This window comes from Pipistrellus kuhlii, unplaced genomic scaffold (assembly GCF_014108245.1).
Source record: "Pipistrellus kuhlii isolate mPipKuh1 unplaced genomic scaffold, mPipKuh1.p scaffold_m20_p_2, whole genome shotgun sequence".
Classification (NCBI taxonomy): Eukaryota; Metazoa; Chordata; class Mammalia; order Chiroptera; family Vespertilionidae; genus Pipistrellus; species Pipistrellus kuhlii.
This window is the reverse complement of record NW_023425515.1, coordinates 4,407,116-4,549,041: the sequence shown is the minus strand read 5'-3', so window position 1 is coordinate 4,549,041 and position 141,926 is coordinate 4,407,116. Positions and strand designations below refer to the sequence as shown.

Genomic DNA, 141,926 nt, shown 5'->3' with positions numbered 1-141,926 from the left:
TGGGAGGCCCAGGGCAGCGTGGGCTGGGCTCCCGGTCACAGCTCTGACCTGCTGGGCCAGTTTTACAATCACTGATTGACATGCCGATCACAACTCCACATTAGCAGGGGCACAGCCAGAAGGTTAGAACATTCAGACCATCACCCAGTCCACACGGAGATGGGGATTCCTTTCCAGTTCCCTAAATGGTAACATCTGCAGCTCCATCGCGAGGGCAGGGGCTGCAGTGGAGGCTCGGGGGGTGCCATGGGGAAGGGCTGGCCTCGCTCTCCAGAGGCCGACCTGCAGGCACGATGTCCTGCCATGGCGAGTGCCCCACAGGAAGGAGCTCCTGCCGAATGGGCTTCCCGTCACACGAAGATCAGAAGCTGCCTGCCGTGGTGGAGGGCTGGGACGGAGGCGGGCGCAGGTTGAGGCTCCAGTCACCCTGACCAGTGGCTGGCAGAAGCCTCGCTGCAGCACAGACTCCACGGGGCTTGGACAGTGGAAATGCTTTTAAAAGACCCGTCTCCTCTGCCAGCATCTAAAAAGACAACTCTAGGACGAGCCTCCCACTCATACAGCTTTAAAAACCCCCTAAGTCAGACCTCACAGTATCCACCGAGCTTTAAAAACCCCCTAAGTCAGACCTCACAGTATCCACCGAGCTCTGTCTTACCAACGGAATGAACACACTGTGGTGAGCTCAGATCCCGAATGAAAGGCAGGAATGTGGCTTGTAAGACATTGTATTTTAATCCGTTTGAGAAAACACTCTGTACTGAGGATAAAGTGCAGATGCCCACAGGAAGACACATGCGCTACGAGAAGCCCGAGTGGCGATGGGTGATGCTGGCAGGAGCCTCAGAGCACAATGGGGACACACACACACACACACACACACACACACACACGCAGGGTCCCTCCTGGGCATCACCACAGAACGCACAGCCTGGCTCCCATCGCCGGACAGAGACTGACACACTGAAGAAACACCCCCAGAAGCAGAGCTAATGTTTTCCATCCACCAAGGGGGGCCCAGACCCCTCCCAGCCCACCACCTTCTCCCTCTGCGCTCGCCGTGTCCCCCTGCTAGCAGAGACTGGAAATGTGTGGCTGGATTCTGAAACCAGAATCCACACCTCCCTTCGCCAGGACAAGGGTCTCTGTAAAAACACAGGCTCTCATGTTGTTCTTCTCACCGCAACACCTGCCGGCTACCCGATGCTGCACCCGCCACAAAGCGGCCGCCTGCAGCACACAGACCCCGACGCTGCCACATGCGCCACCCTCGATCCCTGTGCTCAGGGGAGAACTGCCGGCAGCAGGGGCTCTCCTGGGGGAAAGACGTCCATCCAGGCCAACGGGGCCACAGGTTAAGGCTTCCCTGGCTTCGGGCGATGGGCCTGGCCTCCCAGAGCCACCTTCTCCAGGGCTCGGGGTCCTTCTGAGGGGCCCCACTTAGCTTGTACACCTGACACGCTCCCTCCAGGGGCACAGGAGCTGGCTCTCCAGGGAGCCCTAACACAAGAGCCTCAGAGGATGATGGGAAGGGAACCCCAATGTGGCATCAAAACGGGTGGGCTCCACCCCACTGCTCTGTTGGTGGGCACAATGGAGACCAGGGCCGCCTGGTTCCCACCCAGACTCAGAGAGCGGACCTCACTCACAACGTCCCCATCTGCACATACTCCACTCTGCTCGGTCACAAACTCCCCTGTCCTCCTCCCAGCCCGGGTAGGGACTGGTGGGGGCTCCAGGGAAAGGGGTGGGTGAAGGAGGTCCATGGGACTAGGTGGGCGGCAGAGAAGGAAGACACGGATTCCTGGCTATTCTCCCACGGAGCACAATACACTCACACGGTGTCTCTGACTCACACAGGTGTGGACCCGACACCCATTCAGGCAGCTGATCCCCTCCAAGGGCAGGAAGGACAAGGAGAGGGCGTGTGCGCAGTGGCGGCCCAGCGGTCAGAACAGGCTTCCCTCCTTTTGTGTACATGTCAACGGAGGAGTGAACACGGGTTCCCTGGATATCCCGTAATCCCAACACTGACACACCCTCCTCTTACTCAGAGCAGGTGCGCCAGGCCAGGCTTAGGCCATTGGAAAACGGAACAAGTGTAAGAACAGGAAGACAATCAAAGCATCGTTTCACAATCACTGACATATATTGCAAAAGGAACGCAGACAACACAGTCACCTCAGCGAGACTTGGCAATGATTTGCGACTGATTCGAAGAGGGAATCATCGTCTGGAATTCATCTGGAAGGTCTACAGGAGGAGGTTTGGAACACTGGAACGTCTCGAAATCTGCACTCTGACAACAATCTCCCACCTGAACATAAATTACCATCAGTTTGCATGTTGCTAAGCTATGCAAAGTAAAAACAAAAATCAATTCTAATTTGGACCCAATTTGTATCAAAAAGCACTGCCAGGAACCAAGGTTGGGAAATTCTACACGTGGGCAGCCCAGGGCCTCTGCCGCCAGCGCGGCAGGGAGCGTGTGTGTGTGTGTGTGTGTGTGTGTGTGTGTGTGTGTGTGTAGTGCGTGTGGAGACGAGCCCAGACAGCAACACGGGCCTGGGAATTCGGGGCCCGGCCTCCCACGGGAGCTCTGCACGCTGCAGACACTCCCAGGCCCCCAAGTCCGTCCTCACAGTACAGACAGCCCAGCCTGTCTCCATCTCCTCGTGGCCGGGGCCCCTGCCTGCTCGTGGTCAGGGCTGTACAGCCGAAGGGCAAGCCTCCGGGACACCGGAGTCCGTGGTCCTGCAGCAGCTTTGGGAGGAACAGATCCCGTCATTCTCTGAAGCATGTGGGAAGTAAGAGAATGAGCCCTCAGGTGGGGCCACGCCTCTGAAAACCGAAGAGCCTGCCAGCGTGCTCTTCCCTTCAAGTTCCCGGCACACAAGCAGCAAGCCCAGCACCCATACCAGCTTCCAGGCGGGTTTCGCCATCTCCTGCAGGGCAGGCACACCTGGTCCCTTGCCCGGCCCTACACTGGCTCTCACTATTGAAATAAAAAAAACCTTATCGTTGGCCTTTCTCCAGCCCTACTTGGCAGTGGTAGTATTTCCCATTAAATGTGCTGCACACACCCAGGGCCCTGGGTGGCTTGGGCTGGTCCCTGTGAGTGCCATCGGAGAGGCTGCCTCCCGTCTGGCTGCGGGCCATCCTTCCTCCTCCTGGACCTTTGGGCCCTTCAGGGGCCAGGAGGCCAGGCTCCGCCCAGGGGCTCAGAGGAGCCCGGTGCTGGGGACCAGGAGCCAGGGGCACGGCGCCCTGACCCTGTGCACGGCCACTGAGAGCACGACAGTGTGCGAGTTAGACATTCAGAAGTCACAGTGGGGAAGGGAGACCGGGCCGTGGTGCGGGAGTTCGACGGAGAGGGGCCGCTCTTTGTTCTCGGGCATTTTCTACAAACCGAAGGATGGACTGCCGAGGAGCCGTGCGGGCCCCCCGTGGGCACGGAACCGCGGGCACAGGGGCTGGCCTCGGAGAGTTTGCTCTCCCAGGAGCCCAAGGGGCCCCACACCCTGTGTCTCCCTTCCAGGCTGTGGGCTCCGAGGCTAGGGGGCAGGGTGTGGAGATCCAGGCAGGTTGAGTCTTCAAGCCTAGGGTACCCCAAAACTCTGGACAAGTGGAGCCAAGGCGGTCATGCTGGCAGTGGACACCTGGACTGGTGTCGGGGCCTAGGGCCCAGCTCTGTGCCCGCACCTGTCCGCACGCTAACTCCCCAGCGGGGCGCGCTCCTCACCAGCAGCTGGTGACACGCTGTTGTGTCACCAACTCGGCGAGATTTCCAAAAGGAGCCCAGGGGGCATCTCCCCAACCCCTCGGCAGTCCCTTCCCTGGCATCTCTGCGCCTCGTGCAGCTGGTCCCTGAAGACTCTCGTGGGTTACAGGGCGGTCCCGCTGATACTCTGTGGACTTGGATTCTCGGGGTCCTGGAAGGTCCCCGCCAAAGGGACTGTGCACCCCTGTGTGTGTCTGGGCCACCGGCACGGACCTGTCCATGTGGGGAAACAGAGCAGGACATCGGAGATGCCCCACGACCCACCGAGCAGCGACATAGGAAACAGAATCCCGACGCAGGAGCCAGGAGGGAGAGGTCGGGACGACAAGGAAGGGACTTGGCATAAACCGTCCGATGCGGATGGGAACATCACACTCGTTCTCAGAGACACATAGACACCGGCCCGCCCCGGCCCGGCCACAGGGCACAGGGGGCAACCCCTGCAGGCAGCAGCCCCTTCCTCCATGCCCCCGCCCCCCAGCTGGGGAGGACGCCCCCCAAGGGGGTGACCACAGAGCTGGTGTTCAGGGAGGCCCAGGAGCCTTCGTGGGAAAGGGGGGCTGGGTCTCCAAATTACAGATTTCTGCGATCACTGTGTTATTTGTTAAAAAGCACGACTGGCACGTTTTCACAATTAAGACCAGTGGATGCTGGACACTCACGAAAGGGAAAAAAATATCAAGTTTCGGTCACAGCTCTAAGGCAGACGTTACATGTTCACAGGGGTGACGACGGAGACGCCGGCGCTGCGCCAGCAAGGGGCGCAGGAGCCCTCACAGCACGGTGGCCTGGACGACGATCTCTGGGTTCTCGATGTCCCTTTTGCTCTGGACCATCCTCAGCTCCAGCATGGCCGGGCTGGGCTTCTGTCCTTCCCCAGCCTGGGCTGCAGAACAGACAGTGCGTGAGCATCGGGGCGGAGCGGGGAGACCGCCTCGGAGTTCCCCGTCGGAGGGAGCCCCGGGCTGCACCCCCCTGCCGCAGTTCCTAAAGGCCAGGCCAGGGGGACGGCGGGAGCCCTGGGGACCCCACTCACAGCTGCGCAGGTGCCACCTCTCCCCCTCCCACCGCCCCGGAGGCTCTCGGGATTGCAAAGGCGCCCAGGGCCCGCGGTGGTACCTTTCGCACACTTGATGGTCCGCTGCAGAACGTGGTGCATGGCTGACACCGTCTTCTCACAGGCCACCTGCGGGGAGGGGGACCACTGTGCCTGGCCACCTCGAGACTGTCCGCTCACCGTGCTGCCCACAGCTGCCCGCGAGGGCACTCTCTCCACCCGGAGTCACCAGGGCGCTGGCTTGGCCAGCACATGCTCCCCCAACTAGCTGGGCCTTCCCCCCAGAGAATAAGAGAGCTAAGTAGGTGCCTGCATCACCGACCTGCCCCCTCTGGACCAGACGGCTCTGGGGAGGGGCTGAGACGCAGGGCCGTCCATACTGCCTGGCACGTAGTAGATGCTTAGCAAGTGTTTCTGGGATGAATTAAGCATAAAGACTCTACATGGGAAAGAACTTGTGCCCCGAGGTCGGCCAAGGTCATTGCTCACAGCCTAAGTATCACAGTCAGACTCGGGGCTCTGCAGGTGCCAGGGAAGCACACAGGAACTGCCTGCCTGACTCCGGGGCCCAGGGCCCCTCCTAAACCAACTCGGCCTTCGGAGGCCCAGCAGCGAGCCCCCCTCCGGGCACCACGGTGCCACTGCCTGGGCAGATGGAGCTCCCGCTGCCGCCAATTAGGCTGGCAGGTCTGCACTCTCAGCAGGCTGGCCTTCAGGGGGGTTTTGGGGGGGGCGGGCAGGAGGGTGTGAAGCCAGCCAGGGGATGGCACATTTTGGCTTCGATGAGTGAGAGGGGAGGAACCCCAGGCAAGCCTTGCATTGCACAAACAGAGCCCAGCTGGGGCCCCTCCAGGGGCTCTGCCGACAGCCTGAGAGGCATCCGTTTCCAGATCCCGAGCTCCGAATTGTTCTTTCCTCGAGGGGACCCCACGCGACAGAAGTCTGCCCTTCCCACATTCAGGTTCCTGATGGAGCACAGGCCTGGCTGATGGGGCATCGGACAGAACGATATGACAGCAGGGGGTCAAAGAGCACGCCCGGGAGCCCTGAGCTGGACCACAGGGTGCACAGGAAACCCCCGCACCCCAATTTACCAAACCAGCCCAGTGACTGTATTGGAGGACACACTCGCACTGACTGTTCTGCTGACGGAGGCTCCCCGATACCGAGGCAGCACACCTCAGCCCTGAGCGAGAGCCTCAGATTTCTGCTGACATAGCCTTTCTGCGCTGGGCCTGGCGCCCTGCTTGGGAACCAGAGAGAGAGACGCCGAGCAGGGATGGGGCTGTGACTCAGCCGGCTGCGGGGCAGGACATGGAAACCAAAGCTTCGGAACCCTCACAGCCTCCGCGCTCCGGAGGGACATGACCACTCCCCCCAGAGAGGAAGAGGTCAATGGGGCAGGAGGGGCGTGCCCTGCTGACCTTGAGGTTGTTGGGGTGCTTGTGCGTCCACGCCAGGAGCATGGCAGCGAACAGGTCCCCGGTGCCCACGAAGACGGCGTCCACCTTGTGGATGTCCATGCGGATGCGCTCCTTCGCCACGGAGCCATCGGGGTGCCCTGGGGGACAGCATGGCCCGCTGGGACCCCCGACCCTCACCAGCAGAGGGCCAGCCCAGGGCCCCAGCCTGCCCTCCTGCCTGCTCAGCCCCTGCACTGCTCAGGGCACCCGGCGGAAGGGTCATATCACCCACGGAGGCTCACTCCGACTGACCCCGGGGCTCAGGGCCCCCCACTCGGTGCCCCCAAAACCCCCACAGCGGAGAAAGGGAAAGATGGGAGCCTCAGCTGGCCACAGTCAGGACGGCCTGGGGGGACTGCGCAGCTGATGAGGGGCCGGATGGTGTGCTCTGTGGAGGGAACCTGCATAACCAGGGCGCCTGGAGCTGTCAGGACCATGTGATTTACTGGCGTGTGTGAGCATGTGTGCAAGCGGGAGTGAGCTTGTGAATGAGCATGTGCAAGTGTGTGAGTGCGTGTGTGAGTGTGTGTGTGAGTGTGTGGGCTCCTGCACACAGTGCAGAGGGAGAGGAGGGACCATGTGAACTTACTGACGTGTGAGTATGTGTGCGAGAGTGTGAGCTTGTGAATGAGCATGTGCAAGTGTGTGAGTGCGTGTGTGAGTGCGTGGGCTCCTGCACACGGTGCAGAGGGAGCAGGCGGACGCTGCTCTCAGGGGCAGTGGGGGTGACCTGCCCTGTGTCGGGTTAGCGCTGAGCGGGCTCACCACCCGGCGGCACTCGCAGGAGGAATCAATGAGCAAGCAGAGCTCGAAGTGAGGTCGGCCCAGCCCAGCTCTGGGCGGTCAGGCGTGTGGACCTCTGGTTCCCTGAGCCTGGCTCCGGCGGGGCTGCTCCCTGTGGCCCAGAGGTGAGTCGGCACGCTATCCTCATGCTGCCGGCCCATCATGCTGCTGGGCGGCCATGGGGCGGTGGCGGCTCCCCATGCTCCCCTGCCCTCGATTCCTGGGTTCCTTCCTCATTTTTAGTCTCCTCTTCCTCAGGATTGGGGCTGGGGGTGATCGGACTTCAGGAAATTCCAAACCTTCTCACAAGCCTCAGGGGCGTGCGGAGCAAAGGTGTGGAAGGGAGCTCAGTGCCGGGTACAGTGGGGTGGGGCGGGCATGTACAATCAGGCAGTCACTACCCCAAGGGGAAGGGGGCTCAGTGCTGAGGAGGGGCAGGGAGGGGTGGGGCGGGCATGGGACTGGGAAATGCACAGATAGTCACTACCCCAAGGGAAAGGGGACTCAGTGCTGGGGCCCGGCAGGGCGGGGCAGCTGGGACTCCCAGACCTCTGGCTTCCCAGCACAATCAGGTAGTCACTGCCCTGCAGGGAAGGGGGCTCAGTGCTGGGGAGGGGCAGGGCGGGGTGGGGCGGGCATGGGACTCGGGAATGACAATCAGACAGTCACTACCCCAAGGGGAAGGGGGCTCAGTGCTGGGGTGGGGCAGGGAGGGGTGGGGCGGGCATGGGACTCGGAACTGACAATCAGACAGTCACTACCCCCAGAGGAAGGGGGCTCGGTGCTGGGGAGGGGCAGGGCGAGGCAGTGGGACTCACGGATCCTCTGGCTTCCCAGCACAATCAGGTAGTCACTGCCCCGAGGGGAAGAGAGGTCGGAGCTGGTGATGACCACGGTGTCGGGGCCCATCGAGTGCAGCACGTCCATCACCTGCCAGGCACAGGGAGCCATCAGCCAGGGAGCTCCCGGAGCCGTCACTCCTGCCCCTCCCCCTGAGCCACACCGCCACGCGCAGCGGCACTCACACCGCCACGCGCTCTGCCAGGGTTTGGCTTAGGGGTGGGAAGAGTTTGAGGACCGGAACCCGCCGTCTGGCCCCCGCCCGCCCAGTGACGGCTTTGCCAGGTGAGAGCTACCGTCCCCTTTCGATCGGCTTGAAGCCTGAGGGCACGCACCTGCCAGCCCTGCCTGCACCCTACAGGTGCCCACCTTCTGCAGGAAGGTGCCAACCAGCTGGGCCAGTTGTCCTTCCTCATCTGGGCTCCACACACAGCCAACACCACGCAATGCTGGGCTCCCATCACCTGTCTGCTCCGGGAAGCCACTCTCTCCCTCGCTTATTTAGTCAACGAACATCCACTGCCGAGGCTCCCTGCCCTCAGGGCACGAGGCCTTGGGACAGAATACCCACTGAGGTCCAGTCGGGCCTCAGAAAGTGAACCAGCTGGACCGAGCAGGGGCCAGGCCTGGAGAGACCTGGGCGGAGGCAGGAGGGGCATCAGCTGCCTCCATGGGCAGCGCCGGCCAGCGGAGCCGCACCATCTTATGGGGGCACCGGAGGGCCTGGAAAGGTTCCCGTGCAGACCATGAATGGTGCACACACATTTGGAACTTCTCGAGCCGGGACCAGTATGGACTCTAAGACACAGGCTAGGATTCAGCTCTCCCCGTCACAGCCCAGCAGCCGCGTCCCTCCTCTCTCAGCCCAGGGCCTCGGCTGGGGGTCACAGAGCCACGAGGCATGGCCATTCTTTACCTGGGCTTTGCTCTAAGAGTTGGAGGAGGCCGTGTCTGCCTTGGGCAGCTGCCTCAAAGCAGTGCCTGTGATCATGTGAGTGGGCACTCGCTGCTCTAGAGCTGAGTGTGGGCCGTGGGAGACGTGTCCCCCCCACACACACATACATGCACACACGTGCACACAGGGGACAGGCCAGCTCCCCGCCCCCTCCCCGTCCCGGGCCCTGTGGATTTCCTCTAGTCCTCAAGCAAGGGGTGCCTGTGCCCATGCCCATCCCATTCCCACCCAGGTCATGTGGCTCGGAGGCCCCAGAGTGGGAGGAGGCGGTCCCACTCCACTCCCGCTGAGGGACTTTGTCCCAGCCGCCCCCGTGCGCTCAGACAGGGCTCCTGCGGGAGCAGAGCAGATAGCGGGTTAACCCAAACCTGGCCAGCCTGAAGCTGCACGTGACCAATGGAGTGAGAAAGGAAACCGACAATGCATCCTCCTGGCCCTCAGGCTAGGCCAGTGGTCGGCAAACTCACTAGTCAACAGAGCCAAATACCAATAGTACAACGATTGAAATTTCTTTTGAGAGCTACATTTTTAAAACTTAAACTTCTTCTAACTCCACTTCTTCAAAATAGACTCGCCCAGGCCATGATATTTTGTGGAAGAGCCACACGCAAGGGGCCAAAGACCCGCATGTGACTCTCGAGCCGCAGTTTGCCGACCCCGGGTCTAGGTGACAGGCAGCAGGAGGCTGGCCCCTGGGGTGTCTGTCTCCCATCCCCACAGGAGCGGTGTCCCCTCCCCAGGGGGCAGGCCACCTGTCCCACTAAGGACCTGGGAGGTGTCCTTACCACTAAGGCTTCCTCCTGGCTGTGGATCTTCCTGCCCGTCAGCAACCTGAAAGGCGGGCGCGCACAGGTGAGACGCTGCTTGCTGGGTCCTGCCTGGAACGTCCTCAAAGCGACAGCGGCACTGGTACCCTCCTCTCTCCCCCCTCCCAATCCCCACAGGGAACTAACTCAGAGCCTGTTGGCCATCACGGACCAAGTGGCCACCATGATGTGTATGGGGACCGGTCAAGAGCAAACTTTAGGCCCGGCCGGGATGGTTCAGTGGTTGGGCATCCACCGATGAACCAGGAGGTAACAGTCAGGGCACATGCCCATGTTGCGGGCTCAATCCCCATGAGGGGGTGTGCAGGAGGCAGCCGATCAATGATTCTCTCTCAATTATTGATGCTTCTATCTTTTTCTCCTTCTGCCTTCCTCTCTGAAATCAATAAAAAAATATTAAAAAAAAAAAAAAAAGTCAACTTTAGCAGAAACCGTTTTGGCTCAGTGGATAGAGCTTCAGCCTGCGGACTGAAAGGTCCCGGGTTCGATTCCGGTCAAGGGCATGTACGTTGGTTGTGGGCACATACTCAGTAGGGAGTGTGCAAGAGGCAGCTCATCGATGTTTCTCTCTCATCGATGTTTCTAGTATTCTATCCCTCTCTCCTCCTCTCTGTAAAAAATCAATAAAATATATTAAAAAAAGAAAAAGAAAGAAAAGAAAAAAGTCAACTTTAGTTTTAAACGGGAACTCACACATCAGGGGGTGCTGAAGCTCCAGATGGTGGTGAATGTGTACAGGTAACACCATAAAGGACAGCAGCACACGGCCCCTCAGGGGCCCACGCCGTGGCACATGGGACCAGCAGGATGACCCGCATCCACAGTCACAGCTGCCAGTGGCTTGTGTGCACATTCACGGAGCCCACCAAAGGCCAAGGCCCTCAGGGCGATGGGCAGGCCTGACCCAGGGGAACCCGAGAGTCCGGAGTCCCCCCACTCTGACTTTAAGGAGAGGCCTCGAAGACAGAGGGGACCAAGCTGATGGTCCACCAGAGCCAATCGTCACCCACTGGGCACTTGGCTGCACACCATGGCGCCAGGAAACGCCCCTTACACTCTCAGTGCCCGGTGCTTCAGTGCATGAGGTGGGGCCCTTTGACAGTGGGCAGAGGGGACTGCGCACGCCTTCCCGACTCACGTTCCGATCTGGGGAGTGGGTTCCAGAGCTCAGGGTGACTGCCCATGTCAGCTGCGTGGACTCCCTCCCTGTAGCAGCCACCTGCCAGAGCCACATGTCCCTTCCCAAAGGCTACTGCTGACGCCAGAAAGCAGCCGGCCCGGCCCTGGGCTCCTCGTCACCTCGTCACCCTGGTACGAAGCAGGGCGGGTGGCTCCGACTCTGGAGGGCCTGCCCCACCCCGGTGCCCGATGCCACTCCCCCGAGGCAGGACCTTCCGGGAGGCCGAACCCACAGGAGGGGACGCTTCCTGCGCCGTGTCTGTCCCCCCTGGGAGGTCTGAACGCTCTGGCCGTTTCTAGTCACTTACTCCGCCTCGAACTGGTTGGGCGTTATGATGTCTGCCACCGGCACCACCTTCTCCTTGTACACAGGAAGGAGATCCTCGGGAACGTACTGAAGGCAGAGGAGAGAGGGTCAGGCTGACCCACACGGAGGAGGAGACGACGAGACCGGGACGTTCGAGTCCAGCTCGGGGACCCCATGTGAGCCCGGGCTCCCCACTGCGGAGACAGGCAGCGTGTGGTGACCCAGAGAGCTCCACACGGGGACAGAGAGCCCCGGCCCAGCCCCCTGCCTGTCTGTGTACGGCTCATGGGCCGAGAGAAATTTTAACATGTTTTAATAGCTGGGGAAATGTCTAAAGAAGGGTCACATGCCGTGACACATGGAAATGACAGAAAATTCAGATCTGTGTTCGTGCATGAAATTTTACCAGAAAATAGCCACGTCCGTCGGTCTGCAAACTGGCAGCTTTGATATCGACGAGGGCCCTAAGATACCGACTCTCTGGCCCTTTTATGGGAAAGCTCTCTGCCAGCCCTGCCCACTCAGACAGAGGCCCCGCCTCCCCCAGGGCAGATCAGTGGTCGGTGTCCTGCTTTAGCTGCGCTCCCCGCACCCACACGGGCGTGACGTACTCACCATGGAGCCTTCGCCCTCCCACTTGTCGCCCATCACCGGGTCGCACACTGCAGAGACAAAAAGAGCATTGGATCAGCCAGGGCTGCAGCTGGGGAACAAAGAGCCTTTCACGGGACTTTTTTACTTTCTTAATCCTCCCTCGAGGATGTTTTCCCATTGATTTTTAGAGAGAGTGGTAGGGAGGGGGAGAGACAGACAGAGAAACATTGATGGGAGATACATAGTTTGATGGCCTCCCACACATGTCCCGCCCGGGGTCAGGGATCCAGCCTGCAACCCAGGTACGTGCTCTTGGCCACAATCGAACCCACGAAGACACTGGGTTCCTGGTGAAGGTGTTTCCCGCCCCCCTGAGCTTAGTGGGAACAGGCTGGGAGGCAGACCATGGCGTTGGGATGCGAGAGGGAGCCTTATACCCATGCACAGGCCCCAGGGCCCCCCCCCCTCCAGCAGGTGACAGCCCAGCGCCTACCATACACCAGCCGGGAGTTCTGCTGCTTCAGTTCCCGCACGATGTCCACCACCATGGCCAGAAAGGACTTGTCCCTCGTGTACCCTGTGGGAGGGAGAGCAGGCCACCCTCACAAAACAAGGCTCCCAGCAACCGACCGCGGCAAAGGGAGACAGGCCATCCTGCGCTGGGGGAAGACCAAGGGCCCCCCACAAAGGCAGCCCGTGAGGTCACGGGCCCCTCCCTGGAGGAGGAAGCCCAGTGATGGGTGTGTACGGGACATTCTTCTGTCCTGTCCAATCCAATAACAAACACATTCACTTTTAACCACGTATATAAACACAAACGGTACTTTTTTTAAACCAAGGGAGTGGGTATAAATAAGACCAACATTCCAGGCGGCAGAGTGTTACCTACTTGGGCGTTTCACCCCAACTTCTTCCCAACACTCCACTTGTCCCACCCCACGGGCACTGCAACCCCCCTGTGGGCCCGGCAGTGTGACTTGGCGTGGACAGGACCAGGCGTTCGTGGCAGGTGCCTCCCTCCTCGAAGGAGGCAGGGACCAGGGACCAGCCGGGCGTGGGGTGCTCTGGGACTTCCCGGGTCCATCCCGGCTGCAGCCAGGCTGGCAGGTACAGCGCCTGCTCCCTCGGGCCCTTACCCGTGAGCACGTAGTCATACTTGTTCACGTTGTTCAGCTTCAGCCCCTCGTACACCTCGTGGAGCTCGTCTGCATTCAGCACCTGGCCCTTCCAGTGTGCGTAGCCTGGGCAGAGCAGAGCGGTCAGGGCCCAGGCACACGGCACACAGCACATGGCACACGGCACACGGCACACAGCACACGGGTGAGACAGCTCCACCTGATGGCCCAGCACAGCCCAGACACCCTCGATGACGCTGGTGGGGTGAATGGTCCCCTCCCCAGGGGCTGACGCAGGGGCTGACTGAGACCTCCCAGGCGTGGTGTCTCAGTGGGCTGGTCCGTGTGGGTGCCCAGCAGCCTCAGAGCGCCCCTGCCAGCACCCTGGCTGACACCGTCTGTGGTTATTCCTGGCATCAGGGGTCACACCTCCCACCGCCAGTTCCCTCTGGAATGAACCCAAGGCAGCGAGGGCATCAGCTCTCTGGGCCGGCCACGGACAGCTGTGGAACCCGTGTCCGGTGACAGGATGGGGAGAGGGACATTCTGAAAAGGACACACGGGGCTCACCCAGCGGGTCACCTCTCCCTGCCTTTCGAGAGGGCCCCTGGGACATCTCCACACACGTCACAGTCACCTGCTTTGCCAGCGTCTACTGTGCACGTTTCCCCATCCAGGCTGAGCCGTTTGATCGCTGTTATCTGGGCGCCCTGGCAGGTAGGGCTTGTCACATCCCAGCGCCCCCCTCCGCCCCCACCGCCATGTAAGGTTGGAATGCGGCCAGAGCAAGTCTTGGCTCAAATCGTGACCAAGAGCCAAACATGGATTAGAAATGGGCCCAGGTGTTCAGCCTGCTCCCGTCCCCGACAGGTACGCAGGTGCAGACAGACACGTGAGCATCCTGAGGGGCCCCGCCTGCCAGGTGGAGCCCTGCCCCAGAGGCTCAGATGGGGACAGGCCAAGGACTCCCAGTTCACCGGGGGCAGAGCCACGCCATGGACACCCCACCCTTCACCCATGAGCATTCCTCCTGGTGTCCTTTATGGCAGTGGGAGGCCCTAAAGTCTGTGCTTCCAAGCACGTAAGTAAAAACCACGGGAGAGCCGAAACCGGTTTGGCTCAGTGGTAGAGCGTCGGTCTGCGGACTGAAAGGTCCCGGGTTCGATTCCGGTCAAGGGCATGTACATTGGTTGCGGGCACATCCCCAGTAGGGGGTGTGCAAGAGGCAGCTGTTCGATGTTTCTCTCATCGACGTTTCTAGCTCTCTATTTCTCTCCCTTCCTCTCTGTAAAAAAATCAATAAAATATATTAAAAACAACAACAACAACAACAAAAAAACCCACGGAAGAGTTATCTCTACGACCCTCCGCATGGACCACTGGGTGTACCTGTCAGATCATCATATGGGTGGTGATTTGAACTAACTAAGACCGCCCATAGCCAGGCTGCTCAGCCTGGAGAAGGGCGACAGCGCCCTCTGCTGGCAGCCTATGTGCATGAGGAGTCAACCTGATTCTGGAACAACTCCAACTGTCATGCCGAAACCGGTTTGGCTCAATGTATAGCCTGTGGACTGAAGGGTCCCGGGTTCAATTCCGGTCAGGGGCATGTACCTTGGTTGCGGGCGTGTCCCCAGTGGGGAGTGTGCGGAAGGCAGCTGATCGATGACTCTCTCTCATCAATGTTTCTAGCTCTCTGTCTCTCTCTCTCCCTCTAAAATCAATAAAATATGTTAAAATCAATAAAATATGTTAAAAAAAAAAAAAAAAGCGATTCTGCAGGCAGCGTGGCCCTGGGACACCCAACTGGGGCAAAAGCGCATCTGTATGTCCCTTGAGAGACACCAGCGTGAATGGCACGGATGGTGAGTCTGTCAGTAGAAGAACCTGATTGGCCCCAGTCATCAGAGACCCTCGGGGTCAGCCGAATCAGGAGGGCCAGGCAGGGCCAGACCAAGACCTCCCAGTGCAGGACTGCCCCCAGCGGCGCTCATGTTCAAATGCTGGCAGCCTCTGGCTGTGTCCCGGGCAGGTGTTTGCCCAAGGAAGGCTGGGCTGCCACAAGAGTGCTGCCGGCCCAGAGTGGGAAGAACAGTCCTTCCTGCCCCTCCGTTATCCTAACCCCCTTCCGACCAGGGTTGGTTTATTGCCACTGCACGTGTAGCATATTCGAGTCCTGCTGAAACCAAGTTCCACAGACTGGGCGACTCCCACACAGTCCTGGAGGCTGGAGGCCGAGGTCCAGGTGTGGGCGGGGCTGGCCCCTCCCAAGGCCTCTCTCCTGGGATTAGATGACCCCTTTCCCTGTGTCCACACATGGTTGTCTCTCTATGCTTGTCTGTGTCTTGATCTCTTCGTATGGGGACAACCATCATGTTGGAGTAGGACCCATCCCAATGACCTCATTTAACCTTATCCCCTCTACACACCCCGTCTCCAAATAGAGTCATTCTCTGAGGTGCTGGAGGTTAAGGCTTCAGCACATGAATTGGAGGGGACACAATTCAGCCCATCGGAGCAGTGATGAGGGGGAGACACACAGCCCCCCACCAGGCCTCAGATGCCAGGCACCACAGCAGAGCACGGCCTCTATGAGACCAGCTTCCTAACCACACTGTGGCCTGAGCACTAGCTCCTGGGCCTCAGGTGCCAGGTGCCACGTGCCACACTACCTACCACAGGGAGTGGGTCTGCGAACCAGACCAGCCTCACTTCTGAGCAGCAGGGCATGGGCAGGGGTGAGGGGAAGAGAGATGGGCTCGGGGCAAGGCGAGGCATCACCTGGCTACTCCAGGTCCACGGGCTGGCACCTGAGCCCCAGAGGGGGCCTTGGGGAGACCTCCCCCTGTAGGCCCTCTGATGAGGCTGCAGAGACAGGGTGCTCAGAGTCACCCACAGGGGGAGCTGTCTGGGGGATCTCTAGCCAGGCAGGCCCCACACGGCATCAAAGGCTAGATGGGATGCAGGAGGCTCTTTTCTGTGGGCGAGGAGGCTCTAAGGTAGGGGTGTCGAACTCAATCAGAGAAGGGGCCAAAATCTAAAATCCAGCCTAAATCGCGGGCCGAATGGTTTACTGAACAGTCATAAACTGTCATTGTGATGGAAACGCAGCGGAGTGCAGTGATGACAGCGCGGTGCGGGCCACATTGCAAGGCCTGGCGGGACGGATTTGGCCCGCGGGCCTTGTGTTTGACACATGTGCTAAGATGACCAGACGGCTTGCTTTTGGTGGGACAGTCCCGATTTTTAACAATTTGTCTGGCGGCATTTTATTTTATTTTATTTTTTTAATTTTTTAAAAATATATATTTTGGCGAAACCGGTTTGGCTCAGCGGTAGAGCATCGGTCTGCGGACTGAAAGGTCCCAGGTTCGATTCTGGTCAAGGGCATGTACGTTGGTTGCGGGCACATCCCCGGTAGAGGGTGTGCAGGAGGCAGCTGGTCGATGTTTCTCTCTCATTGACGTTTCCAGCTCTCTATCTCTCTCCTTTCCTCTCTGTAAAAAATCAATAAAAAATATATTTAAAAATATATATTTTTTTATCGATTTTTGTAAAAAAATCAATAAAATATATTAAAAAATATATATTTTTATCGATTTTTGTAAAAAATCAATAAAATATATTTTTAAAAAATATATTAAAAAAAATATATATATATATATTTTTTTAATTGATTTTTTACAGAGAGGAAGGGAGAGGGATAGAGAGCTGGAAACGTCAATGAGAGAGAAACATCGACCAGCTGCCTCCTGCACACCCCCTACCGGGGATGTGCCCGCAACCAACGTACATGCCCTTGACCGGAATTGAACCTGGGACCTTTCAGTCCACAGGCCGACGCTCTACCGCTGAGCCAAACTGGTTTCGGCTCAGCCCGCAGCGTTTTAAAGACGTGCGGATTTTTTGAAAGATCGGGACTTTTTAAAACGCCGCGGGACAAATTGTTAAAAATCGGGACTGTCCCGCCAAAAGCGGGACGTCTGGTCACCTTATTCTAAGGCAAACTGTGGTTTGTTCCTCACCCATCCCGCCCGGGGCAGGCAGAGGCCTCCCTGCTTCAGACCTTCAGGACAGCCAGCACCGGCACCTGAGGGGCCACAGGAGGCCGGAGCCGTCACCACCGAGGCCCGAAAGGCCCCTCCCCTTCCCCCTGCGAAGGGCAGCAGGAGTTTCTGAACCGCATCGTTGCTTATGCTGAGCTAAAGTCATTACGGCACAACATAATATTCACCAATAAGTTTAATTCCATCATTTAGTATCCAAGCCAGTTTGGCTCATTTACTTAAACAAACAAAAAAAAGCCCTTAGCCGGTTTGGCTCAGTGGATAGTGTCAGCCTGCAGACTGAAGGGTCCCAGGTTCGATTCCGGTCAAGGGCACATGCCCGGATTATAGGCTCAATCCCTAGTGGGGGGCGAGCAGGAGGCAGCTTATTTATGATTCTCTCTTATCATTGATGTTTCTGTCTCTCTCTCTCCCCCTCCCTTTCTCTCTGAAGTCAATAAATATATTTTTAAGATAAATAAAAATAAAAGGAAGAAAGAGCCCGGGGCTCAGTGGTTGAGCATCTACCTATGAAGCACGAGGTCACAGTTCAATTCCTGAAAAGAGAACATGCCCTGGCTTCAGGCTTGATCCCCAGCGTGGGGCGTGCAGGAGGCAGCTGATCGATGATTCTCTCTCATCATTGATGTTTCTGTCTCTCTCTCTCCCCCTCCCTTTCTCTCTGAAGTCAATAAATATATTTTTAAAATAAATAAAAATAAAAGGAAGAAAGAGCCCAGGGCTCAGTGGTTGAGCATCTACCTATGAAGCACGAGGTCACAGTTCAATTCCTGGTGAGAGAACATGCCCTGGCTTCGGGCTTGATCCCCAGCGTGGGGCGTGCAGGAGGCAGCTGATCGATGATTCTCTCTCATCATGAATGTTTCCATCTCCCTCTCCCTTCCTCTCTGAAATCAATACAAATATATATTTTTTAAAAAGAAAGAGAAAAAAGGGAGGGTGGTGGAAACAGCCAGTAAAAACATGTGAGATGCAGGGAAGTTTGCTGGGTTGACTCAAAACTTTTTGGGACTTCTTCAAATTTCAGAGCGTCCAGCACACTCCGCCAAGTGAAAGCGGAAAAGGACTTCCAGGGCGAATTGTAGCTTTTTCATCCAAACGCACACAGAATTCTTCCCTCCTTTTTTATGGCGTATCACCCCCTCTCCCTTCCAGGAAAAACTGCAGCCAGGAGAATCACAAGAAATCCCTCCCGAGGGCTGAGGCCCAGGCACCTCCCTCGGGGCCTCCGGGGGCCCCAGGCGGTCAGAGTCCTCTGTGCCCGGAGGTTCTTCCTGGACTCAGAGCAATCTCTCAATGTGGGGGCACTTCCAGGAACCAAGGAGGCTTTGTCCCCCTGCCTCTGCGGCCGTGGGGAGCATGGGTGCGGGTGCGGGGAGCAGGGGGCTCAGCTCTAACAAGAGCCTTCTAAGGCACTGCCCCTCACACACTCTCCAGCCAGCAGCTTCACTGCAAGGTTTGCCCAGAAATCCTCCAGGTCCCCATGCGTGTGCCCTCCCAGGCACCGGTCCCCAACAGAGACAATCAGGGCCCACCCACAGCACGGGCCTTCCAGGCAGCCATGGCCTCACGGGGGGCATGCGCAGCTCACGTACAGAGCGGGTGCTAGGATCACGTCCTTGTTTTACAGGGGGAAACTGAGGCACCACCTGCCCTGGTTACCGCACCTGCCCTGGCCAGCCTCAGGTGGGCAGTCCCCCCTGCAGAGGGGAGACCCCAGCCCTCTACCCTCACACAGGGCAGCCCCTCCAGCTCTGTCAGATGGGGGTACAAGACCCCACATTTCTAAGGGGACTCAGCTGAGCCTGTGCCTTACCTGTGTGGTTTGAAAACTGGACAGAGTTCACGGCGTCGATCTCAAACCCCAAAACCTGCAAGACAGACAGAGAAGGACCAGGTGTGAGAGAGCTGTGGCTGGCAGTGACCCCCCCCCCCTGGAGGAGGGGAGCCAACGCATGCCGGCTCCCAGGTGCAGGGCCCAGAGGGTCTCCCCGAGCCCGGCTCCGTGTCTGCGCCAGGTGATGGGCTGCGACACAGAGGCCACTCGCCACCAGCTGGGACGCAGTGCCTCCGGATCACTCCTGGAAATCCCACTAACGGAGCGCGCAAAGAAACCCGGGAGGTCGCCAACCAAGACCACCCCCCATACAAGCAGGGGCAAGCCGGAAGCCACAGGGAAGTGTGAGGCCAGTGGCCCTGCCCGGGGTGAGGAGGAGGGGACAGGACGAGGAGACGTGGCTGGCCAGGCCAGTGAATAAGGACAAGAGGCCCAGAGCAGGAAAGGGACTGCTGGTTGACCTGGTCCACGGGCTTCACACCTCCCCTTCCCGAGCTCAACGGAGAACAGGATCTTTCTGTGACACTGACCCACAAGACGAGAGACTTCAACAGATACTTCCCATGCCTTTAACTGAAAATCTCAGTGCCTACAGGGGGCACCGGGAAGAAGTGGTCCATCCTCTGTACAGCCTCCCAGAGAGACAGGGCAAGAGAGAGCGAGAGAGAGAGACCACGTAAAAACACAGAGACTGAGAGCCCGGCCAGTGTGGCTCAGGGTGTGAGCATCGACCTATGAACCAGGAGGTCACGGTTCTATTCCCAGTCAGGACACATGCTCAAGCCCCAGTAGAGGGCGTGCAGGAGACAGCCACTCAATGATTCTCTCTCATCATTGATGTTTCTCTCTCTCTCTCCCCCTCTCTGAACTGTACAAAAATATATTTTAAAAAAACAGAGACTGAGAGACAGACAGTGTGAGACAGACAAGAAGCAGCAGAAAGTGTGTAAGGAAGAAACTACGGAGAGGACAGAAATGCCTCCCGCCCCTCCGTCTGCCATTCTGTTCCAGCAACGTCCCCTTCTCTGCACCAACAACCTCCACCCCTCCACACCCCTTGACAGCCTGCACATAAGTCACAGGACATGGGAACAGACCAAGATGCCGGTGCGCCCTGCTGGCTGACAAGACCACCCCACAGGAGAGCAGCTGGCAGGACAGACTGCCGGTCCCCGGGGTGAGATCAGGTTGCTCTGTAGCAGAGTCGAGCTCACCCCTGGGCTCCTGGGAAGCAGCGCTGTGGGCCCCTGGGCCTGTGCCCCGTGCACAACCCCGTCCGAGTGCGGGGGAGCCCGCGGAGGTGACTGTTCCGCAGCAAAAGGCAGCGTGTCCGCGCGCGTCTGTCTAATTACACGTCCTTCAGAGCAGGGGTTCCGGCTGATGGGCAGGAAGGAGAGCGATCTGGATCAGAGGACTCCACGCACGTCCTGGCTTCGAAGACCGAGGCCGAGTGCTGAGCCACACAGCTGTGCTTCAGGCAGCATCCGCCGCACTGACAGCCGAGTCAGCACACGCACAGGGAACCAAGTTAAATCCAAACGTGGTGACTACCTCGCCTCACCAGGTCACTGTGGGGCTGGGCTCAGCCGGGGGCAGTACTTACACCACAGACACTGGCACACACCCTCCCCACCTCAAGCCAGTTTCCTGCTGCTGTTAATCCTCACCCGAGGATATTTTTCTATGATTTTTAGAGAGAGAGGAAGAGAGAGAAACGCATCAAGTGATTGCTTCTCGCACGGCCCCCATATGGGGCTGGAGATCGAGCCTGCAACTGAGGTATGTGCCCTTGTCCAGAATCAAACTGGGGATCCTTCAGTCCACGGGCTCACGCTCTGTCCACTGAGCCAAACCAGCCAGGGCCCAAGCCAGTTTATTAACAGTTGCCAGCACACAGTAAAAAGATATAAACTGTCATTTTAAGAAAAAAGAGGAAGGGGGTGGGGGCGGCCGGGGAGAGATCAATGGGAGTGGGGGGGGGGGGGGGGGGGAGGGGGAGTGGAGACTTATGTAAAACTTTGAACAATAAATTTTTTTTTTAAAAAAAAGATACTATGTTTGAATTTTAAAAAAGGAAAAGAAAAAAGAGAAATCCCAGATGCAAGTGTTATCCCATACCAAGGCTGTGGGCTTGAACCTGGGTCAGGGCACCTGATCAACCAATGAGTGCATACATCACTGGAACAGCAAGCTGATGTTTCTCTTTCTCTTTCTCTCAGCCTCGGTGGGGACCCAGGCCCCAGCGGCTGCACACCCACTTGGCGGCTGAATCACCCACGCACTGTGCTAACTGCGAGGCAGGCGCAGCTCTGCGATCCGCCTTCATCACAGCGGCCGCCAGAAACGCTGAATGTTCCAGGGCAGCTCCTCACCCCATCCAGACCACCTGGTTCCTCTAGGGGGGGAAGTTCCTGTTGGCACCAGGAGGCGTGTCTGCCTTCAAGAAGCTCACTGTGGCTTGTTTGCAAGACTTTTAGCCACGTGCATAGAAAGTCAGAATTAGGCAAGAGGAGCCCTAGCCGGTTTGGCTGAGTGGATAGAGCATCAGCCTGCGGACTGAAGGGTCCTGGTTTGATTCTGGCCAAGAGCACATGCCTGGGTTGCAGGCTCGATCCCCAGTAGAGGGTGTGCAGGAGGCAGCTGATGGATGATTCTCATCATTGATATCCCTCTCTCTCTCTCTCTCTCTCTCCCTCTCTCCCCCTCTCTCCCTCTCCCCCCCCCCCCGCCCCCCCCCCTTAAAAAAAAATTGACAAGAGGGGACATGAGTGTCACGTGTCTGTTGTCATCCTGATCGACCTTGTCCCTCCCACCACTGGTTACCGGTCAGTCTTACAATTCAGCTGGTCCCCGTCCCCCATCCTCTGGTCTCCAATGGGAACTCTTACTGGAAACAGCCCCATCTTCCACGAAGCAGCCTCCTGGGTCCGCCTCAGCCACTGCTGTCCCCCGTGTGCGCCCTTGCCTCAGCTGTCACAGCCTGGACCCCATCCCCTCAGACCATGTACACCAGCGCGGTGCACCCCGCTCCCTGGCTTCCATCTCCCGCCAGGCCCTGCACAGGGTCAGGGTCTGCTGGGTGGCACTGCAAAGCCCCAAGAGAGGGGGTCTCACCCAAGCTCCCGGTGGCACCTGCGTACAGATGGTTAACAGGGCGTCTGCTCTGGGCGGCCCATGTCCCCATGCCGCCTTCCTTTCTCCTTGAGAAAGTCCCCTGACTGTCCCACAGCGTCCCTCTTCCAGATCACTCTGAATGGAACTGGCTGGTTCCAGATCAAAAGCTCCGTGGGGTGTGCAAAGGGGGCCGCCAAGCCCATAAGCTGCAGAGACAATTGGCCCCACAACAGGGAAGCCGCCGGCTGGCAGAGGCTCCCTCTCCTTCCCCGTGAGGCGGTCACTTAAGCAGAAGATAGGATCCCACGCTGACAACAGCAACACCACACAACAAAACGGCACATACACATGTCCAAGCACGTATGCACCCATATGTACACAGACGCACAACTATGCCCACAGCACATCATACTCACACCACACACACACACACACACACACACACACACCACACACACACACAAGGTGGGGGAAAGGTCAGAAAATGGAACCAGTTAAATTCTTGCTTTTCTCTAATGACCAGCCAAGAGAAACAGAAACTCCAACCCCAAACTAGGAAAGAAGTTAGAAATCACGATATTAAGCAATTCTGGACTTTCCTGGCGAAATTTCCAGGCCTGGAGCACGTCTGGATCAGACCGGGGGATTCCAGAAGGAAATGGGGGAGTCACACAGCACAGAGGAGAAGAGCAGGTCTGTGCGGCCTGGACAGCATGCGGGGGCGGCTGGAGGACGCTCAGGAGGCCTCAAACCCGGCGGGTCACTCCCAGGACCGATGGCTGTGAGAGGAGGGGGGTGTGGGGGGAGGCGTGCTTCTTGGTGGCAGCTCTTGTGCTGTTGGCTAAGGATGAGTCACCATGAAAACAGTTAAGACAGGAACTACGTCTACTGAAGGGCAGGGTGCCCCGTTCAGTTGGTTGGAAAGTCCTCTCGTCTATCAAAAAGGTTGCAGGCTCAGTTCCCGGTCAGGGCACCTACCTAGGTTGCCGATTCGATCCCTGGACGGGAAGGGTATGGGAAGCAGGCGATCGATGTCTCTCTCCCTCTCTCTCCCTTCCTCTCTCTCTAAAACCAGCTGGTGTTTGTTTGTTTGTTTGTTTGTTTGTTTGTTTTTAAGGGTAGGATGCCATTCTTCCAGCATCTTCCAAATGCAACTCTGCTAGAGCAAATCCCTTCTATCCTGGGAACTCTAAGGGAAAAAATGTAAAGATCTTCCAAGGGGCTGGCCAGAGACCATCTGAAGAAGTTCACCCTGGGGCTCAGGGGGCTCTCAAAGGTAAGAGGTGGAAATGGCTCCCTGTGGCCCTGCAGTGGCCCCTGAGGACCCAGGGTGCCTCCAGGAGAAGCTGGAGGGAGCCGCCCACAGGCCCACGCGGGCTCACACGCCCAGGTCCCTGGAGCTTCCACAGGGGCCTCCAGCCTCTGCTCCAGCTACTGCGCCGAAGGAGTCGGAATCCAGATTTCCCCCGGGGCCTCTCAACACGCCCGCTGCGGACCTCTCCTGCACAGATCGGCCCGTAGAGCCAGAGAACGAGGCTGCTTTCTGCACCCCCCAAACGGAGTCACCCCCCACCCCCGGCGGGGCTTTGGGGCCCTAGCTGGTTTTGCTCAGTGGATAGAGAGTCGACCTGTGTACTAAAGGGACCCCAGTTCCATTGCAGCCAAGGACACATGCCCGGGTTGCAGGTTCAATCCCCCTTGTCCCAGTAGGGGGCATACAGGAGGCAGCCAATCAGTGCTTCTCTCATCATTGATGTTCCTTTCTCTCTAACCCTCTCCCTTCCTCTCTGAAATCAATAAAAAAATATATATATATTTTTTAAAAGAAAGTGTCTTTGGGGCCTCCGGTGCTCTGTCCTGTTTTGGTGACACCATATTTAAACGGATTTTCTGCTAAGGCTAATATTAAAATGTACTATGGATCTGCTGCACCGGAGCACAGAAATGAATCCAAAACCAGGATCTCTCTCCCGCTCCCCCCACATTTTTTGTTGTTGTTGTTCATCCTCACCAGAGGACATTTTTTCCATTGCTTTTTCAGAAAGAGTGGGAGTGAGGGGGGAGGGAGGGAGAGAGAGAAGGAGGGGAAGAGAGGAAGAGAGAGACACATGAGAGATACATCAACTGGTTGCCTCCTATAGTATAGGACCTATACACACCTCTACTGCACCCCTATGGGGGCTGAGGAGCAAACCTGCACTCCATGTATGTGCCCTTGACTGGGAATCAAACCCAAGACCCTTGGTCCAAGAGCCAACTAGCCACTGAGCCAAACGAGCCAGGGCCCTTCTCTCTCTTGGATAACGTTCTTCTCTGCCTGTGGAAGGTGGAGCCCACCGGCCGGCCTGCCCCAGGCTGTGGAAGGTGTGCTCCAGGACCTGGCCAAAGTGCTCCAGGACCTGGGAGCCTCCGCCCTGCAGATTCTCAATCATCCAGCCGGCACAGATCGGCACAGGCTGCGAGCCGGCTGAGGAGCACCTGGGCCGAGCTGCGGCCAGATGGCACCCTGGGAGCCAGGCACCCGCTGAGCACCACGAGGACTGTTCTCACGGAAAAAGGAAAAGGTGTCTAAGCTGCCTCAACTTGACCCGTAACCAAGGGAGCACAGTCAGCTCCTAACCGCCATCTTCCGTGGGGCGGGCCACGTATATTTCCAGCATTTCCAACGAAAAGATAGCAGTTAGAGAAGGCGATACCTGCTCTCTCCACATCCCAGTAAATCTGTAGAACTGACGACTGCTTTCAGACCCTGCCAGGACTCCCAGCTCCAGGAGCTGGACGCCCCTGTGGTGTCCGAACATTCTCCCCACCGGATGAAACACTGAGTCCTTGGTGTATGCAACTCCCCGACACTGCTGTGCACAGCCCTATTTCCCCGTCCTCGGTTGGGCCCAAGTGAAAAACTCTTTGCTCAAACCCAAAAGGTTCTGTTGACATCACTTTGCAGATGAGGCTTGGGAAGGCTCAGAGGGCCGGAACCCCGAGACCGGGGACACAGATCAGTCCCCACAGGCAGCCTCCCCAGCCCCCCTCACACCCATGTCCCCGTCTCTGAGAGGCAAGAGGGCAATTCTGTGTGGCCCAGCCAGAGCCGACCTTGTCCAGTCATTTCCAAGTTCTCTTTCCACGGTCCGCTGTGAAAGGGCCTGCCTTTGCCATCTCTAGCTGCCCCGGGTCAGGAGCATGCCTCTGTCCTGTGGTGGCAAAGGCTGGTTCAAGCCCCATCAGTAGGCCATCCCACCCCTCTCCCTGCTTCTCCCTGCTCCAGCGGTGCTCAGACGTGGGGGTGGGGAGCACCCCACAGTACTAACAGATCACGTCACAGGAACTAAGTCGAGGCCAAAACAAGCCTGCACAGGCTCTGCTCAAAGAAACTCTAAGTGGGCAAGTGCAGAAAGAGTCCAATGAGCTACGATATTTCTGGAAACTGTTCTTGTCATGCTCTGAACTGTGTCCCCCCCAAAATCCATGTGTGGAAGCCCTGACCCCTAGCATCTCAGAATGAAATTTAAAGACTAGAGGCCCGATGCACGAAGATCTGTGCAAGAATGGGCTTTCCTTTCCCTGGCTGCTGGCACTGCCTTCACTCCAGCCAGAACCCCTTTTCCACCTTCTCATGCTGCCCAGAGGCCCTGAGCAGTTGGGGCATGTGGACCACCCCACCCCAGCTACTCAGCACCTGTGGACGCAAATTAACCCACCAGCTTTGTTGGGTTAATTTGCATACCCCCTCCTGATTGGCTGGTGGGCATCACGAAGGTAAGGTCACTTTGCATCTAACTCTTTTATTAGTGCAGATAGAGCCATTACAGAGGTGACTGAGGTTAAACAAAGCCACTAGGATCGGCCCAGATCCAGCATGATTGGTATGCTCATAAGAGGAAGAGATTAGGACACAAACACATAGAGGGACAGCCATGTGAGGACACAGGAAGAAGGCTCCCTCCACACGCCAAGGAGAGAGACCTGGGGAGAAACCAGCCCTTCCCACACTTTGATCTCAGACTTCCAGGACTGGGCAAGAATAGACATCTGTCTCTGAGCCCCCTGACTGTGGTATCTGTTGCCACTTGAACTAACACAGTTCTGTTTGAATTCTAGCTTTGCAGGGAGTGTGTTCTTTATTTTTTGTTGTTGTTAATCCTCAATCAAAGGTACTTTTTTCCATTGATTTTTTTTTTTTTAAGAGAGTGGAAGGGAGGGAGGAAGAGAGAGAGAGATAAAGAAACACCGATGAGAGAGACACATTGTTGGTTGCCTCCCGCACAGGGCTGGTTCCGGGATGGAACCTGCGATCCAGGTACATGCCTTTGCCTTCGACTGGGAATCACACCTGCGACCCTTGGGTGCGTGGGCTGGTACTCTAACCCACGTAGAAACAAGGAAGCATGTTTTGAGACCCACTCTGGCTTTCTCCCTTTCCTTATCCCTCTCCCCCTCCTAAATAAGATCCTCACTAGATCTTATTTCTGTCATCAGGAAGAGGAAGTAATTAGGGCAAAGGACACCAGGAAGTAGGGCCCCAACCCACATCCACTCCAGACAGTGGGCCCCGCCTCCTGAGGGTGCCTCAGGCACGCCAGACTGTGCCTGGGGAGAGGGGAACAAAACACCCCCGGGTGCTGCTGCTCCACCTCACTCCACAGGGGGCGCCTCCGGGAACTGTGCTCACTCCCCATTGTCCCCATCGCCAGTGAAACTAAAGCGTCAGGCCCATTCGTACATGAGGCAACTGAACACCAGAGGGCTCAATGGAGAAAGTGGCCTCTTCAAGGTCACTAACCTAATGGTCCCTGCTTTCCATGACCCCCATCCTGCCACGCTCCCCCTACGCCCCAGAAACCTTAAGGGGGCAGGGGGAGTGCAAGGCTGGGAATATGTCACCAACCCCTGCCCATGACAGGAGGAAGGAAATGACATGACCCTTGTCCCCCAGCCTATGTCCCATAAGCCCCAGCACACGTGTCCCTAAGTAAAGATGCTAGGCCCTGGGGAAACTGGTTTGGCTCAATGGATAGAGCGTCAGCCTGCAGACTGAAAGGTCCCAGGTTCGATTCCAGTCAAGGGCTTGTACCTTAGTTTCGGGCACATCCCCAGTAGGAGTTGTGCAAGAGGCAGCTAATCGATGTTTTTCTCTCATCAATGTTTCTAACTTTTTATCCCTCTCTCTTCCTCTCTGTAAAAAATCAATAAAATATATTCAAAACAAAACAAAACAAGAAAACAGCCAAATCCGGTTTGGCTCAGTGGATAGAGCATCGGCCTGCAGACTGAAAGGTCCCAGGTTCGATTCCAGTGAAGGGCATGTACCTTGGTTGCGGGCACATCCCCAGTGGGGGGTGTGCAAGAGGCAGCTGATCGATGATTCTCTCTCATCGATGTTTCTGACTCTCTATCTCTCTCTCTGTAAAAAAAAAATCAATAAAATATATATTTAAAAACAAAAACAAAAACCCCTCGCAGCTCTGTCTTTAAGAGGCACCTCTCCAGGTTGGGGGCCTGCAGGGCAGCCTCCTTCGGATGATTGGAGGTTTTGGTGTGGAAGTTGCAGGCATGTGTCTGGGAGTTCAAGAACAGGGACATCACTGCAGGACCCTGGTGAGCAGAGAGAGGGCACAGTGTGCCCCGTGGAAAGAGAAAGGGAGGGGGTCTGGGCAGAGGGCACAAAGAAGCCGGGGGGAACTAACAGCACACTTTTTGCCAAGTCCAGGCTGTTCTCAAAGCCCTCCTGCTTCCACCTCCCTGGGCTGCCCCTGCTCTGCCCCAGGGACCCTGCAGCTTCACCTTCCCCCCTTCCCGCCCTCCCCCCACAGTCCCACTCCAATGGCCCTACTCCGACTGCCACCTACCTGCCAAATCTCCACCCATCCCCCACCCCCCACATGCTAGGAGGGAGGAGGCATTGAGCAGTGACCAGGAGTGGGGACTGTGGGACACCCCAAGTTTGCAGGGTGACTACCCCACGAGTCTGCCCTCTGCTGGCCAGAACAGGAGGGATGAGGACCAGACCTGTGGAGCTGCTCACAGGTTAGGGCCGGCTGATCCCTTTGAACCTGAACCTTTGAACCTGTCCACCTGCAAGTGTTTGCTCCACTATTTTCTCTTCCGGCTTTGGGTATGGCAGCTTGCATCGCTGCCATACCTTCATGCCCTATGGGGCCAGCCCTGGGGCCTGCCATACCTGTTCCTTGCTCAAACATCAAACCAAAGGCGGGCAGTCCAGAAGGATCACCACCTTGCCAAGGTGCCTGGCCCTGTGGTGCTGCCTGTTGTCCAGCGGCCCACCTCCCTGCCCCCAGGCCTCCTCCTGCCCCTCCGAGGGCTGCGATATGAAACAGGGCATGCCCAGCGAGCCACAGGAGATGGTGAGCCCCTCCATATGAAGCAGGAGGGCAGACCGGAAGGGAGGCCAGAAGGAAAGATTGACAGGTTGAAAGAGCAGCTTCTTTGCCAAACCCTGCAGGGGCCTGAACTGGTCTGTGGGCTCTTCTCCAGAGCCAGCTCCAGCAGGCAGACCTTCTCTGCCCCATCTCCCTCCAGCGACACCTCCCGGAATGGTCAGCGGCAGTGTGGGGGCCCACATGGGGGTGGGGGGGACGGGCATCCTAGCAGGCGGGGCCTCACCGTGAGCTTCCTCCTCCTCCTCCTCCTTCTCCTCCACCACCTCCTCGGTCCCGGCAGTCTGACCCACAGCGGGCAAGGGCAGAGCACTGCGCCCGGCAGGTGAGCACTACAAGCACCTGCCCATCCTGCCTCGTTCGCTCTGGGGCACGGTCCGGGCCACGGCGGGGCATCGTCTCGCCCACGGGGAACCCGTCTGCCGGGGTCAGGCAGCGGAGCGGGAAGGGGTGGGGACCTCCGGGTGCGCGAGGCTAGCACGGAGGCTTCCGCCGAACCCGGCGCCCCGGAGCCCGTCTGTCTCCCCGCAGGCACCCGCCAGGTGCTCCTGGCCAGACGGGGGCCGGCCAAGGTCACGCGGGCGGCGGGGGCCACCGGGACCCCGCGGGTTACGTAAGCCTACCTGCAGCGGGAACGTGGCCGCCCGGTTCCCCACGTAGCCGCGGACGACGTGGCTCTGGATGGAGAGCACCCGGCATTCCTCCTCCATGCCGGCCTGCAGGGTCGGCCTCTCCCTGCTGGAGGGGCTCGGGCTCCGCTTCGGCTCGGGCTCCGCTCTGGCCCCGCTCGGCGCAGGCTTTCGGCTCGGACGCCGCCAGGCCGCCTGCCTGTGACCTCAGCGCGGCTGGAAACCTGCGGGTCCTGCGCGGCGCTGCGCCGGGGCGGGGCTAAGAGCGCGCCGGGGGCGGGGCGGGGGCGGGGATAAGAGTGCGTGGTGTGATAGGGGCGTGGCTAAGAACACGCCCCGCCCCCCTCGTCCCTTAGGCCCCGCCCCCGGGACCGGAAAAAGCGAAACTGCACACGCCCACTCCCACGCTGCCCCCAGACATTCCCTATTTCCTACTCCCCGCTCCGGATCTAGGCGACCGACGTCACTCTGCGCTCCTGCCTCGTAGAGGGGGGCAACTACTCCCCCCCCCCCCCAAAAAAAGGCTGGGTTTGCCCTTTTTGATTTTACCAGGAAGGGCACTGCAGCGGCGCCCATTCATTCGAGGCACCGATTCATTCATCCGGACCGCCAGCCCGCGCCCCGCCTCCAGCCTCCGGCCCCACCACGCTGCGGGCGCCCCAGGACCACGAACCCGTCTGCCGGGAACAGCCACGCAGGGCCCGGCGGGCGCAGCTCCATGGGAGAGGGCGCGGGCAGAGTGGCCGCGGGGCGGGCGCGGCTGGAAGTGACCGGGCTGCCCCGCGGCACCTGCAGGGCCAGGTTGCCGCTCAGTTCCGCCGCCGAGCCCCCCGGGAGGGCCCCGAACCGGCGTCCGATCCACACCTGGTTTCACCTCGCAGACTCGCGGGAGGACTCATGAGTTTCCCACGCGCCCTGGAACCAAGGGCCCAGGCCTAGGTCCCTGCCCCGCCGGGGCGCACTTGCCATGGGACTGGGAGCTCACCAGGGCAGACATCCGCAACGCCATGAGACACTTGGGGACACCAGGGCGCCCAGCCCTCAGTCCTGGCCCTCTGCCTCAGGGTGTCCTGGCTGGACCATGTGGCCAGTGCCCACCCCATCACCCATGCCCTGTCTCCTCTTTCTTTAAAAAAAGAAAATATGCTGGGACCGGTTTAGCTCAATGGATAGAGCATCGGCTTGGGGACTGAAGGGACCCAGGTTCGATTCCGGTCAAGGGCATGTACCTTGGTTGCGGGAATATCCCCAGTAGGGGGTGTGCAAGAGGCAACTGATCGATGACTCTCTCTCATCGATGTTTCTAACTCTCTATCTCTCTCCCTTCCTCTCTGTACAAAATCAATAAAATATATTTTTAAAAAAAAGAAAAAAAAGAAAATATATTACTTTGCTGTTGTTGTTGTCTGTTTCCTCTTTCTTTTCTTTTTTTTTAATATATTTTTTAATATATTTTATTGATTTTTTACAGAGAGGAAGGAAGAGGGATAGAGAGTTAGAAACATCACATCTGCTGCTTCCTGCACACCTCCCACTGGGGATGTGCCCGCAACCAAGGTACATGCCCTTGACCAGAATCAAACCTGGGACCCTTGAGTCCGCAGGCCGACAGCTCTATCCACTGAGCCAAACCAGTTAGGGCTTTAAAATATATTTTATTTATATTTTACAGAGAAGAAGGGAGAGGAATAGAGAGCTAGAAACATCAATGAGAGAGAAACATCAACCAGCTGCCTCATGCACACCCCCTACTGGGGATGTGCCGGCAACCGAGGTACACGCCCTTGACCAGTATCAGACCTGGGACCTTTCAGTCTGCAGGCCGAGGCTCTATCCACTGAGCCAAGCTGGTTTCCGCTGTCCCTTTCAAAAGCATTCTTCCATGGGGTGGGGCCTCCTTAGGTCTCATTTGATTCTAATGAGCTGGAAAGCTGCCCTTTTCCAGAGCATATTCTCAGTCCTTAGGATTTTCCATTCCAGCAATTGTTGTCAGTTTGGCTCAAATAAAGTCATAAACATGCTCTACAAGTTTGGCAATCTTGTTAAAAAAAACAAAAAAACAAAATTCAATTGAGTAGATTTGAAGACCTAATTAGCTTTATTAATCGATTCATTAATCAAGCAGCTTCCCATCCAGATACTAGAAGAGGCGCTGTGAAGAGCTGTTCAAAATGTAATGTCAACCTATCTGCGATACCTGAGTCAACACCAGGATTATAAGGGTGGCCAGTGTATTTTCTATGAAAATTTACTTATTTTTTTAAGTTCATTTTTTCATTAAAATTATTTCTTTTTTAAAAAATATATTTTATTAATTTTTTACAGAGAGGAAGAGAGAGGGATAGAGAGTTATAAACATCGATGAGAAAGAAACATCGACCAGCTGCCTCTTGCACACCCCCTACTGGGGATGTGCCCGCAACCAAGGTACATGCCCTTGACCGGAATCGTACCTGGGATCTTTCAGTCTCCAGGCCGACGCTCTATCCACTGAACCAAACCGGTTTCGGCCATTAAAATTATTTCTGAAGCCCCACCCGTGTGGCTCAGTGGTTGAGCATTGACCTATGAACCAGGAGGTCATGGTTCAATTTCCGGCCAGGGCACATACCCGGGTTGTGGGCTCCATTCCCAATAGGAAGCATGCAGGAGGCAGCAGATCAATGATTCTTTCTCATCACTGATGTTTCTATCTCTCCCTTTCTCTCTCTCTAAAATGAATAAAGACTTAAAGAGTGGATTCTTTCAGTCAATGGATCTTTCACTACAGTAGAGTCTCATTTAATGGCCACTGGCTGAGGCGGGCTGGTTGGGTGGGGTTGGAGGGTCAGGGTTCCCATGAAAAGGGAGCTAGTGGCTCCTCCGCTCAGCTCGGCTCACTCTCCATGCTTGTAGCTGAGTGCTGTCAAGCGAATCGAATCCGTCTCCAATGTTCACAGACATTTTTTTAAAAAACAATCTGGCCTCCAAACCTCAGTCAGTATACAGCGCTCTGCTCCAACACTGGGACCAAGAGCTGTGTCGTTGGACAGGACGGAGCACCTCGAGGAGCTGTGCTGGCAATTGGCTCTATGGGGGATTCACCCACTCCTGCGCTCTGAACAGCTCTGGGGGTGCATTCTGGCCCACAGCCCACACACTTGCATAATTATCTCCGAAGTTCAGGTTTCTAGCAGTGGGATCTGGGGATTAGTGGGTGGGCACGTTTCCAAGAATGTGGATGCGCATTGTCAAAGGGCACTGTATAAAGGTGTGCCAGGGAACTGCCTCCCAGCTCCGCAGGAGACTCTGGAGAAAAACACATCTGAAAGGAATCAGTCAGGGCTGGGTGTGACGGGAGATTGAACACAGACAGAATGAGTGAACTGGGAGAGTGATTAGTAGGAAATAGCAAACCCAACCACAGAGAAAGTGAATTTTAAAAATCATAGAAAGCCGAAACCGGTTTGGCTCAGTGGATAGAGCTTTATGCAGACTCAAGAGCTTCAGTTCTGGTCAAGGGCATGTACATTGGTTGCGGGCACATCTCCGGTGAGGGGTGTGCAGGAGGCAGCTGGTCAATGTATCTCTCTCAATCGATGTTTCTAGCCCTTTATCTCTCTCCCTTCCTCTCTGTGAAAAATCAATAAAATATATATATATTTTTTTAAAAAATCATAGAAAGAACATAAACAACACTTGGAACACAGTGGAAGTTGTAATGCATGTGCAGTTAGAGGCCCAGGCGGAGAGAGAGAGAGAGAGAGAATGGGGCTGAAACAGTATTTGAAGATGTCGTCGCTGAGAATCTCCCCAAAGACCCCACCAACCGAGGAGACGCGGTAATTCCCAAGGAGGACAAATATAAAGGAACTGTTGGTCGCTGCATCCTCTCCAGCAAATGCCGTCCCCACGAAGGGTCTCCTGAGACCTCCCATGGACAGTGGCCCTCAGTTGGTTGACCACAGCTCGGGGTGACTCGGGTCTCTGCCCACTTTTGATGGTCCCAGGGTTAGGGTGCTCTAGTGGCTTGTGCTCTGGGTGAGTCAGGCTTCCCACCCAGCAAAGTACGGGGATGATCTGCACAAAAAGAACCAAAACTGGTTTGGCTCAGTGGATAAAACATCGGCCTGTGGACTGAAGGGTCCCGGGTTCCATTCTGGTCAAGGGCATGTACCTTGGTTGTGGGCACATCCCCAGTAGGGGGCGGGCAAGAGGCAGCTGATCAATGACTCTCATCGTTGTTTCTAACTATCTCTCTCCCTTCCTCTCTATAAAAAATCAATAAAATATATTTTTAAAAAAAGAAAAAGAAAAAGAACTGGCATTCATTCAAGGGGGTAAAAACCTGTTAACAACAACAACAATAACAACAACAAACCTGTTAATGACCCCAACCTAGAACTTAAGGTGTTTTACACTGAACCACTGCTGTGGACTGAATTGTGTGCCCCCTCCCTCACATCCCTCCCTGAATCCACATGTTGAGGCCTTAACCCCAGTGTGGCAGCATTTAAAATTTTTTTTTGTTTGTTTAAAGTATTACAAATATATCTTCTTTTATTCCCCATTGACCTTCCGCTGGCCTCCCCTGACCCTGGGCACATGTCCTCACCTCCCCTTACCCCCGCCTCCCGTATGGCAGCATTTGGACCTAGGAAGTAATTACGGTTAATTGGGGTTGAGGGCAGGGCCTTCATCCGATGGGATATATGTCCTTCTACGAGGAGACACCAGAGTGAGGACACAGAGACCAGAAAGTGAGCTCTCCTCAGAACCCGTCAGCCATGCTGGCACCGATCTCGGACCTCCAGCCTCTAGAACTGTGAGCAGTGAATGTTGTGGCTGAAGGGCCCTGTCTGTGGGATTTGTCATGGCTGCCCGCGCTGACTAATACAAGCACAAGGACATTTTTGCATGGCTTTAATAATGTTCCAGGAGTTCAAACCATGCAAATTGACAGAAGATTATACTTTGATTTGCTCTGACCTTTACCTGGCACTACTCAGCCTTTCATAAAATCTCATTTCCAATGGCAGCGCCTGACGGGGTCTGAGCGGTCCTTTGGGTGTGCCCCTGGCTTTTCTCACTGCTGCAAGGACTCTGCCAGTCAGCCCAAGCACAGCCCGTGCCCAGGCAAAACCCAGTTGATGTTATTATACATGGATTTCTCCTTATACTATAATCAGAGCACTATATTGACTTAAAAAAATAGATTATTATTGATTTCAGAGAGGAAGGGAGAGGGAGAGATAGAAACCTCAATGATGAGAAATAATCATCTGTTGGCTGCCTCCTGCACGCCCCCTACTGGGGATGGAGCCCACACTCAGGCATGTGCCCTTGACCCGGAATTGAACTCGGGACCCTTCAGTCCGCAGGCCGACGCTCTAACCACAGCCAGGGCCAAGTGTGTATAGAGTTTTTGGGACATCTTGTACATCCACGGACTGAGTTTTACACCAGGTGGGGAGAATGTTCAGTGAAGGTAGGGGCCTCAAGTACCTGGAGCCAGGAATCATAGAAAGCGATTATTTCTACATATTTATGAGGATGTAGAAGAACAGGTACTACTTTCCTCTTAATTGGAACTGTTGGAAATGCACTCGGCCAGCGCTGCAGGACGGCCTTGGTTAGGAGCGGACTGTTCCTTGGTTACTGATCCAATTGGAGCAGCTTAGACGCCCTTTCCTTCCTCAATCACATAAACGCACCCAAATTCCCATCTCAGTCCCCCTTCTTTCAGCATTTTTATCAGCAGATTCCAGCACCTTATCTTTCATTGAAGATAAACTTGCTGACTCAACGATGTTAAACAAATAGCATCGCCAGAATTGCTTACGGAGAAAAAAAAGGTGATGTCTCTTTAACAGAAAGTCAGTTATTAGGGAAACACAGGAGTGTCAGCCCACGACCTTCACAGTCGCTGGAGCCAGAGTGACATCTGTGGGCTGAGACAGCCATCAAAGGCTCCCGGAAGAGAGAAAGTGCCTACAAAAGGAGTCTCAGATCCAGGAGCTGCCAGTGGGGGATATTTTCAGCATTTACTCTTAAAACCCTAAGCTGAGAAACAATGATAGGATTTAAAGATTGACGAGCCAGAGCCTGAGTCACCAGGCAGTGACTAATGCCAGGCAGAGCTGCAGCCACTTTTAGAGAGGCCCGAACAAAAGGCCTGTCAGAGCCCTTGGTAACCACGGAGGCGGGACCACGGCGAAAACGGTGAAAAGGCAGGTGCCTGGAACTCAGTCCCTGGGCTCCTGCTGGCCGCATTCACGCACTCAGTGTGACCCGCTCCCTAAAAGGGAAATGCACTCACCATCCACAGGGAAGGGGTACACACCCTTTCCTGGAATAAGCAAGAGGCTAGGCCCTCTGAGAACAGGGTTTGTCTTTTTTTAAAAATATATATTTTATTGAGGTGGTTTTTTTTTTCTTTTTTCTTTTTCAGAGAGGAAGGGAGAGGGACAGAGAGTTAGAAACATCAATAAGAGAGAAACATCGATCAGCTGCCTCCTGCACACCCCCTGCTGGGATGTACCCGCAACCAAGGCACATGCCCTTGACCGGAATCGAACCTGGAACCCTTCAGTCCACAGGCCGACGCTCTATCTACTGAGCCAAACTGGTTAGGGCCAGGATCTGTCTTGGCCCCTCCCGAAGCCCCACTCCCCTGCCCTCTTGGATCCCAGGCCAGGCTGGTCCTCATGGCCCCTGGAGACATCCCTCTTCTGGCAGATGTTCAAAAAGGGAAGGTCAGAGGGCACCGCAGAGCGATAAACTCTAGAAGCTGGCCCTTTAAGTGGGCCCCCACCTGCCACTTCTGTCCAGCTCCACCTTGAGGCTGTCCTCCTGTTCCTCAGCCATGCTGGGCAGCTGAAGGCCAAGTGCAAGGCCAGTCGGATTCCTAAGTGGAGTGAGGACAAGGCCTGCATGCTGCCCAGCTCCCAGCTCTTCTTGGAAGGAGGGAAAAGGAAAGAGAACACACAGCAGTGAAGTTGGCAGAGAGCTGGGGTCACTCCTTGGGAGTCACCTGCCTTGCTTTCCTGTTATCGTGGACCTCCTCAGCCAACCAGAAACCTGCCTCTATCTCCCCCTGCCCCGCCCTGCCCCTCCTCGTTCTGCCAGGCTGACCTCAGACGTCTGACCAGGCCTCCAGCCTCTCCTGCATCCGGCCTGTCCTTTGCCTGCTGCGGGGCCACCAGTCTCGGCTCAGTCTGCCGAAGCTCTTCCTTCAGAGATCCTTGCAGTGTCCCCAGGAGAGTCCCAACCCTCCTCAAGGTGCGCACAGCGCCTTTGGCCGTAGCTGCTCCCACTTGTCCTCTGGGCAAACTTCCTCTCCTCTTTGGATACAGAGCTGCCACGGCCTGGAGACACGCGTGACATCCCAGTGCTGGGACAGGGCTGGTCCCAAATGACCTGTGACTTTAGCATGAAATACACACTGGGCTTCCCAGACTCACTATGAACAAAGGCTGCAAAACATCTAATAACTTTTTTTAAAAAAAATATATATTTTATTGATTTTTTACAGAGAGGAAGAGAGAGAGAGAGAAACATCAACGAGAGAGAATCATCGGATCAGCTGCCTCTTGCACTCCCCCTACTGGGGATGTGCCCGCAACCAAGGTACATGCCCTTGACTGGAATCGAACCTGGGACCTTTCAGTGCGCAGGCCGATGCTCTATCCACTGAGCCAAACCAGTTTCGGCTCACCCATGTTTTTCTTCACTTACACTTGTGGTTGGGTTGATTTTCTGCTGAAGTAGCACTGGTTGCTTCCATCTCTCAGGGACTCTTGTCCAGGACCTGTTGCCTTTCATGTCTGTGCCTGCCCCAGTGCCTGGCACTCACCCCAGGTGCCTTTCACCAAGCGTGAGAGTGGAGGTGGCAGGAGTGTGGGGTTCTCTGATTCTGGATGCCAGGGGCACGTGGTCAGGTGCCTCAGGACGTAGCTGGGTGTTCCGCATCCTCTGAAACTCAGCGGGTCAGCATGGAACGCTTGGATCGCAGGGTTCAGACCAGGCTCCCACAGGTTTGCAGGCTCAGAGAACAGATGTAAGCCGCGTCATTGTTCTGCATTCATGCTGTGAAACAAAACTTTGACTTGGCTCCTGCTTCATTTACAGAAAAGTGATCTTTAGTTGGGGCATTGGTAAAGTAACAAGGTTTACCCCGGGGTTCTGCCATTCACTGCTCAAGCCCACTGCGTGTTGGCTGCCTGACTGCTAACCCCGGAATGTATTGACCTCCGAGGTCCTCGGCAGATCCAGGTTTTGAGACAAAAGTTCGGTGATAACTGTGTGTGAGGAGTCAGGACCTCCGGGGAGATGAAGCCTGTGGGGTCCCCTCTCCCCGCAGTGCCAAGTTCAGCTCCTGGCCAAGTAAGAACTGGTCACCTTGGGTTGTTTCCCTGGTGGAGACACACTGGGCTGGCTGTCCAGGGTCCAGCTCTCCAGGAAAACAAGCCTGCGCTTCAGGAGGCCCAGTCCTGACCCTGAGAGGGAGAAACCGCCCTGCCTGGAGCTGGAAAAAGTGCCTCCCCACCCCAGGTTGCTGAGAAAGCTGGAAAGCTGAGGCTGGAGCTGTCGTGGCAACCTGCCAGCTGCTCTGAGGCTTGGCTCAGCTCAGCACGGCTGGGGTCAGGTGGTCAGCACTTCCTGTGCTCAGGTCACTGAGATCAGTGGAAAGGTCACAACCCCTGCTGGACCATCCCCAGAGTGACCACAGCCAACCTGTGAGCTGCAGGGTCAAGGTTAGAGTCACTCTGCAAAAATGCAATGTCATGAGAAAAAATAAGGGAGGTTCTAGAAGAAGAGGAACTGTAGTCACTACAAACAAGTGCAACGTGGGATCCTCGGTTACTTTGTGGTTAAGAAAAACATTTGGGGATGACCGGGGGGAAATTGTGTGACTGCGATGACAGAGGCCACTCTTCGACAATGCTGGCTGGAGTGTGTGGGAATAAAACGTCATGTTGTCCATGACTGACTCTGAGATGGTTCAGTCAGAAGAATATATAAACCAGACACAGAGCACCAGTTCACTTGAGTTGACAGGCCTGTGGGTGTTTGGGTGCAGTGTGTTCTGCTCTCACGTACGTTCTGAAAGTTAAAGGCTACAGACAACAGTATGGTGATCACCAGAGGAAGAGGGGAAGGGGGAAGGAGGACAGGGTAAAGGGGGGATAAATAGCGATAGGAGACTTGATTCGGGGTGGTGAACACACAGTACAATGTATAGCTAATCCTATATAATAAAAGGCTAATATGCAAATCGACTGTACTGCTGAGCAACCAGTTGCTATGATGTGCACTGACAACCACCAGGGGGCACATGCTCAACACCGGAGCTGTCCCCGGGCGGTCAGTGAGCTTCCACAGGGACGGTGCCGCTCAGCCAGAAGCCAGGCTCATGGCTGGTGAGCACAGTGGCAGTGGTGGGAGCCTCTCCTGCCCCCTCCGACTGCCGGGTTAGGCCCTCGGCAGTAGACATCCCTGAGGGCTCCCGGAGTGTGGAAGGGCACAGGATGGGCTGAGGGAGCCCCCCAAGTGCATGAATTGCGTGCACTAGGCCTCTAGTATATTATAAAATTGTTCACATGAAACCCATATATTTTTATTAACCAATGTCACCCCAATAAATTCCATTAAAAATAATAATAAAGCTAAAAGCAGTTTGGCTCAGTGGATAGAGCATCAACCTGTGGACTGAAAGGTCCCGGGTTCGATTCCGGTCAAGGGCATGTACCTTGGTTGTGGTCACATCCCCAGCAGGGGGTGAGCAAGAGGCAGCTGGTCGATGTTTCTCTCTCATCAATGTTTCTAACTCTCTATCCCTCTCTCTAAAAACTCAATAAATTATATTTAAAAAATAACTTAAAAAAAGCAAGTGAAAGACTGAGGCCCATGGGTCTGGTGGGAGCTTCTCCAGCTTGGATCTCAAGGATGTCCAGCAAAGGAAAAGCCCTTGGTTTTGTTTCTTCAACTGGAGTAAATGTGATGCAGCCAATACTTACTGAGGATTGTCCTGTGTGGAGGCCTCTGTGAAAGGCTGCAGGTCTGTGACCAGCTTGCATGGGGAGGCAAAATGGAGGTGCTGATCCGTGGCTCTGAGCGGCTAAGATTCTGCATCCCTAACCTGCTCTGGAGGTGCTCTGCTGTTGGCCAGTGCCCAAACTTGGAGAAGCACATGTACAGCTCAGTGGGGCCAGTGCTTGGTCGGGGGAGGATATAGGTCAGAGTCTGGGCTCTGCAGATCCGAGGAGCTGGAATCTGACCCCTGCTCAGGCATGTACAAGCCGTGAGGCCTGGGCAAGGGCCTGGCTTCTCCAAGCCTTGTTGCCTCCTCTGTGGAGAGGAGCTCATTGCATTTCCCTTCCGGGAAGCTGTGGGGACATCTGTCAATTGCAGAACCTGGCAGAAGAGAAGGTTCTCCTGGGAGGAGTTCTCAGGGCCTGGAGAGACATGGGCTTTTGTTCCAAGTCCCACAGCACCGCCCTTTAGCCCTCCCTCTCCTCTCCCCCGTCTGAGTTTTAGAAGGTGCGTCCTCCATAATGCCCACACCAGCCCCATACCAGCCTCTGGACCCTCCCGCTCTCCCTCCATATCTGTGGAAGCTTGAAGGTAAATGCTACTTTGGTTGCTGATCTAGGTGGAAAAGCTCCCCCCGCCCCTCCGCTCCCCCTGGCCATGAAGATGGGGGTGGGAACTGCCATGGGCACGGAGCCCATGAAGAAGTTGTGGGAGGCAGAACCATGGGCGCAGGGCTGCAGCTCAGGTTCGTGTCAGCCTCCTGCTAGTCTTACTCAGCTTCTGTAGATTTTGTTGAATAAATGCTCCTCAGGTTGTTGTAGCCCTTTGACCAATCCCTAGACGCTGAATGGTTGTTTGTAATCCTGACCCGCATGTCAGATGTCCTCTATGGGGACAGTTGGGTTGCCTGATCTCCCTGCAGCGCCACCTAGAGGCCCCACTCCTCCTCGCTGTTCTTCACATTCCCCCCCCCCCCCCTGCCTCTTCACATGCTTCTGCTGCTGGCAATGCTTTCTCCAGACACACCTGACTCACTTTTCAACCTCTTTTGGTGTCTGTTCAGATGCCGCCTTCCGTAAACAAATGGTCCTTGCCAGCAGCCAGGTAAGTTAAGAAAAAACATAAACATTAAAATAATTCAATTTAATATCCTTTCCAACACTGAGTAAAACTAGCAACTGTTTCCCGATCATCTCTATACTTCTTTGTACTTGAAGTTCAGTAGAAGCTTAAAAGGAGACCGTGTTTGCAAAGTCTGAGCGCAACCTGCACCAAGTTGTCCAGCTCTCCAGGGGTGGGTGGTGTCACATATGACAGTGGCAGAGCAGAGCCGACTGCATGCCCGCCTCTTTCCTGGGCTGCTTTCCCATCTGGAGCTCTGTCCCCTGCTGACAAGCACATGGTCACCTATTTATCGTCCCCACTACGTCAGGGCACAGCTTGTGTCTGCCGACCCCTGCATTGGCAGTACCTCGTCCAGGTCGATGCCTGGCACAGCAGGGGTGCGGCATGAGCTGAGCAGTGCAGAGCAGCGGTCCCCAAACCGTCTCACGGAGCACTGGTGGCCCATGGGGTCTGAAATGTTGGTGACCACTGGTGTAGAGGACACAGTCCGTGTACAAAGGGAGAAGTCTTCTCAGGAGGGTGGCTCCTGTCCTGTGTAAAGCTGTTCTGTGAGATCACCATGTGAGTGCACGAGGAAAGAGGGGGACAGCCATGGGGACTCAAAGGAGCCAAAGAAGTGGGACAGCGGGAGAGCGGGAGCAAGCTGATAGCAGAAGGTTGAGCTGCAGGTGCAGAGATGGGGAGAAAGCCAGTGATGGTACTCTGAAAAATACCCTTTCCAGTGTGCGTTAGGCTTGTGGAAGGAGGAAAGGTGAAGTAACCTCTGCCCTAACCCCCAAACCTTTAGGATAGGGTTGCTTCCTGATCACTTTGGGCCTTAGGAAGGGGGCCCTGGTGAGGCCCCGTGAAGAGGGGTGAAGACAGAGAACTAGACAAAGAAGCCCTGGCTGGAAAGCTCAGTTGGTTAGTCTCCATACACCAAGGTTGCAGGTTCGATCCCGTCAGGGCACATACACGAAGCAACCAATGAACATCCAGGTGATGCAGTGTTGTGTGGTCCCAATGGGGACACGGGGGTCAGGACTTATGAATGGGGGGAGGAGGAACTTCCTGTTCCACTGTGCCTTCAACACCTGGCAGTGGTCTGGGATGAGCTGGGGAGGCAACCAGTGGCCCCTCTGCATCATCCTCACAGGCCGAGGCCCATGCTTTAGGTCTGGCAGCGAGTGTCCGCTCCCCCATCCGAGGAGACTGCCCCCGCAGCACCCACTGGCTCCGGGTGCTGAACACATGAGGACAGGCGCCTGAGCAGTCTGTTTCCAGACTCTCACAACAGCGCCAACACCTCCCACCCCTGCTGCCGAGAGGCCTGTTTTTATGCACACTGACAGTCACAGCCAACACAAGTCTGAGGCAAAGACAATTTTTTTATTGAACTTGGCTTTGATGAGTACTGACACATCCTGACAAGTACTGACACTAACACAAAGTGGTCGTAAACAAAAAGTCCTTGCCAGCGGTCAGGTAAATTCAGAGGAAACACAAAAATCAAAATATGGACTCAATTTCATATTTTTTTTCCAACACTAACAACTGCTTTAAACTCCCCTTTGTGCTTTCAGTTCATTAAAAGTTAGAAAGGACAATACACTGTAAAGTGTGATACCAAATCGTACAGACGATTGTTTTACAAAATACTGTAAGATCAACAGCATTAAATTAGTTCCTATTTTGGACTGCCAAGTCCCCTTGGCTATTTTACCTAGGAAAATAGCATGCATCAAGTAGAAAACCAGTATTCTAAATAGTTTATCTGACATTCTTGTATGTATACGTAATGAGGATTTTAAAAAACTGTGTTTTTTTAAATTTATTTTGTAGCCAAAATTTAGGCATTAAAAATAAGCCACAGTAAACCTACTGGACTTACCCACAAAATGGAGTAAGTTAGGACAGAGTTAGTGGACAGATGGAACCCAAGACACACTGTTCCTTCAGGACCCACGTCACAGGCAGGCATGCGCAGGGGCACCCACAGGGCACTCGCTGGCAGCCCAGGAGACAGGTGACACACAGCGCTATGAAGAGAAGGTCCTGCACTCATCACGATAGTAAATGTGCCGTTTTTGGCCTTACAACGACTTGCTAAGACATCTTAACATGCTGGGTTACACGGCCCATTTGACGATAAGACCTATCTTTAAAGCTGAAATAAAAGTTGTTAGAAAAATACTTTGACCGATAATGATACTTTAATAAAAAAAGAAGTTAAAAATATTTGACAACTCAATCTAATCTTTTCAAACCTCAGTTCTGGTTTGGAATGATTTTAGGTATGGTGTCAAATGTAGCACACTAAAACCATGCAACTACAAGATCATCTTGTATGAAGACTTCTTGCTACAAGGAAGAGCTAACAACAGCACAATGTTCGTTGTTTCTGTTTTCCTGACCGAACAGTGACAACTCTGTTATAGAGCAGGCACAGAACGGCTTCCCCTCCTTCACAGCAGGCCCTTCCTGGGGAAGCCTGCCCCCCCTGGTCATGTGATTAAGGAACCCAGTCAGCTGGACCCTGTCATCCCAGAGGGCCTTTCTTCCGAAGCCACAGCCCTAACCAGGGAGGGTGACACACCAGGCCCTCAGCTGGGAAGTAGCAGCGAGGGCTGGCCCTGCTTTCGGTGAGAAACTGGGGCTCCGGCTTGAGGGAGGGAGGCTTTCACTCTCAGAGGCCTGAGATCCCTGAGTGGAGAGCAGGCTGGGGAAGCACTGGGAACCTGAGGCAAAACTGTGTCCCCCTCAAGTTACGGCTGCAATTGGTTGTTGTGCAAACTGGAGAATGAGCCGGGCCAGGGGCTTTACTGAGGCGACCCCCGACTCCTGAGCCTGCATCTCACCCCTCATTCAGGCTCTGGGATCACATCAAGGATCAGGCAGCGCTGCTCCAAGTTGCATTTATTTCTCCAACTAAAGTCTGTGTGCCTTCCACCTTGATTTTTTTCTAAATAAAATGAGGACTTTGTAAAAATTTCTAAGCGCATGATTCAGCATTTCAGATATAAGGTATCTATGAACAAATAAATAACCACAACCGGTCCTGACAGCTGCTCGCCTGCCTCCCAGCAGGAGCTCCATCTCCGGATGTTGCATCCAGGCCTCTGGAGCACTGCTTTCACTGAAGATGGGAGAGCTGCTCATGTGGATGCTCACTGCCGCTGGCACAGACATTTACGTATAAAGAGCAGCCAGAGCACGATGACTGGATGAGGGTGCGCTGGGCGGCACTGCTCTCCGATGAGGACACTTTGGGCTGGCTGAGAGGTAGCAACACAGGGAAGGCCACAGGCCACGGGCTCTGCTCTCCTGCCCCCACTAGAAGGCTCGTCCCCAGCTGTATTTCGGATTTAGTCATAAGAGTCACCTGATCAGAAACTGCCCATTACTCACAGAACATGGGAATGAAGCGTAGGTGCTTTTTAGGTGGAGACCAAAAACCACCAGGAAAATCAGCCAAGCAGGCAAACACCAGTTGGACAGCTGGACAGCTGATGGAGTCGAACTCCAGGCTGTCACGTGCCAGCAGTATCTACGTGGTGACGGTCACGCTAGGGGAATCACCGAGGTTCCCACGAGTGTGGAATCCCGGTGAGCGCTGGCACTAATGGTATTTGTAGTGAAACTTCAACCAAGATGCCCACAGCAGCGTCATAGCTCACACTCTGACCCTCGTATATACAGTTTATAAAGCAATAAAAAACACCCCACCTTTTAAAAGTTATAATTTATAGAGTATTCTGTACAAAAGCAGTCTTTATAAAGGGACTCTGCTACGGTCAGAAGAAGTCCATCGCCGTGGGCCTTCTCTTTGGGGTGGCAGCCGGCGGCTTCTTGGTCCCCGGGGGGGTGCTGGCAGGGGAGCCGGTGGGGGTCTTCAGCACTCCGTGGAGCGGCTTCTGCTCAGGGTTGAAGGCCACTCGGGAGAGGCCTGTGGGACTGACTAAGATGCTCTTGTCTGTCTTCTTGAATTCTGCCCGATGAAAGCGAGCCACATGTTAATGGGATGACTTCTCTGTCCTGACAACCCACCGAGGGCCTGTCCTGCCTCCGTGCCACCAGGAGGCCGGATGGAGCCAGGGCACTCACTCCAGGGCAGCCCCGCAGAGCGCTGGCCCAGGGCTTTCTGAGGAAATGAAAGTCACTAGCAAGAATGAGGGCCCCCTGTGATACTCGGGTTCAGTAAAGAGCCCCAGGAGAAGCCCTTCTTTTTAGCATTTATTCCTCCCCCACTGCCGCCCGATCTACAGACTCAACCTGGAGAGATGGAGGGAGCTGGGGCTGCCCAGTTCTCTCCTGATAGCTGCTCTGTGCTCGTGTCCATACATGTGTCCATACGTATGTACACACAGACACATGCAGGCACACATGCACTTACTTGTGCGTAAAGAGAGTCAGGTCTTACACTCATATACTTGAAAAAAAATTGGTTTCCTTTGGGGAAAAACCAACACAAATGAATCCCACCCGTGTTAAAAGCTGAAAGACAAGATGTCTCTCTTTTCCCTGCCTCTTGGATGGCGTGGCTCTGAGTTTAGGTAGAGGCGACTACAGCTCACAGACCGTTACATCTCAGGCAGAGACGACTAACATATTCTAGGCAGGTAGGCCATCCACCCATCCACATCACCTCCTACCAGGTAAGCTCCTTCCAGAGACCCCCCAAAACCTGACCCCCACCTCCACCCCCCCTGGCCGCCCCACTGGGGAGGCGGGGACCAACTCTGCCTCAGGAGGGGCCAGGGCCCTCCCCCCAGGAGCAGACGGTGACTGCAAGCAAACCCCACACTCACCCGCAGTCATGTTTCTGTTCAGCCCGAAGGTGACCTTCTTGGAGCTGGACGGTGTTTTGTTGAGCTGAAGAAAAGCATAATGGGAGTGAGAGGAGCACAAAGAGGGAGGCTCCGTGTGTGTCTGAGTCCCTGAGCACTCACAGGTGCCCAATCGCCCACAGAGCGCTCGGCCTGCAGGCCAGGGCCGTGTCCGCCTCTGTGGCCTCATCAGGACTGCGCTGCACATGCCCCAGGCTGGGCTGCATGAAGCGCTATGGCAGACCTGGGAGGTGAGCAGTGCCAGCACCCTCTGCAGTAAACTGCCTCACTGCCGACTCCGCCTCTGCCTTCCGGAGAAGAAAGCGGAGCAAAATTACCATGTTTGAAACCAAGTTACAGAAAAAGTTAAACACTGAAAAATTATAAGGAGCTCCCACTCACTGCATCTTAGAATTTAGCCTTACCCTAGAAGCAAAAATGACTAGATTGTATCTACAATGGGACTGGACTTTGGTGGACAATGTACCTACAACCCCAGCCTCTCAAATTCCTCTCTAAAAATATAGGGTTTTATTGTGTGAATCTCCAGTTCTGCCTCAGACTGTTTTGCTTTAACATTATCATTTCATCAGAGGAACTTGGCTTCTATAAGGCCAAAGTCACTTACAAATATCCTGGAAGTATCTTAGGCATAAACATTCACACAGCAGTGGTCACGCTGCTGGTTCGAGGCTATTAAACAGCACCTACTGCTTTCTCAAAAAGTCCACCTATTGTGGGTCTCACCAGCAGGGCCAGCCCAGGCCTGTCTCCACAGCTCCACCAAGACTTCCACCTCCTGGAGGCACCCCCAGGAGAGCCTCCCGCACACACTGGCTGCACCCTGTCCCCCTTCTAATGGCACTTGGCAGAGAGGACTCGTCCTTCACAGCCTCCCACCTTGTTTCTCAGAACAGTGCCCACGTCACCCGACTGGGGACAGCACTCATTCCTTCTTCTAGTCTGAGCACCTGCCAGTGTCCTTGGCAGGCCCCTCTGGCCTTCCCCCCTCTGATCTGTAAAGCCGGGGCCCCTTCACTGCTGGTGTCTCTAGACCCCCCCCATTCCCGAGTTCTAAGATGAGGCACCTCTGGCCAATCTGAGGGTCGGCCCTAGAGGTCCCAGCACGGCCCACACAGCAGGCCTGGGCTCCTGGGAAGGAGCCTGAGCGCCACGGGCATTAGAGGCCAAGCGTCTGCCGCGCACGGCCCTCTGGCTTGGCCGCAGTGCGCTTACCTGCATAGCAGGGGCCACAGGGGCGGCGGAGCTGCTTTTGGCTTTCCTGAAGAACAGGGGCTTTGGTAAGAAGGGCGTGTCAAACTTCACAAAGTCATTCTCAGTCCTCAGCTTCTTCTTCTTCAGAGGGCTGAAGGCTCCACTGCTCCCCTGTGTGAGAGGCGAGGAGAGAGGGAGGTCACACACACGGAGTGGAAGCAGGACGGGTGCAGACACCATGGGGAGTGAGGCCACAGATTGAAGGGTATCTCAATGAGACCCACTTACCAGCTCCAACGCCCCATACCCCACCATCTCCAGAACCAGATTTGCAAACACCTTTCATGAACAGAGTTGCCACTTCACCATGGTAGGGCCAGAGGTTTCCTACCTTTTTTAACAAATGTTAAAAAAAAAAAAATGATTTTTGAGAGAGGAAGGGAAAGGATAGATGGAGATACCAAAGAGAAACATAAATCAGTTGCCTCCCACACACCACTACCGGCCACCAGGCCTGCAACCTGGGCATATTCCCTGACCAGGAATCGAACCAGTGACCTTTTGGTACTTAGGCTGATGCTCAACCAACTAAGCCACACTAGCCAGGCCCAGAAGTCTCCTATCTTTTCAGCCACAAGAATCATATTTTTCTTCAAAGTCAGGGCCCATGCTTGGAAGATTTCTGTCTTTCTGCAGCATAGCCTTTGCTCCTGGGCTACCAGCCTGTGCGGCATGTTACTACACTAAATACTACAGGCAACTGTGGCGGAGGCAAGCATCTGGTATCTAAACATAGAAAAGGCACAGTGTAACTGATATAGGCCCTGTCCATGAATGAAGGTGCTATGGGTGAGTCAGTGGTGGTGATGTGGAGGCTTAGGACATGACTGCATACCACTGGAGACATTATAACACAGCACATCCAGGCAACACTGGATTTATAGAACGTGTTTCTCTTTCTTCCATAAACTAACCTTAGCTTACTGTAGGTCCATTTAAGGCAGATAAAAAACATTCACTGGGTGCTTTACAACTGACCACGACCCACAGCCAAGACTCAGCACTGGTTCTGGGAAACCCAATGTGCCAGTGTGACGCTGGTGATTTTGGCAAGGCCTTTGTCCTGGCCTGGAAGTTGTCTGCCTTTCCTGAGAACCCGAGGGGCAGACCCGAGTCCTCTCCCAGGCACCTTCCTGCTCCTGCTGGCAGAGATGTAGACCCATTGCCCCTCTTGGGAAGAAGACCCCCGATAACCCAGTGCTTTATTTAGCACCAGTTCTAATCCTCTCGAGGAGAGGGTGCAGGGCCGTGAAAAATGATGCGAAGAAGGAATCTTCTGGTGATATTCTTAGCGAAGAAAGAGCATCGAATGAACAGTGAGTGACAGGAGGAGGCTGCAGAGCCGAGGGAAGGTGACCCTGCTCATGGGAAGGCCTCGGATTAGAGCGACTTCCTGAAGTCCAGGGGAATGCTCTGCTTTCCCCAGCTAAGGCTTCTTACTGACCAGGAACTCCCCTAACATGCACACTGTTCGAAAGGCCTTGATGTAACCCTGCTGCACGGCAGTGAGTGCAAACACAGTCCTGGACAGGGATCAGCAAGCCTGTTTGTGAAGGGCCAGGGGAATGTCTCTGGCTTTGAGGGCCACTTGTCTGCCACCACTACTCATCTCTGCAGCTGAGTGAAAGTAGCAGGGAGTGCGCACGATCAGGCGTGGCCGTGCGCCAATGAAGTTGTTTGCCGACCACTGAATGCATGTTATGTCCGCAGTGAGAGTGTGGATAGTGGAACCAGAGCCTGGTTTTCATTCATATATGGGTCTAGAGATCCAAGCAGAAAGGAAATCTTTTGATAAAAAAGAAAGCATGGGCATGGGATTGGTCCTGAGTTGAAGAAAAAGAAGAAGAGCTTTTGATGGAGGCATGGGTCTGCCTGTTTACACTGAAGAACAGCCTGTCCACCTGGGCCATGGACCATTCTCCCAGCTTTATGTGGCCCTTCCGTAGCCCCTCAAAGTGGCAGCGGGGTGGGGGCGGGGTGAGGAGTGGGGAAGAAGAAGGGGGTGGTGACTGTCTCAGACATGGAAACCGTTTTGTTTACTGGTGGTAAAGGGGATTATGAACCATGACAGCTGCTTAGTCCAGAGGCCTGACTTGTCCTCCCTCCTGGACACTGAAGCCCGAGGCAGGAGCCCTGATCTTTCATCAGGAAGCCTTGGCCATCCTGCCTGGAACCCAGTTGCCTTACCAGAGCCTGGACGAGCTTGAGTTCGGATTCCAGTCCTCTGCTGTGTTCAACCAAGTTCAACATCTCTCTCATTTTCTTCCTCTTTTTGAAGATGGCAGCTTTTTGCGTGGATGGGCTGTAGAGGTCAAGCCGGCTAGGCTCCCCCTTCTTTTTCTTCAGTCTCCCACCCGGGGGCAGTGTGGCTGGGCAATCCCCTCCAACTGCTGGGCCTTCCTCCTGGGGCGGGGGCCAGGTCAGTGCGGGCGGGCTGCCATTGGCCAGGGGAGCCCTGAGTTTCCGCTTCCTCTTCAGGGCCGGGGCGCCACTGGCTGGGGAAGTGTGGGGGACAGGCACCAGAGCATAACCGCTGTCGGGGCCACCTTGACACAAGTCCTCCAGAGGCGATGCTGTGGACTCGGAGACCAGTCCCTGGACCCGGGGGCTCCTCTTCCTCGGTCGTTTCCTCCTGCTGTGCATGGGAGAATGCACGAGGGGGTGCTCCGAGCTGCTCTGCCCCTGGGGGCTGGGCGAAACCCCTGCTCCTAGCTCATTCCCACCCAGCTGGGCTCTTCCTGGACCTGCCTCTGGCTCACTGTCCCCGTTCTGTTCTGGGGAAACGGCTTTGACCCTTGACCCTAAGTGTTCAGATGAAAGGTGGTTCTTCTTCTTTTTCCTTTTCCTCCTGTGAACAGCAGCTTTACTCTCCTCTTCCTCAGCAAGAAAGAGCCCGTTTCCTGGAAAGACACAAAAACCAATCAACAGGTGCCCCAACGACAAGCAGGTCTCGCAGGAGATTCTGGGGTCGAGGGAGTAGCTGACAGAGCTCCTGCGGGGATGTCTTACTGCCAGAAAGGCTCAGGTCCTCGGTGCACGTGAGCTCCATGAGCTCTCTGCCGCGGTCCCATTTCCTGCCTTTCCCAGCTGTGATTAGAAACCTTGCTAATGCCTTTTCAATATAAATAGAGCGGAAATATATTCAGATTTCTACTAATTTTCAGGCCAAAGGTAAAAGCCACAAATCCAGAGTGGTAAGAAGACAAACAGGCCACAGGGCAGTGTGTACTCCTTCTCAGATGCTACCAGAAGCAGGAATGCGGGTGTCCCAGACAAATCAGATACCCAGAAGCAATATTTACTTTTCAGCCATAGGAGCAAAAGCTCTGTAACTGTTTATCAAAACGGTGGCTCAGAGGTTCTCCACTGGTTTCACAGTCCCTGAGGGCAGCCCACCCCTCCCTTCTCAGGCCTTGCTGGTCCCAAGCCTTATGCCTCACCTTCACCTTTTTCCATGTTAGTTTTCTCTAAAAGTTTATTTCCTTTTTTCTTATGCCTTCCTTGACTGAGCGTTTGGTCATCTTCATCAGCAGAAATGTCCTCAGCAAAACCGAGTTGAGACATAGTGCCTGCTGGACACCAAAGACACAGTTAGTCAGTTTTCTGAGGCCCTCACAGCTGTCCCAGAGGCCTGAGAGCCATGCCTCCTCATCACTGTTCCTCACTACTTCTCCATCCAAAGCTCTCAACTTTGTGGCTTTCCCACTCAAGGCAAGGGACTATAAATCTTGGGCGACATCATTTCCAGATATGCCAACCAGGTCTGGACATCCCAGGGGCCCAAGGGATGGGGGGCAGTGGGCCATCAATTTGTTCAAATGTCACCAAGTATAGATAGCAGCTTCCCCCAGGGGACAACTATCTTACAGTCACAAAAGAACCCTGAGAAATCGACTATTCTTAAAAAAGGTCCAACTGAAAACTACATGGACCAATAAAAACCCTTCTGGTTCAAATGCCCCCCGCCCCACAGATACAGCCTTGTGTCTGGCTCAGTGTGGTTCCTAGGATGCGGGAGTGGGTGGCAAGATTAAAAAAAGAAAGAAAAAAAAAGGCCCCACACGTGGTTCTTCTAAGGGCTTCTCTCAGCTGAGCAGCAAGTGGTGTAACTGACGATCTTTCAAAGATAAAGGCTACTCCTCTTATGTTTTCAATCTTTTTTTTTTTTTTAAACTATTTGGCCTAAATGTGCTCAGCAAGGTCCAAATTTAGGTAAGAACATCAGTTCTAATGCTCTGCCTTCCTCACCTTCAGAGAGATCTTGGAATCTGAAAAGGAAAACAACAAAAGTTCATAAAGAAATCCCTTCTTTCTGTTTTCTATAAACATATGTGCACACTTTAAGAAACACGTGATATTTAGAATGCACATTCTTTTTCCTCTACAAGGGGAGGGGGAAAGGCGGTGTGACGCAAAGGCCAAAAACAAAGGACAAGATCACCCTCAGTTAACTTTCTTAGTCGTTAAAGGCTGACACTGCTTAGATTCGCTGCCTCTATCCAGCTCCCCTGTTTACCATGTGGAGAAATGAAAGTAGAGTTTAGTCTGTAAGATTTTGGTGCAATAGAATACAAAGGAAGTGGGCAAAGCAGGAGTGATAGGAGGTCTAAATCCAGACCTGTGTCTGGCAGCTACAACCCTGGGTCATGCAGTGGATTCCCTGTGCCCGAGTCAATCATGCGTCTGAGGGGGGAATTACAAAAGGCAGCTTATGAGGCTTTAGCACATGACGTGAAGTAATCTAAGTGCTCAGAACAGTGCCTGCTCACTTGGAGTGTGACCAAACCCAGCTGTTGTATGTCATCAGTCATAATAGGCTACAGGGCTGTGCAGTGAATGCTCGTACAGTCACAACGACTTCAACGACGACTACAGCATAACCACACCAGGAGTGGGGGAAGGGGTAAAAAACTACACCCCTACCCAGCTCAGTATCACACCAACAGGTAACACCTCAGCAGTACACTCACATTGCAATTTCTCAACCTAAGTTTAGATATTACCGAGAGATTTATTTTTATAATTTTTTAAATACACACAGAGGATATTTTCCCCATGGATGTTTTTTTGAGAAAGAGTAGAAGAGAGGGGGGCAGGGAGAGTGAGCTAGAGAGAGAAAGATAGATATGAGACAGACACACATGGATTGGTTGTCTCAGCATACTGCCCCAGTCAGGCAGGGATCAAACCTGCAACCAAGGAGCGTGCCCTTGACAGGGAATTGAAACCTCAGGTGCGTGGGCCGAAGCTCTAACCCAGTGGTCAGCAAACTGTGGCTCGCAAGCTGCGGTTTGCCACTCTGTTGACTAGTGAGTTTGCCGACCACTGCTCTAACCGGTCAGGGCATTCTTTCTACACCGCTATGAAACAGCTGAGTGTGGCTGCATTTGCAGAATTGGACATGAGGTGTGTGTGTGGAGGGGAGTGATGGGGGCGGGGGGTGTGATCATCATCATTAAACACTGCAGTTTATAAGTGCATTTATTTGCTAAAAATAAAAAATGTAAGCATGGTGACAGCATGTCCTATACCATGAGATAAATGGAAGGGCTGAACTTGAACATGAACGAGAATGAACGGACACCTTCTCATCCAATCACTTACTTCTTGATGAGCTTGCAGAGACGTTTCCTGTTGAAGGGAGGGATGTTTTTCCTGTTGGTTATTTCCAGGAGTCGGTCCGCAACAGCCTTATAATCAAACTACGTGAGAAGAAAAACGAACATGAACTTGCAGTAACCTGGAAATGCACCTCCTAGTGACAGAGCGCCCACAGCTGGGACTCTGGAAGCACTCACAGAGGCTGTCAGAAAAAGCATGTGTGCTAAGACTGGGCACCCAAAGACTTAAGCAAGATCTCTGTGGTAAAATACACCACATACAATTTACTCGGGTGTGCTTCTTTGTAATGTAATTTACAAAGATATCCAATTTGCCCTTGGTAACATAGTAAACTTCATTTAAGAAGTATTTCTAAGGCCTAGGCAGTTTTGCTCAGTGGATAGTGTTGACCTGCAGACTGAAGGGTCCCAGGTTTGATTCCAGTAAGGGCATGTACCATGTACCTCTGTCTCTCCCCCTCCATGTCACTCTCTCTAAAAATCCATGGAAAAATATTCTCAGGTGAGGATTAACAACAACAACAACAAAAGCATAGCTCAGCTGACTTTGCTGTATGGAATAGATCTTAGCAAAATTCCATCATATTTGGATTTGTGTGCAATAAACTCATAATAAGGAAGGTGACATTAGTGACTGAAGGGATGGAAAGGACTTTACACATTGGGCCTTAGAGTTTAATTAGCTCTGACCCTAATTCCCAATTAGCCAGGCCACTCCACAGTAAATCTATCTTCTAAAAAAAGCAACAGCTGCCACCAACCTGGAGAGGCGGCCCAGTGTCCTCCATGCTTCCGGCACCATCTGTCTCACTTTCATCACCGATTCCTTCCTTTCTGGAGTGATATTTGCTCAGTGCTATCAAAACAACAGCCAAAGACAAAATTCTTCAATTACACAGCAATGACTACTCCTGAAGGAGCCACTGTCTAATTAGATGTTTCTTTTTCTTTTTTGAATTATCTTCCTTTACATTCATGTGAAAATAAAGAACACTTTTTCCAATTCAAAGTTCTAAGCATGAAATCCAGGTATGACACGTCATGGACTTGCTTCTTTAATTGGAGATGAACTTGGAGCCGATGGAAAGAATCCACAGCAGCAAACTATAAAGCGGTTGTCCCCATGAAGAAGCCAGGAACTGTGCCTCCAGCTTGGTTCATCCCTGAATGTTCAGGATTTGGATTCCCAAAGTCTTTCTTTAGCATTTAACTAATTCTTTGTTGGTGGAAGGGGCTGGGACTGTTTCTACACATAAACTGCTCTTTATCATAAATCACTTTTATAATGAGAGAGCAGCTAGGACACGTCGCCACGTCTTCCCCATTCTCCGTCTTCCTTAGTGATGCAAAAGTTATCGCCGCAAGGACAGGGGTAGAGATATGTCTCCAAGTCTTCATCATACTGGAAGCCCTCGATTTCTACCTCGTCATGAAACACCGCCATCGTTTGGGGCCTGATAGGGCCCCCCTCCCCATCCACCGGTCGAAACCGACCAGGGTCGGCCTAACTGCGAGGACCTAATTAGATGTTTCTTAATGAAAAAGAAAACTTCCTTAAAGAGAAAGACCCTGCAAATACATTTATAATTTCCCAAAGCTGTTTTGGGTTTTCAGCCCCGGGACATGAAAAAATACCCGGGAGCAATAACAAATTCTGTCTATTAAATTGATTACAGACAAGCCTCCCTGGCCTTCAATGTTGTTCAGCACACAGTCTCCCCTCCAGACAGCGCAGGGGACGGGAAGCTGCTGGGTTAGGGGCTCAGACACCATGTGACTCTAGCTGCGGAAGGAGTGTGGATTCAGGGCCTATTCCTATTTTCAGATAGGTTTGGGCTGCAGGAAAAAAAAATCTGCATAGTAGTATACTAAATTCATGGGGCTGCTACAGGAAGTACAAGTTAATATATAAATGCAAATTGTAACATTAAATAAATAATTCAAAAGGCACTAAAGCCCATGAGAAAGCAGATAAAAATTACTAATGAAAACTCCACTTTTCAAACTTGTGCTTTTTCTGGATTCCTAGGAGCTCATTGGTGGTGTGCCCTTAGGGCACAGGCAGAGAAAACAGCAGGTACTGGTGCTCCTGGAGAGAGACGTCTCTAGTTTAGACAGAAACATGGGAGCAGGGGGACCCAGAGGCAACCGCCATGACCACATAGAATTTATTCAGGCTTTTTAATTAACCCATCACCTATGTGGAATTTAAAATTAAAATGTTTCTTCTTTTTCTTTTGTTAAAAAATAATACATGACCAATGTAAAAAACCAGACAAAAGTATAAAACAAACAGAAGTCAATCACAACTCTGCCATGTGGGGCTATTAATAGTAACATTTCCCGTCCCCTCATTGATATATATCCTCCCTGATTATTGAAGGCACATGTAAATGTAAAACAAAGCAGGTTCCTCCCACATAGTTTTATGCCCTGCTTTTAAAAACATGATTCAATTTCCTCTGGCCACTGGTTTTAGAAAACTCTGCATTTCAAAATGTCTTTGTGGCATTTCAAAGCTGGAGGGATGCCCTCCAGGCACCACAGCTGTGCACCCCGGAGTTCTGATGGGCCACAACTTTAATGCACATTCTCTACATGACTGCAGACATACAACAGTGGTTAAGAACAGTATCAACCCACAGTGGGCATTTAGCCATCCTAAGAAAGAGAACTTGGAAGGAATCCAAGATCAGAAGGCTATAGAAACAAGTGCGCGCTCACAACTAACATGCACATCAGGCCTCCTGTTGAGGACCCTCTACAGATCCCATTAGGGTGTTGAAATACAACTGAAAAGCCAACACAACAAAAACAAACAAAACCCAACACAATCCCAACAATGACAAACACTTGAAGAATGGCCCACCATCTGGGAGGTAAGAATTGGGTGGGAGGCACAGGGTCTTCCCCAGAGGCCCCTGAACAAAACGGGTTTGGAATATGCATCTGCTTCCTTTCTCAGGTGGCTGTTCAAGCCAACGCCATTTTTTATAAATTCTAGGCTGTAGTCAGTGAGATCCCAATAGATGTATGAAAGAGTGCTTAAGGACACTCTCTTACCTGCTTTCTTTTTACTGAGTGTTTTTCTCCATGTCACCTCACTGTCAGCTATCTCTTCTTTAGGCAGGTCGCTGTCACCCACTGTAGTTTTCTGTTCTTCCATCGTCTCTTCAGGTACAAAAGGAGACTGATCTACAATGACTTCAAAAACACCCCTCGCTATAGTCTGCACCAGTGTATGGCTGAGGGGGAAGCACAGCAAAGAGGATGTGATTAAAACCAACGGTCTGGAACTCGTTATCTGAAGAGGACAGAGGGATGAGAAGTAGGGGTCACTGAAACCCCAATTTCAGCCTCCTCAGGACCCGGTGTGACCACCCAGCTGCTCAACAGGCACATGTATTACTAACTACTCTTCTGTGCTAACCAGTAGGGGCTGTAAGGAGCCAGTCCAAGGCTCTGTGCCAGAGCAGTGGGACCAGCAGCAGACTGAACTCTGGGTGGGGGGAGTGTGTGATTCTTGGAATGATTGGGATCAAAGATCAATGCTTGAAGAGCCAAATAATGACTCAAAGCTTCATACGTCTTGCCAATAGGAATTAAGCATTTGGATGTTATTATTGTAGCTTTGGACAACAATCCCAGGTACCTTGTATCATGCTAAACAACACAAAACAACCCACCTCCCCCAATTAAGCACTAATTGAAGCAATAAAAACAAACACGTGAATCACTTACTCCTTAGTCTTGGCAGCAATTTTGCAGAATGGATCAATAAACTTGAGATTCTGATCTGCTAAAAGCTGTAGTTTAGAAATAAAATGGGAAAAAAGAAATAAAAAAGGGAAAAAAAACCCTTTCTCCTTCCTGACAAGTCCTTGAAAAAGGTATTTATTTTTCCTCACAGATTGAATCAGACTGAGCCACACTTATCTCACAATGCCAAACGCACTGGGCATGAATCACCCAGTGCCCAGAGCCACCTAAAGGCTACAGCTGTCCTCCAGCCCCTCGGGCATCTTAGCACCGTGACCACCGGCACCGCTCCACACTTCCTCCTCTGCGGAGCAGCTCTGCATCTCAGTCAGAGAATGAGATGAGGGGTTACTTTTTTAATACATTTGTACTTTCTTTAATTAAAACACACACACACAAACCACCTGTCCACTGCAGACAGAACACTTGGGAAAGAAAGAGTAAAAATTGCTCACAATCCCAAATTCAGATAGTCACCCACACACTAAAGAATGTTTCCCCTCCAGTCCTTTGCCTATTTCTATATGAATGCACACTTACATGAGTCAGACGCTTTGCACAGCTTGGTCTACTGTCTGTCTTTCCCATCTTTTAAAAATTCAGTATTCTGAGCATTTACTCACGTTACCCAATTCTTTATTGGACTATGTAGGTGCTTTCAAATGCTGCCTAAGTTAGATTCCAGGCACATCTTTAGCGCAGGAATCCTGCCCACGTCTCATTAGCTGCTTAGGACACATTCTTAGATGGGGAAGGAATGTGTCATAGCCACGTGGAACTGATTCACGCTCTGCCACTGGCAACGCAGAGGGCCACCAATAGCATGGCATTCCAGCTCATAGGACGATCTGAAGAGCGAAGACCTGCTCAGGTAGCTGTGGTCTCATCACATTGCTGGCAGACGTCTGATTGTTTCTTACCTCTTTCCCCCCCACTTTGGATAGTTCATCCAGATAAATATCAATGAAGTGAAATTTCACCCCATTTGGAGACTGACTCTCAGGGTGCAAGACTTCCTTCATCAAGACATCGAGGAAAAGCTTGATGCGGCTAAAGAGAAAAACACATACAGGTCTATTAACTATAGTGTGCCAACCCCCGCACCACCATGCTTCTCCCCCTACCCCCAACTCTGGGAACATGTAACATTTAGTCTCATGCTACACTGCACAAGCCATGCGAGACTGAGCAAGTTTTACAGGAAAAGAGTAACTACTGAAATCAGTATAAAAAGCTGACTGTCTTATGTACCCAACTCTTCCATATTCCTCCGCTGGGTTTTAAGTTCTTTATGTGAAAGGGAGTTTTGCCTCTCAGAGCACAGATGTGACAATTCATACTTGGTGATTAACTGAAAGGCTTGAAAAACAAACTATCACCTTAAAAGTTTTCAGGTCACCAAATGCTAATCCAAACAGTTTACCAACCTTTCTTCCCAGCCATTCTGCTTCAGAACTTCAAAGGACTCTCTCAGGACCAGACGGATCAGCTAAAGACAGACAACTTGTATTACAAAAGGAAGTATATAAGAAGGATCTATCAGCTTTGTAGAAGGAGGCTAATGACACGGTGTAGCCTGGATCCCCAAATGAGAAAATATCCACAATAATCACATTTAACTTTAGATCATAAAATGCAAACTGGTCCCTAACAACTGAAAGGACAAAGAGAGAGGTTTCTGGGTTCAGGTTCAAAGGCTGTCTAATGTTCACAATGCCTGTCATCTCAGCAAGCCTAGAACTCACTCTGCTTCACAATCAAACCTTCCCACTGTTTTTAAGAAGCTGAATGTTCCCTCCCTCTCGTGAGCCTCTACAGTAGCTGGAATGAAGGCTGGCTATCTCACCATGTAGTACTTGTCCAGGCGCAGCCTGTCGATCCCCTTCCACTCTCGGTTCATGGTTTGCCAAAAGGTCTGAATGAACAGGTGCTCTGCAGTGAACACAAGGCCCTGAATGCTTGGTTTCAGGTTAACACATTACCATAAAGCACAAATGCAATGAAAAGAAACAAATGGGATTCTTCATTATTTACTTTTCTCAAGAATTCTTGGGCTTCTAGAAAATCTAGTCCATCATTAAATATGCTCAATAATTTCTTTTACATTTAAGCAAAGCACATTAGAGTCACAGGAAACCTGGTAATATCTTAATGCCTAACTAGAATGCTCCCTGAAGCATTTTTCTTAATCTCCTGAAAGCCAACTTCTAAATCTAAAGATTTTCTGAGCCACGTCTACTGGTCTTTTCAACCCACCTACACTTAAGAATCCAAAGCCAGTAATTCTGATGGACTCATGCAGAAACTCAGCTTTCTCTTTCATGCTCAGTGTCAACTATAACAAAACATTCAATTTTTCTCTCTGAACCACAAAACTAGCATTTTGTAAAAAAAAATTTTTTTATTCACTTTTTTGCACAAATCTTTCTTGATACATGAAGACCTACATCATATTCCATGTGTAGAATTGTGTTCATTACATGTCCGTTGGGGCTCTGCTCAAGTTCAGACAACCTCTGAGGGCTAAAAGGCCATTGGATGGTTTTATTCTCAGGAAGGGTGAGCAGAAAAAAATCATTCTGCAGTCTGGTTTTTCCTCTGGAAGTTCTTCCTCTGGTTTTTCCAGCCTGAGTGTCCCAGAAGTAATGCATCACCCGTTTATCCTTTTTGGTAAAGGGGGTTGCTTTACAGTTTATTACCAGTGACAACCTTAATGGCTCTAGTTCTGGGAATAAACCTGGCATCCAGAGGGTACTGTACACACTGACATATGCACCGATAGCTTCTAGGAGTGTTACAGTAACTCAGAATTTGGAGATTCTGGAGGATTATTTAAGGTATATTTTTTTGAAATCTTTGAGATAATCCAATATGATATTCTACAAGGTACCCTTCACCCTCTTTTAGAGTCAATATCTAAGCTCTTCATAGTCTCTTCCCATGGGAAGAGTTTGTCGCCTGACCTTTACAAACTGACAGCCCAGGTTCACATTAAATTAGGCCACTGGGAAACGGAAGCTTCGAAGGAAGGAGAAGGAACAATATGGACTAGATATCAGGCAAGTTACCAAATCTGAAAAGCAAGGACGTTTTGAAAGGCATGAAAACATCAGGACTTACGGGCCTCAGAGTTGTTAACAGCATGGATGAGCTGGGAAATCGTGTTTGCTAGCTCTTCCTGCAAAGGCGGGTTGGGGAGAAACACTGTGGTTACTATATGGCAACACTGAGATGACAGCACGATGGCTGGCACCTCCTTCTGTACCTGCTTGGGTGGGTGGGTGAGTGAGAATCTGTACCTCTGTTTTCAATGCCACTTCCACTAAGAAGTGTGCATGTGGGTATCTATGCAAAATCTTCCATTTCAATGGACTACTGTGCCAATTTCATATGCCTCTGAGATTGGTTTAAGCTATCTGCTTAAAAAAAAAGTATCTCTGGTTATCTGTTCAAATGACCTACACAGAAGAAATAAATTAGCTGTCAATTCCTGGCTTAAAAGATACATTAAAACTTAAATTGAGATTTCTATCCTAATCCCCCAGTAATGGAAACACAGACACCCTGGGTCTCTCGCTCTAGAAAACTCAGTGAGTGGAATTAGAAGTCCCTCTCCCTGGCTGGCTGACAGGCGGCAGCGGCAGGGGGGAGGGAAGCACAGGGGATAGCACCTTAGGCTCTGTCCCCGGCAAAGGTGCCTTTGGGAACACAAGTTCTTCTCAGAGGCAGCAAGCTTGTTTGTAGGGAATTTGGTGGATTGGGTCTAAGGGGAGTGTCAACAAAAGAATTCTTTTTGAATTATAGAAAAGATAGATTCTCTATCTGCACTTCCCCCTGCCTCAGGACTCCCTCATCCATTTCTAGTGAATTCCCCGAAAGTGATGTTCTTATTCCATTTCCTTCCTCCACTAAAGCTGCTAGCTGTTACTTTAGAATGTAATTTAAAAATATTTTGCCTTGCTGTCCTACTCAAAATATGTTCAGGGTAGTAGAAGCAATAATCAGAGTGAGTTACTACATGGCTTGTAGGAAAAGACACAGTTGTGCCTTAAAAACCTAGACAAGTAAAATCCACCCATGATGGTTAGAGGGTTTTGAATGGCATTTCAAGGCTTCTCTCTTCACTCTGCTTTTACACATCAGAACTAAACTCTTTAAACAGTGAAGCTGTTTTTCTAAATAGTGCGGTGGGAGTGCCCACTGTGCTTGGCAAATGGTTCCCGTGTGTGCGCGCGCGCGCGCGCACACACACACACACACACACACACACACACACTCACACACACACAGTGTGACAAGTCCCCTACCGACTTTAGTGTGGGGCATCAGAAGGGACCGCTACTGGCTCTGAGAAGACCATGACCCCAGGGAGGTGGCTGCCCAACCGTGGCAAAGGTTAGAATGGAGCCAGGGCTGCTCACAGGTTCTTAGACGAGTGCTATGACATTTTTTTTTAACCACAAATAAGAAAAAACAAACAAAAACTTTAAGGTAAACCCTACCACGGGACTAGGAAATGGGCAAACCTTTAATTTATGTGTATTCTTTATTATCTGAAAAGATAATCAACCTCAATGCTTGGATACTGCATCCTTTTCCATATGACAAGAGGCGACAGGGAATCCTTGAAGCAATGCCTCTCAGTTTGTCTGGCACATTAGGGGACTGATACAACAAGTCTCTCTTAACCTCCATGCCAAAGACGCAGAACTGTGACAAAGGGAGTGCACGTTACCTGCAGAAGGGGTTCGTCCTGCACCCACATGCAGTAGAAGAGCCCTTTCCATATCTTTAGAAGTTCTTCTTGACTAAAACCTCCTAGAGAACAAAACAACACAAGATCTTATTTCAGAGTCCTCACACTGCTTTTCCTCAAGTTCAGGACTGCCACATAAGCAGTGAGAATAACACCACACACATTTTCATCTGCAGAGGGCTTGTACATATTTCCTCTTTGTTATAAAACAAGCACAGAAAGCTGGCAGTTTTATCAGCTCTGGGGCAGGTGGTAGTGATGGTGTATCCTCATTGCCTGAGTAATGTGAGGAAGCGAATGGAATCACAACAAAAAATTAACTAATGGGGTGCTTATTTATAAAATGAGCTTCCCTAAAAGTCCCTCTGCTGAACCTAGCATCTCCCCTGCACGGCATCATTTTCATTTGTCTTGCAAAGTGAACATGCAAATCCTACAAAAGATGCAAGGATTTGCTTAAGCCCCACACAACTGGCCCCAGGGAAATTGGCAAAGCTTAGGGATGTTTTTGCTAAGAAGATCCTTTTAAGATCACACTTGCTGTACCCTGATATCACCCTCTCTCAGTTACGGGTTTTCATTTACTGGGCAATTTTTGTTTCGTTTTAAGTGGCATCTTGGTTAGCCTTGTTCTCATTATGTAAGTCCTCTACCTCTACCTGTACCACCTATGACCAAACCACAAGACACACACGCACAGTCTTCTATCTGGCGGGCCATGGAAGAATTGCTGAGTGACATAAGGAATTATAAAATTAGGAAAAAGGACACTCTTGGAGTTTCCAAGCCTGTGGAGAATAAACCAAATCCTCAAGTCTTAATGCATCTTACAAATGGTGTTTACTAATGTTCCACCAGGAGGTACTAGGAAAAGTCTTTTGGAGGAGCAAACTATGATCAACTAGGTAAATGTGAAGAAGTATATCTTTGGAATCAATGTGATCTTAATATTCCAAAAGATAATTACAAAGTGACAAACATCCTTTTGATGGACTGAAGTTTAATTAGCCCATACAAAATGAACTTGATACCTTTATGGGTATTGATTTCCAAGTTACTATGGTCTATTTTGATTCTTTGTTATGTTCTCACTTAAAAATATATCAGAAACCATAGTAAAATTAGTTTATTGAAGTGCATTTCCTTCAGAGGTTGAGCAATGACAAGCCAATTGGTTTTCCTCTCCTCTTGTTACAAACAAGCCTCATCTGGGGATCTGCCTAAAGCGAATACAACATGATTGCGTGACTGACGGATCCCACAGGGCTGAGCCAACCGCAGTCCTGATCGTACTAACTTTGTGATAGGGACCTGCGCTTATATTCATTCATGTTAAAACTAATGAATGAGTGGTTCTGTGCAAAGATCACCAATGGCTGCTAAAACATTAAAAATTAATGAACAACTTTAAAATGGATAAATCAAAACACACAAACCCAAACCCACTGGTCCATCTCAACTTGCAAATTGGGAACATCAGCAACTATTCATTCGGTGCCAGACGTGATGCAATAAGAACACAGCGCCACCTGCTAAATAATATCAAAAACCAAAAACAGCTGCTATGCTAGTTCAGAAAGAGTCACAAAGACTCTTATGTGGATTGTCATGAGCTGAAGGCAACTGAGACCCTGCAGGCTCACGGGCAACTCTTCTCTCTCCCTTAGGGAATTTAAATTAAGGGCCCTGCTTATAAGATAAAAGTTACCAGAAGTAACTTTTTTGACCTATCTATAGGGCAGGGCAAACTACTAATTACTGGCCATCTGCTCTTCTTGTCATCCTGCAATGACTCTCTCCTCCTCTCTGCAGCCCCAGGTGCCTTACCTTATCCTTAGCTCAGAATGTCACATATTCCTCATTTTAACTTTGTCTCAGTCCCTCTCCTGTATGTGGGGTCTGACTCTCTGATAGATGGGGTCCCCATATGTGCATATGTAATAACATTTGGTTATTTTCTTACTTGTCTCATGTAGACTTATCAGACCAGTGGGAAGAACACTGAAAGAGGAGAGTTGTTTGCTCCTGCACACTAACCTCCATCTCATCAGGTCTAACAATTAATGCCAGTTTGCAAGAAATGCACAGGACAGAGAAACATGCCTAATGAGACCATGGGACAGAGAGAGCAAAACCCTAACAGTGGAAACTCCTCAGGACACGTGACCCAGTTCCTCCAACAAATAAATTGCAAGGAAAAACAAGATGGGTAAAAACTGTTAGAATTTAAGAATCTTAGCAGACATATCAACCAAAAGCAATGGGTGGGTCTTATTTGATATATGATGCCATAAAAATTCTTATGAACTGATGGGAAGAAGAGCTTGATTTCATATTAAATTTTTTTTTACAAGGGTGTGATAATGGTACTGTGGTTATGTTATAGAGTCCCTATCTTTTAGAGATATATACTGAGTGAGTATCTGGAAATGAAATGAGAAGTCTGGGAACTGCTTAAGGGTTTAGTGGGGAAAGAGGGAGTGGGCAGATCAGACAAACTGGCCAGGTACTGATAAATGTCTGAACTATTCCTTAATAAAAAGAAACAAACTACAAGATATTACCAAAGTGTTAATGTGGGCTCTTGTTCTTTCTTGTTTAGAAAACTCTTCATAATGCAATCAGAAATGCATAAACACTGGTGAACAGTACTTAAATGACACTAATTTCTGCATGAGGCTTGGTACTGGGCATTTTTGCTGAGCACTTACACCCTTTCCGCCTCCAGGGCTGTTTACTAATTAGGCAGGGCCTGTGGATGGAGGCAGTGGTCTGGGTTGGACTTACCCATATGGAGGCAAATCAGTGAGTTGAGCTTATGCCAGCCAAAACAGCATGAATTCCCTTGGCCACAGGGCTTGTTCAAGAATGAACCCTCCAAAGATAAAGATCCCCTCGCTCAGGCTTTAGGAAAATCTCCAGTTCTCTCCCAGTAGACTTGCAGAGAAGACACAGTTTGGACTTACGCTCAGCCAGCTTGCCACATGAAGGGGAGCTGTCTGAGAATGAAACCAATATGGGGGTAGCAGAATTTGCAACAGAGAAAAACTGGGTTCTGGTGCCTTTAGTTGAGCTCTCTGCATGAAGCTGTGTTAGTTTGTTTTCCCTTAAAACTAGGGCAGCTTGGATGTTTTATCCAATTGCAATTGAGAGTCCTAACCAATAAGAACACATTTTCATGGGAAAAAGTTCATTCTATATCAAGTTACACAATCAAAAGTGCTTTGATCACTGCGACCCAAACCCGTCTCCTCCCAGGGGATTATTATCTGCTGACATGCATCTTTCCTATGCATTTACTTACACGTGATACAGAAATGCAGATGTGTGTGACCTAAATAGCATCATGTGTTCTACATATTCTGTATTCTGGCCCTTTTCACTTAAAAACAGCACAGTGTATATCTCCAGATGGTTCTTCAAGTGCAACAAAATGTCTAACTCTTTAAGTGATAATTTGTCTCAGTGGACAACCCATACCCTAATGGGTGAAGGTAAAAGATAATATGCCAGATGCTTCTGTAATTGAAAACAGATTTCGACAAAGTAACTGATTAGCAGATCCAAGACAGTGGGCAGGAAAGGGAGCTGGACATGAAAGCGAGTTTTTGACCGTTTCATCTGATACAAAGAAACAAAGTACCTTGGAAACAAACCCCTGGCCAGGTCTCAGCTTGCTATTTACTACCAGCAGGGCAGTGTTACAGAACTGTTGCTAATGCCCGTTTCCTTGCCTGTAATATATGTAATGTTTATGTAGGGCGAGTATCAGAAGCACCTTGTAAGTGCAAAGCACTGTTCAATTTGTGGATATTATGATTGTCTCACATTCTCTACCCATAGGCTGTTGAAACTCTACTGTTAAATAAAATATATATTTTCAATATAAGTATCAAGACCGCTTGTTTTCACCCAAGAATTTAGCTGATAAAAACAAGGTACCAATGTTTGAAGCATTTAAAGCAAAACAGAGATATTCATCATTCAATTTCTTTCAAAACTCTGAAAGTGAAGTGCATATTCAAAGCAGTTTCCTTTCACAACTGCTTCTTGACCTGCGTTTTCTTCCGGGGGTTGAGTCTCTTAAACTTAATACAACTAAGTTTCTGACAATAATATAGGCTTAGTTTATTCCAATCAACTGAAGGGAAGTGAAAATGAGACGTGGATGTAGGAAATACCAAGCTTTGAAATAAGAAAATCCAACAGCCTCTCTTACCACGAATGAGCACAGGGGCCGTTTCAGATGGGGGTGAAGTGTAATACTCGAACCCAAACCTGTGTCAGAACAGGCACTGCTAATCATTACCACATTGGGTTGAGACACCCACCCCCAACATTGTAAGTATGAAAAAATACTCATTTCACCCAGTACTGCCACAAATATACACTCACCAACTGTAACATGTACTACAAAATACCTTATGTGCTACACAAAGAAAAAGAAAGTAAAGTGAAGTTGAAGAACTGATAGAGCACTGGGGCATCACTTAGTTGCTTTAAGCAGTACAAACTTCTAATTTGTTTTTCAAATCACAAAGCCATGTGCCTGGTTGGCATGGCTCAGTGGTTGAACATCGACCTATGAGCCAGGAGGTCTTAGTTTAATTCTGGGTCGGGGCATATGCCCAGGTTTCAGGCTCAATCCCCAGTGTGAGATGTACAGGAGGCAGCCGATCAATGATTCTCTCTCATCACTGATGTTTCTATCTCTCTCAACCCCTTCTTTTCTCTCTGAAAAAAAAATATATTAAACATATCTGAGAATTCAAAAAATATTTTTTATTAGAAAAAAAAAAAAGTAAAATCTGCTTTTCTTTACTATGCCCAAGACAAGACACAAAAAAATTTCAGCCTGTCAATGAGATTCCAATGTCAGGCCCAGTTATTTCCAAACTTGTGTTTCTATTTTGATGGAGCACAGCTGTGGCAGAGACCATGTTTATTTTGTCCCATCACCACCTCTATGACATTTACTCTGCAGTTACTTTGCTGACGGGCCACTATTCTCTTGCATGTGGATAGAGCGTTGAACAAGAGGTACCAGACAAGTAACTGTAGGTCTGATGGGTGCTAACCAGACAACACCCTGGGGCACTGGCCTCATGCCCCTGCCTCAGCATCTTAGATCCTGAACCTGCTCACCAAAAGGGTTTGAGGAACAGGTTCTTCCTGGCTGTCTCAGCCCCATACGCATTGCAACTGGCCTTTCTTCTGTTCTTGAATACAGCCAGGCCCTTGTATGCCTGGATGTGCTCCCACTCCAGCTAAGAAAACAGATGGAAGCTTACAGTGTTTGAGGTAAGAGTGACACATTAACAGATAATTAACAAACAACATAGCCAAGTACTACAATAGAGACAAACTGGGTATTTCAGAACCCTAGAGAGGGGTGAGATAATAAGAAAAGTGATACTGAATATCAGGAGTGGATCAAGAATGGGAATCTTTTCGGCATGCACAGGAGAAGCAAAGGCAGCGAGGTGAGAAATAGGACAGCGTACACCAAGGAATGGTTTGCTGTTACAGCAGGAAGCAGTCATGAAGTGGATCGGGTGGAAAGAAAAGGGGAGGAGAGATGTTTTGCAGACCTGGAATTCCAGGATGGTGGTGAGGAGAGCAGAGCTGCTTTAGGAAGATGGGTTCAAGGGAGGCACAAGAGGAGTCAAGGAAATCAGTTAGGAAATAAGCCAGTACAGAAGCCCGGATGAGATAAAGATGTGGGCCAGAAAAGAGTAATTTAGGAGATGAAACAGGTATGAGTGAAGGACAGTGGATGTAGGGGCTGGAGAGGGTGAGGAAGAGAGAAGTCCAGGACAATACCATGAAACCAGCTCGACAAAATTAGAACAGGTGGCAGATGGGCAGCAGAAAACCGGTTTTGGGGATAGAAAATGAGTCACTTTTAGGCATTCTGAATCCAGTTTCAGTGGGACATCCAAGTGGAGATGTCCAGTTAGTGGGGCACAGCTGGGCTGAAAGTAGCAAAGGTCTTGGCTAGACGTTTAGATTCAAGAGCCTTCAATATAACTGGGATACCTAAAACCAGGAGAGTCAATGAATCCTGTCAGGGAGATCCTAACACAATTGAAATTGAGAATTTTGGTCTTCATTCCTCTTTCTAGCAGACTTCACATCATATTACAGTTCCTTTTTTCTGGGTGTCCTTTTCTAAGTAAATAAACTGACAATGCCAGTATAGGGGAAGGCAATACCTATTGTTTCAAGTAGACTCTCAACGGACTAGTAAATAAAGCAAGCTTGACCTTAGTGCAATAGAAACCCTCCATTTCGTATGGGAGTTCTCACCTCAGGGAGCATAAGCATCTACACGGAACATATTTTGCATCAGGTAAACGAAATCCTTCAATAGCACCCACTGCATTTAAAAATCCAACTACAACCCCCAACGTGACCCAGCCAGCCTCACCCTCCCTGAGTTCCTGGTCTCTTCCAGCATTTCTGGGGCATGCTCCGCTCTTCCTCCCGCCTCTTTTCAGCTCCGTTCAACATCGCCCGGGAGTGGCCTCCCTGGACCAGCCCGAGACCTCCATTTCCGTTACTCCACTCTGAAAGCTCTGCTCTCGTGACCTCCCCGCCCCAGCTTTACGAGCACAAGTTCCTCCAGGGCAGGACTGTCTCCTATTCCGTCACCCAGCTCCTAAAAGCACCGGTCTGATGATGGCAGGATTCAGGGAAGCGCCCAGCAGGATGAATCGGGCTGATGAGCCTAGCAGGTAGAGGCTCGGGGAGGGACCGATTGGGGACAGTTTCAGTTTCCTCGCTCACTAGGACTTCCAGCAGACTCCCTAGGCCCTGTCCGCCTCTCTCCCTCAAACGTAAAACTAGGCTTAGCCCCACGGGGCGCGCACCCAGCAGCACGCGGCGGGTCAGAGTCGGGGCGGAGCGGGGCGCCGTCCTGCCGCCATGTGGCGCGGCTGGCCGCCGGGCGCCCACCTGTCTCCCTCTGCGTCTTCACGCTGATGTACTGGCGCAGCTTCTTCACCGCGCGGTCCCGGATGCCCTTCTCGTGGGACGCCAGCCGCTGGGCGAACTGGATCTCGGCCGGCTGCATAGCGGGGGCCCGCCAACCCGCCGGAGCATCCCCGGCCACCACCCGCCGCCCCTCAGCCTTCCGCCGCTGCCAAGCGACTGCCGCTGCCGCGCCGCTTTGGCCGCAACTGCGCAGAACGCGGCGGCCGGCGGCGCGCGGGTGATGACGTCACAAAGGCGCCGCCGGCCCTCTCGTTCCGGGAGCGAGCGCCGCGGGCCGGGCATCTGGCGGCGAAACAAGCCAGTGATGGTTTGCTTCGCGCCTTCGCTGCTTTTCGGTAGCTAGAGCTCCAGGCCGTTGACGGAGAGGTTAGCCAGGGCTGGATCTTGGCCAGGAAGAGTCCGACGGCCAGTTGTAAAAGGCCAAGAATCTTTAAGTCCATTACCCCCCAAAACTCATTTGGGCCGAAGGACTGCGGACTGAGGGGTCCTGGTTCCATTCCGGTTAGGGGCATGTACCTTGGTTGCGCGCGGGAGGCAGCTGATGGATGTTTCTGTCTCTCTCCCTTACTCTCTGTAAAAAAAAAAAAAAAAAAAAAAATCAATAAAATATATTTTTAAAAAACCTCATTTGTGCGGGAGGCAGCTGATTGATATTACTAACTCTCTCCCTCTCTGTAAAAAAATCAATAATATATATATATATATATATATATATATATATATATATATATATATATATATTTTTTAAAAAAACTAATTTGGCTGAAACGGGTTTGGCTCAGTGGTTAGAGCGTCAGTCTGTGGACTGAAAGGTCCCAGGTTCGATTCTGGTCAAGGGCATGTATATTGGTTGCGGGCATATCCCCAGTGGGGGGTGTGCAGGAGGCAGCTGGTCATGTATCTCTCTCGTCCATGTATCTAGCTCTCTATTCCTCTCTGTAAAAAATCAATAAAATATATTAAAAAAAAAACACCTCATTTGGTTGGTAGCTGTCCTACAAAATACACGGAACCGAGTTGTTAAATGTATTATTCTTATTCTGCCATGGCAGGTGGAGACTGGGAAGAAGGGCCGTTCTTTGCTTTTTCTTTTTAAAAAAAATATATTTTATTGATTTTTTACAGAGAGGAAGGGAGAGGGATAGAAAGTTAGAAACACCGATGAGAGAGAAACATCGACCAGCTGCCTCTGCACACCCCCCACTGGGGATGTACCCGCAACCAAGGTACATGCCCTTGACCGGAATCGAACCTGGGACCTTTCAGTCTGCAGGCCGACGCTCTATCCATTGAGTCAAACCGATCTTGGCAGTTCTTTGCTTTCTTGGTGGAATGTTGGGGACAGCCCCATTGAGAGGCCTCTATGGCCAGGCATAGGCAGTGCCCTTCCAGCGTCTGTCTGTCTTGGTCCTGGTGTAGGGGCAGGTCCCAGTGCGGGCGCAGGTGCCTGAATGTCAGCATGGCAGGGCCCAGGGCAGGTGATGGCAGGTGCTGGGGCGGAGGGCAGGTCCCTGTGTGGAGGTTGGTTCCGGGGCAGGGAAAGGGCAAGTGTAAGCAGGTTCCAGGCGGAGATGGATCTGGAGTGTCCTCATGAGACCACCCTCAGGCTTGGACAGCATGCACTCTGGGGACTTCCTGCGAGTTTCAGAGACAAACGAAGTCTATTTATTTATTTATTTATTTTTTTAAATCTTTATTGTTCATATTATTACAAATGTTCCTCTTCCCCCCCTCCCCCCGCCTCCATTGCTCTCCTCCACCAGGTTCCCACCCCACCCTCTGCCCTTTCCCCACCCCCCATTGTCCTCATCCATAGGTGCACAGTTTATGTTCAGTCTCTTCCCACATCCCCCTCTCCCCTTTCCCCCAAGAATCGTCAGTTCACTCCCCTTCCATACCTCTGATTCTATTATATTCAACAGTTAATATTGTTCATCAGATTTTTTTTTAAATTTCCTTGGTTTTTAGATTCACTTGTTGATAGTTAGGTATTTGTTGTTCATAATTTTTTTCTTTATTTACTTTCTCTTCTGAAAGAACCCCCTTCAGCAATTCATATAATTCTGGTTTGGTGGTGATGAACTCCTTTAGCTTTTTATTTTATTTTATTTTATTAGTGAAGCTCTTTATCTGGCCTTCGATTCTGAGTGATAGCTTTGCTGGGTAGATTATCTTTGGCTGTAGGTTCTTACTATTCGTCACCTTGAATATTTCTTGCCATTTCCGTCTGGCCTGCATGGTTTCTGTTGAGAAATCAGCTGACAATCGTATAGGTGCTCCTTTATAGGTAACTACCTGCTTTGCTCTTGCTGCTTTTAATAGTCTCTCTTTGTCTTTTGCTCTTGGAATTTTAATTATGATTTGTCTTGGTGTGGTCCTCTTTGGATTCCTTTTGTTTGGAGTTTTGTGTGCTTCCTGGACTTGTAAGTCTAATTCTTTCACCAGGTGGGGGAAGTTTTCTGTCACTATTTCTTTCAGTATGTTTTTGATATCTTGCTCTCTCTCATCTTCTGAGACCCACATAATTCAGATGTTGGTTAGCTTGAAGTTGTCACAGAGGTTTCTTACATTATCTTCAATTTTCTGGATTCTCTTGCCTTCTTGCTTCTGCGGAGGAGTGTCTTCTGGCTCTTTATATTCCAAATCTTTGACTTGATTCTTACGTTCTTCCATTCTGTTTTTAGGACTCTGTATAATATTTTTTATTTCTGACAATGTATTCTTTGTTTCTTGTTGATCCCTTATTATTTCTTGTTGATCCCTTATTATTTCTAGTTGATCCCTTTTCATATCCTCATAGGTCTCGTTTATTTGATCAACCTTTTCTAGGAAATTCTTGAACAACCTTATAAGTGTGGTTTTGAACTCTATATCCAGTCACTTTTTGTCTTCCATTTCTTTCGTTTGTGATCTATTTTGTTGTCTTGGCATTTTCGCAGCTTCCCTGATAGGGCAGAGTTTCAGGGTGGAGCCTACAGCCTTGGCTTCCGTCAGCCATGCCCTATGCGGTTCCTGAGTCTCAGTAATCCCCAGGGTCCTTCAGTACTCGCTGCAAGCACCTTTGAGAGAAAGGTGTCCTCGATTTTCGCCTGCAACCAAACAGTGTAGGGTCTCTCCCAATGAGCCCGGAACTGGGGTTCAGTTCAGATGGAAGTGGAGTTGGAGGTGGCGTTCAGAGCAGTCTGGAGGTTTTGTCTCCTTCCCGCCAGGGTAATCTGGCAGCAGAGTCAACAGTCTGTCCTCTGCGTTCAATGTGCGCGCCTCCAGGACTGCCTTTCTCCGCTCCCCTAGTATTCCGCCTCAAAGCCCGGCTCCCTCTGTTTGAGCCTGGGTCCCCAGGGTCTGGCCTAGAACTGGGGTTAAGCGCTGTTGGGTCTGGGGTTCAGCACAGTCCAGAGCTTTTATCTCTTTTCTGCTAGGGAACACCAGCCAGGCACCCAGCCGCCGCTCCTCTCTGGCTCCGTCCTCTCCGCGCACACCACGTGTCTCTGTACCTTAGGCTTTTACAGCTCCTCCGCTCTTCCGTTTTTTTTCCTTGCTTCTCGTTGTAGAATTTCCTGTCAGTCGACTTTCCTGTAGTTCTGGGTAATATCCATTTTATATTTTAGTTGTATTTTATTGAAATTGTTGTGTGCAGCTGCAGCTAGGTGTTTACCTGTGCAGCCATCTTGGATTCTCCCCGACAAACGAAGTCTTAAAGTCTTAGTTGTAAAGTAATACGGTGTATTTCAGCCCATAAGCTGCACCATATTTTAAGAACCCAGTTGGCCTATCTGGGATAAGCGAGTGGATTAGGTCAGTGGTCAGCAAACTCATTAGTCAACAGAGCCAAATATCAACAGTACAACAATTGAAATTTCTTTTGAGAGCCAAAAACAGACTCCTGCGCATAGGCCACCAAGTTTCCATCGCACTGTATGTGCGAGTCCACACGTGATATTTTGTGGAAGAGCCACACTCAAGGGGCCAAAGAGCCGTATGTGGCTCGTGAGCCCCAGTTTGCTGACCACTGGACTAGGTGACGTTTCCAAGTTTATGATGGTCATCTCAGTTACGGCTAGCTGGCTGTACTGACACTCCCTAACAGGGACAGACTTCCAGAAGAACCTGTGGTTAGATGCCGTCCACCCTCGCTAGAGGAGCTTAGACCCAGCCCCTTCGGTTACCATCTCTCCGCAAACACTATTTCACTCAATACTTACACCTGGGTCTTACTGTCCTTCCACTTTGCAGTTAACAAGTTTAAAACTCCAGCCAAGCCAAACGAGCCCACGCGGGATCTGGCCAAGCCCACCCCGGGTCGCAGGGCAGAGAATCTGCGCAAACTCTTCGAGGTTTGAGCCTTGCTGCTCTCCATACCCGATCCCTCGGGTGTACGTGTTCTCGCGCTACTTCCCGCGCATTCTGGTGTGAGGGGTCAGAGGGCGCGGCGCAGGTGCAGGGAGCCAGGGCCTCAATGGCGGCCATGGGCGAGGCGGGCGGCGCCGAGGAGGCCCACGGGGTCAGTGGGGAGGCCCGCGGGGTCAGTGGGGAGGCCCGCGGGGCCAGTGGGGAGGCCGGGCCGCAGCCCGCGTGTCTGAGCTGCCACCATTTGCGTACCCTCGCTGTATTGCAAGCTCTTGGAAATGGCCCTGGGCCTCTGAGCCCATAGCGTGGCCTGGGCCTGGGGTGCAGGCCAGCGATCCTGCCTCTGAAACTGGAGGCGGGTCCAGAGGCTGCTTGGTGGGCAGTGGGATCACGAAGAGGAGATGGTGGTGGCACCCCTCTGACACCCGGAGCCGACCCTCCCTGCGAGGCTGGGAGGCTTGTGTCAGGGCTTAGTGTAGATTCAGAGTCGCCCACATCATGTCTCCTCCACTACCCGTGATGGAGGAGAAGGATCTTGGTTCTGCCCCCTGTTCATGGCGGTACTTTTGAGTCGCCTAACTTCCTGTTTCTGACCTGGGCAACTTAAAAGGGTGAACACTGAATGAGGTGGCCAGCCAAGGGCTTGGGCACCCGAATCTACAATAGTAAACTTCCTCTCCTCCCGGTTAGCTTGGCGCTGAAACGTGAAGGAAAAGTTGCTAGCGTTTTCTTTGACGTTCAGAAATAGGGCCTTGTATGCACTTGAAGAAATAGCTTCCACTTTGAAGGCCGGGGTTTGGGCTCTAAGATGTAATCTACACAGCAGAGGCCACTTTGGGTAAAGACATTCATGCATTTGAGATGATGAACACAAAAGGCATTATAAAGGAAGCAAGCACACACTGCTGGTTTTAGTCATCTGAAGAGAAATGTAATAATCTAAAGACCTATTTGTTCTTTTAGCTTATGGGAGCTAAAGAAGAATTTGTTAAAGTCCGAAAGAAGGATCTGGAACGGCTGACAACTGAAGTGATGCAAATACGGGACTTCTTACCCAGAATATTAAATGGGGAAGTCCTGGAAAGCTTCCAGAAATTAAAGATTGTAGAAAAAAGTGAGTCTTGCTTCATCTCTAGCAGTCATTGCCGGTGACAGCAGTCTGGTCCAGCATGTTTACCTTACATAGATAACGGTAAAGCAATTGTAAATGGACCCCAACGTACGGTTCTAGTCCTTAATTACACTTGGGAGAGTCAGAACGGGAGGGGCTCGAATGAGTAACAGGGACGTGTGTTGTTTGTGTTGGAGGGAGGGTTGCTAGCTTTCTGAAGTATCTCTTACCAACTTATTTTTCTCTCCACCTCTCTTCCTTGGCAGAAGAATTTTATATTTTTATAATTTAAAAGCTCTGCTCCAAAAATTAAGTCCTTACCGGTGGAAGTTAAGAATCTTGCCATGCAGTTAAATGCGTCTGTAGAGATGGCTGAATGTGGGCTTGCTTGTCTCTAGGTTAATGGATTGGTCAGTTTCTAGCACTGGCTTAAGTTCCAGCTTGCTAGATAGGATGTGCCCATTTAGATTATGAGAGTTGAGCTGAGCTTTGCATAAGATATCAATCTAGAAGCCTATTGAAGTTCCTGGAGATATTCTAGGATTGATTCAGCACTTGCCTAATTGAAGCTGAATTATAATTAAAATCAACTTTCAGTGGTTAAGGTTAACTCACCACAATGCATCTATTTGCTGTCACCTGTAGAAATGGTGCATCCAGGTGATCTCCGTTGTGTTTCTAGCACTAATCCAGACAAGAAGTTATCTTAACAGTACAAGTTTCTGGTTTGTGCAGATGTGTTTGGTCAAGGGGCGGCCGTATTCAATTAGCCGGGAGAATGCTCAGGGTTGCCATAACTCCCTACCCCATTATTGTCTCTCTGGAATCCTCAGATCCACACTGCTCTGCCATGTGCTGTAGGTTCCTGCAGGATGCTTGTCTCTGGCTCCCTTGCTGGCTGCCAGCAGGGCTCACCAATGGAAGGCGTCAGAGGGGAGGGCTTGGAGTGTTTCTTCTTGTCTCCACAGCTGTGACTCCCACTGAGTCCCCCTCCACAGTCTCAGTTCTCACTGGGCTCCAGTAACACTGTTTCCTCCCCTCATTCCTTCAGCTGAGGGGCATTGCTGATTGCTGGGCACTTCGCCATCCCTTTTCGGTCTCTTACCTTTGCTAGCCCATAAAATCTCAGCATCTGGGTTGATTTGTTTCCCATCAGGACCCTGCTGGATACGTCCATGTCACTGGTCACCATAGCTTCAGGTCATTGGTTTCTTAAACTTCCCAGTTCTGATGCTTGCTCATCCAGCAACCTTCTGAGAACAGTCAGTCATCCCAAGTGTATTTATCTTCAAGGAAGGAAAGTGCTAACCAGTAGCAGAGTGTGTCAATCTGCAAATTAGTAAAACTGGCATTCTGAAAAAGGCACCAGGGTCTCATGAACAGATTAGCATGGGTCAGTCTTTGGAGATCAGTCCTCTAGCAAAATCAAATTGTGCTTACAAAAGCAAGGGCCACCCATGAGTCTGGTGACATGATCAAAGTTAGACTTCAGGAGATCCTGTCTTTTCCCCATGCCATGTAGTTAGTCACCTCCTTCCTCACTGATCTCTCAAGCCATTTCTTCTCACTTTCCTCTGCTGACTCATCCTTCTTTGTCAGCCAATGGAGTTTCTTGAGACTCAGGCATAGGCCCACTCGTTTCTCATGCCATGGCCTCTTTGTGGGCAGTCTATGCACACACAGCTTCAGTTCCATCTTGGTGCCAGTGGCCCCTGTGTTTATCTCTAGCTCAGACCTCTCCAGGCTCAGGACCTAATTGCTATGCGGTATTTTTCTCACGTGTTTGGCAATCAAAATTTTAAATGTTTGCCTTAGCCTAATCAGTCTATGGCCATCAGAAAGGATCTGATAGTCTCACAGTCAGGTTTATGGACTCATTGTAGTGAGGGAGACCACACACCAGAGGAGCTGGGCATGTGCCAAAAAAGGAAAGGACAGAGCTGCTGTAGGATTTGGGGCAGGGTGGAGTTTAGGTGAAATGCAAATAAAATCATGTTTTGATGGGCTCTAAGCAAAGTAGGGTGTGCCAAGGAGTCAGCATCAGGTCTCACGGCAGTGGAGCCAGGGCCCACTTCCTTGAAAACTACAAAATTTACATAGATGTGGACTCAGTGTCTAGAAATCCTTATTTGAATCTTGGCAGGTAGCTGGAAATCAAGGTTACTCGCTCTGTCCCAGCGAGAATGGGATGTTTCCTTCTTACTGGTATAAGTAAAATTTCTGGTAATGTGGGATTTTATAGAATAAGCTTTCTGTGAATAAGAAACTAGCAGTCACTGAAAGAAGGGGTTATTATGACTCTTACAGTTGCAGCGTGTCCATGAGAAAAGTATTGTTTCCTGTTAACGTGGCAGCTAGCTCAATGTGTTTGTTATCCCAGCCTGACAATTGCAGACAGAGTTTCACTTTCTCAGAGCAAGCTCATTTTTACTTTCTACATCTGACTCATTATATTAACCTCTCTCATGATATCCCTCCTCCCTCCTCACATAAAACTGTGCTGTCTGAGTCTCTCCAGACCATCCACACAGAGACCAATCAATCAAGGATCCTCCTTGTTGCCCACTTCTCCTGCTCACTTTTCAACCCTCAGTGGTCGTCCAGTAAGTCCTACACATTTCCCATCACGGGTGCAGCCTGAGTTTGTCAGCTTACCTTCATTGTCACTGCCACCATCTGAGTCCAGGCCCCTATCATTTTGCCTGAATTTCTGCCTCCTGGCAGCATTCACTCATTGCCACTCTCCAGTCTGTTCTATCCACTGTAGCCTAAATAAATTAAAAAAAAAAAAATCCTCACTCCAGTCCTGGCCGGTGTGCTCAATGGTTAGAGTATCAGCCTGTGCACCAAAGGGTCTTGTGTTTGATTCTCAGTCTAAGGTATGGGCCTGGTTTGACCCGCAGCCTCGTTGGGGATTATGCAGGAAGCAACCAACTGGTGTGTCTCACACTGCTGTAAGTCCCTCCCTTCCTCCCCTGCTTATCTCCTCCCTACCTTTCACTCTCTAAAAATCAGTGGAAAAAATGTCCTCAGATGAGGATTAACAGCAACAACAACAAAAAAGTACCCGAGGATATGTTTAGAGAGAGGAAAGGGAGAGAGAGAGAGAGAGAGAGAGAGAGAGAGAGAGAGAGAGAGAGAGAAAAACATCAATAAACACCCATAAACACCATGGCTGGGGATTGAACTTAGAATCTTTGAATCTTCAGGGTGAAACTCTAACCAACTGAGTGACCTGGCCAGGGAAGTCCACGTAATTTTTTAAAAAATATATATTTTATTGATTTTGTACAGAGAGGAAGGGAGAGAGATAGAAAGCTAGAAACATCGATGAGAGAGAGAGTCATCAATCAGCTGCTTCTTGCACACCCCCTACTGGGGATGTGCCCGCAACCAAGGTACATGCCCTTGACCGGAATCGAACCCGGGTCCCTTCAGTCCCCAAGCCGATGCTCTATCCATTGAGCCAAACCAGTCTCGGCTCCACGTAATTTTTAACATTTAGTCTTTTTTTTAAATCCTCACCTGAGGATATATTTTTTTAAATTTATTTTTATTGTTGAGAATATTACAGATGTCCCTCTTCCCCCCAACCTCTTTACTTTCCTCCACTTGGCTCCTGCCCCACCCCAGGCCTTCACTTTATTATTTATTGTTTGTGTCCATGGGCTGAGCAGATATGCATATAAGTTCTTTGTTTTATCTCTTCCCGCCTCCTCTCCCCTTCCCGCAGATTTGTTAGTTTGTTCCATGTCTCTGGACCTATTTTGTTCATTAGATCCCACACATAAGTGAGATCATGTGATATTTGTCTTTCTCTGAATGGCTTATTTTGCTTAGTGTGATAATCTCCAGGTCCATTCATGCTGTCTCAAAGGGTAAGAGATCCTTTTTTATAGATGCATAGTATTCCATTATATAAATACTAGAGGCTTGGTGCATGGGATTTGTGCACTGGTGTGGGAGTGGTTTGCAGGGGTCGCCTGCTGTGGGAGCATCGTTCAGCCGAATGGCTATGAACCCACTCTCTGAGTGGTTACTCCTTGGTCCAGCATTCGCCTCTCCAGGGGACCCAATCGGGGACGATAGCACTGAGAGGCGGCAGAGTATGCTTCAGTCCTGCAGCAGCCTCCAGGGCCAGCTCTGTGAGCCCAGTGTCTGCACTGCGCAGCCTGTGGGCATCTGGGGGAAGCAGCAAGGAGCAAGGAAGAGGAGCCTGGGGCAAGGAGGCAATGATAATTGTAGCCTGGATTCTTGCCTGTCAGCCTGGGGTTTGCAGCGGGAACCCCACTGTGGAGTGCACTGACCAACCGGGGGCAGCTCCTGCATTGAGCATCTGCCCCCTGGTGGTCAGTGTGTGTCATAGTGATTGGTCGACCAATTGTTCTGGTGGTTCTGCTCTTCAGTTGCTGGGCTTTTATTATATAGGACTAGAGGCCTGGTGCATGAAATTTGTGCACTGGAGCCGTGGGTCCCTTAGCCCGGTCTGTGCCCTCTCACTGTCTGGGACCCTTTGGGGGATGTCAGACTGTCGGCTTAGGCCTGCTCCCTGGGGAACAGCCTAAGCCGGCAGTCGGACATCCCTCTCACGGTCCAGGACCCTTTACTCATTACTGCGTGCCTGCTTGCTGCTCCTTACAACTTGGTTCGCTGCTCCTTAGCACTGCTGTAGAGGCAGGAGAGGTTCCCGCAACTGCTGCTGCACTCACTAGCCATGAGCTTGGCTTCTGGCTGGACAGCACTCCCTCTGTGGGAGCACAATGGGCACCAGGGGCATCCTGCATTGAGCATCTGCCCCCTACTGGTCAGCGCATGTCATAACAACGGGTCATTCTGCTGTTTGGTCAATTTGCATATTAGGCTTTTATTATATAGGCCTAGAGGCCCAGTGTATGAAATTTGTGCATGGGGGAGGGTGCCCTCAACCCAACCTGCACCATCTCCAATCTGGGATCCCTTGGGGAATGTCCAACTGCTGGTTTAGGCTCAATTTTAGGGATTGGGCCTAAACCAGCAGTCAGACATCCCTCTTACAATCTTGGACTGCTGGCTCCTAACCGCTCACCTGCCTGCCTGCCTGATTGCTCCTAATTGCCCCCCTTGTGAGCCTGATCAACCCTAACCGACTCTGCCTGCTGGCCTCACTGCCCCCACTGCCAGCCTGGTTGCCCCTCACTGCCCCTTCCCCGCTGGCCTGGTCACCTCTTACAGCTGCCCCCAGCTACTGGCCAGGTCACCCCCAACTGCTCCCAGCTGCCGGCCAGGTCACCCCCAACTGCTCCCAGCTGCCCCCCTCTGCCTACCTGGTCGCCCCTAAACTGTTCCCCCTGCCAATCTGGTCACCCCATGGAGCCTGCTGTTCAGTTGTTTGGTCGTCCCTCACTACCCCCCCCCCCCCCCCGCCCCATTAGGCTGGTCACCATGCAGCCTGCTTGTTCAGTTGTTTGGTTATCCCTCATGAACCCCCCTGCTAGCCTGGTTGCCCCACGGAGCCTGTTTTGGTTGTGAGGGCCCCTGGCTTTTTAGATATATGGATACCACAGTTTTTTTATCTACTCATCTACTGATGGGCACTTGGACTGTTTCCAGATCGTAGTTATTGTAAATTGCGCTGCTGTGAACATAGGGGTACATATATTCTTTCTGATTGATATTTTGGTATTCTTAGAATATATTCCCAGAAGTGGGATCAAAAGGCAGTTCCATTTTTAGTTTTTTGAGGAAACTCTACTATTTGCCACAGTGGCTGCACCAGTCTGCATTTCCACCAGCAGTGTAGTAGGGTTCCCTTTTCTCCACATCCTCATCAACAATTGTTCATTGATTTATTGATGGTAGCCATTCTGGGAGGTGTGAGATGATACCTCATTATGGATTTAATTTGCATCTCTCTGATGATTAGTGATATTGAGCATTTTTAACAATTGTCTTATTGTTTCATTCCCCTGCTTAAGTCTTCAATGGCTTCTCTTTGCTCTTAGGATAAAGACCAAAAACTAAGCAGAGAACCCATCAAAATCCACTCCCAGCCAAAAACTTGAACCAAACTGTGCCATAGCTGGAAAGGCTGGATTGCTTTAACTCAGCCTCAGGCACAGTCTCACTTCCTTATCGGATTGCTTACTTAGGATGCATCACTTTTTAGATGTTGTCGGAATATTCTGTACTTCAGACAAAATGGTTTTATTCCCATCTTAAGGTATAAATTGGTGGGAGTACAGAGCCCCTGTTTATATTTTCTGTGCTTAGCTGACTGCTTGGGCCTGAGAAACCGCCCTGCCCACCCTCCTAATTTATAGCAGTATCTCATGAAGCTATATGCACTACAGGAAACTGGGTGTTAAGAGAAAGAAAAGATTGCCCTGGCTGGTGTGGCTCAGTGGGTAGAGTATTGGCCCAGGAATGGGTTCATTTCCCAGTGAAGGGCATGTGCCTGGGTTGCAGGTTTGATCCCGGCCCTGGTTGGGGTTTGTGCAGGAGGTAGCCAATGTCTCCCTTCCACTCTCTGAAAATCAATGGCAAAAAATATCCTTGGGTGAGAATTAACGGGGGGGGGGGGGGGGGGGTTGGGGGGAGAATGAGAATGGATTGGGGTGGTTGTCGGAGGCTTTACTGTGAACTTGAACTTCAGCTGACCCTTGGAGACATCTACTTCTCTGGCCTAAGCATGATCTAAGGTTTTTTGTTTTTTGTTTTTGTTTTTACCTAATTTGGGCTCTTAAATTCTTACCACTTAGGTAATATGAAAGAAAACAAAAAAAAATCCCCCCCCCCCCCTTTAAAATAAGGGTTTTGGGCCTTCCCAGGGGCCTGTTTTCCTAGACTAATCATATGAACCATGGTACAGAGAATGGATCCCACGGAGTAAAAATGAATCACTTGGTGGCAACAAGAGCTGCTTGGTACATAGGTTCTTCGGCCCTGCCATGGGCCCTTGGCTTTGACTGGTATCAGAGGCCCTGTTGTTCCTAGAGTTGTCGTGTGCCTCCTATTGTAAACAGTGACAAAGGGCGCATGGTAGGAATGAATGCAGGCAGGGAGGGAGTAGAGGGAAACTGTACACTTGACTTGGGGGGTAGTTTCTTTTGGAAAGTAGGTTGGGGTCTTGGATGACTGGGACGGGTTCCAGCTATAAAAGTCAGCCAAAGGACTTACATTGTTAAGTACCAAGTAGATACTGGACTCAATAATGACTCTAGCATAGTCACTCCCTTTAGGAAACTGGGCAGGTAAATTGTGGAGTCTGGAATAACACTGAGGAGGGCGCGGCCAGGGAATCTGTATGGAATGAGAGGCATGATTTATTAGAAAGGCGGACATGCTTGGACTAGAATGATGCATGTATGAAAGTCACCAGAAGGAGTAAACAGGATTGATTGTGGGTTAATGAGCTGTATTTTTTTTTTTTTTCTGCTTGACATAAGGAGCAAGGATTAAGGATAGTAGAGTCAGGTATAGTAGAGGCCAGTAAGTGTGAGAAGCTTAGAGAAAAGAAAATAATCCTTAGTTATTGTTTTTAAAAAAATATATTTTATTAATTTTGTACAGAGAGGAAGGGAGAGAGATAGAGAGTTAGAAACATCGATGAGAGAGAGTCATCAATCAGCTGCCTCTTGCACACCCCTTACTGGTGATATGCCCGCAACCGAATTACATGCCCTTGACCGGAATCGAACCCGGGACCCTTCAGTCCCCAAGCCGACGCTCTATCCATTGAGCCAAACCGATCTCGGCCTTAGTTATTGTTTTTAATTTGAGACGAGAAGCAACTAGAAATAATCGCATGAAAATGACATCAGAATAAACATTAAAATTACGTTTTCAGGGGAAAGATTTTTGTATCTGAGTGTAGGATGGGCTTGAGGGATTGGATGGAGGATGGAGAATTAATGAGAATGTGCTCACTGAGGAAGGTTTGGGACTATGGCTACCTGGACAGAGTTGGAGGGAGATATGAAGAAGTGATTGGTCCTGGTAAGGAAGTAAGGGCAGAGCTCAGCAATGGAAATACAGAGATGCGTCTAACTGATGTGCCTGGTATTTCCCTGTCTATGAAACGAGGACAGTGAGGCTTATCTCACAGGAAGTGGTAAGTCTTAAAGTGGGACCCTCTATGGAAAGTGCTTGGCACAATGCACAGCTCAGGGGTACCCGAGATAAAGGGGACCTCCTCATGGCAGAATGGGATGTAATATGAACAACTGGTAAATTTATAACTATGCCAGGTGATAAAAAAAAAAAAGGGGGTAGGAAAAATTGATCGTTTTTGTATAGTTTAAATTTCTTTGATTAATATTTTCATTTATAGTTATCTATTCCTCTCCTGTGAATCAGTTGAGCATTAAGAGATAGTCATTCTTATGTTATTAAAGCTACAAAAAGGATTATAAAGTTCAGAAGATATATCGGTGTTGAAATGGCCTGTGATTTAGATTGTTTCTATATAAATATTGTTGTAGTCTGTCTAGGCCATCTTTCATTCAATTAACAGTTAAATGGAGATTTTGCCTTCATTTTGAATGCTAAAGGTTAACTGTTGAAATACAGTATAGGCTTAGTGGCAGCCCCTTCCCTGTTCTAATATTGAGGCTAAGATAATGTCTCCATTAGTATATCATTTACTGTTCATATTATTTTTGTCTATGATTAAAAAATATTCTTATAACTGAAGAATGAGAAATATAATTAAAGTCATCATGTATTGTATTCAAGGATTAGCAGAAGGAATGTATTCGATATAAAGAAATGAACTTTATTTTTGCGACAAATATTTGTAAAATGTCTACTATTTGCCATATACTGTTGTAGCCATTTGGGATGTATTAGAAAAAAACCCCCAAAACACGAACATCTGTGTCCTTGAGGTGTTTTAGATGGCAGGCACGCTATGGGCCACGTTGAAAATGCAAGGTGGTCCACATTAGTTCTAACCTCCAATATCTCAGAATGTGACCTTATTTGGAGACAAGGTCTTTACAGAGATAATAGAGTTAAAGTGAGATAGTTAGGATCAACTCTAATTCAACATATGAAGTATGTTTTTATAAAAAGGAGGATTTTGGCACAGGAATATGTATAGAGGGAAGACGATGTGAGTAGGCCAAAAGAAGATGAACCAGGTATAGAGCTCTTTGCAGCTCTCAGTAGGAACCAACTCTATTGACACCTTGATCTCAGAATTGTAACCTCTAGAACTGTGAGAGAAAAAATTTCTTGTCAAGTAAATAAAATAAAAAAAGAAAGGGCACGGTGGGAGTCTTTCCAGGAGGCGTGGCAGCGGCAGTGCTGCCATCTGGCCACAAGGCGGTGGCCTCAGACCGCGGAAAGGCACTGCTTCCTCCCAGAGAGCCTGCAGTGGGGGTGCGGCATCCCTGATACTGACAGTTCTTGGGGTGGCCCATGGCAGAATGGGATGTATTTAACCCTGATCCGTATCATGTTACCTTCCAGTGAGATGGTGTACAGCTATACAGAGTGAGATTATGAAATTACCATAATGAAAGTCTTTTGAGTGGTTAAATTAATTTCTACAGATTTTTACACATATGGCTCTTAGAGTTGCAGTTTCCTATTTTCATTACCCTGTTTGAGTAATACACAGTTTAATAATAGAAGAAACATTTAAAGATTAATGCAAAAAAAATTAATGCTATCAATTTTATCTTACTTCCTTTCATTTTGTTTCCTTGCCTGTGACCAGTATGTATTTCATACATAATTATAAGTAATACATACTCATATATGTTTTTATTTAGCATTGTTACAAAAGTCAACCATGCAGTTTTTCAAATATAGCACTTGATTAATAGTTGTTTTCTAGTGTGGTCAGATTATGGGACAAAAGAAAGAATCCCAGTGAAAGTCATATTGGGGCATACTATCATACATCCTAAAAGGGCAGAAAAGAAACTGATTTAAGTGAGAAGAAATAGTCTCATGTTACTTCATCTTAGTTTATAAGAAACATGTTTTAAAAGAAGTTTTGCCAGCCAATTTCATAATCTCTGTCTGAATATTTAACTTTAGGTTTTAATCTTCCTTCCAGGGTAAAGAGTCTAGGAAATGTAGACTCTCCAGAGCTTTTGGGATGCCCGTGTTATTCTTGGCAGGACCCCTGAGCTTCTTGTTTGGGCTTTCCTAGCCTCCTCCCTGAGAAGCCACACCCCTTCTCTTTCATCTGCTCTCTGGTGGAAGTGTCTGGAGGCCACATTTCTCCTCTCTGGTGGGATAATGTTCCATTTTCCAGGGGTCTGCTCCTGAGACTCTTTCACCACCCTGTTTTTCCACCCTTAGTATTCTTACAGCTGGCTCCCCTCGGTTGTCATTGGTTGTGTTGATTTCATTTAGTTAGTGATGAGAGAACAGGCTCTTGTCCCAAAGCAGTTGTCCTCAAAGTCTGTTCCCAGACCAGCAGCACCAGCCTCATCTGGTAACTTGTAGGAATTGCAGGGTATCAGGCCCAATTCAATCCTCCTGAATCAGCAGCCTGTTTGAAGGAGTCTTCTCAAGTCTGAGAATCACTGCCTTTAGCGATCCCTACTTTAGTCAGAGAAGTGACACCATTAGCTCTGAGCACAGGTGCCTTCCCAATTTTGGTACATGTCCGCATAAAAATTGATGACTTTTCAGCCCTTGAAGTCTAGGCAGTTAAAAATTTAAGCTATGGCTCTGGTCAGTTTGGCTGAGTGGATGGAGAGCATCAGCTTGTGGACTAAAATGTCCAGGGTTCGGTTCCTGCCGAGGGCACATGCCTGAATTGTGGGCTTGATCCCCAAATCAGGGTGTGCAGGAGGCAGCCGATTGATGATTCTCATCATTGATGTTTCTATCTTTCTCCTCCTCTTTCTCTCTGAAATCAATAAAAATCTCTTTAAAAAATTTAAATTATGTATTTTTTTGATTTTTGAATGCCAGTATTTCTGCCCCATAATACTTTCTATTTAAAGTGATAATACTTTTGACTTCAAATTTATTAATGTGGATGTCTTTTGGGACTTTTGCTGGCCATTTGAATCATCGAAGTATTTCATAGTCGCCACCTTTCGCTATGGCCTTTTCTCGTCCCTATCACCGTATTCTCACTCCTCCATTGACTACCACTGCAGCTGTCTTCCTGAGTCACTCTGCCCGTTGTTGAGACCAGTTTTGTGAATCAGCCCCGGCTGGCACTGTCTACCACTGAGCTGCCTTCTGCTTTTTCTGGAACAGATACAAGTTTGTGCCATGAGACAGTTGGGCTTCTCAGCCTTGCCTCCAGACCTTTAAATATACACTTTCTTAGATCCCGAGTACAAGTTTGGCGGTAAAGTGAGGTCTTATAAACAGAAATTTTTTAAAAAAATGCTTTTTACTATGGGCTAACAACTGGCAAACATAAAAAGCAGGGCAGAAACCGATTTGGCTCAGTGGATAGAGTGTCGGCCTGCGGACTGAAGGGTCCCGGGTTCGATTCTGGTCAAGGGCATATACCTTGGTTGCGGGCACATCCCCAGTAGGAGGTGTGCAAGAGGCAGCTGAGATGATTCTCTCTTATTGATGTTTCTAACTCTCTCTCTCTCTCTCTTCCTCTCTGTAAAAAATCAATAAACTATATTTTAAAAGAAAGCAGGACTTTTAGAATATTGATTATTCAAGGACTGGTTATGCATATATTACCTAAGAAATCAGTATAGATTTTTCTAAGAGATCAGGTAAAATGGATGCTTAAGAGAAATTAGTGATTTGAAATACTGGGTATTTATGTCTATTTCTTGTAGACCTAGAAAGGAAGGAGCAAGAATTAGAGCAACTGAGTATGGACTGTGAGCACTTTAAAGCACGCCTGGAAACTGTGCAAGCCGACAGCATGAAAGAGAAGAAGGTATGATGCTCACCGACCGCTGCTTAAAACACCAGCATTGTGGCTGTGTCCACTCAGTGGTGTTGGTGACTTGTCTTTCTAGCCTTTAAACCTCAGGAGATTATATTTTTAAGTGTATGTATTTTGAATGGGTTGGAAAATAGATGAACATTTGGATTTTATAACCATTTATTATGGAGATTATTTACTTGGTGTTTTTTAAAAAATATATATTTTATTGATTTTTTTACAGAGATGAAGGGAGAGAGAGAGCTAGAAACGTTGATGAGAGAGAAACATCAACCAGCCACCTCTTGCACACCCCCCACTGGGGATGTGCCCGCAACCAACGTACATGCCCCTGACCGGAATCGAACCTGGGACCCCTCAATCCGCAGACCGACGCTCCACCACAGAGCCAAACCAGTTTCGGCTACTTGGTGTTTTTTAATAGTCACTGTTAATTTTTATGTTTAAAAGGCCATTCCAAAACATAAAAATTCATAATAAAAGTATAGAATAAAAATATCGTACACATAATTTATAATCAGAGTTGATGTATTAAATCAGAAATATTTGTAATTAATTTAGGGGATCATTTATTGATATTTAAAAATAACCAACTTTATTTAATACTAGAGACCCGGTGCACAAAATTTGGGCACAAGGTGGGGGGGTGTCCCTGCACCCTCTTGTAATCTGGGACCCTTTGGGGGATGTCCAACTGCTGGTTTAGGCCCAATCCCATAGTTTGACATCCCTCTTGCAATCCAGGACTGCTAGTTCCTAACCACTCATCTGCCTGCCTGCCTGATCGCTCCTAATCCCTTTGCCTGCTTGCTTCATTGCCCCTAACTGCTCACCTGCATGCCTGCCTGACCATCCCTAACCACTCTGCTTGCCTGCCTGATTGCCCCTAACTGCCTCTGCCTTGGCTCCCACCACCATGGCTTCATCTGAAAGGGTGTTCAGAATGACATCCAGAAGGTCATTCAGCTGTCAGGTCTAATTAGCATATTATGCTTTTATTATTATAGATTATTATAGACTATGGGAGACTAATAATATTTCTTGAAAATCACACATTAATTTTTACTTTTGGAATGGAAAAAATTCCTTCTGTAAAATGAACTATTCTGCCCCTTATGGTAAAATTTGGAGCTTGAATATTATGTTTTTAACATGTATTTTTATTGATTTCAGAGAGGAGAGGGAGAGAAAGATGGAAATATAAATGAAGAGAGAGAATCATTGCTTGTCTGCCTCCTGCATGTCCCATACTGGGGATTGGGCCTGCAACTTGGGCATGTGCCATGACCAGGAATTAATCATGACTTCTCCTGCTTCATAGGTTGATGCTCAATCACTGAGCCATGCTGGCTGGGCTTGAATGTATTTTTATTTTTGAATAGTAAAACAATAATTGTACTGTAATACTAATAACTAGTTAATGTGTATTATTTACTGCATGCTGGTAGGTGGTCAGCGGTTGTCCATGCATCTCACTTGCTTCTCCCAGCACAGCTGGGGCAGCAGCTACTACTAACTTACAGGAAAGTCCCCCTCCCTATGTACAAAGTTTGTTTCACACTGTCTTCTCATGTGAAGGAATTCTGAATGTGACTGCAAAGAGATTTTCCAAAACGAGGGGAATTTTCATAGATTGAGCAAGTAGAAAAAGTTAGGGAAAAAGGTTTAGTCTCAAAACTGACTTAGGTGCAACATCATATAATAAATTTTAGGTTTGCTGTATTCTGCTTAGATCATGATTAAACTAAAATGGCAATGTCTCAACCTAAAGTATCGTGGTTGGAAAGAAGTTGACCAATAGGCAAGAAGGAATTTGATCAATGTTAACAATGCAATTCATTGGTTCAGTTCCTTCTTAAATTGCTGAGACATCCTTGTTGAAGCTTACTTTGGAACAGAATCTTAGATTTCCTGTGTTTTTGTTTTTTTTTTAAAGTTGAAAGTATAGGAAAAATGCATGTTTTGCTGGCATGTTAGCTGTAATGCTTAAAAATAAACAATTCTGCGAGTGCCAGTATGGAGGATGAGAGGCTTTGGAAAGCAGCCTCACATCACCAGCGTGTTGTTGCCTTCACATTGATCTTATTTAAAGTGGGAATATTTTATTTTATTTTTGTTAATCCTTTTTTCAATTGATTTTTTATTATTATTATTTTTTAGAGAGAGTGGAAGGGAGGAAGGGAAGGAGAGAAGAGAGAGAGAGAAACATTAATATGAGGGACACGTCGATTGGTTGCCTCCCATATGCTCCCTGCACATGCCCCACCCAGGACCGGGGATGGAATCTGCAACCCAAGTGTGTGCCCTTGACCCGGATTCAAACCCATTACTCTACGGTGTTTATTTGGGCTGGTGCTCTAACCACTGAGAAACATTGGCCAGTGCAGAAATGGGACTACATTTTAGGTTAAACCAGTGGTCGGCAAACTGTGGCTCGAGAGCCGCGAATTTACAACTGTTGACTCATGAATTTACATGAGTTGACTCATGAATTTGTCGACTACTGCTTAGGGAAAAACACTTAAAAACCATTTTAATAATGTACTAATGTCTGTAACCTGAAGTCAAAACTTCTGGGTAAGGGTAATGCCTTACTCAGTGGTTGGCAAACACATTAGTCAACAGAGCTGCAGTTTGCCGACCACTGGGTTAAATTGTTTCCAGTGAAGTTTGCTGTTTAGTGTTCCCCCGAGTGTGATACAAGTTTGTGTAACATGACCATGTCTCCTTGTTGTGGAGAACTGTCAGTTGTCTTTTCTGTAGTCTGTTCAGGTCTACACCGATCATGTGCCAGACTCTGGAAGCTTACCTTAGAGTTGAGGAATCAGGAAAGAATCCAGAGGCTAGATCCTAAGTTAGAGTATTGCTTGTAAGTACTCCAGTGTGGGTTAAAGTCGTTAGAGAAAGGTGGAAGTTACTGATTCCAGTATGAAAGAAGAGATCAGATAAAGAATGGAATCAAATTCATAAAGCAGCAGCACCCAGCTGCCCTAGACTGCTGACTGGAACAAGGAAAACTTGGTTCCTGACCTCAGTTGAGATGTTTCCTTAGTGGTGATTGAGTCAGATCAGTGGAGGAAGCCAGCTGGGCCTTGATGTGATCTAGGAGACTGGCCCAGAGAGTCCTGGCAAAGCAGCCTTTGAACTCTAGGAAAGAAAGAGCCCAGCATTTATGGTGTCGGGGAAACTGTCAGAGGGTAGCTGGATGACTTTTTGAAGGACTGTGCTGTCACTGTAAGGTTAGAGTAGGCTTTCCACCTGCTGGCGGCCCTTTTTTAGTGCCTGGCTGGCTTTTCTGTGTGAAGTGATCACAGACAATATACAGTTCCCTGTGTTCTTGAGGAGCCAGCCTTTCAGTGGTTTACCTACGGTTTTGTCCTCTGTATGTGGCTTGCTTCTGGCATGCACCTTTCACAGTCAGTACACTAATTTAAGTATGTACTGCCAATTTTTTGTTATTTACATTTTTAATTTGGTAGGAAAGAGTTACTATTTTTATGGTAGTAAAAGGGAACTTGTTGCAAACTTTGTACATTATTTCAGAAAACTTTTAAAAGAAAATCTGATAGTATAGTTCAGTTATTTTCAGAAATAACTACAGATTTCGAAGGAGTCTGGAAAGTATTGTATTTGATATCCTATTATGTATCAATACTCATTTTAAGTAGGTATAATATATCAGGGTTTGATTATTGCTTATTTTAAAAACAGCTTTATTGATTATTTTATATACCACAAAATTCATCTGTTATACAAGTATAGTTTGCTGATTTTTAGTAAATTTCTGCTGTTATAAAACTATCACCCCAATCCATTTTTTTTTTGCAAAGAATTATTTTGAAATAATTACAGATTCATAGGACGTTGCAAAAAGTCCAGGGAAGTCTGCTATACCTTCACACAGTTCCCTCCAGTGGTAACATTTTGCATAACTATAGGACAAAGTGAAAGCCAGGAAATTGACATTGATATAATCCCCAGAGTTTATGTAGGTTTCATCAGCATTACCTGGACTTGTTTGTATTTCACCAATTTTGTATGCACTCATTTGTTGTACACCCATAGTTCTAGGTAGTTTTATCACAAATAATTTTTTTTTAATATATGAATATCTAGTTGTTTTAGCACCACTTTTTGAAAAGGCAATAATTTTTCCATTGAATTGCCTTGGCATCTTTGTTAAAGTTGATTGTAATAAATGTCAGTGTTTCACTGATCTGTGTTCATTCTTATGCCAATACCACACTGGTTTGATTTTTATAGCTTTATGGTAAGTTTTTGTTTTTTAAATTGGTGCTAGTCCTCTAATGGTTTTTCTTTTTCAAACTTTTTTTTTTTTTTGCATTTCCATATTAATTTTGGACTCAGACTATCAACTTGTAAAAAAACAAAAACAAACCTAAAATTTTGATAGGGATTGTGTTGAATTTGTAAATCAATTTTGGGGGGAATTACCAATTTACCAATCTCAAGTCTTCCAGTCCATGAATATGGTATATCTTTACATTTATAGGTTACCTTGGAGATATTTGGGTTTCATTCCAGACCACTGCAATAAAGCCAGTTACATAAATATTTTGGTTTCCCAGTGCATATAAAAGTTGACACCATGCCGAAACCGGTTTGGCTCAGTGGTAGAGTGTCGGTCTGTGGATTGAAAGGTCCCGGGTTCGATTCCGGTTAAGGGCATGTACCTTGGTTGCGGGCACATCCCTGGTAGGGGGTGTGCAAGAGGCAGCTGGTCAATGTTTCTCTCTCATGGACATTTCAGGCTCTATCTCTCTTCCTTCCTCTCTGTAAAAAATCAATAAAATATATTAAAAAAAAAAAAGTTGACACCATACTATAATCTATTAAGTATGCAATAAGTAGCATTGCATCTAAAATATCTTTGTACCTTAACTAAAAATACTTCATTGCTAAAAAATGTAACTCTCATCTATCTAAGCTTTTGGATAAATTATAATCTTTTTGCTGGTAGAGGGGCTTTTTAACTCAGCTTCTGACTTATCAGGGTGTTTGTGACTATTTCTCAAAATGAGTCAACAATGAAGTTTGCTGCATTGATTCACTCTTCCTTTCACAAATGATTTCCCTATAGTATATGGTGTTGTTTGATAGCATTCACCCACAGTGGAACTTCTCTCAAAATTGAAGTCAATTCTTTCAAACCCTGCTACTGCCTTATGAACTATTAAAATCCTTTGTTGACATTTCTACAGTCTTCACATCTTTACCAGAAGTGGATTTCATCTCAATAAACCATTTTCTTTTCTCTCCTATAGGAAGCAAATCCTCATTTGTTAAAGATTTATCATCAAATTGTAGCAATTCAGTGATATCTTCAGGATCTAATTCTAGTTCTCTTGCTATTTCCATCATATCTGCAATTACTTTCTCCATAGAAGCCTTGAACCCCCCAAAGTCATCAATGAGGGTTGGAATCAATTTCCAAATTCCCATTCATGTTTATACTTGGATCTCTTCCAATGAATCATGCATGTCCTTAATGGTATCTAGAATGGTGAATCCTTTCCAGAAGGTTTTCAATTTACTTTGCCCAAATACATCTCTTTCGATAGGAATCTCTATTGATAATAGCTAGAGCCTTATGGAACATGTTTATTAAATTATAAGGCTTGAAAGTCTAAATTACTCCTCGACCCATGGGCTATAGAATGGCTGTTGTGTTAGCGGGCATGAAAATAACATTAATCTCATTGTACATCCCCATTAGAGCTCAGAAGCACTGTCACTGAGCAGTAATATTTTGGAAGGAATTTTTTTTCTAAGCAGTAGGCCTCAACAGTGAGCTTAAAATATTCAATAAGCCATACTGCAAATAGATGTGCTGTCATCCATCCTTTGTTCCATTTATAAAGCACTGACAGAGTCAATTTAGCATATTCTTAAGGGCCTAGCATTTTCTTTTATTATTATTTTTATTAAATTTATTGGGGTGACATTGGTTAGTATGATCATACAGGTTTCAGGTATGGGTTCCTATGTTACAAGATCTGTATATTGCACTGTCTGCCCATGCCTCAAAGTCAAATCTTCCCCTGTCACCATACATCAGGGCTCCCTTTGCCCCCCACATCCCTTTCCTCTGGCAACCACCACACTGCTGTCTGTGTCCATGAGTTTCAGTTTCATATCCCACATATGACTGAAATCATATGGTTCTTAGCTTTTTCTTTTTAAAAAAAGATATATTTTATTGATTTTTTACAGAGAGGAAGGGAGAGGGATAGAGAGTTAGAAACATTGATGAGAGAGAAACATTAATCAGCTGCCTCCTGCATACCTCCTACTGGGGATGTGCCTAAAACCAAGGTACATGTCCTTGACCGGAATTGAACCTGGGACCTTTCATTCCACAGGCTGAAGCTCTATCTACTGAGCCAAACCAGTTAGGGCAGCTTTTTCTGATTAACTTATTTTACTTAGCATAATATTCTCTCAGTTCATCCATGTTGTTGCAAATGGCACTATTTCATCCTTTCTTATGGCTGAATAGTATTTCTTGTATATACTAGAGGCCCAATCCAGGAAGATTCTTTTAAGATTAGGCCTTCCTTCCCCTGGCTGCTGGCACCAGCTTCCCTCGGCACCTGGGATCTGGGCCTTCACTCTGCCCCCGTCTTCTGCCTTCGCTCCGGTCCTGCCACCTTCTGTAGATCCCTTTACTCCCCTTTATCCCCCCTCATAGCAAGTGTCCCGCCCCATCCCAGCCGCTCCGCACCTGTGTGTGCACGCTGCCCAGAGGCCTGGAGGGGCCAGGATGGAGCAGAACACCTATGTCCATTGTAAGCATCCTGGCCTAGCCACTGCCATCTTTGTCACATCAATTTGCATATTCCCTCCTTATTGGCTGTGGGCGCCACCATCTTTGCCAGGAGTGACAGTCAATTTGCATATTCTGTCTTTATTAGATAGGATGTACTATATCTTCTTTATGCAGTCCTCTACTGCAGGACACTTTGATTGTTTCCATCTCTTGGGCACTGTGAATAATGCTGCAGAGAACATGGGGTGCATATATCTTTTTAAATATATGTTTTCAAGTTTTTCAGGTATATATCCAGGAGAGGGATTGCAGGGTTATATGGTAGCTCTATTCTTAATTTTTTTGAGGAATGGCCAGACTCTTTTTCATAGTGGTTGTAAATCACTATGGAAACCACAGTATACATTCCCACCAGCAGTGAATGAGGGTTCCCTTTTCTCCACAACCTCTCCAACACTTATGACTTGCCTTGCTGATAACAGGTATGAGGTGGTATCTTGGCCTCTCTGAAATCAATAAAAATATATTTTAAAAACGTTGCTCTATTTTTGGACTGCTGTGTGAGGTTGTCACTGTTCAGATGTCCCAGTTGGTGCTGATCCTGGGTTTAGACACTTTGGTCCTGAGATGCCTAATGATTTAATTTGATTAAAGAAGATGAATTTGTGGTCCCACTGCTCCCTTTCTCCCCTAGATGAAAAGCTTTTAGACTTTGATGGTATTTATAAACTCTAATGTAATAGGATGTTCTTTTCTAAGATTGTTAAATTTGCTTCTAAATTTTATTTTAAAAATGTGGGTTATGGCTCTCTAAAGACTAGTTTTCATTTGCCAACTGTTTTCTATAATCTGTGTGCATTTCTTTTCTTTAAAATATATTTGAAAGAGAAAACATGAGCTATTTTAAAGTCCAGTGCTATTCATTTTTCTGATTTTGTTTTGATTTCAGGAGAAACTGGCTCTTCGCCAGCAGCTGAATGAAGCGAAGCAGCAACTCCTGCAGCAGGCAGAGTATTGCACGGAGATGGGGGCAGCAGCCTGCACTCTGCTCTGGGGCGTCTCCAGCAGTGAGGAGGTCGTCAAAGCCATTCTGGGAGGAGTAAGCATGACCAACTGGACCTTACTGATTAATGCTCATGGGCTGGGAGGGTACAGCATGGCTTACATATATTTCTCTCATCAAATAATTTTGGAATTCCAGTGGTGTGGGGTCCTCTGTAACCTGATGCTCCGGGGGTATGTGAAATTAATGCAGTAAGATTCCAGAAACTGTGTGGCATTTGTGGCAATAGAGCACTTCAGTATTATTACTTGGCTTTTGTATACGTTTGACAAAGTTAAAAGTGCTTTTACTTATGTTATCCATTGGGTAATGAATTTTTAATATTTTGAATGTTATATGTGATTTAACATTTACATGTTTATAGCAAACACATGAAGGAACTGCACAGGGGAAGAGAGATTTGGGATCAGCCTCGGCCTTGATTAACTTGAACAGGCAGTATTGGCAGAGAATGGGGAGGGTGGCTCACGAGGAGAGAAGCAGTATATCAAAGGCGAAGTTTGTTTAGGGTCAGAGTGGAGGGCTGCGTGGTAAAGTTGTGGGGAGAGAAGGCTTATAGGGTTGGGTGGAGCGTAATTTTGGAGGACCATCAATGCAGGTGGATGATGCAGTCAAGGTGGCAGGACTGGATTCCTAAGCGTTGACTAAAAGAGGATGGGGTAAGGGGAGAGTTTGGGGAAGGTTAACCTGACAGAGAGTGAGTGTGGATTTGAGGGGGCAGGTTGGGGTCTAAGACTGGACAGGTAGACAAATTAGAGTTCCAGTGGCTCAGGCTGGAGTGAGCTGGCTCTCTGTAGGGGAGACGGAAGGGAAGGAGAGCCTGTGACTAAGGCCAGTGTGATGACAGCATGGACTCCACAGCTGACAGAATGAAAGAACCAAGAAGATTGAGGTGACTCTGGGAAAATGGAATGTCATGAATGGAAATAAAAGTCAAGGGGATGTTTGATGGAAGGCCAGTAATGAACTCATCATTTCTAAAAATTAAAATTGTATTTGCCTTTCTGGGGAAAGACTATTTTTTTAAAGTTTCTTGAGCTTTATTGAGATGTAATTTATATACCGTAAAGTCCACCCATCTGTACAACTCAGTGGTGTTTAGCTGACTTCCAGAGTTGCACATCACCACACCCAGTCTTAGAGCATCTGGGTTCACCCTTGAAGCCCCCTTGTGCCTGGTTTTCAAACAAGTCATCGGAGAAGTGCTGCAAAGGCTCTGTCGACTGGAAATACTGTTATTTTTCTTCTTAAATCTTTATTGTTGAAAGTATTACATAAATACCTCCCCACCCCAATTAACCTCTTCTACCTGCTTTATCTCTTTTACATGTTGAGATTTCAGTGAAGACTTTATTTGAAAAGCAGTTTGCCAAAGGTTTGAAAACCCAGGACATGATTTTCTAGTATATTTTTGGGTGAATTCATCCCAGTGCTTCCATCATTGTGTAAATTTTGAGCTGTTTCCCATATGCACTTTTATTTTACTATTGCTATTAGTCTTTAGGTAATTTTTCTAATACCTTTATTTAAATCTAGTAAAGTAAAACCTTTTCCCTTCATTTTTTCTTTTCTTTTTAAAAAAATATATTTTATTAATATTTTACTGAGAGGAGGAAGGGAAAGAGATAGAGAGCTAGAAACGTCAATGAGAGAGAAACATCGACCAGCTGCCTCTTGCACACCCCCTATTGAGGATGTGCCTGCAACCAATGTACATGCCCTTGACCGGAATCGAACCTGGGACCTTTCAGTCCGCAGACTGATGCTTTACCACTGAGCCAAACTGGTTTCGGCTCCCTTCATTTTCAATAGAAACTTTTAATGAGGAAAAGATTTTAAAATATTGCCTCTGTAAGTAACACCAGGGTCTTTTCTTATGTATCCTGCACTTTTAAAATGTTTTCATGCTGGTATTAGTGAAGGGGCATGATGCTCTCATTTCCAAATTTGCAGGATAAAGCTTTGAAGTTTTTCAACATCACTGGTCAGACAATGGAGAGTTTTGTGAAGTCACTGGATGGGGATGTCAAGGAGCTCGATTCTGATGAAAATCAGTTTGTTTTTGCTTTGGCTGGGATTGTGACAAGTAAGTAATTCTTTTAAGCATAGTGACAGTTTTAAGAGTGTCCTAGAGCAGTATTTACAGTCAGGTGTCTGAGCATAAACATCTCTCGGGAACTTTTTAAAATGCCATGTGGTTCTCACTCTGGTTCTGTGGATCTGGATAGGTACCAGGGGTGTGGTTGTGGCACATCACGCAGGTCATTCTGGTAAGTAAGATATTGTTGAGTAAGCATGACTGGTCTTAGGAAGCATGAGATGAGTTTTCATGTTCAGTCTGTGCCTTTACTGAAGTCAGAACAAACTATATTGAGTTGCTTATTATTTGGAGTTATTGCCACTTTATTAATGTCTAGTCAAGGAAAAGCCTAAACTATTGATGTTGTTGTGATACAATAATTATAATTCCGCAAAACCTAAACTGTCTCTTTAGTAAAGTTCTCCCCAAAATTGTACAGTTATGATAGAATTCTGTGGCAAATCTGCTGTACAGATAAAGCCAAACAATCACTGATCTCTTAGTATATAGTAGGAGTAGTATATACTATTGAGGATCAAGGCTTTTTTGCTCTAAAGTCAATGAAATAGTTAAATAGATGATATGATTTATTTTTTATGTTGCTCTTTCATCCCTGCTGTGTATCTTAGGGTAATTCTTTGCTGTTAAAGAGAGAGGACATTTTATTTTTTCTCACGGCAATATCCTTCACCTACTAAAATACTAATGAGGCAGGTCCTGTGTAGTCATTTCCCCTTATGATCCTTCTTCTGGGGAGATGTTGAGGCTTGTGGTCTCCAGGCCAATCCTGGTTTATCCAGCACTCTACTCTGCAGGAAGGCAGGCATCATGCACTCTCATCCTCGCACCGTCTGCTGGAAGAGGCTTGCATTGCTGTACCTTTTAAAAATTAAAAAAAAATTTTTTTTTTTTAACAGAAGGCATTTGTAAATTTGATGACTAGATTTTTTGTTATTTGCAAGTGACGCCAAAAGTCTATGACTTATGTGATTTGTCATTCTGCTGAGTTATGGATTGGAGCTGCTTGAGCTGCAGCTGGTGTGTAGTGGTGAGGCAGTTGGCCAGTGGGCAGAGCCAGCCTGTTGCCCAGCATATGAGTTCAATTTGGTTTTGTTTCTCCCTGCTTGGAGTGACTCACAGGAACTGTCATAAAGAGTTGGAAAGTGTGCCCTAGCCGTTTAGCTCAATGGATAGATAGAGCATTGGCCTGTGGATTGAAGGGTCCTGTGTTCAATTCTGGCCAAGGGCACATGCTATGTTTGTGGGCTCAATCCCCATTGGGGGGCATCCAATCAATGATTCCCTCTCATCATTGATGTTTCTCTCTCTCTCTCCCTCTCTCTTCCTCTCTGAAATCAATGAAAACATATTTTTAAAAAAAAGAGTTGGAAAGTGGACACATATGTGTTTTTGCTTCCACACTGATGAATTTTACTAGAGTATTACATACTATGATGGTTTCATTTAAGTGCTATTTTGGTGGCTTATGCATCTCCAACACTGAGAACACTATTCTTAGGGAATAAGGCAGTACAGCAGAGACCTTGGTTAGCTATCACATAGATCCTCTGCCTTCTAAAACAAGGATTTTTTTTTTTTTTTAAGATTTACCTTTACACTTTTCCCCCTCACCCTTTTGCAGTTCCTAAGTTTTACAAATGCATATAGTCATGTGACCACCACAGTTGAGATGTGGAACAATTCTATAACTTTCAACATATCTCCTCAATATGTCCCCACCTTTTCTTTCTTTCTTTTTTTTTTTTTTTAATATATTTTATTGATTTTTTACAGAGAGGAAGAGAGAGAGATAGAGAGTTAGAAACATCGATGAGAGAGAATCATCGACCAGCTGCCTCTTGCACACCCCCTACTGGGGATGCACCCGCAACCAAGGTACATGCCCTTGACCGGAATCGAACCCGGGACCTTTCAGTCCGCAGGCCGACGCTCTATCCACTGAGCCAAACCGGTTTCGGCTGTCCCCACCTTTTCCTTTAGTAGTCAACCACTCCATCTACCATCAGCCCCAGGCAACTGCTGATCTGGCACTTTGTTAAAACTTTTAGCTGGATTTTTCTTGCTCATTTGTCTGTGTCCAGCATCTGCCCCAGGTAAGCAAGTGTCTGCCTCATATCTCTTCATGAGCCCCTTCCTTTTCCTATTTCTCATTTTAGCTGGTTGATCTTTGACCTTAGCTCTCTGATGTGTTCAAGGAAAGTCGTGATTTTGCAAATGACTGTCCCTGCCTTTTAAAGAATCGAGGTGTAGCTCTTTCCAATTTAATGTATCCTAAAGCAAAAACTAGAAGTCAAGGATTTATTGAAGTTGTTAGATTTCTTACTCATCCACGGTCACTGTCCTTAGTAATAGGTTAGTATAGTATGCCTAGATTTTCAGGCACAGTTAGTCCACTTTCCAGGTTGTAAATTCTCTGGCTTTTTGTTCCTCATTTGGAGTGGATTAGTAGTACCTGCTCTAATGACCTTACATGCTGTTGTAAATATTTACTGAACTATGGAGATGATAGCACATTGTAAACCAAGCTCTTCAACATAAGCATGTGATTCTTTTCAATAATTTGTATGAGGGGACAAATGAAAAATGTAAAAGAAGATGGTAAATTGTCAGAGTCCTGCAAAGGTTAACTTGCTTACCATGCAAGTGCAAAAGTTATATTTAAAAATTTTTTAAAAATTTATTTCAGAGAGAGGAAGGAAGAGGCAGAGGGAGAGAGAGAAACATCAAAGATGAGAGAGAATTCATGCAAGCCCCCTACTAGGGATTGAGCTTGCAACGTAGGCATGTTCTCTGACCAGGAATTGAACCATGACCTCCTTGTTCATGGGTTGACACTCAACCACTGAGTCACACCAGCCGGCATTTTTCTCCCATCCAAGTACTAACCAGGCCCGACCCTGCTTAGCTTCCGAGATCAGACGAGATCGGGCGTGTTCAGGGTGGTATGGCCGTAGACCAGCCGGCATTTTTCTAATTGTTTCTTCTGCTTTTTATTTACTTGAAAGTTATAATTACACTCCTTGCCTTTTTATTCTGGGTTTATTTATTCAAACAATATTAGATAGTGATTTCAGAATACAAATTATTTTTTGACTGTTAATAATTTATGGGCATGACTAAGATCCAGCTTATCTCTGATGGACTTAATTGTTCCACAAAGTCAATAGAGTACCCTCGTGTCAATGATCATCATTCCTGTGAGGAACATTTGCAACTACAGTGGGAGAGCTGCTGTGCAAGAGACACCCCTGTGAAGCAAGACTTGCTTCAATGGGGCTTTGGTGCTCACTGAGTCTGCCTCTTGAGTATATTTCTCATGGATGTGTAGCATTGTAATCTGGTATGGTCTGATGCTGTCCACTGGGTGCATTGGCTCTGGGGCCTCCTGGAAGTGCAAAGTCAGCCACTGCCTGGGGCCACCAACAGGAGCTACAGAGTGATCTGCAGATTGCCGGTATTAGGCTTGGAAGTGCCTAGGCAAGACCCAGTTGTGAAGCAAGGTGGGCTGGTGCAGGTGCTGGGTCTTGGGCTTCTTCTTCTTCTTCCTCTTCTTCTTCTTTTTTTTTTTTTTTTTTTTTTTTTTTTAATATATTTTATTGATTTTCCAAAAAGAGGAAGGAAGAGGAATAGAGAGCTAGAAATGTCGATGAAAGAGAAACATTGACCAGCTGCCTCCTGCACACCCACAGCGGGGATGTGCCTGCAACCAAGGTACATGCCCTTGACTGGAATCGAACCTGGGACATTTTAGTCTGCAGACCAACGCTCTATCCACTGAGCCAAACCGGTTTTGGCTTGGGCTTCTTATTGATAGGTTTGGGCACACTGATGCCAGTTGTTGCTTGTTTGAGAGATTTTATAAAGGTCTGAAGCCTGAGCTGGAACAGACCATTCATATGGAAAAGCCCCTGTGAACAGCTTGGGTTTGGCTACAAATTGATGGGGCAGGGAGTCACCAGGGTGGAGCCAACAGTGTGGGCCAAGTTGATGGAATGTCAGCCTTGCAGTGGGGAAGGTCCCAGTAAAGGAACAGTGACCCATGTGAGCATCCCTATCTTGGAGAAAGTCGGCCCACATTCCTGCCCCAATGCCAGACAATCCATTTCCTCCCCGTATGTCCCAGAATCCCCCAAAGCTGCTGCCCAGTGCTGGAGCTCAGAGGAGGTAGGACTGTGTAAGTTCTTGTGCTGGACTTTTAAGGGGAACTGCTTGGGACAGTAACAATCTCCGTTTCACTCAGCACAATCCCTGCTGGTTTTTACAGCCAAAGTTATGTGGAATTCTCTTTCCAGTTCTGGGCTGGAGGGGTCTGGTGTGGGGCTGGGATCCCTTGCTCCCCACAGGAGGCCTCTACAGCCAGATATCCCTCCAGATTGAAAAAAAAAACACACATCAGTTTATTCCGTGCTTTCGCTCCTCCTATTAGTCTCAGTGTACTTCCTTCTTTACTTCTCTAGTTGTAGGATTTCTATTCAGATTTCAGGTGGTTCTGAATGATTGTTGTTTAATATTTTAGTTGGAATTTTGATGTGATTATTGGAGGCAGCAAGTGCCATCATTTATCTATGTTACCAACTTGGTTCTCCATTGTCCCATCTTCTGTTTAGACTCTGACTGCCCACAGCTGTTAACCAGGGTTCTGGAGCATGGCATCCACTTGCTGTCCTATGGTTGGCTGCAGTCATATTTAGGTTCCAGTGCTTTGTTCCACTATCAAGGTGTTTGCTATTCACAAAGTGCATTACTCACTGTCTGCATAGCTGTTGTGGTTGTTAGTTCTTTCTGGGCTGTCACTCTGTGGACAACACCATTTTTTTATGCCTCACTGACTATTTTGTTAGGGGGAAGACAGCAAGGAATACTCTGTCATGGGGAAACTCTTCTAGAGTCTGAAATTACAGAGATTTTGAAGTTGGTTTTTTCTTTCTGTTGCAGATGTTGCTGCCATAGCGAGTGGTCGTGAATTCCTGGTTAACTCCAGCCGGGTGCTCTTGGACACCATACTGCAGCTTCTGGGAGACCTGAAGCCAGGACAGTGCACCAAACTCAAAGTGTACGGTGGACAATATTAAAGAGTTAATGTTTGTTTACAAATTAGTCAGAATTTGCTGGTTGGGCCTCTTTTTCATCTGAACACAATTAATTTACAGAAGTCAGGGATGCAGTCTATTCAATAATATTTTAGAAAAATAATATAAACGAAAGGAGTGTATTCTCACTTTAGAACAATCAGTGAGTCCCAAATGCAATCATGTGATACTTGAGGGTTATATTAATGATCTCAAAATGAACTTAAATAAGTGTTTGTAATGGCAGCATCTCACTTCCAACTACCAAAATCAGTTTTTATTTACTACTGTTGTGTAACAAAATTCCACCAACTTAGTGGCTAAAACAGTATCTCCTTCACAGTTCTATAAATCAGAAGTCTGAATGGGTTTGACTGGTTCTCCACCCAAAGCCTTACAAGGCCAATCTATAGGCATTGTCACATTGCTGGCAGAATCCAGTTCCTTGCCTTTGTAGAACTGAGGTCCTTGGGGATCACTTTCAGCTTCCAGGGCTGACTAAATTCCTTATCACACGACCCCGCCTTACCTTTAAGTCGAAGTAACTTACTGAATCCCTCTTAGATTTTGATGGGTTAGATTAGGCATAACTGGATAGACTGACTCTCTTTGATAATTTAGAGTCTGTTAGTTAGTAACTTAATTATATCTGCAGAGTCTCTCTGCCATGTAACTTTCCAGGGTGTGATGTTCTGTGCACAGTCCCTGCAATTTGGGCAGGAAATTGTGGACTATTGTAAGATTCTGTCTGTCACACCATTCAATTCTAGAGTTGCTTTTATTCTTGGAGCCTTTTTTATAATAGCTTCTTTAAAGTCTTTGTCAGTTATTACTATTTCCAATATCTGTATCATCTTGGCCTTGATGTCTCTATTTTTTTAATTTAAATTATTTATTGTTTAAAGTATTACATATGACACCTTTCCCCCCCATTGACCTCTCCCCAGCCATTCCCACCTCCCAGCACATGCCCTCTACTGTCTGTGTCCATGGGTTATGCTTATATGCCTGCATATAAGTCCTTTGGTTAATCTCTCACCCCCCTTCCCTCTTCTGCCTTCCTTCAGAGGTTGGACAGTCTGTTTGATGCTTCTGGATCTATTTTTGTTCATCAGTTTATGTTGTTCATTATATTCCACAAATGAGTGAGATCATATGATATTTATCTTTCTCCAACTGGCTTATTTCGCTTAGCATAATGCTCTTCAGGTCTATCCATGCTGTCACAAATGGTAAGAGTTCCTTTTTTACAGCAGTGTAGTATTCCATTGTGTAGATGTACCACTGTTTTTTAATCCACTCCTCTGCTGATGGGCACTTAGGCTATTTCCAGATCTTAGCTATTGTAAATTGTGCTGCTATGAACACAGGGGTGCATATATCCTTTCTGATTGGTGTTTCTGTTTTCTTGAGATATATTCCTAGAAGTGGGATCACTGGGTCAAATGGGAGTTCCTTTTTTAATTTTTTGAGGAAACTCCATACTGTCCTCCACAGTGGCTGCACCAGTCTGCATTCCCACCAGCAGTTCAAGAGGGTTCTTTTTTCTCTAAATCCTCGCCAGCATTTGTCATTGGTTGATTTATTGATGTTAGCCATTCTGACAGGTGTGTGATGATACCAAATTGTTGTTTTGATTTGCATCTCTCAGATGATTAGTGACTGAGTGTGTTTTTATGTCTCTTGGCCTTCTGTATGTCCTCTTTTGAAAAGTGTTTACAGCCGGGACCGGTTTAGCTCAATGGATAGAGCATCGGCTTGGGGACTGAAGGGACCCTGGTTCGATTCCGGTCAAGGGCATGTACCTTGGTTGCGGGCATATCCCCAGTAGGGGGTTTGCAAGAGGCAACTGATCGATGACTCTCTCTCATCGATGTTTCTAACTCTCTATCTCTCTCCCTTCCTCTCTGTACAAAATCAATAAAATATATTAAAAAAGAAAAAGAAAAGTGTTTACATAGGTCCTTTTTTGATTTGATTGTTTATCTTCCTTTTGTTAATTTTTATGAGTTCCCTATAAATTTTAGAGAGTAAACCCTTATTGAAGATAACATTGGCAAATACGTTCTCCCATGTAGTTGGCTTTCTTTTTTTCTTTTTTTAAAATATATTTTATTGATTTTTTACAGAGAGGAAGAGAGAGGGACAGAGCGTTAGAAACATTGATGAGAGAGAATCATCGATCAGCTGCCTCTTGCACAACCCCTACTGGAGATGTGCCCGCAACCAAGGTACATGCCCTTGACCGGAATTGAACCTGGGACCTTTCAGTCCGCAGGCCGACGCTCTATCCATTGAGCCAAACCGGTTTCAGCGCAGTTGGCTTTCTTGTTGTTTTGTTGATGGTTTCTTTTGTTGTGGAGAAGCTTTTTATTTTGATGTAGTCCCATTTGTTTATTTTCTCCTTAGTTTTCATTGTCCTGGGAGCTGTATCAGTAAAGATATTGCTATAACATATATCTGATAGTTTGCTGTCTATAGATTCTTCTAAGACTTTTATGGTTGATGTCTTATATTTAAGTCCTTTATCCATTTTGAGTTTATTTTTGTGTATGATGTAAGTTGATGGTCTAGTTTCATTTTTTTTTTGCATGTATCTGTCTAATTTTCCCAACACCATTTACTGAAGAGACTGCCTTGACTCCATTGTATGCTCTTGCCTCCTTTGAGCATAATGGCTTGGGTCGATTTGTGGGTTCCTTTGTTCCATTGGTCTATATGTCTGTTGTTGGGCCAGTACTAGGCAGTCTTGAGAACAGTGGCTTTGTAATATAGCTTGATATCTGGTATTGTGATCTCTCCAACTTTGTTTGTCTTTCTCAGGATTGCTGCGGCTGTTTGGGGTCTTTCTTTATTCCATATGAAATTTTGAGAGGAAGATAGAGATTTCCCCTATACCACACATGCCATAATTTTGCCTTTTCCAGAACATCATACAGTTGGAATCACAGAGTCTGTAGCCTTTTCAGATTGGCTTCTTTCACTTAGTAATATGCATTTAAGGTTCCTCCATATTTTTTATGGCTTGATATAGATATTTTCTTTTTAGCACTGAGTAACATTCCATTGTCTGGGAGCACCATAGTTTATTCATTCACCCACTGAAGGGCAATTATGAATAAAGCTGCTATAACATTGTATATAGGTTTTTATGTGGAAGTAAGATTTCAATTCCTTTGGGAAAATACCAAGGAGCACGACTGCTTGATCGTAAGGCAAGAGTATGTTTGGTTTTGTAAGAAACTGTCAGACTATTTTCCAAAATGGCTATATTATTTTGTGTTCCCACCTGCAGTGAATGGGAATTCCTGTTGCTCCACATCCCCATCAGCATTTGGTGGTGTAAGTGTTCTGGATTCTGGCCATTCTAATAGGTGTGTAATGGTATCTTTTTTTTTTTTTTTTTTTTTTAAATCCTCACTGGAGGATATATATATATATTTTAAATTTTTATTGAATTTTTTTTTTAAGAGAGAGAGAGAAACATCAATTGTTTGCCTCCCATAGGCACACTGACCAGGCACTGGACACACAACCCCGGTGCATGCCCTGACTGGAAATCGAATCATGACCTCCTGGTTCGTAGGTCGATACTCAACCACTGAGCTACACCAGCCATGTGAGGGAAGTACATTTTTAAGACAAATATTAGATAATGTTGAAATTCCTTAATTTAGAGTTATCAGCATTTCCAGATATTAACAGTGGTCAACCAAGCTTCTAAAATGTTTGTACACTTGGCATCAGGGAACTAATACATATTATTTTCCAAGCACTAGAGCTTTTAGCCACAACATGTTTAACATCCACTGAATTGGTCTAGTACTGAGTAATAAATTGGTAATTGGTGGTGTGAATGTAACCTCAATTCTTCTGAAAGGCATTTTTAGGGTTTCAAACTAACTAGTTTGATCATTCTAGGTACATTTTAAAAAAGTCCATGAAAATCTATATTCAGCTTTTTCAACAAGAAAATGGCAAATAACCTAATATACACGTGGGTGAAAGAGTTAATCAGGCAGTTCACAAAAGAAACAAACTGGAAAGCTTCAAAAATATGGAAAAGAATCTCGACTTCAGTTGTAATGCAGATTATAAACATAATGAGATACATTTTTATTCCATCTCACTGACAAAAAAGTCAGATATAACAGTTTCAAACTTTGGAGAGGGTGTGAGGATAGGTAGAGCTTATCCTGTCCACTTGCTTATGGGAGAGAGATGGAGGCAGGCGAGCAGCATCTGTTGCAGTTGAACACACCCATGTTTGGGACAGGTGATCCATATCCGTGTATGTATTTTAGAGGGAGTGTGACCCACAGACAGCAGGATGCTTGTGCAGGACCGTGGGAGCAGCTGTGTTGGTGCTAGTTCTCACTGGGACCCTCTATCAGCTGGAGAATAGATAGATTGTGAACAGTTAATATGTTAGGACACATCAGTGAAAATATGTTAGAAATGAACAAATCAACGTGGAAAACATCTCACTGTATAAGGGAGATTAAATTCACTATCTGCTGCTGATACATGTCAGGTTCTGTACATATTTTGTAAAAGTTTATGGAAATGCATGGATGTTTCCATATCAAATAGTGATAGTGGTTCCCACATCCCTGAAGTAGGTGTTCAGAGTTCACAAAGGCTTTGACTATGGTGATAAATTACGTTTTTCTTAAGCGGGGAGGTAATTATGTATTTTTTTTTTTTTTTTTTAATATCTGTGTGCCTTCAGTGTTACATAGTAGAAAAAAATCTATGGATATTTGTTTAGAATTACATGCATATGGCCATGACCATAGATTTTTAGGTTCTAATTTGATTGGGGCAAGGGCACAGAATCTAAAACAACATGGTAAGTAGTTAATAACTGCGCTGCTCTTTCAAAATCAGTAGGCCTCCAGCTGCAGATTTCTGTGCAGATTTTATGTGGTCTGAAGTGTCTGATTGCTCTGCCAGTTGCTTCTCTATCATGTAACATCTGCAGTTTTCTGTAAGGATTTTATTGCTTATTGTTCCTTGGAATTATTTGATGGTGCTAATTTGGCTACTGATGTGTGGTTTTTTGTTTCTGGTGGAGGGGGCAGCACAATCATGCCCTTTTGTTTATTGCCGATGTGTTTTGAAGTACTAGATGTGTTTATTCTTTGTCTTAATTGCTTTTAAGAAGAATTAGACAGTTCAATTGAGTCACTTATACTTTTAGTGACTCAGCCTTGTAGTCACACTGTCAACAGGACTTTCTGGCTTCTCGCTGGGAGAACCTCTATTCTGTTCCAGGCCTAGTGTATACAGGGGAAGGGCGTGTCCTTTTACTGAAGGAAAATTACTTGTGATGCTTCTGTAGCATTTTAGGTTTGCCAATTCCTTTATTTTGGGCTCTAGCCCTGCCTGCACTTTGAAAATGCCTTGGGAACACGATGGGAGCTTGTCTCCGTGTGTTTGCCCTGCTGTAACTCCTGGCTTTATTTAGTCTTGTTTTCAGTTATTTTATAATCAATGTCAGTTGTCTCTAAAGTTCTCAAGACTGCAGAGCCCGGGAAGTTGTTCATTTGGAACCCATTGATCTGCTTATAGATTTGTGGTAGGAAGCAGGGTTTGCCTGCCTTTTCTGTCATTGGAAGGGGAAGTCTGACTCCTGGTACTTTGGAAATGACATTTGCCTTTAGTATCTCAGTACTATTAATAGAAGAGTGAATTGAATGGCCAGTCTCTTTTGACTTGACAATTGGACATTTGATAATTAATATTTACAAAATACTTTGGGTTGGAATAAAAATCTTGGAATAGAAGCACATGCAAGGAAAACTCATTCTGGATTTGTTGTTTACTAAGTCTTGTGTGACCTTGGAGAAGTCTCTGGTCTTCTGTGAGGTATAACCTAGTAATGACATGGGATCTCACATGGCACCAAGGTCATCACAATTACATTTGCTCCATCTTGACTTCTTAAGGAGGGCTGACTTTGACCAAATATGAAATTTTAAAGATAATTCAATTTGTGAGTCATTTTTATTTTATTACTAGAGGCCCACTGCACGAATTTGTGCACCTTGAAAGGAACTATGGGCTGCGAGGCTGTGGTGGGCAAAGGGGTGGGTCTTGACTCATCCTCCGCACCCTTCCCAGCCCCTCCTGCTGCAGCCCCTGGTCCCCTGTCTGCCAGCAGTCCCACTCTTGCCACTGCCACTCCGATGCACTGACAGCGCAGGCTCCACTTGCACCCACTGATGGCATGGAGCAATTGGGGCCGATGCCAGTAGCAGTTGTGAGTGGGGCCGGTGCTTTAGCAGGTGTGAGTGGCAACTGTTGCCTGATAACCCCTCAGGAGTAGGGGGAGGTGGAGAAGCCCTCAGGGATGATTAGGGTTGGTAGCCGCTGCTTGCACCCACTGACAGTTCCTAGCAATCAGGGTGGTGTCAGGTGCTGGAGGTGGGTGTGAAAGGCAGGTGGGACCGTGGCACGTGGGAATAAAGAATTTTCAGTAACTACCAGAGGCTTACCCCGATGATAGTGACCAGCACCCTGCCTTGGTCTGGTGCCCCTCATCGCCTGTTCCACCATCCTGCCATGGCCAATGCCTGCCATGTTCCATGTGTGCCCCCCCCTGGTGGTCAGCGCATGTCATAGAAACTGGTTGTTCGGTTGTTTTGCCATTTGGTCTATTGCATATTTGCCTATTATTATATAGGATTATTATTTTAAATCCTCACCTGAGGGTATTTTTCCACTGATTTTTAGAGAGAGAGGAAGAAAGAGTGAAAGATGGAGAGAAATATCAATGTGAGAGAAACACATTAATTGGTTGCCTCCTGCATATGCCCCGACCACGGCCTGGGCTGGGGAGGAGACTGCAACTAAGTTATGTGCCCTTGACCAGAATCGAACCTTGAGAACCATTGGTCTGCAGGTTGATGCTCTATCCACTGAGCAAAACCAGCTAGGGCATGAGTCATTTTTAACATCTTAAAATTAAATGCAGTCATTGGAGACTTCCAACTGGACACATTTTTTGGAGTTTGCTCCATATTACAATTATCACTCAGATGTTAACTTTGCCGGTTAAGATCTAGAGAAAACTGGCTTGTGGTATTTTCATGTTCTAAAGCATGGGTTGGCAAACTTTTTCTGTGGAGAGCCAGATAGAGAATATTTTAGGCTCTGTGGGCCAAAGGATCTCTGTTATGATGACTCATTCCTGCTCTTGTGGTATGAAAGCAGCATAGACAATACGCTTAATTTAAAAAAATTCCAGCCATGTGTTGGTGATCTAAAGTAGGAACTTTTCTCTTGGGATATTGGGTTAGAGACCTCAAAAAATTTTAGTGGAGGTGCTGAATTTTCCTCACGAATAAGACATTTGAGTAGCCCTTAACAACTCATTAAATAGGTTAGTAGTGAATAGATTTTGTTTATGTGTAAAAATTGTCAGGAAAACGTGAAAGGATTGCAATTTTGGCTCATGTTGTGGCCTGTGAGGAGACCAAGATCATAATGAGAACTGGGCGCTATTCCCTCGAGGTGCTGGTGGTGGTGTCTGCCTGGACGCTAACCCTGCCTGCACTCCGGAAATGCCCTGGGAGCACGAGGGGAGCTATTGCTGTGTGTTTGCCCTGCTGCAGCTCCAGGCCTTTGGGAATCACTCCATTTCCACGTTTACACTGAGTACTCACTGTGTCCCGAGTTGGTGCCAGCCCATGTGGCTGTAAAGACGAACAAGCCATGGGGCTGATTTTTGATAAACAAAGTTTAGTGGGGAAAACAGTTATTTTAACAGAAAACTGGAAAGCATGTTTCCTGGCTGTGTATATGCATGCCTTGTCCTTTGTTGTTCATCCCATTTTAATGGATTCAATCACAATTACTGATTTTCCTTTTGCTGAAGGAGCATTATGTGTTGGCATGGCACTTTGACTGTCCCATCTTTATCTAAAACTAGGGGCCTGGTGCACGACATTCGTGCACTGGGGGCAGGAGGGGGTGTCTCTCAGCCTGGCCTGAGCCCTTTCATAGTCCTGGAGCCCTTGGGGGATGTTTACCTGACAGAGTAGGTGGGGTTAGTGCCTGGTCATTTCTCTTTTTTTCCACCCAATTCTGACTTTATTCACAACCTGGTCATTTCTAATACTCAGTAGATCCTTGATCATGTTTTTATTTTAAAAAAAATTATACCTATTAAACATAATAGTTGTTTTATACTGCAATTGGTACTTCTAATATATGACCTTTTAAAAAATTCTAGCTCTCATTGCTTCTTTGTGCTGTTACTTATAATGTCTTGTATTTCATTATTTTATTTTTCAAAAACATTTTTATTGATTTTTAGAGAAAGAGGAAGGGAGAAGAAAGAAACATTCATGTGAGAGAGAAATATCCATCTGTTGCCTCCTGCATGCTCCCTACTGGGGATGTAGACTTCAAAACAGGCATGTGTCTTGACCAAGAATCTAACCAGCAACCTTTTTTTTTTGTTGTTGCATGGGACAATGCTCAACCAACTGAGCCAAACTGGCCAGGGGATGTTTTTATTTTTATTGTGAACTCATTTGTTAGTATTGTGTGTTTTTTGTTTGTTTGTTTGTTTTTTTGGGGGGTTATTTGAAGAACAGATTGAAGGCCCTTTCAGAGAATGTTTGTTTACTTTGGCCAGGCAGTTGAAGGAGCTCCTGTCCCTGGTCTCTTTGTGTTAAAGTTATTGGCTTGCAGATTTTCAGAGCATACAAAAAGTATGGACGTAGGCCAAGCTCGAAAGTTAACTTTTTCCTGGCCTTATGCAGGAGTCTGTGATCTAAATCTATCTTGTGTTGGTCTGAGGCTGCCTGTCTGCATGAAGCCACTAATACTTCAAGCTCTGTGATTCTGAAATCTATCATCTTTAGCCCTTACCTCCCTGAATTTGTGTTTTCACTTAGTTTCTAATCTGAGAGGTTTTCCCCCTTCATTTCTTGAAATCTCATCTATTCTTTTAAGGGTTTGTGAAACACTTGTGTAGTCTTTTTTATTGATTTGCAGTGTGAAGTTTTGGGAATGTCTATATTTTGCAGTAGCATCAGAAACCAACCCTATAGTTTCCCAATTTCCATTAGACTCTATATTACCAGTTGAGGTCAGTTTCCAAGACCACTTATAAAATCCTATTTTACTCCTCATACTGTTTGGTTGGTTGGTAGGAATGGTTGGAGTTATGGTGCTTTTCATCCCTCTGGCTGTGGATTAAATGGCCTGACCTAGCTGCCTAGACGTCATGGATAGTGTTCACTGAATGAAAAGATAGGACTAAATTTTAAACAGCTAAATTGAACGTTCAGAGTACAGTGTTTTTATGAGTTGAGGGGTATTTAATATATGTATAGTATATGTAACATATATAATATATGTATTTAAATCTTTATTGTTGAGAGTATTACAGATGATCTCCCCCATTACCTCCTTCTACCTGGTTCCTGCCCCTCCCCAGGCCTCTCCACCCTACTGCCTGTGTTCATAGGTAAGATCTTTGGTTAACCAATCATGTAAATGCAGGATTGGTAACAAGATCCTCTCTGCATTTGTGTCTCTTGATTCTGTGAGCCTGTAGGAGCTGACGTAATGGTGCTTTGCTAGTTTTGCCTTTCCCTGTAGCCTCATGGAGACAAAAATTATTTCGCATGTCTTCTGCTTACTCTTGCTATCATCCAGACTTTAGAATTGGACATCTGATGTGTAAAGAATCCTTAAGTATGTCAGGTCCTCTTAACCAGCAGCTGGATTTATGGCGAGTGCTTTGTGGAGGGGCCAGTACTTCATCACCTTCTGTTTGCATTTCAGGCTAATGCTGATGTCCCTGTACAACGTGAGCATCAATTTGAAAGGCTTGAAGTACATCAGTGAGAGCCCAGGGTTCATCTCTTTGCTGTGGTGGCTTCTGAGTGGTAAGGAGGGGGTTCCCTGCACATCTTTCCAGCTTACATACTTTTCCTCTGTGGCTGAGGGAGGTTGTCGCATATTAGGAATTAGGATCACTGTCCCAAGGTGTTCCCATTTCTTCAAAAGAAGATTTCAAATGATGGAAAACTCAGTGGTATGCCAAGCTATTTTGGGTTCTGTTTCTGAAGTATTGCTTTTAATTTAGTCATGATTATGTAACACAAAGAAAAATTATGAAGCAGTTGGTAGATGTCATTGACCTGTTCCTTCATCTGATAACAGTCCTGCACTATAGGTGTTTGTGGCTCTGAATATGAGGTAAAGGAGAAGTCCTAGTGTTGAAGGAATGTGGGAAAGAGGAAATCTGAGAGATACTACAACTCTGAAGGTCTTATACACATACATAATATATACATACATATATACTATAATATATATAATTATATGTAATGTATATGTGTTCTTTTCATTGTCTTTAACATATAAGCTGTCCCTACTGCCTCTCTCTTCCTCTACTCCTTCACCACTAATTAACCTAATTTGTGTACCAATCTGTTCATCATAATTTTTAACCCTATGTATTTAGTAGGTACGCAAATTAATCGGCTCATTTTCTTCTAATTAGATAAAATTTTTAAAAATGAGATTTATTCTGTTTTTTAAAAAAATACGTTTTTAGCTTGTCTAATGTGGTTCAGTGGTTGAGCATTGACAAATGAACTAGTAGGTAATGGTTTGATTCCCAGTCAGGGCATATGTCTGAATTGCGGGCTTGATCCCTAGGGTGGGGCGTGCAGGAGGTAGCTGATCAATAATTCTCTCTCATCATTGATGTTTCTATATTTCTCTTCCTCTCCCTTTCTCTCTGAAATCAATAAAACATGTTTTTAAAAATACACATATACTTCACTGTGTTTCAACTAGCTTATAGCCAGTAATGCTCAGCACCTTTTGCATGTTGTTTACTGTCTCATAAAAGGAGGGCCTTAGCAAAAAAAAAATATATATATATTCATAACCCATAGACACAGGCAACAGTGCGGTAATGGCCAGAGGGAAGTGAGGGCTGGGACTGGGGCTGGGGCTGGGTGGAGGTGCGCTAACCGAGGAAAATAGAAACATATGTAATAGAGTCAACAATAAAAATAAAGCTAAAACAAAAGGCTTTAGGCTAATTGTTTTCCAGGGCTCTTTCTAGATAACTTTTTGTACTCTAGAAATTTTCCTGGGCTGAGTGAAATTATTATGCTTTTCAATGTGATATGTGCAGCTTCCTAAGGAGCAAGCTCACAAGAGTGTCTGTTGCTCACACTGGTGCTCTTTGACCAGCTGGATTGTTTCTGCTTAAACTTTGCTCATTTGCAGTAGAGGGTGGTACTGCTATTGCCAACTGGGGCATCAGGCTTTCTTGTCCATGAAGACAATTGCTATATGTGTTTGTGTGTGTGTGTGTGTGTGTGTGTGTGTGTGTGTGTGTGTCTATGTGTGTGTGTGTGTGTGTTAGGATTAGGGTTAGGGTTAGGGTCAGATAGAACTTGATGGTCCAGCAAACAGGAATGGAGAAGAGCCTTTGACAGGAGAATCATCAGTGATCTTTGAGAAGACTTTGGGTAAAGTACAGCATTAACAAGAGGGGCTTAAGGAGGGAACGGGAGAGAAGTAGTAGTGAGGGTAGTGCTGCCTGGATGGGGTTTTAGTGAAAAGTTTTGTGTGTTTGTGTCTAAGACTAATCAGATTCTAATTTTAAGGTTTTCAATTTCAAATAAAAATGAGGTAATTAAAAAGAATATATCTTCAAAATACACTGGGATTTTAACATTTTTTTTGGACTAGGAGTTATTTTTTCTTCTAGTTCATCTTTAAATGATGCCTTCTTTTCTGGCATAAAAGTAAGTTACTAAAATGTGATATTTGCTTTATTTTTGGTGGTTTGTTTAAATATATGCCACTAATATTAAAATAATTGTTATAATAATTCTACAAATTCTGCATTATTTTTTAAAAAGGATAGTATTTTTCATTAACTCACTGATGGAAGATCCAGGGTTTAGGATTATTGTTCTTTATACAGTTATTAAACCTCAGCTAATGAAATTTCTCATGTGATTTGTAAGTCTTCTAGCTGTGAACACATTCTACTGATGATAGTTATGCATCTTTGAAGCCATTTTTATTCAGAAGTCAAAAGAAACTCATTAGAAGGTGAAAATTGGGAAGCTAGCATTTATTAAATATTTGTTGTTATACTTCTTGGACACAAACATAATATTTTAAGTGTTAAAATTATAAAGAAAAGCTTTCATGTTCCAAGGTCATATGCTTCTTTTTTTAAAATATATTTTTATTGATTTTGTACAGAGAGGAAGGGAGAGAGATAGAGAGTTAGAAACATCGATGAGAGAGAGTCATCGATCAGCTGCCTCTTGCACACCCCCTACCGGGGATGCACCTGCAACCAAGGTACATGCCCTTGACCGGAATCGAACCCGGGACCCTTCAGTCCCCAAGCCGACGCTCTATCCATTGAGCCAAACGGGTCTCGGCGTATGCTTCTATAATAGAGGAGGTCCTGGCTGGAACTGGAAGGTTCCCTTCTCATCCTGCCTGCATCACTCCCCCTGCCAGAATGCCCCCTCTCCCCCAGACCACAGATTTACACAGAGCAGAGCAGAGACATTGCCAAAGTACCAGGCGGCCACAATGACTTCAGTCCAGAAGCAGTGCAGAAGGTCAGGGACTGCCTCCTTCCTGCCCATTTAATCTGGGAAGGTGTGCATTAAGAGTTTCGCTTAGTTATGTGCGGTGAACAGGAATCTTCAAAGTCATGTTACAGTTGAACCAGCTCATAGCACTCTTAAGATTACTGTCTGTTTTGCATGACACAAAATTGTGCTCTAGAAACAATGCTGAGGGTAATACCGTTTCTAAGCCCATTACAGCTTGAATTAGGAACCACACTGCCTTTCCTCCTCGACTTACTTGATGTGTCTGTGTATATTGGATAATGTGGTGGCCCCATATATCTTCCTTGCATCTAACTTCAGGGCTTACTCTCCATTTCATGGACTATATGCCTTCAGGAAAGAGATCCTAAAATCCAGTGAGGACTTTTGTGAAGGAAAAAGAAAGCAAAAAGAAAGCGCTCACACACACACACACACACACACACACACACACACACGCCCTGATAGTCCAGGGTGGGACCCCATCTCTAGAAGTTATAATCTAATTGATTGGGAGTGGGGCCCAGGCATCAGGGTTGTCACACTACTTCAGGTGACTCTCATGTAAAACAGGGTCAAGGCAGTCATGACAATCCTGTCATTCTGCCAGTGACTGGTCTTGGGGTCAGTTTTAAGTTTCTTGATATGCAGAATGAAGGGTTATAAAGAAGGTACAGTAGTTGGAGGTAACATCTGCATTTGCTGAAAACACATCCTGCCAGCATCAACTTACCTGATTTTCTCTTCTTGACAAAATATGAAGGTACAAATGCAGAAAGAGAAGCTAACAGAACCCTTTGCAGGTGGTTGAGATGTGGAGGGCACAATAGGACTGCAAATCCTACATGTTAGTTGTTGGTCTTGAGCAAGTTTGTTGGCCAGCTCTCACTCTTCATCTGTAAATGGTGTCAGTGATATATGCTGCAGAGCGGGTACAGAATCTAAGTCCATCAACACAGAGCCCCCAGCACAGGGCCTGGGCATAGGGCTAGGTTGAGCCACATGAAACTGCCACTATTGGTCCATGTTAGACCTATAAAAATATCAGTTTCACATGGTTTAGCTGTATAATTTAATAATAGTAGCTGTTCATATTAAGTGAAAATTAGGTACTAGGATGTGATCAAGATAATTCAAAGCATTATTTTGGCTTCATATAAGGTTCAGTGAAAGCTTGTTTTTTAAACAGAATTAGACATATTTCATTTTGTATGATTTAAAACCTCAGCTAAACATATTGTACACATTTAACTTTTAAGATTGTGCACAGAGTATTAATTCTTAGGAATACAGATAATAATTGTGTTATTCTTTAAAAAGTTTCTTATAACTAAGGCAAGGCTTTCATCCATGCGATGTGATAGTAGAAGGTTGCCTTCAACATAATATTTTGAGGAATAGACATGACCGGCTTATTTTTAACCCCTGGTGTACATATCACATTTCTGTACTGAACCACAGGAGTGAATGAGAATATACAATAGCACATGAACTCTGCACTGAGTGTGTGATGACTGGACTAAAGCATTTACTTACTGCATTGTGTTTAGTCTTTACAGCTAGTATATACAAAAACATGAAGATACTAGAGCTCTTCAAGGCCACACGACCAGGCAGTGTGGCGCTTCAGAGGCCTGATTTAAATATGCGATTGTAGGCTAATTTAATGCTGTGAACAACCAAGAAGGCTTTGAACAGATGGCCAACCCCAACTTCTTTTCTGCCTAGATATTGAGGCCACTGAGGTCCATGCCTAAGAGGATTATCCCACTTCAGATGTTGATATCATTACACATATAGGACATGGGAATGTGAAAATGTCTTTTGAGTTATGATTTAAATATCCTTAGGACCTACCACTGTCTCCAATTTGCCCTATTCGTGGTTAATCTTTATGGATAGGAGGAGAGGTATCGTTAGGGATTTTCTTATTCCATCGCAGGATTCTGACAGTCTGCTCCATCCTCCTGAGTCAGTGAGGGGACAGGGTCACTTGACAGCAGAGTATTTACATTTATTTTGGCCTGAAGAGATTTCCCTCAAAGTAGAAACGCAGTGATGTGTGTGAAAGTACTTTATATGTGGCAACTTGCTAGTCAAATATACGGCATTTTTATTATCATTTCCTTCTGGAAAGAATCAGGCTGTCAGCGAGCAAACATTTCTGCAGTTTGTCTTGCAGTAGTTGGACATCAGCTCCCCGGTCCCCCGATCTTGCAGCAGGAAAGATACATTTTCTTTTTTTTATTTCTTTTTTTTAATTTTAATTTTATATTTTATTGATATTTTACAAACAGGAAGGGAGAGAAATAGCTAGAAACGTCAATGAGAGAGAAACATCGACCAGCTGCCTCTTGCACACCCCCTACTGGGGATGTGCCCGCAACCAAGGTACGTGCCCTTGACCGGAATCGAACCCTGGACCTTTCAGTCCGCCGACTGACGCTCTACCACTGAGCCAAACCGGTTTCGGCGGAAAGATACATTTTCTTAGAGTTCCAAAAGGGAGTCTGTGGGCCAGGTGAAGGGGAATCTGAGGACCAGGTGGAGGGGAGTCTGAGGACCAGGTAGAGAGTGGAGGACCAGGTGGAGGGGGGAGTCTGAGGACCAGGTGGAGGGGGGAGTCTGAGGACCAGGTGGAGGGGGAAGTCTGAGGACCAGGTGGAGGGGAGTCTGAGGACCAGGTGGGGGGGAGTCTGAGGGCCAGGTGGAGGGGGGAGTCTGAGGACCAGGTGGAGGGGGGAGTCTGAGAACCAGGTGGAGGGGAGTCTGAGGACCAGGTGGAGAGTGGAGTCTGAGGACCAGGTGGAGGGGGGAGTCTGAGGACCAGGTGGAGGGGGGAGTCTGAGGACCAAGTGGAGGGGAATCTGAGGACCAGGTGGGGGAGTCTGAGGACCAGGTGGAGGGGGGAGTCTGAGGACCAGGTGGAGAGTGGAGTCTGAGGACCAGGTGGAGAGTGGAATCTAAGGACCAGGTGGAGGGGGGAGTCTGAGGACTAGGTGGAGAGTGGAATCTAAGGACCAGGTGGAGGGGGGAAGTCTGAGGACTAGGTGGAGGGGGGAGTCTGAGGACCAGGTGGAGGGGGGATTCTGAGGACCAGGTGGAGGGGGGAGTCTGAGGACCAGGTGGAGGGGGGAAGTCTGAGGACCAGGTGGAGGGGGGAGTCTGAGGACCAGGTGGAGTGGGGAGTCTGAGGACCAGGTGAAGGGTGTAGCTCTCACAGCAGGTTTATGACTTACCTGTGGAAATGTAAAGTCTTTGAAATAAGCTGCTTTTATTTTTAGTGTGAAGAGATGGTACTGCAGCACCTAGATTCTAGGTTCTAGAATGACTAGGTGCTCATGAGTCTGAATGAGGTTCTGACCTTCGTAGCTGACTGGCGGCCTGTTACCAAGAATATGATATAAATACTAAAAAACACCAAACCCTAGAGGTCCAAAGATTTTTAGTTCCAGTTCTTAAATCAGAAAGAAAATATGGACAGGGTATTTTAAAAGCATAGTGGGAAGTCCATTAGCAGTGAGAAGGGGAGAGAAGGCCTCCCGCTGCTCTTGCCCAGGGCTCTGTCAGTCTGCGCTAGAGTCTGCTGGCTGGTCTTGCTGGCTCTCCTTAGCCGCCATCAGCAGGAAAGAAGCTCCAGTTAGCCATGTTCCAGTAGTGCCGAAAGGGCTGAGTGAGGCAAGGAAGGCGTCTTCCAGTGGGGAGAGCAAGATTAGTCCAGCAGGTTGCTAGCTTCCTCCTCGAGGCTGCATCATCCTCCCAGTCAGAATGTAACTCTGGCCTCTTTGAGGGGGTCGGATATAGCTTTTATCAGAATGTTAATATATACATTTTTTTTAGCTCAAAAAAGGTGGGCAAACCATTGCTCCCAAAGTAAACACCCAGCTCATAGATTTGTTGGATGTCTTCAGAGGAGCCAGCCAGTGTGTGGCAACTGACTGAAAAGAGGTCAGTGGATTGTTTTTGTTAAATTTAGATGCCAAATAGAATCATCAATAGTTCATAAAGTGACTGATGATTTCCAGTGGAAGGCTTGATTGTGGCAATCTGTCAAGAGACCTGAGGGGCTCATGGTCTGGGCCTTTTTCCTCGTTCAGGACGCTGGAATGATCTGGATAATGAAAAGCTGCCTCAGGTCACACTCACTCAGAGAAACTGAGGCTTATAGAGCAAGGGGTAATGGAGTACTTGTCCCCGGGAAGGTCACTGTTGGTGATTGCTCTCATCCCCATCCAGAGCACCTTCTTCCTAGTTTCTGACTTCTTAGTGAGCCAAACTACCTGTCACAGATTGCCCCCAAAGCATGGGAAGGATGTGCGGAGCATGGAGGCAGATGAGCCCGGAAGCCTGGGAGTCACCCCAGTCTCTTAGCATGGAGCTTGGCTCCAGTGACAGGCCATGTTCTGCACAGTCCTCAGCAGCCTCCCCAGCACTGCCTCTCTGCGTGTGACCTTACATGCTTGAGCCTGACCAGCTTCTTCATTGCTGATCTGCCCACCAGGGTGCCTACCATTACAGTTATACTGTCTGCGCCCTCTAAGGGGAGACATCGCATCCTGTTATACTCAGCTGAGACCTAGAGTTTGTGCATGTGCTCCTCACCCTCTTCACACCCTTTCCCTGCCTCTCCCCACAATGTCCCATCACAGTAAATAAAAACGTGTTTGCTGGCACAAACTCTCATACTTCAAATTTATTACCCATAGACTAAACTTTCTGGAAACCCAAACCAAAAGGTAAATCTTAGAAAGATCTTTCAGATAAGATGCCTAAATTGTCAGGTTATAAATACGTGATAATCCATGTGGCTGAAAGAGGCACAACAGCCAGAGTCCTAATAGCTGTACTTACTGAGGGTCAGCTCTACCTGCACAAGCTTACATGTGTCACCTAGTGTGCTGGGAGGCTCTGAGATTGGTGTACTTCCTGCTTATGATAAGGAAACTAAGCCTCAAAGAACATGGACACCATACTTGTTAAGGCCAGTTCATGAGAAGCACTGTATTTGGTGTTCATATCTTGGCCCTCCACCTGAGCTTGTGTGTTTTCTCCCAGGCCATGCTGAATTTATAACTTAAACTATATTTAATTTGAAATGTAAAAGTTCTTTGTTGCTTCCATTTAATACATGATACACCCTCCTGAGGATTTTGTTTTTGCCAGTGGTATTTCTGTTACAGTTACTGACATCTGCTTATTTTAATGTATTTTGACATGTGTTGAAGTGGGACTAATTTGGTTGTGATTCAGGCTCTGCATATACATCAGAGCTGACCCATCTGCCATACGAGTGTATTTTAAAAAAGGAGCAAATTCTTCATTGGGATAAGTAACACCTTTTCTACTTCCCTCTGTGTGTGATCTGTTATCTAAAGTATCGTGTTGAAAAGTTGAGAAGTGATTTTGGAAGGAGGCAAGTGAGGAATCTGTTACTAGAGTGTAATTCAGAAACAGATGAGCTAATGTGAAAAGCCAAGATGAGGGAGTTTTAATTTGTAATAGTTGGAGTAATAACATCTCTTTTGATTTTGGAAAGAAGAAATTAGAAACATAAAATAGACTACTCTGTAAAGTTTCACCAGTCCATCTCCCAGTCATCTAAGGTTAGATGCATTCTGTTCCCAGACCTTCAGAATCCAACTTGAAACCACTCTCTATGAGCCTTTCCAGACATCCTGTCCCCAAGTCTGATTATTCCTTTTTCAGAGCCCCTTGGTGAACATTCAGACAGGCTCATATTTGCACTTTCTGATCTGTTGCTTGTTAATGGCCTGGAACTTTTTATTTTTAAATCTCTAACTAGGTAAGAGACTAGAGGCTAGATGTTATATTTCGACATCCCCTGCATAGACTCAGCTGCTGAGCTGAGGGCTCTACCCCTGCCCTCATGGCATTAGTGGGTTCTACCTGACCCCCCACCCCCACCCCCCGCGCTTGGTGGTAGGAGACTCTACCTGAGACACTTTGTAGTTGTGGAGGCTTTACCTGTGCCTCAGGTGGCTGATGCATTGGCAGGGTGTGCTGCAGTTTAAGTGCACTTGGGCAGCTCATTTATCACAAGTATTCATTGAGCGCTAAGCCCTGCCCTAGGAACTAGAGGTTTGAAAGTGAAGAAGACAGAGTCCTTCCCTTGTGGAACTTATATTCAAGCGGAGAGACTTGACAATGAACATGTAGAATGGCGTGTATCACATAATACAAATAAAGATCTGGTCTATCTTCATGCTTATGGCTCAGTAACTGTCTCCTGTTTAGAAACTTAGAACAACAGTTCTGATTGATATGTGAAGTAGCATGAGGGCTCAAGAGTGACTACGCTTTAGGGTCTGTTCTTTAGGTATTTGAGTGGAGACTTAAGTGAAGTGAAGGACATGCATGCAGAGATCTGCGAGCAGAGCATCATGGGCCAAGGACAGGCAGCTGAGGGCCCTGCAGCGGCCACGGGCAGTGAGGGTATGGGAGTGGAAAAAGCCAGTGTGGCTGTAGAGGACGCTAGCAGTGGCAGGAGAGGAGTCAGAGTTGGGCCTTGATCCCTTAGGGCCGGTGTACAGCTGAGAAGATTTTGAGCAGGGCAGGCCCTGGGCTGAGGGACTATACTAAGCTCATTAAGTCTGCTGTTGAAGAGGCCAAAAGGAGTCAAAGGCAGTTGTAAGAGGTTAGCTGAGAAGATGGTGGCAATGCGACCAGGATGGTAGCAGCGATGATATCAAGGTGTTCATATTTAAGGTACACTTTGAAGACACGAAAGAGGGAAGTCCAGGTGGTACTTAGGTTTTGGGGTCAGCGGTTGGTGCTGTTGGGAGTACTGGGGAAGAGCGGTAGGGAGATGGAGTTTGGTTTGGTGAAGGAAAAGTTTGAAAGCCCTGTTCCACATTCAAAGGGAGGAACAGAGAACATGTGCTCTGAGAGAGGACAGGGCAGTGTTGGACTCTACAGAGCCCATCTGCTAGTGCCACCCTGTAACAAGAGCACTGCAGGGACCACTCAGAAGTACTTGCTCACTGTCCTGTATTAGATGCTAAATTAACTCAAACTGCTGCTCTCACAGGGGGCTCCTGTGGCAATATAACATCACGAATCTGATTTGTCTTCATGCTTACGGCTCAGTAACTGTCTTCTGGTTAGAGACTTAGAACTTTGGTTGATTTGTGAAAATGGATTTTGTTCTTATTTTAATGGGATTTTTTTTTAACCAACTAATTTTCCCTCTATCATAGGGAAGTAATTGCAGAGAAATCCTTTGTGTTGTTTCTGTCAGGAGTAACATGCATCTTCATTTATACATAGGGGCTGGTTGGTATGGTAATAACCTGAGAGAAATAATCAAATGTCGTTGTAAGGGCAAGAACAATTGCTACCTGGGAAACAGGCAGTGATAGCTAAAAAGATTCATAAAAAACATGGCAAAGTAAGAGATTTCCTAAATGCTTGATTGTCACTTGGAACAAGTAGTGCACATGACACGAGTTGGATTACTTAGATTTTAATTGAGGACACTCTGTGGCCTTAGAGATATTTGTACATTACAGTTTTATGTTCAAGGAATCTATTTTTTTAATATATATTTTTATTGATTTCAGAAAGTAAGGGAGAGGGATGAGAGAGAATCATTGATCAGTTGCCTCCTGCATGCACCCTACTGGGGATCGAGCTCACAACCTGGGCATGTACCCTTGACTGGAATCGAACCCAGGACCCTTTAATCTACAGGCTGATGCTTCATCCACTGAGCCAAACTGGCTAGGGCAAGGCACCTGTTTATTTAACTAAAGAAAAAGACGTGCAGGCAACAAAGAAAAAAACAAGTAAATATTTCATTTCATGGCTGGGTGAGCTGCTGCAGTGATGTGTAGCTTATTTTGAAAGAATGTTGGGTGTTATTTATTTCCAGAATTGTCTACAGTCAGACTCAGACTTTAGTCTAATAGACAGTCACCCAAGGCCAAACCCCCCCTCTCTCCCCCAGCCCAGAGCAGAGGTTCCTGCTCCCGGATGTGAGCAGCAGCCCTCCTGCCTGCCTGGAAACCAGATGCACATTGTGTACAGTGGGACTCCCTTTGACGCAGGTGCAGTGTCAGCCAGTCTGCAAAGATTGAGCATCAGGAGTGCAGGCTCTGGATCTGGGTCTCTGAGAGTTACTGCCTTGTAGTCTGTGTTAAAGAACTTGAAATTTGCAGGAAGATATATTAATCAGGATTCTCCAGAGAAATAGAACCAGTAGGATCTGTGTGTCTATCTGTTTGTCCGTCCATCCATCCATCCATCCATCCATCAGAAGAGATATAATAGGAATGGGCTCATGTGATTATGAAGGCCAAGAAGTCTCCAGGTCTGCCTTCTGTAAGGTGGGGGGTGCAGGGAAGCCAGTCTAATGCCGGGGACCAGGAGATCTGATGCCTGGAGGCAGGAGCTGACATCACACTCAAGCAAAGAAAGTGAATTTGCACTTCCTCCACCTTCTTCTTCTGTTCAGGCCTCTAAGGATTGGATGATGTCATCCATACTGGTGAGAGTGATCATTACTCAGTCTGTGGATTCACCTTCACAGACACACCCAGAAATGATGTTTCCAGCTCTGTACTTAACCCAGTCCAGTTGACACATGAAATCAACCATCACAGAAGGCAGTACTTAAATGAACTAGTTTGAGACAGTATAGAGTACTTGATGAGATGATGATAACTAGCATTTCTCAGTGTTGCTCTGTGTTGGCCCTTATCCTGAGCATGTTACATGGATTTAACTCACATAATCCCTTCACCAGCCCTGTGAGGCCACCACTCTTGCCACCAGGGATCAAGCGGTGGTGCTGGACCCTGAACCTAGCAAAGGGGCTCCCGATAGAGCGAGGGAGGGATCCAGGAGAAGAGATGTCAGCAGGGACCCCAGAGGGTGGGCTGGGAGGGCTGACCCCCATGCCAGTCTGTCAGGTTTGGGGGACAGTAGGAGGTCTGTTGGCCCAGAGAGGTGGGAAGGGCTTCTCTGGAAGGACTTTGACAAATTGTTATTTTTCTTTCTGTCCCCGCCCTGCCTTCCCCTTTCTTCCTTTTTCCCTTCCTTCTGTTATCAAAATTAATAAGTGCACATTCTTAGAGAAAAATATAGAGAACATAAAAGTGAAGCTGAGAGAATTGTCACAAAGGAAAATTTTTTAACACCACTCAGACAGAAATGATGAGTTGCCAGCATCCTAAAAAAACCCTTTGCACCCTCCTAGTCACTCTTTCTTTTTTCTATTTCCCTTTTTTAAATGTTATATAAGTGTAATCATGCTTTTGTGTTGGCTTCCCATTCACATTTTGTTTGCAAGGCTCTTCACGGGCTGCCAGTCCCTGTAGACACATTCATTGCTCACTGCGGGCTGTCTCAGCACGGTGCACATTCAGGCAGCATCATTCTCTGTGGTGGGGCCGTCACGGGCATTGCAGGTTGGTAAGCAGCAGCCTGGCCTCTACTCACTAGTGCCAGTAGCACTCCCCAGGTATGTCAACCAAAGTGACATCCAGAATACCCCCTGGAGGGTACCATGCCCACCCACAGCTGAGACTCACCGCTGGGCAGGAATCCTTTATATCAGCCGGGCCGCTTGCACGTTTGGATTGCTTCTGTTTTACAAATAATGCTTCTCCTAAATTCTGGAACCTGCCTGTGGTAAACATGCATATTTTCCTGTTTGGGGGCACCAATCTGAAATGGAAGCTTGGGATCAATGGAAGTGCATGTCTTCAAACTCCAGTAGCTGATGCTGGGCTGTTTCCAGAGTGGTTGTACCAGTCATCAATTTTACCAGCATCATGAATGCCTGCTGTTGTAGCCTCTGTCCTCAGCCATTCGGCTGGGGTGGATGTTAACTCATTGTGGTTTAATGTTATTTTTCTGATTAGCTCTGTGTATATTTGGTCTTTTGGATACCCTCTTTTGTCAAATCCTATTCTACTCTTCTACCCTTTTCCATTAGGTTGTCTGTCTTATTAATTTTTACATTCTGGAACAGAATCTCAGTTGGTTTTGTAAAAGTTGCACATATATTTTACCACTCAGTGTCTTGCTTTCTTTCTCTTAGTGGTGTCTTTTGGTAAGTAAGAAGTTCTCTGTCATCTGGGAGCCTTCTCTTTCTGCTTTTCGCATTGAGTTGCCATATCTCCCTGACATGTGGTATGCTGTGTGGTAGGGATCAAGTTAAATTTTCTTTCCATATGGATAGCTGGAAATCTGTACAGTTTAAACTGTACTGCTTAAAGCCAGGTCAGCTGTCAGCACAAAAAAGGCCAGCACATTTATTGGCAGGATTGTCTTTCCCCGCGGCTCCTCAGAGTGGCCTTTGTCCTTTAATAGCATTCCTCACGTGCCTGGGCTCTCCATTCCAGCCCCATCACTGTGCATTACCACACCGCCGCTGGTACGTGCAGGCACTTCCTCTTATCTTACTTTTCTTCAAGGATGCCTTTGCTATTGTTGGCTCCTCTCCATGTAATTTTTAGAATCTGTATGTAAAGCTCCACAAAGGAAGCTGTTTTGATTTTGACTGAAATTGCATCTGTAGATTAATTTCAAAAACTGAAATCTTTACAGTGTTGAGACTTTAGTACATGACATGATAATGTACTCACTGATAAGATCTTACAATAGTATATTGTTTTCAATAGTATATTAGATCTTTCAATAGTATATTGCATAGAGATCTTGAATATCTTTCGCTAGATTTACTCCTAGTAGCAGTGTTTTCTTCTTTTGAATTCTGTAATTCCTTTGTTCTCTGCCACTGGACACTATTAATTCGCTCAAAAGATCTTTATGACTTGCCCCTACTATGTGCAGGCAGTGTTCTTGGCACTGGGGATACAGCAGCGAGCCAAACAGTTTCAAGCCCTTACTTTCATAGAGCTGGTGAGTGAAGAGAGACAGTAGAGAAAATAAATAAGCAAAACAAACAGAGTGTTTGATGATCTTTAATGCTACTAAGAAGAAAAGGCAGGGAAGGGGAATAGGAGGCAGTGTTTGCTCTTGTTTTTTATTTTAAGATGTGCACAGAAGGCTACTGAGCAGCTGACTTCCACACAAAGACCTGAAGGCAGTGGGACATTGGCTGCAGGGTTTCTGGGGAAGCATGTTTCCCAGGGGGATGGGCAGTGGGAGAATTCTGAGGTGGGGGTGGCGCGGCTCTGTTGGAAGAGCAGCAGAGGCCTGCGTGGTGAGAATGGGCTGCCAGTGGAGAGTGGGGGTGAAAGTTTGTCCTGTGTAGTTTGGAAATGCTATTTATGGAATGCAGCTATGTGCACAGTGTCTCGATAGACACTTTGATTTGTCTCCTTATTCAGTCTCTACAGAAACCATGTAGGTGATTAAGCATTCAGTTTACACATGAGAAAACAAAGGTTGGCTTTGCTAAAATGACGGTGGGGAGATTTCAGGTTACATACTTCACCCCTGTAAGACTGTCATGGAGATGAACTCACAGCTCACTTCATATTTCAGTTTATGCATTTAATGCAGGAATTTAGAAAACAAGGATAGTTACCTTGATAAGAAAAGTTAGACCCCTTGTTTTAATTTTAAGTATGACTGAGAACAGAAAAGCCCTGTGAGCCTGTGTGAGAATGTGTCTGAACTGTGCCTTAGGGAACCAGGTCAGCTGTCAGGAGATCCTGAGATTTGTCAAGTTTTCTTTGTGTCAGTGTGAGTGCCTATTTGAGAAATGTGGCATGTGGAGTCAGTGCCTGTGACAAGAGCTATCATAGTGCCATCTCCTTGTCTTCTAGTCCTTCGTTAGCCACAGCTTAATTCCAGAGTGCCTTTTCCCCTGTCCTATGTTCCTCTCCCCAGAGGGGGTGGGGTGGGGTAGACGGAAGCACCTGTCACCATCTAGGGAATCATGTCTAAGAGCCCAGTTTGGGATCCACAGAGCTAAGCTGGTGGTAATGAGTGTGTGTCTGGAGAATAGGAAGGAGTGTGAGGGGTGATTGGCGAGGGGGTGATGGGATAGACACCAGTCACTGAGAGTGCAGAGCTGAGGAGGATGTCACCTAGAGAAGTTCTTTGATCAGCTTGTTAAAATTGCATTACTGGTTTATAATTGTTGGTGCCCTGTTAGCATGGCTTCTCTTCCCCTCACATCTTCTCCTCACTCCCAAATGACTAAATCTAATAAAGACATTCACAAAGAAATCTGTCTACTTACTGTTTGGGAGAGATATACACTGAGTGGCCAGATTATTATGATCTCTGAATGCATAATAATCTGGCCACTCAGTGTATATGCTATATAATAAAAGGCTAATATGCAAAATGTCCCCTAGACCAGGAGTTTGACCAGCAGGCAGGCCGGCCAACCACCCATGTCTCCTCCCCCTATCCAGGCTGGCCAGGCTGGCTGGACCCCACCCATGTACAAATTTATGTACCTTCTGCATTCAGAGATCATAATAATCTGGCCACTCAGTGTATATGATGCAGTGATTCCACGTCCATCCACACTTTTAGTAGGACACTGTGAGAATACCCCCAAATGTCAAGAGGGAACTAAATTTATTTTTTTTAAAAAGCAGAATATTATTTTATTTGGTTTGATTTGCATGAGCTTTAATAATGAAATAGTGCTTTTTGGAAAAATATGTGGTTCTATGTATGTTTTTCAAGAACAGGCAAAACTAAGCTGTGGTGATGGAAATCAGGACTTCAGTTGCTGGTAGGTAAGGGCTGGCTGGAAGGGAAGGCTGTCATGTCTGTGGTGCCAAAATGTTCTCGATCTTGTTGGGATTGTGTTTTTTCATCGATGTGTACATCTGTCAGCTCTTTTTGAATTGTGCATAAGACTTGTGCACATACTATAACATTCAACCATTTACAGTGCATGATTCATTAGTTTTTAGGGTATTCACAGAGTTGTGCACCATCACCACCATCTAATTTAAGAATATTTTCATCACTACTGTGGAAATGTACATACCCATTAGCTGTTACTCCCCATTTTTATCACCTAGCCTCTGGAAACCATTAATCTGCTTTTTGTCTCTATGGATTTACCTACTTGGGGCAATTCATAAAATTGAAATTTTATAATATATAGCTTTTTATGTTTGGCTGCTTTCATTTAGCACATATTCAAGGATTATCCATCCTTCTTATTACTAAATAGTATTCCATTGTATAGATATACTGCATTTTGTTTATCCATTCATCACTTAGACACTTGTGTTGTTTCCACTTTTAGACTGGGTAAATTGTCAAGTTAAAACTTGGTAAATGCAGGTTGCTGGCTGGTGGGCTATGGTTCAACAATAGAGCACAAGGGGAATTGAAATAGAGTTTATTAGCCACAGGTCCTGGGGGAGGTCCCCTACACGCCTGGAGGGGCCACACCGGGAGGTCAGGCAGAGTGCACACAGGGAGCAGGGCCTGGGGCTCAGTCGTGTCTTTATTAGGGTCTGTCTTTATTAGTGCTTTGAGGTTCCTGGACTAAGACTGGATTCATCAATTCCAACCAAAAAAAGTGGGGTTTGGGTAAGCCTCACAAAGGTCTTACCTAAGGGGCACATAGGGGAAGCCTCTGGGAGGCAGGGGAGACTGTTGGTCTTAGGATTCTGGAGTCATTGTATCAGGATATATGTTTCCTTGTGACTTTCTAGGCTATTTACCTAGAATATGTCTTGCAGAAGGCCAGTGTTAGTTTAGGGCCCCGCTGGGCCAAACAAAAGTGAAGATAAGTCAGTATTACCACCAAGTAGCTGAATTACTCTCTCAACAGGCTGTTTACTGATGAATGTGTCTATGAACATTCCTGTACGAGTTTTTGTGTGACCAAGCCATTCTTTTAGAGTAGGTCTTCAGCAGCTTCTCTTAATTTTTCTTCAACAGAATATTTTGAATTCCCTTTAATTTCTGAAGGACATTTTTCCTGGGTAAAAGATTCTGAGTTGACAATTCTTTTGCTTCAACACCTGGAAAATATTGAGTCACTTACTTCTGACCTCAATGGTTTCTGATGAGAAATCCAGTATAATTAAATTGTTTTTCTCCCATAAATGAGGTGTTATTTCTCTCTTGCTGCTTTCAAGACTTCGTCTTTAGTTTTCAGAAGTTTGGCTGTGATGTGTCTTGGCACAGATTTCTTAAGGTCTATCCTGTTTGGTGTTTGCTCAGCTTCTTGGATCTGTAGGTTTGTGTCTGTTGCCAAATAGAGTAAAATCTCAGCCATTATTTCTTGGAGTATTTTCCAGCCCTGTTGACTTTCTCTCTCTTTCCAGAATTGCAAAGACATGTGTGTTCAATCTTTGTCATAGTCCCAGAGGCTCTGTTTTCCCCTGTCATTTAGATTGGGTAATTTCTGTTGTACCATCTTCCAGTTCACTCATTCTTTTCTCTGGCTCCTCCATTCTGTTTCCATCAAGTTTTTCATTTAAGTTACTGTATTTTTCAGTTATAATGTTTCAATTTTATTCTTTATGTCTTCTATTTCTTTGCTGAGACTTTCTATTTTTTAATCTGTTTCTAGCATGTGAAGAATTTTTGTGGAGGCTCTTGAAAATTCCTGTCAGGTAATCCTGGCATCTGTGTCATGTCTGTGTTGGTGAATGCCTTTTCTCAGTTAAGTTGCTTTACCCATTTCTAAACCCAAAATTGAGCCATTTATGGGGATGTTTTCAGTCTCAAGTAATTAGGTTCTCCATGGTTGTTTTAAAAGATAAATTGTGTCATTATAATTCAGAATTTGCTAATCTGTGGCCCAAGTGAACCTCAGTTCCATGTTATTCTCCCCCTGTACAGTTTGGGTGCTTATATTACAAGCCATTGGCCTTTCCCTTAGTCTGTGTTCCCTTCCAGTGCGGTCACTGAACTGTTTCCTTATGATGATGTCACTGTGAAGTTGTTGCTGTAGGGCTGCACCCTTGACTGCATGTGTCTCATTTATGACGTCCAATGCCTTGTTTTACTTGGCCCTTTTCAAAGGGCTGCACTGCTGTCTCTGCAGCTTGCCTAATTATTTTATTTGTTCAGAAACTTCCTTCTCATTTATATTACATCAGCCTTGACCACATAAAATACAATCTTCTTATTCATTCAGCAAATATTTATTGTATAGGAGATGGAGTAATGGGCAAGACAGACAAGGTCTTTGCTTTCCTGATGCTTTTCAGCGGGGGATGAGAGAATATAACTCCCTAGAATAATTGGTATTCAGAGAATTTAAGTCAGGGTGATGGGTGACAGGGTAATTTCATTGGTGGTAAGGGAATGACTCTGAAGAAAGAATATTTAAGCTGAAATTGATTTTTTTTTGTAGTTTCCATCTATCTGTTTACATTGTTCTTCTGTTTTTGCTTTAGAGCCTATTAATGGGCCGAATCGTTGAAAATTCATATGTTAAAGCCCTAACCTACCCAGTATCTCTAATTGTGTTTGGAACTAGGTCCTGTAAAGAAGTAATTAAGTTAAAATGATGCCTTTACAGTGGATCCTAATCCAATCAAACAGGTGTCCTTACAAGAAGAGGTTAGGACATTGGATAGACACCAGGCCTGTGTGAGGACAGAGAAAAGGCCACCTGCAGGACAAGGCCTTAGGGAAACCCACCCTGCTGACACTCTGATCTTGAACTATCAGCCTTCAGAATTGTGAGGAAATATATTTCTATTGTGTAAGCCACCTCATCTGTGCTATTTTGTTTTGGCAGCTGATTAATACAGAGTCCTTAGCATCCTAATTATAGTTATTTGATTTTTAAATGTATTTTTTTTTTATTTCAGAGAGGAAGGGAGAGGGAGAGAGAGAGACAAACATCAGTGATAAGAGAGAATTATTGATCAGCTGCCTCCTGCACGCCCCACACTGGGGATCAAGCCCACAACTTGGGCATATGCCCTGACTAGAAATTGAACTGTGACCTTTGGTTCGTAGGTTGACTCTTAACCACTAAGCCATGCTGGACAGGCCAAATCATCCTATATAATAAAAGGCTAATATATAAATCGACTGAATGGCAGAATGACTGGTCACTGGTCAGTGCGCTTCCCACAGGGAAAGTGTTGCTTAGCTGGTGAGTGCAACAGTGGTGGTGGGAGCCTCTCCCGCCTACTTGGCAGTCAGACATCCCCCAAGGGCTCCTGTACTGCTAGAGGACGCAGGCTGGACTAAGGGATCCCCGCCCCCACAACTGCACAAATTTCATGCACCAGGCCTTTAGTAGTTATTTTAAATTCCTTTTCTGATAATTTCAAAATCTCTGTCTTATGAGTGTGGTTCTGCTGCCTGGTTTATCTCTTTAGACTGTGCTTTTTCCTTTTAGTGTGCCTTGTAATTTTTGGTTGAAGGGTAGACATTATTTAGTGGGTAAATAGGGTTTCCATTTGCAGTTTTATGTTAATCTGGCTAGGGGTTGGGCTGTGTTCTATGGAAGCTCCAGGAGCTTCATATTCCTGTTGTTCTCACCATTTCCCCTGTTTTCTTTGGCTTTCCCTAAGAACTCCTTAGATAGAGTCTGTGCCTTTCAGTCTCCCAGCTCTGATCCTTTGTTTTTGTAGTTTCTATAGTTCTTGTTGTATGAAGAAACGTTAGTCTCTTCTGGAAAAAAAAAAAAAAAGTTTGTCATGGGAAGCAACCTAGATGTATTTCAGAATGGTTACTCTTCAGTACCCTCTGCCAGACCATGTGAGAACCTTCTGGGGTTCTTGGAGATTAAACCCACAAGAATGTGGGGCCCCTGCTAAGATTGCCACACCCCCAGAAGTTTCTTATTATCGTGGTATTCTACACCCAGCTTCCAGCAATTTGTCAAAATGATCATTTGCATGTTCCTATCAATTTAGGCTCCAGTGGTCTCTGTTCCAGGAATACTGATCTTGGCTGTCATTCTAGGTTTGCTTGTCATTACCCTGAAAGCTCATTTGAAGAAAAGTCTTTCTCAGTTTATTCGTCTTTTCTTGTTATATGTATGGGTGACAGTTTCCAAGCTCTTTTTACCTTTTGGAGTTGAAACTGGATATCCCTGCCCCTGCCCCTGCCCCTGCCCCTACCCAGGATGCAGTAGGGCTCCCTTTTCTCCTTCCCTAGCACAGCAGTCCTCACAGTGCCCTGGGGGTTCTGATTCGATAGGGAAAGCTACGGATCAGTGGTCAGCAAACTCAGTCAACAGAGCCAAATATCATCAGTACAACGATTAGAATTTCTTTTGAGAGCCAAATTTTTAAAACTTAACTTCTTCTAATGCCACTTCTTCAAAATAGTCTCGCCCAGGCCGTGGTATTTTATGAAAGAGCCACACTCAAGGGGCCAAAGAGCCGCATGGGGCTCGCAAGCTGCGATTAGCCGACCATCGCTCTGGGTAGACCTTGATGTTGTGGCAGGTCCCAGCGAAGGTTTGTTCAGTCCACTCTTTCCATTCACATACTTAAAAGGCTTTCTATGTACAGTGCTAAGAAAGTGGTACTGATTTTGAGCCCGGTTCCAATTACAGTATCAAGAAGTAAAGGCTCCAGGTAGGGAGAAATGATAAGGAGAGCTGGGTCCACCTGGTTAAGGGTAGGGCTTTGTGTTGAACTGTTGTTTCAGTCTAGCTTTTTAAATGGTTGCTACAATATATGCAAGGCTACTAGGTTCTGTACTTCATGCGGGAAAAGTGAAATACAGTGTGAACGCTGTGGCCTGTGACTCTGGAACTCAGTGTCCTGTACAGACACCACATCCATATGTGGTTTCTGAGGAATTTGTTGCAGAGTGAAAATGGGGTAATACCTTTGAAAACAGTCTTGCAAGTGGACAGAATTACTGTCATCAACATGGAAAGCCCTCGTATTTTTCAGCATTTTAAAGTTATGTGGTTGTAATATTTGAAGATGGAAGACTAAATAGATGATGATTGAGGTTTTTCATGCTGCTCTTATGAGCTAAATTTCTACATCAAGAATTGATGCAATTTCTAGTTCAGCTCATAGTTTTCAAAACTGTCAATCTGTCATTCAGAAAATTCAAGAACCCTTGAGGGTGAGATTCTGCCTCAAGATTAGGAGTTTTATTCAACCAGAGTGTTACCTCTTGCCCCTAGATCCAGACGCTGAGGTGTGTCTTCATGTTTTGCGACTTGTCCAGTCAGTGGTTCTGGAACCAGAAGTCTTCTCCAAATCGGCCTCCGAGCTCCGGAGCTCCCTGCCCCTGCAGCGCATCCTGGCCATGTCCAAGAGCCGCAACCCCCGCCTGCAGACTGTGGCCCAGGAGCTCCTGGAAGACCTTCGAGCTCTGGAGTGTGATGCATAGGCATGTCCCTCCTCCTTCCCCAGGTGCCAGCGTTGTGTTCTGAAACCATCACCCAGGGCCATGTGTCATAGGTGGCCCGACGTTCTTGCCTAGAGTTGGACGTGAATGAACATGTATCCACACACCTCCCCCTGGAAGGGAAGGAACTGTGGGTGGCGGGTTAATCTTGCCAAGGGGAGCCTGAGAAGGAACCCATCCTGTCGCAGCAGCCGTACCAGCTCTGCTGGCTTCTTAGAGGGTCCCGCTGCCCAGGGGACTTTCTGAGGCCTGTGGGTCCACACAGAAATGGGAGCTGAAGTAACACCTGTCCCATTGGTCAGCATTTCCTGAGATACATTTCTTTGAAAACAAATCCATTCTTTCCCTAGTAATTATAACTAATGCCCCAAGTGCAAGGTTACCTTTAAACCTTTTGGTGACTTACTAGTTCAATGCCATTGGACATTTTAGTTCTATATTTTTGTGCCTCTTTTATTTTTGAATAAAGAAAGTCAGAAGAGTCATTGATGTGCTCCAACTATTGTTTTCTGAAATATTATAAACTTGAATTGGGAAGCTGTATCTGACAACAGTTGGTAGGAAAAACTCTCCTTACATTGTTCTGGGTCCTTTATAAACTCAGAATAAAATCCACTTTTTCATATAACAAATACCATGAAAAGGGCCTCCTGTATTGGAACGCATGCAGATATGATGTACACTAGTGTGTATCAGAGGCCCCACACCACAGGTTCCCTTCTCGTCCGCATCTAGGCCACTGGCGAGGACAAAGGAGGATGCACTGCACTTCCCAAAGACACCAACCACCACGTGTGAGAGTGGGAGTGCACCTTTATCACTCCTTAAGGTCACGTCAGGGCACACGTTCACGCCTCTTTCCTGGTGCTGCTTCCTTCAGTGTGACTCTGTGGCTGTGGACTCCCGTGTCCTGGGCGAGCAGAAACCCAGGCAGGTGTCCCTTACTCTGGCAGCCTCGGGTACATTTATAAGCAGTTTCTACTGTGTGGCATTTTAGGATAATTTCATTTTTCTTTTAAGTAGACTTGTAGGCAATGTGAGGTTTATGACTGAGGCTGAATGAAGGAGCTTAAGGGAAGGCACAGTTGCTTGAATTTCACGAGCCAGCATATTGTGAAACATTAGCTCATCAGAGCCAGAGAAAAGTTGTAAAAAGCAATTTAAAATTCATGGAGGCAGAAATTGGTCCATCTGTGCTGCATGGGCCTGATTATTGGTGAATAACATTGAGGATGTGTTTTTGTACTTTTTCTAGCATGGTATCATTTCCTTTTTGGTTGTTTGATAAGGTAATGGGAGCTAACTAATGTAATTAGTTTGAGCCGCCTCTAGACACACAGGATTTTTTTTCCTGCTGAAGTGGGATCAGTGGCTATAGAGAGAGATGACACTGGGCCAAATCTGTGAATGTTTGTAGTTAAGCTAATTAGTAGATAGGTAAGATTAAGAAAGAAGTGCTAAGGATTGCAAGAGTTCTTACTGAAAATTCCTTTCATTTATCTAACTTGCTATTGATTCTTTCTTGTATATTCTTCATTTCAGATATTCTTCATTTCTGATTGGTTCTTTGTTATGGTTTCTATGTCCTTTATATTTTTAAAATATTTTTGTTAATCCTCACCAAGGATATTTTTTCCATTGATTTTTAGAGAGAATGAAAGGGGGGTGGGGGGGAAGATCAATGTGAGAGAGACATTGATTGGTTGCCTCCCACACATGCCTCAACTAGGCCAGGGATAGGACCTGCAACCTAGGTATGTGCCCTTGACCGGGAATCAAACCTATGTCCCTTCTGTGTGTGGAGGCCAATGCTGTAACTGAGCACAGCAGCCAGGATTCTGTGTCTTTTTTAAGTTCTCTCTGAGATCATCCATTCTCTTCCTAAGGCTCTTGAGTATTCCTATAACCATTGTTTTAAACACTGCATCTGGTACCTTGGTTGCTTCCATTTCATTTAATTATTTTTCTGGGGATTTCTCTTGTTCTTTCTTTGGGTCATACAGTCGAACCTCGTTTTTTGAACGTTTTCTATCTCAAACAGTTCTGTTCTTTTCAAGTTGTTCACAGAAAAAAAAAAAAAATGCCTCTGTTGTTGAACCAAACTTCAGTGTTGGAACTGACAACCCTTTCAAGCTGGTACCTCAGCATGACAGAAAAGCATCTCTCAGCCAAACAAAGGAGGGAACTGAGCTCAGCAGGGCTGGGCTGCTGAGACTTTAGGGCAGATCCAATCTCTGTTGGGAGTATTGCCAGAACACTGCTAGAAGGGGGGCGTGGATAATTCTTCCTCTTCTTGTAATATCGTGGTTGAGCTCACAGGGAACATAGGAGTTGCTCTCTTCCCTACAGTGTAGCCACACAACCCACCACCCACCCATCTGATTCTCAAACAAAAGCCTCCTGACTTACTCCAAAGTCCCAGCTCTGTGGGGCACTCTGATCCCCCTGAGGGACTGAACTCAGCAGGGTGGGCCACAGGGAATGGAAAGGCAGGCCAAGTGATTCAACATGTGGGGGAGGAATTGGGGGGAGGCTCAGAATGCGTGGGAGAATGGTCCCCTCTCCAAAGCTACACAGTTCATTCACTGTCCGAGTCTCCACCAAAAGCTTCTTCAGAAAAAGAGCAGCTCAAAGGTTCCTGCCGGGTGCAGCCAGCAGACTCCCCTGCAGGAGCCAAGCATGGCAGAGTGGTGTTGCCCATAGTTGGAGGATGGGACAATGCACTCCCAGGCTGGTGCTGTAACAATAGGAGTGCTCGGCCCTGGGAAGATGGCGTCTGGGTCCCTAGCAGACTCTCTTCTCTCCCAGGCAGACTGAATCCTCAGATCTTCAGCATTGCTATACAGGCTAATCCTCAGGTGCTATACAGGCTTTCCTTCTTGTCTGTTGCCCTTCTCTGGGCATCCCTGCATGGGGCTGAGTTCCCATGCTCCTTGGGGGCAGGGGGTGGGGAGTTTTGCAGCCAAGATATCCCTGCAGCTTTTCAGCCAGGGCCTGCCTTTTCCATGCCACTAACTTCTTACCAGTCTTTATGTCACTTCTTCTGTACTAGGTGTATTGGTTAATAATGTGGATCCCCCCCCCCCCAATAAATGGAATTACACATATGTTGATATATATGCAATTTGATATGTATGCTATTTTGTTGTATTGACAGCAGGCTTCAAAACTTCATATGTCAAATTTGCTGAAGGTGTTAACATCATAGATATTTTTATGTTTAAAAAATGTTGAATTTCATGCCAAAAGAGCATTTGCAAAAAGTTTTAATTCATTTATTTTGAAGAAAAAGTTATCTTGTACATCGGGTAGCTTATGGTGAACATGCTCCCTCTCAAGATACTTGTGAACGCTGGTTTAAACACTTCAAAAGTGACAATTTCGATGTGAAAGACAAAGAACATCCAGATCAACGGAAAAACTTTGAAGACCAATAATTACAAGCATTATTGGATGAAGATGCATGTCAAACTCAAAAACAACTTGCAGAAAGATTAAATGTTGCTCAGCAAACAATTTCCAATCATTTACAAGCAATGGGAAATATTTTAAAGGAAGGAAAATGGGTGCCATATCAACTGAATGAAAGACAAATGGAAAACCAAAAGTCATTAGTAAAATGTTGCTTCAACTGCACAAAAGTCTTTTTTTTCCATCTAATTTTGACTGGTGATGAAAAGTGAATTTTTTTTGAGAATCCCAAATGCACAAAACCATGGGTTGATCCAGGCCAACCATCAACATCAACTGCAAGGCCAAATCACTTCAGAAAGAAGACACTGCTCTGCGTTTGGTGGGATCAGGAAGGTGTGGTGTATTATGAGCTTCTAAAACCAAGTGAAACCTTTAATACTGATCACTACCAACAACAAATAATCAATTTGAACCATGCTTTGAACATGCCAAAAGATACGGCAAAGTAATTTTGCTTTATGATAATGCACCATCACACACTTGAAAACCAGTTAAAGATACATTAAAAGATCTTGCCTGGGAAGTATTAATCCACCCGCTGTATTTGCCAGACCCTTGCTCCTTCAGATGACCACTCGTTCTAATCGATGCCCACGTACTTTCTGAGCAGCACTTCAAAACGTATGAAGAAATGGAAAATTGGGTCTCTGAATGGTTTGCCTCAAAACAAGAAAAGTTCTAATGGGACGGTATCCACAAGTTACCTAAAAGATGGGGGAAATGTGTAGCTAGCGATGGACATTACTTTGAATAAAGCACTTTGGATGTTTCTCTTGAAATTATTGTGTTTTCTTTGATTATAAAACCCACCATTATTAACTGGTACACCTAGTAAATCCTTGGTTATAATATACCAGTAGAGCTAGCCTTTAGTTGGTTATTCAGGTTGGTTGCTCTGTATTTTAGCTGTGATTTCGCTGTGGCACTGGGAGCAGGTAAGTGCAGCTTCCACAGATCTTGAAATCCCCTTGTTTTTTGCTTGACTCAGACCCTGAGAACAGTGGTTCTTAGCTGTCGTGCAGTCATGGAGTGCTTGGACAACCTGATAAACTTCTCTACACAAAAATGCCCTTATGCACATGGGCCATTTCCTGTGCGATTGCTTGGGTAAGGATTCCTTGCCCTAGATGTGAGCATCACGTTTGTTGAATTCGTATGGCCTTGTGCAGTGCCAGGCACACAGCCAAGCACTCTGGCAGGAAAAGCATGTAGTAGTACTGTCGTGATTCCTGTGACCTTAAAAGGTCTCCCACACTGATGTCAGCCCTGTAGCTGAATAGGAAACGTTTAGTGTCCTGATGGGGGTCAGAGCCTGTATCTGATTTGCACCAGTTCCGTCCTCACAGCCATTTTCTGCAGGTGAGGGGATGGTGTTAAGCTGCCACCTGAGTGGCAGAGCTGCAGTTTGAACCTATGTCCCTATTTAGTAGTATCTCTTAATCACATTGTGACATCACTGGGTGTGTGTCCACCCTCACCTCGGGCTTCTCCAGACGAGGGTCTGGTCCTGCTCTTGGGCCTTCACAGTTCTGGTGACTAGTGTTTTAAATTCCCCTGGCTCCCTCTTTGGCCAGTATGCCCTGGGTGCCACCAGCATGTCTATGGGATCATAGAAAGAGGGATTGGAGGCAGAGGACAGTGGCCAGACATCTACCATTTAACCCTCTGCCCACCCCAAGTGATATTTAGGCATGTGCTGGTCATGACAGGTTCCCGTGGCTGTCTGATCACATGCTAACACTTAGAAAAGTAAGGGAGATGTAGATTAGTTATTAATATTAAAAATGTTGCCCTGGCTGGTTTGGCTCAGTGGATAGAGTGTCAGCCTGTGGACTGAAGGATCCCAGGTTCTATTCTGGTCAAGGGCATGTACCTTGGTTACAGGAACATCCTCAGTGGGGGTGTGCAAGAGGCAGCTGGTCAATATTTCTCATCGATGTTTCTAACTATCCCTTTCCCTTCCTCTCTGTAAAAAAAATCTATAAATATATATATATTTTTAAAAGTTGATGTTTAAAAGATATGTTCAGTATCTGCAGGTAAATTTGCAAAATTAACATTACTCCTGTCTCAGAGAGCTAATTGTTGACAGGGTCACTACGCCCTGTCTTACCTTTGCCTAGAACAATTATTTCTTTAAGATCCCAAAGATAAGTGTAGCCAGGAGCAGACAAATTTTCTTACCCACTGTAGGGCAGAAAGCAAGCTCCGGGCCTGTCAGGACTGGAGACAGCTGGCTTCGCCCCTGGCTCCAGGGCAGGGCAGAGGGAGAGGTGCTCCCAGGCGATCCCCTGCAGGAATGGCCAGAGCTTTTACTTTTCTTTGCGTCCCTTAAATGCTAGCCGAGGAGAAATGTAGGACAGCTGAAGGTTGGGGGCTGCCACGTAAGGGCAGAGTGGAGCAAGTCCCTGAGCTGTCATGGAATTCACAGTGAACCCCACTCCCCCCACCTCTTTACACACACCTGAAGCTGGCCGCAAGCCTCACAGTTGCTCTGAGGGGAAGGGCAGCCTATGAAACCCAGGGCACGCTTGCTGCCTCTGTACTTCGCACTTGGCACATGGATCACTTCCTGATGAATCAGTGTTCTCCCCCACCCGCCAGGGAAGTGTGTTTTCCAGCGTCTTGGTGCTACACTTTGGCATTTGAGCACACTTCCTCAGGGATGAGAGGAGGAGGAGGCTGTTTCTCATGTTGGGTTGAGCGTCTTGCCTCCTTGTGTCTCCTGGCTATGGGGACAGGAGTAGGTGTTGGCCCAGATCTGTTGGTCAGAGGTGGTTCGGGCTTGGTTCTGGCTGGGCTCTGGGGAGGCTGAGGCCTTTCTGGCCCAGCTGAGCTGCGGTCCTGCCTGCTGCAGCCTGGGCGGCGTGCTGTGTCTGTGGGCGTGGCCACGTGGAACTGTTCAGGCTGATATCCTCCTGGTCTTCAGGAGGGTGCCCTGGAGGATCCTGGGGGAGCATGCACTACCTGCTTCTGGGGGAGCCCTCCCTGGTGGCTCCCTTGGATGGAAGAGACACCAGCGCCCAGGCAGCTCCTGGAGCCCCCTCACCCCTTGGATGGCCCTGCACTCCCTTGATTTTCTCCCACCTACCTCACTTCTCACCCATGTTGACTCCCCCAGGGACCTGGCACTCCCTCCTGGGAGTGGAGGGAAAGGCCTTTTCCAGGCGCTGACTCACCTGCCTGGTGGTGAGGCCCTGGGCTCTTGGTGTCCTTACACTGTGGCTTTTGTCCTCTGGACCAGGACCTGTGTCCCTGATGCCAGAGCACCTTCACTGAAGCCATAGCTGCCACTGGCCTGTGGCTTCTCTGGCTGCCGAGCTGCCCCCCTCTTTTCCTCCTTCCCCACATATACACACCACAGGGTCCCCACAACCCTCCCCCACCCCTAAGCACGTTCTGCTTGAATCAGATGTGGACATAGTGCAGGTCTTTGAAATGATGTCCCTGGCAGGTCAGTTAGTAGATCCAGCCACAGATCTTGTCTGCTCTGAGTGTATGTGAGCATGCATGTGCCTGTGTGAGCATACGTACACCTGTGTGCCTGCGTGTGGGCTCTGCCACACTTCCCTTAGTCTAGCCAGGTTACCCTGTTATGTTTGTTCTCCAAGCCATGAAATCTTGGTGGGAATTTGGCCACAAATAACACAAGCCTCCTTCCCATGCAGATTTCTTTCAGGAATAGAAGGAAGCACATGGAAGAATAAAAGACTTGAGGCAGCAACGCCCTGGGAGACGTCCTCCAGGGAGAGACCTCTGCCATGTTCTCGGGCAGACGGTGCAGAGAGAGGGCTGGTCACCGAGACCTCACGTGGGGCTGGCCCTTCATCACCTGGTCCCGCCTGGTCACAACAGGAAGGTTATTTTCTAGCTGATACCCTGGCCACACATTTCCAGTGCTTAGCTACAGAAGCCCATAGTAACAATTTTTCAGAGCAGACAGGGCCCTCTACTGAGGGGGATGGACAGAGTTCAGAGTGGATGTTTCTCCTCCTGTCCCCTCACTCTGTGTCCCCATGTTGGACACCTGGGGATTGTCTGCTCCTGGTAGGGCCTGTGGGACACCCAGTAGGCCCAGGTGGGGTGCTCTGCCCTTCAGTTGACACTGAAAGCCTTTATGCCGTTAGTGGGATGTATATCTGGTCAAGTGTTTCTGGCTGTGCCAAGCCTACTGTGCTCAGGCCCGAGGGGGCTGTGCAGGTGACGGAGTCCCTCTCTGAGCCCTGCAGGACGCACCAGAAACTCCCTCTCCTTAATCTTGTTTTCTCTGCTGTGCTGGAAGGGAAGTCTCATTCCTGGAAGTTGCCAGGAGAAAAGCCCTATCTTAAGGTCAGAGGAGCAGGAGTCACAAGGGAAATGAATAGCTTTGGTCCCGGATGGAGGCCTGGCGTTGGGACGAGAGCTCCCTGCCTTAGAGCCTCAGATGCCTGCTGACCAGCTTCCTCCCCTGCTCCGTCCAGATCGGACACTGCCTCAGGCCCTGCTGACGTCATTGGCATGAGAGCCTCAAAGCAAGGAACAAAACTGCTTGTACTCTGGGCTGCTGATGCTGTCCGTAGGAAACCCTGACCGAGCTCTGGGCAGGTGAACAGCCTTCCTGTTTGTCCCCCAATTAGTCACACTGATTCTGGCCAAGAGCCGGCTGCTCTGATATTAATCCCCAGGCCGCTGGGCCGCTGGCGCTTGCACAATGGGCACTTGAAGCAGCGGGTGGCTTCTCTTCCCTGTCATTTGCAACCCCTGCCCTACTCAGCACACGCTTCCTCTGTTCCAAGGCCTCTGGAACACTGGGCTGGGCTGCGCTTTGAGGCAGCCTCCAGAGGCAGCCTTTGTCACAGAAGGCAGCTCTGCTCCTGTGCCCGGGGAGGGCCTGGCCCAGCGCCCGGCGGGGTGAAGGGGCCCCCTCTGGGTTCCCGGCGCTAGAGAAGGTGCACACCAAGAAAGGCAGGCGAACCCAGGTTCAGCTTGTTTCTGTTCTTTGCAGATCTACATGTCCTGTCTTTGGGGCTCAGGGATCAATTAAAAGACCTATCACAGTCTCTGAACAGGGCACTTCTCGTGGCTCCCGAGGGCTGCTGGCTGGCCCCACAGCTCACCAGGTTGTCCCCTATTCCCAGAGCCCCATCTGGAGCAAATCCATGAAGAGCAGGGAGAGTGGGGTTCTGGGTTGGTCTTCCATCTCAGAAGAGGAGAGCCTGTGCCCACAGTAACCGGCCTCCATGGGCCCTCCTCCATCCGTGACTTGACAATTTTCATTCTTAGCCACTCACGTGTGACAGACGGGCAGGAGGTTCATCTGAATCCGTTTTCACTCTGGCTTTGGAGCAGGTCCCATGGTTCTGCCCCAGTTTAAATGTCCTCCCTGATTGCATTTAATCTAGGTTCCCACTAATATTTGTCTGCTGCCCGGCTGATGTGGTTCAGTGGTTGGGCATCGACCTATGAACCAGGAGGTCACAGTTCCATTCTCAGTCAGGGCACATGCCCGGTTGCCGGCTCAGTCCCCAATGGTGGACGTGCAGGAGGCAGCTGATCAATGATTCTCTCTCATCACTGATGTTTCTATCTCCCTTCCTTCCTCTCTGAAATCAATAATATATTTATAATAAATAAAGGTAAAATAAAACATGTCTGCATTTTCTTAGCATGCCCCAAGCACACGAGAAGAGGGAATGGGGACTCCAGCCAGGGGCCCAGATGACCTGCAGACGGGGCACTCTGGGGGCAGGTGATGCTGCCAGAGTCAGCCTGTCCTGATGCAGGGGCCCTGAGGAGGCTGGATGGGCGGCCTGGCCCCCTCTAACCCTGGCCCTACTGCTGGCCTTTGACCCGCGCCTGGCGGTGTGGACTCAGCTGAGATTCACTCGGCTCTCCATAGCTGCCCAACGTCTCACAGGTCCCTCCCTCTGATACCTCCGCCATTTGCCCCTCGGTTTTCTAGAGGGTGCCAGTTAGGTGAAAGGCTAGCTGGGGTTTCGCAGTCTCTAGCTTGGCACCTGAGAGCTTTACAGCCCAGAGCCTTTCTCCATGTGACCCGAGCAGCTCTCTCTCGTGAGGCAAGGGTCTGACCCCGGACCTGGCTCATCCACTTCAGTTACTACTGCCCCCAGCTGAGGCCTGTTCTCCCTCTGCCAGGCTCCTCGATAGGGCAATGGTTGCCAGGCCTGCCTGGCCAGCACTCGCCTGGCATGGCACATGCTCCCTACTTCCGACCTGGGCAAAAGATGCTGGGGCACATTATCCTCAGAAGATGCTGCTCTGGACTCTGTGTGTGAGGAGGCGGGGCCTGTGGGAGGTGAGAGGTCATGAGGGTGGTAGTGGCCTCATAGGAAGAGACAAAGCAGCGATGGTCTCTTTCTCTCCCATGTGGAGACACAGCAAGAGGGATGTGGCCATGTAAACCAGTACGTGGGCCCTCACCAGACACCGGCTCATGCTGCCCTGCACCAGCCTCTCCCTGAGCTCTAACCTTCCTGGAGACAAATGTCACCAAGGCCAGCTCTTCCTAGAAAGCTGGTTTCTAGAATCTTCCTGCAGGCTAGATCCCTTCTTGGGAAACCATTAGGAAGCCTGAGTGTGTGCATAACCATGTATGTACTTAGTCCTGGCATCTGGGTTCCATCTGGGATTACAGAGCCATTCTGAGCTGGCAGTGAAGGGCTCTTGCCACATTTCGGGCTCACATCCTGACCCCCGTCTCAGTTCTCTGGGGCAGATCTGCCTGGCCCCGCAGAGCCTCCGGGCCTGAGGAGGCTGAGGGAGGCCGCCTGGAGGCCTGACTTGTGTGGTCCTGGCCCAGGACAGTCCTGGCCTAGAATAGTGCCTGGCACACATCCACACAGTAAGTAACGGGCAGATCACTGCATCGCGGGGCCCCTGCCGTCCAGAAACGCTGCCCGTCAGCCCCTCTGGTCTGGCCTATCTAGGTCACAGCGGGGACAGGGCTGGAAGCTGAGGGAGTCCGAGTGGCCCAGACGAGCCACACCTGCCCCGGCTTTTTTCTTCTGTGGGACCTCGCATTTGCTGCCCCTGTATTTTGCAACCATGGGTGAGCCTTCTAGAAGGCAGAGTGCGAATGGCAGAGCATCCCCCATGGAAGGCCGACCCTGGCCCCACCTCTCTCCAGCCACTGTAGGAGGCTGATAAGAAGGCCTGTCCTGGAAGCCCCTTGCCCATGGTAGGTTGGAGTGTCACCCTGACACCAAAAGGTTACAGGGCACACACCTAGGTCGTGGGCTTGATCCCTGGTCGGGGAGGTGCGGAGGGCAGCGTATAGACATCTCTTCCCCCATTACCCTCTCTCCAATCAATCAGAGTGTATATTCGGGGGAGGGTTAGAAGAAGAAGAAGGCCCGTGGAAGACAAGCTTTCCTTTTCAAGCGGCTCTCCCTGCCTCCTTCCTGAGACCTTGATTTGTTTTCTAGTCACGTGTAAGCCACCCGAGGCCTCCCCAGCTCTGCATGGGGCTCAGCTCCGAACCACAGCCCGCAGTGCGGTGGGGATGGTGCCTCCCACCACCACATCTCCCGAATGTGGTCTGCGAGCATGAGCGACCTTGGCGTTGGCTGATGTGCAAACCAGAGGCCTGGACCCTGGAGCTCAATCTGTCTCCCTCGGATCTCAGCTTGTGCCAAGGCCCTGAGAAGCCCCAGTGAGACACCTGTGTACCTCAACATTCCAGGTCTGCCCGTCCCTGGCCCCCAGCCCACTTCCTGTTCTACATAGAGTTACTTGCGAAATGCTGAGCCAGCCCAGAGCTTTAGTGTGTAAGAAGGAAACCGAGGCCCGGGCGGTGCAGGAACCTGGAGAAGCTTGTGCACAGTCGTGAGTGCCAGAGGATCCAGTTGGCTGACTTGGGCCAGACTCTGTGCCCAGTTATGCCGGCCAGGACTCAGTGCCTGGGTGGTGAGTGAGA

At 48.0% G+C, this 141,926-nt stretch overlaps 3 protein-coding genes, 2 long non-coding RNA genes and 1 pseudogene across 19 annotated transcripts in view; 2 read left to right on the top strand and 4 right to left on the bottom strand.

Annotated features, from left to right (window-relative positions):
- LOC123652813 overlaps positions 1-2,491 on the bottom strand; it is a 2,744-nt gene extending 253 nt beyond the window's left edge. The window contains exons 1-2 of the long non-coding RNA XR_006742307.1: positions 630-2,491; positions 1-587 (exon numbers count right to left, since the gene is read on the bottom strand). The exon at positions 1-587 is cut by the window's left edge and continues 253 nt beyond it. This is a non-coding gene — a long non-coding RNA (uncharacterized LOC123652813). The remainder of the gene's footprint in view (positions 588-629) is intronic.
- Positions 2,492-3,390: 899 nt separating this feature from the next.
- PDXK (pyridoxal kinase) lies at positions 3,391-29,185 on the bottom strand. 2 transcript variants are annotated; one of them, XM_036445696.2, is made up of 12 exons: positions 28,941-29,185; positions 18,785-18,839; positions 12,923-13,027; positions 12,280-12,363; positions 11,808-11,854; positions 11,194-11,279; positions 9,665-9,710; positions 7,903-8,014; positions 6,636-6,689; positions 6,263-6,399; positions 4,901-4,967; positions 3,391-4,667 (listed from the first exon to the last, which is right to left on the bottom strand). In XM_036445696.2, exons 1-12 carry the CDS (start codon positions 29,025-29,027, stop codon positions 4,555-4,557), a joined length of 993 nt encoding a protein of 330 aa, XP_036301589.1. In that variant the 5' UTR covers positions 29,028-29,185; the 3' UTR covers positions 3,391-4,554. The 2 variants fall into 2 exon arrangements, with proteins under 2 accessions (XP_036301589.1, XP_036301590.1); XM_036445697.2 differs by lacking the exon at positions 6,636-6,689 and having other exon boundaries at positions 28,941-29,179.
- LOC123652814 lies at positions 17,817-19,488 on the top strand. The gene is made up of 2 exons (XR_006742308.1): positions 17,817-18,337; positions 18,381-19,488. It is a non-coding gene; the product is annotated as an uncharacterized LOC123652814 (long non-coding RNA).
- A 12,247-nt stretch (positions 29,186-41,432) lies between the features above and the next one.
- RRP1B (ribosomal RNA processing 1B) lies at positions 41,433-67,729 on the bottom strand. 14 transcript variants are annotated; one of them, XM_036445678.2, is made up of 16 exons: positions 67,259-67,522; positions 60,281-60,363; positions 58,666-58,723; positions 57,392-57,477; positions 56,973-57,034; positions 56,466-56,595; positions 55,528-55,592; positions 54,850-55,031; positions 52,548-52,642; positions 51,770-51,867; positions 50,414-50,433; positions 49,606-49,737; positions 48,353-49,065; positions 46,127-46,276; positions 44,873-44,936; positions 41,433-44,052 (listed from the first exon to the last, which is right to left on the bottom strand). In XM_036445678.2, the coding sequence occupies exons 1-16, from the start codon at positions 67,374-67,376 to the stop codon at positions 43,859-43,861; spliced, it is 2,250 nt and encodes a 749-aa protein (XP_036301571.1). In that variant the 5' UTR covers positions 67,377-67,522; the 3' UTR covers positions 41,433-43,858. The 14 variants fall into 14 exon arrangements, with proteins under 14 accessions (XP_036301571.1, XP_036301572.1, XP_036301573.1 ...); XM_036445679.2 differs by having other exon boundaries at positions 49,606-49,734; positions 67,259-67,521; XM_036445680.2 differs by having other exon boundaries at positions 58,614-58,723; positions 67,259-67,315.
- LOC118723423 lies at positions 52,826-53,230 on the bottom strand (annotated as a pseudogene).
- A 4,825-nt stretch (positions 67,730-72,554) lies between the features above and the next one.
- On the top strand, positions 72,555-131,022 carry LOC118723417 (heat shock transcription factor 2 binding protein). Its single transcript, XM_036445698.2, has 7 exons — positions 72,555-72,758; positions 84,512-84,615; positions 92,364-92,513; positions 94,431-94,563; positions 99,514-99,631; positions 109,452-109,555; positions 130,311-131,022. The coding sequence occupies exons 1-7, from the start codon at positions 72,611-72,613 to the stop codon at positions 130,517-130,519; spliced, it is 966 nt and encodes a 321-aa protein (XP_036301591.1). The 5' UTR covers positions 72,555-72,610; the 3' UTR covers positions 130,520-131,022.
- The last annotated feature ends 10,904 nt before the right edge of the window (positions 131,023-141,926 follow it).

Coding starts and splice junctions, on each gene's coding strand:
- PDXK (XM_036445696.2), bottom strand. CDS start 29,027: ATGGAGGAGGAATGCCGGGTGCTCTCCATCCAGAGCCACGTCGTCCGC. Junction 13,028..18,784: donor CCAGTTTTCAAACCACACAG/GTAAGGCACAGG, acceptor TGCTCTGCCCAG/GCTACGCACACTGGAAGGGC. Junction 8,015..9,664: donor GCCAGGAGGAAGCCTTAGTG/GTAAGGACACCT, acceptor TGTGCCTGGCAG/GTGATGGACGTGCTGCACTC.
- RRP1B (XM_036445678.2), bottom strand. CDS start 67,376: ATGCAGCCGGCCGAGATCCAGTTCGCCCAGCGGCTGGCGTCCCACGAG. Junction 57,035..57,391: donor GCCTGGACAAGTACTACATG/GTGAGATAGCCA, acceptor GTCTGTCTTTAG/CTGATCCGTCTGGTCCTGAG. Junction 44,053..44,872: donor GAACAGAAACATGACTGCGG/GTGAGTGTGGGG, acceptor TTCATCGGGCAG/AATTCAAGAAGACAGACAAG.
- LOC118723417 (XM_036445698.2), top strand. CDS start 72,611: ATGGGAGCTAAAGAAGAATTTGTTAAAGTCCGAAAGAAGGATCTGGAA. Junction 84,616..92,363: donor ACAGCATGAAAGAGAAGAAG/GTATGATGCTCA, acceptor TTTTGATTTCAG/GAGAAACTGGCTCTTCGCCA. Junction 92,514..94,430: donor TCAAAGCCATTCTGGGAGGA/GTAAGCATGACC, acceptor CCAAATTTGCAG/GATAAAGCTTTGAAGTTTTT.